This window comes from Agelaius phoeniceus, chromosome 1, assembly GCF_051311805.1.
Source record: "Agelaius phoeniceus isolate bAgePho1 chromosome 1, bAgePho1.hap1, whole genome shotgun sequence".
Classification (NCBI taxonomy): Eukaryota; Metazoa; Chordata; class Aves; order Passeriformes; family Icteridae; genus Agelaius; species Agelaius phoeniceus.
The window spans coordinates 2,182,969-2,326,298 of NC_135265.1; the positions used below are offsets into that span (position 1 = coordinate 2,182,969).

Below are 143,330 nucleotides of genomic sequence, written 5' to 3' on the forward strand. Positions count from 1 at the left end.
GAGTCAGAACAAATTACAGCTCCTTGACTGATTTCTCTGCTGATCATTTTGTCTGCAGCTCTTACTCACCACCTCTCAGCAATGAACCCCTGATATTTTTAACCTGCTCCTCTTTTCTGTCTCCATTTCTCTTCCTTTCCTATTTTGACAGAGGCTGAACAGTTTCAATCTCACGAGGCACCCCCAGCATTATTCCCATTTTCCTCCCAGATGGTTTCTGACTCCATTTCTCTATTTTTGGGGATCAGCCCTGCACAGGGAGCTGTCCATCAAGGACACAGCTTTTTTTGGAGCAGGAGCCCTGCCTAGTGCCCACCAATCTGGGCTCTTCCAAGGCAGCATCAGCTGCTCCCTGTGCTTGGTGACATCAGCCTCATTTGCATTGTATCATTAATGTGGTAATTAAACCCCAATTAGCCCAAACCATCACTGGGTTTTCACCACTTTGCTCCCACATCCATCATCTATTTTTTAACCAAATTTTGCCTGATTGATTCTTCCTCCTTTTATTCTTCCTCCACTTTAACAGAAACTGGCGTTTTCCCTCTTGTCCACCTTTTTCCTGCTCTGCCCACCACTTCATCTTTCCATTTTCTCTGCAGAATTTGGGGGTTTCTCGCTGGTTTTTGCTTTTTTTTAAGTAATTCTGGATAGCTGCTGGTCTCTCCATGAGTCACAATCACCCTGAAGCCTGGGAAATCCACAAATCCATCCCATATTCACAGTCCATGGTAACACTTCAGTCTGAATGAGGTGAGAAGCCGCTTGTACCCCCAAGCTGACACAGAAACCTTGGAAATGCATGAAAAACTTTTTTTTTTTTTTTTTTTTTGCACTTTGTTGGATGTTTCCACACTCCCATGGCGACGTGGTTTGTGTCTCTTTAGGGATGTCATTGGTGTTAAGGCTGAGAAAATTGGGATTGTTCAGCCTGGATGTGCTATTTGCTGGGTTTCCAGGATGAAGGAGGAATTGATGAATTTGACTTTATGTTTTTAGAAGGTTAATTTATTATTTTATGGTATTATATTATATAAAACAATACTATACTAAAGAATAGAAAAAAGATACAGAAAACTTAACAAAATACTACTTAAAAACTTGTAACCTCTCCTAGAATCTCAACACAGCCAGACAGTAATTAATCATTAAGTAAAAACAATTCACATGGTAAATAAACAATTTTTAAACCACATTCTAAGGTAACAAAACAGGAAAAAGCAAACTGAATAATATTATTTTCTTTTTCTCTGAAGCTTCTCAGCTTCCCAGAAGAAAAATCCTAAACAAAGAAAATTTTTCAAAAAATAGAACAATAACACCTGGAGAGGAAAAGCTTTGGGGTGACCTCACTGTGGCCTTCCAGGACCTAAAGGGAGGGGACAGGGAGGATGGAGAGGGAATATTTCCAAGGGTCTGGAGTGACAGGACAAGGGGAATGGCTTCAAAATGGAAGAGAGCGGATTTAGATGGGACATTAGGTGGGATATTAGGGAGAAGTTCTTTATTCTGAGGGTGCTGAGGCCCTGGCACAGGGTGCCCAGAGCAGCTGTGGCTGCCCCTGGATCCCTGGAAGTGCTCAAGGCCAGGCTGGATGGGGCTGGGAGCAGCCTGGGATGGTGGAAGGTGTCCCAAGGAGCCCCAGGATGGATGAGAGCCCTGAGAAGGAAACCCTAAAAACCCGAGGTCAAGGCCAGCTCCAAAGTTCTGCCGTGGTGGTTGAGGGTGCAAAGCTCCCAAGTGTTCATTTCCTCCACCCATCCTAAAAATTCCCCATCCCTGGGAGTTCCAGGGTTTGCCATGTCCCAGACTGCAGGAAGTGGCCCCAAGGGGTTCACGGTGAGCACAGCAGAGCTGGGTTGATGTGGGATCTCAGCACATCGTTCCCGATGTCCAGAGATGCCAGGAGAACCCTTGGGGGTCTCGAAAATCCTGGAATGTTGCCAAGAGTGTTTGGTGGCTTGATTTTGATCCATCCACAGAAGTAACAAGAGTTTGAGGACAAGAGAATCACTTTAGAGTAAAAGGTGTAAAAGAGACACATTTAGAGGGTGAGATATAGACTTTAAGGTTTTTGGTACAGGGGGGTTATGGAGACAAGATGGAAGGATCAGGGCGTGTCTCGTCCTTCTTCTTTCTTCTTCTTGTCCTCCATCTCCTGTGATGATGTTGGCACTTAGAGATTGGTTTATGGTGAAGGTGCACTTGCCAACATGGGCGAAAAGCATTGGGAAATAAAGGTAAATATTGTGTACGTAGATTTTAGTATAAAAAGACATGACCGCCCCGTGGGTGGTCAGAGAGTGCCTGTGACTGCTTGCAGATCAGACCTCTGTTGGGCAGACAGAAAATTTTGTAGATAAGAAATAATAAACAACCTGAAGACCGAAAAGCTGAAGAGTCCAGACTCGTCCTTTGAATCGCGTGCCACCCAAGAACCGCCCTGCCCGTGTCGGGGCAGAGACAGACAGACAGACGGACCCGACAGGTTGAGGTTTGGAATTTGTGATCTCAGAGGTTCTCCCCAGCTCCTGTGATTCTGGGAGGTGCCAGAGGGTGGAGACGTGTGACAAAAAGGGACAAAAAGGCAGCGGGACCAGGTGGCTTCTTGTCCTCATCAGCAGCTCCCTCACACCTTCCCTTAACTGCGCTGGACTTGTCCCAATGGCCTCATTCAGAAGAGCTTCAAGGAGTCTTTCAAATTGCTGATTTCTTCCTAAAAATCAAAATGTTTCAGAAAATTTGCATTATTTATGACCAAGCTTGCCAACCCCACCTTGCCAGCCTCCATTCTTATGCGCTGCTCCCTCAAATATCTGTACCTCCCACTTAAGTTAGGAAATACCTCAATATTTGATGCTATTTTGGGGTTTATTCACAACACAACAGCTTCTGGGTTGTGCTGTTTTGTGCAAATGTACATCAAGCTCCATGGTGGGGAGAACGTTTCAGAAACCACCTTCCCCACCCAATTTTAAAATTTACAAACTGGAAAGTAACTCGTGACTCCACATATATTTGATTCCTTCAAATCTTAGGAGTTCTGGGAGAAGGAGGCAGAGGAGAAAGAGCAGATTCGTGATGTCTGGGGTGCAAATTTCTGGGTGTCTTCCAAATTTGCAGGGTGTGCAAATTTGTGCAGCTCCAGCTGCCAGGAGCCTACTGAGGAGGAAAGAAGGTGAGGACAAGATGAGGAGAGGATCAAACATCTCACAGAGATGAGCTCCATCCATGAACCACCTGCTGGGCTTTCCTACCAGCTGGATGAAGATCCATCCCCAGGTCAGGCAGTGATGCCACCAGCCTCAGGGATGGGAGCACAGCAATCCCTTTTTTGGGAAAATCTGGGTTGGGAAAAGATGAGTCAGGTCCTCCCAGGAGAGCCAGGACTTCTGAGCTCGCCCAAATATCCCCAACACCCTGCAGTCCCTTCCTGCCACTAAGTTCCTCTCTCCTCCTGTCCACTGATTCCTGGGAAGTTCTGCAGGAGTTCAACCAGTACCTAAAAGGAGAAATAACTTTTTTAGTGGGTCCTACAGCAGCTCCAGGATTTAAGCCTTGCCTTGGTAAATAAAGGAATTTTCCAGACTCTGGACTAGCTCAGAAGGAAGGAAGGTGAGGACAAGATGATGAGAGGTTCAAACATCTCACAGAGATGAACTCCATCCATGAATCACCTGCTGGGCTTCCCTACCAGCTGGATGAAGATCCAACCCCAGGTCAGGCAGCAATGCCACCAACCTCAGGGATGGGAGCACAGCAATCCCTTTTTTGGGAAAATCTGGGTTGGGAAAAGATGAGTCAGGTCCTCCCAGGAGAGCCAGGACTTCTGAGCTCGCCCAAATATCCCCAACACCCTGCAGTCCCTTCCTGCCACTAAGTTCCTCTCTCCTCCTGTCCACTGATTCCTGGGAAGTTCTGCAGGAGTTTAACCAGTACCTAAAAGGGGAAATAGCTTTTTAAGTGGGTCCTACAGCAGCTCCAGGATTTAAGCTTTGCCTTGGTAGATAAAGGCATTTTCCAGGCTCATCCCTGGTGTGACACCAGCAGGGCAATGGCACATGGGTGACCCAGTGCCTTGTGAAGACCCAAGCTCTTTTTCTACCTGCAGAGAAAGAGTTTAATCCTGGGGGTTTTTTGTTAAAAAATAAATAAATTTAAAAAAATTTCACAGCTTCCAATGGGGCCAAGCCCTGCAGATTTTACTCCACAGAGCCAAGAGGATTTCTGGGCGGGATCAAAGCCAAGTAGGGCTGTTAAGAGGCAAAGTTCATCAAGCCCTGTGATTTCCTTGCCATTCCCATGAAAAAAACCAACCCCAGCAGAGCCCAGCTCTGCTCCTTTGCAGGCTGCAGCCAAATCCAACCCACATTAAGGGAGTTGCTCCACATTCATATTGAAAAGGGGGCGCTTGCCAACCTTCAACTCCTCGTTTTCAACTCCTGAGCCCTGGCCTGGGGAAAGGATTGTGTGCAGGAATATGTTGGTGCAGTGCCTGGCACTGGGGGTTCTGGCTCATGACTGGGATTTGTAAGCAGCTCCTGCAAGCCTTGTGAAGCATTTGAAGTCTGGTTTCCTTGGGAAACTTGGGTGAGCTGATTATGTCGAGCGTCTCCATCCGCTCGTTTCCTCCCCTCCAACTTCTGCCCCCCTCGGCCAATCCCAGCCCACGCTGGCAGGAAGATAAAAGTTTCAGTGAGATTAAGTTGTATGAAAATAAGGGCACAGGTAGGGGAGGAGAAAAAAAAAAAAAAACAACCTTATTACTGCATTTGCCTCCTTTCCCCCGGGAGAAAAGGGAGCTCAGCCCTTATCGGAGCCCGCAGAGGAAGGGGGAAGGTGCACCAAGCATCATTAGCTGCGTTTCCCACTGAATTTCTTGCTGCTAAAGCCACGTTGCTTCATGCCCAGGGCTTGGAAAGAGCTTTTTAAAAGAGTGGGAAGAATGGGAGGATGTGGGCTTGATTTTGGTCCTGTAAACACAAGGCTGAGAGCGAATTGGAGACGTGCAGCCCCAGCTTTTGCTTCCAAATGCTGCAAATTCCATGGCAAAATTCCCTCAGTGGAATCAGAGGATCAGAGGATGGTTTGGGTTGGAAAAGACCTTAAAGATGATCTGGTTTCAACCTTCCTACCATGGGCAGGGACACCTTCCACCATCCCAGGCTGCTCCAAGCCCTGTCCAGCCTGGCCTTGGACACTGCCATGGGTCCAGGGACAGCCTCAGCTTCTCTGGGCACCCTGTGCCAGGGCCTCAGCACCCTCACAAGCCAAAAAAATTCTCCCTAATATCCAATCTAAACCTTCTTTCAGTTCGAATTCATTCCCTCATAGGAATGACCAGCATCAAATCCATCAACATCCCTGCCTGGGCATCTCCAGGGATCCAGGAGCAGCCACAGCTTCTCTGGGCACCCTGTGCCAAGGCTTCACCACCCTCACAAGCCAAAAAAATTCTCCCTAATATCCAATCTAAACCTTCTTTCAGCTTGAATTCATTCCCCCATAGGAATGACCAGCATCAAATCCCATCAAATCAACATCAAATCCCATCAAATCAACATCCCTGCAGGGACACTCATCCCTTCCTCAAATCATCCCACGGACATCACAGCTCCAGGCACCCGAGCAAAGAACCTGATTCGTGGCTTTTTGCCCCATTTTAATCCGTGGGTTTGGATGCTGGGCCAGAAACCATCTGCAGGTGTCACCCCAGCACACGGAGTGGAGGCAGCTGGGGACAGGTGGCCACCCGGCAAGTGCATGAAGACATCATAACTTGGACTAATTTGTAAACAGGCTGAAAGAACATCCACCCTCCCTGGAAGGGGGAGAAGTGGCTCTTTAAACCCTGGGGATATGACCTCTTGTCCTCTCTGTTTATAAGAGGGAGGGGAAGAGGGGGGAAAAGGAAAAAGAAAATAAAAAGGAGGGAGAAAGGGAGAGAAAGTCAGACTTGTTGCCGTGTTAAAACCTGCCCCCCACCATCAGCTTTTGTGATGAAAATGGTGAGGGACACTCTCCAGCTCCTGGTTCTGGCTCTTTGTCATTCAGGCTTTGCAGGGGAGGGCTCCTTTCTGTTTATTTATCAACTGGGATCCCTTGTCAACACCTCGCTTGACTGAGGTTTTAGCACCTTGGTGGGGTTTTGTGGGTTTTTTTAACTGCCTCAGCCAAATCGCTGGGGTCTTGTCCTCCCCCGGGTGCAGGCAGAGCTTTTCTTCCAGGAATTTTGCAAGAGCTCTTCTCCCCTTGGCACCAGGCAACCCCCAGCCAGCCCCTGACAGTGGATCTTGGGGTGCAGGGGGAGATATTCCATTATTCATTACTTCTTTCATTATTCATTATTTCTTATCTCACCCTTTTTCACCTCTGGCCCCCTCCAAACTCCTCTTTCCCATCCTGTGGCTGCACCACAACTTTGCCGCTGTGGTATTTCCAATGAAGCTGTTTTAAAACAAACATAATGCCAAAAAAGAAAATTATTAATATATTAAAAAAAAAAAAAAAGCAATTTATGTTCAGCACTTTAAAAACACATTTAAAGGTTTGAAGACCATGACCAAGGCACTAGTGCAATATCAGGCAGTAACTGCAGATGCTCCCGTGCTCTCAAATTGTACCCTGTGTTCCTATTAGTGATTTTAATGTATCTTAATTAACTTGCTCTGTGGCTGAAGAGAAGACACTCCAGTCTGGGCAGTTTTTCAGTCCAGTGCTTGTCAGCAGCCCAGAGTAATCCCTGTTTAAAATGCATATTGATTTGCAAACACGAGGCTGAATCCCAACATTCATCTCAGCGATGCTATCACTTGAGTTTCAAAGAGGGGGGTTAGGAGCGAGTTCACAAAGGGATCAAATTCTGGTTTAAATTTTAAATTTGTTTTTTCCTTTGTTTGCACCTGCAGCAGGAGTGTGGCCAGCCCTTTGAAAAGGAGTGATTTGAATTGGGTGTTAGAAAGGGATTAGAAAATTTCAACATCAGTGCATCCATGATTTAATAAATAACTGTTCATCTTATTGTTCTTTCTGTCTCACAAACACTTGGCTTTCCTCTCTTTTTCCTTCCCTTAATCCAATGGATATCTCCACCCTCAAAATAAATAAAGAGAAATCAGATGGAGCAGAGTAAAGAAAATGCAATTTTAAAGCCAGCTCTTACTCTAAGTGTGAATTTGGAGGAAATCTTTGTAAAATCACGGAATATTTTTGGTTGGAAGGGACATTAAAAATCTAAGTGTGAATTTGAAGAAACTTAATAAAATCACAGAATATTTTTGGTTGGAAGGGACATTAAAAATCTAAGTGTGAATTTGGAGGAACTCAATAAAATCACAGAATATTTTTTTGTTGGAAAGGACATCAAAAATCATCTAATTCAATTAATGCTGGACTTCAGCTTTCCTGATTTTGGGCATTTAGGTGAAGGTAGTTAGTGAAGTGGTTAATGAAAGGGGGGCAGAAAAGAAGGACCCCCAAAGGATGTTTTATTCCTCTCATCAAAATCTCTTCACTCCCAAGGACCTGAACCCCTTTGGAGGTGCATCTTCACCAAACTTCCGTCCCTTCAGAGTCTGAGACTGGGCAGTAGGGATGTGGCCAGAAAGGGGTGCAGGGTTTGCCCTCAAAATCCAAAATATCTGATCCCAAAATGCTTCTCTCAAAGCAAGCAGGCTATTTTTTATTTTATTTTTTAATTTATTTTTTTTTTCTCTTGAAAAAATTTACTTTTCTCAGGTAGTGGCACGCAGCCTCCTAGGAATGGTTGTTTCTACACTTCACAGCAGGTTTGGAGCCCTACAGATGATCAGCTTCCACTGCTGATTAATGGGTTTTTAATCTGAATTTGGCCTGGAGAAGTTCCACAGGAGCAGACACAAATCACACACACAGGGCTCAGGTTGTGTCTACATTTATTGAGCTTCCTCAGGGGCCAACTGCCCCTGGTTGGGATCCTCAGCTCCAATTTTGGGTTATTTCTCTATGATTCTGGAGTTCTCAGTGTGCCAGAAAAGCAGGACTGCTCCTTATGGGCTCAGATGTGCCTTCAAATGATCAGTTTGCCTTAAATCAGTTTTCCCCAAACCTCACCCTCTAAGGAAGATCCCAAATTATCCTCACAGCGCATTTTTTCACACATTTTTCAGAGGGTGATCTCCACAAAGTGTCTTTGCTGGTGCAGACCACCTGGAAAGGTCTCCCTCACCACCAGCCAAGCCCTGATTCCCCTTGCCACCACCCCAAGAGGTTGTGGAAAGTTCTGGAGAAGATCACAGAATGACGGAGAGAACCTTAAAAATCACCTTGTCCCATGCCCTGCCATGGACACCTCCCTGCCAGGGATACCTGGGACAGCATGGGACACCTGGGACAGCATGGGACACCTGGGACAGCTGGGACAGCATGGGACAGCATGGGACACCTGGGACAGCATGGGACACCTGGGACAGCTGGGACAGCATGGGACACCATGGGACAGCATGGGACAGCATGGGACACCATGGGACAGCATGGGACACCATGGGACACCTGGGACACCTGGGACAGCATGGGACAGCATGGGACAGCTGGGACACCATGGGACAGCATGGGACAGCATGGGACAGCATGGGACACCTGGGACAGCATGGGACACCTGGGACACCTGGGACAGCATGGGACACCTGGGACACCATGGGACGCCTGGGACAGCATGGGACAGCATGGGACACCACCTGGGACAGCATGGGACAGCATGGGACACCTGGGACACCATGGGACACCTGGGACAGCATGGGACAGCATGGGACACCATGGGACAGCTGGGACACCATGGGACAGCTGGGACACCATGGGACAGCATGGGACAGCATGGGACACCTGGGACAGCATGGGACAGCATGGGACACCATGGGACAGCATGGGACAGCATGGGACACCTGGGACAGCTGGGACAGCATGGGACAGCTGGGACAGCATGGGACAGCATGGGACAGCATGGGACAGCTGGGACAGCATGGGACAGCTGGGACAGCATGGGACAGCATGGGACACCATGGGACAGCATGGGACAGCATGGGACAGCTGGGACAGCATGGGACAGCTGGGACACCATGGGACACCATGGGACAGCATGGGACAGCATGGGACAGCATGGGACAGCTGGGACAGCTGGGACAGCATGGGACACCTGGGACACCTGGGACAGCATGGGACACCTGGGACAGCATGGGACACCACCTGGGACACCATGGGACAGCATGGGAGAGCACCCAGCCAGGGACACCTGGGACACCACAGGACACCATGGGACAGCCCTGGGACACCACGGACACCATGGGACACCTCCCTGCCAGGGACACCTCCCAGCAGGCCAGGATGCTCCAAGCCCCAGTGTCCAGCCTGGCCTTGGACGCTGTGATGGATGACAGTGACAGCTCAGTGGGTTTGGGAGGACAGGGAGTGTCCATCTGGACAAGCTCTGGCACTGACCTGTTGGGCTTTTTAACCCTCCTGACAGAGCTGGACACCCCTTCTGGGCTCCCTTCTGCTGTCACTTGCCAGGGGACACCTGGGTGGAGGCCCTGCAGTGTCCAGTGGCCAGCACAGGGGCAGGGCTGGCTGATGTCCCCGTGGCTGGTGGCAGGGGACAGAAAGAGCTGCCTGGTGACACCAGCCCTGAGCAGTGGCCATGCACAGGGGAGGCCAGAGAAGAGCAGCACCCAGCACTCCTCTGTCACCTTCCAGGGCAGGTCCCTGCAATGCAGCAGCTCTCTGGGAACCCTGTGTCTCCATCAGGGACAAGGACATGTGGCTGCTTTGTTCCCTGGGGGAGGAGAACAGAGCCCAGCTGAGGTCCTGGATCTCCATCCTCCCTTTTCCCTGGGCAGGTTTGTTCTCCCAGACCCAAATAAAGACCATGAGACACCTCCTGGGACACCATGGGACACCTGGGACACCATGGGACACCTCCTTTTTCCCTGGGCAGGTTTGTTCTCCCTGGGGAAGGAGAGCAGAGCCCATGTGAGGTGTGTTCTCCATCCTCCCTTGTCCCTGGACAGGTTTATTTTCCATCCTCTTTTCCCTGGGCAGGTTTTTTCTCCATCCTCCCTTTTCCCTGGCTTTGTTCTCCATCCTCTTGTTCCTGGACAGGTTTGTTCTCCATCCTCTTTTGTCCCTGGGTTTGTTCTCCATCCTCTTTTCCCTGGCAGGTTTGTTCTCCATCCTCCCTTTTCCTTGGGTTTGTTCTCCATCCTCTCTTCCCTGGACAGGTTTGTTCTCCATCCTCCTTTCCCTGGGTTTGTTCTCCATTCTCCCTTGTCCCTGGGCAGGTTTGGTCTCCATCCTCCCTTTTCCCTGGGTTTGTTCTCCATTCTCCCTTTTCCCTGGGTTTGTTCTCCATCTTCCCTTTTCCCTGAATTTGTTCTCCATCCTCTTTTCCCTGGGCAGGTTTGGTCTCCATCCTCCCTTTTCCCTGGGTTTGTTCTCCATCCTCCTTTCCCTGGGTTTGTTCTCCATCCTCCCTTGTCCCTGGGCAGGTTTGTTCTCCATCCTCCCTTTTCCCTGGGCAGATTTGTTCTCCATCCTCCTTTCCCTGGGTTTGTTCTCCATCCTCCCTTTCCCTGGGCAGGTTTGTTCTCCATCCTCTTTTCCCTGGGCAGGTTTGTTCTCCCTCTGCACCACTAGGTGGGCCAAAGCTACACGGGTGACAGTGCCACCTCTCCCGCAGGACACACGGGGCAGGTGGCCCTGCCTCATCGAAGGGGGCAGGGGGTGGAGGGAAGGGGCAAAAAGAGGTGGCAGAGAGCCCCAAGGTCCTCCTTGAGTCTGGCTGTCCCCATCAGGAGAGGTGGCCATCCCAGGAGAGGGACAAAGCCACATCAGAGTGGTGGCAAAGGCTCTGCAGAGCCACCACCACCCATTCAACCCCTGTGTTTGTCACCTTGTGCCCTCCTAAAGCAGCTCCTGGGTGCTTTAGGACACTCCAGGACGTTTGGCAGAGCCTGGATCCAAGGAAGGGTCAGCACTGGTGCCTGTGGGGAAGCTGGGGGCACACAAAACGTGAGAGAACCCTCCTCAAGAGAAGATTTCTGTCACCCGAGGTTGGGTGGCAGGAAGAGAAGAGTCTGAATCTCGAACTGCAAAGGCTCAGCACCCATGGCAGATGTGCTCTGGTGACACCAGCCCTGAGCAGTGGCCGTGCACGGAGGAGGCCAGAGAAGAGCAGCACCCACCGTTCCTCCCTTGGTGCTTCAGGACACTCCAGGACGTTTGGCAGAGCCTGGAGGGAAGGAAGGGTCAGCACTGGTGCCTGTGGGGAAGCTGGGGGCACACAAAACACGAGAGAACCCTCCTCAAAAGAACATTTTGGGTTCTTTTGGGTTGGGGAGCAGGAAGAGTCTGTATCTCGAACTGCAAAGGATCAGCACCCATGGCAGATCTGCTGTGCCCGCAGACAGAGCAGAGCGCATCTTTGGCAGCTCTGCCTCCATCCAGCTGATGGATCCAACCCCTCCTGGGCTCATTCCAGCCCTGGGTTTCACACTTCCAGCCATCCCCCATTTCCCTTCAGAGCTCTGAGATCAGAAAGTAACACAATTACGCAGAAATGTTTAAAATGGGACTCCAGGAGCAGCCAAAATTCCGATTACACACGGAATGACCCGGACACATCCCAAGGGTGTTTGGGGCAATGTCAAATGTTTGCAGTTCCCTTTCATGCCTGCTGAGGACATCTCTTTGAAGCCTGAAGAGCTGAGAAGCACAGCCCAATTTGCCCTGATTTGCTCAGTGCTATCAGTGCCTCCTCCTCGGGGCCTGTGGGCATCTCAGGCAGCTCCAGCTCCTAGGAGATGGGAGCAGAGCAGATCCCAAGGGCAGGAATGAGCTCCAGGAGGAGCCCACCCCACCTCCATGGGCTGGAGGAGCTGCTCAGCTCCCCCTGAGCCCGGGGGGGACCAAGGAGGAAGGAAAGATGGAATTCTCTTGGGAAAAAACTCCTCTCCAGCATGGAGAGCCACAGCCAGAGCAGCTGGGCCGGCCTTGGTGAGGGGACAGGGATTGAGCTCCAAACCCACCTTGTCACCAGGGCTGCCCAGGGCCACCTGCCCAGCCCCGTGTGCCCATCTCCTGCCCCACTCTGGTGAGCTGGATGGTGACACATTGCCACTTCTTGTGCTGCTGTGGCAGTGACACGGCTGAGATGGGTCCCAGTCTTCGGGGATGTTAAAAGTGAGAGATCAAAAATGGCAAAAATCAACAGGGCCACCACAACAAACCCTGGCCTCCTTCACCCCAGCAGACAGGAAACCAGAACCCAAACGTTTGGGTAATCTCATAAAAATAGGAAAAAGAAGTTTTGTTATCTATTGTTAATAAATAAATAAAAGGAAGGAAGGAAGGAAGGAAGGAAGGAAGGAAGGAAGGAAGGAAGGAAGGAAGGAAGGAAGGAAGGAAGGAAGGAAGGAAGGAAGGAAGGAAGGAAGGAAGGAAGGAAGGAAGGAAGGAAGGAAGGAAGGAAGGAAGGAAGGAAGGAAGGAAGGAAGGAAGGAAGGAAGGAAGGAAGGAAGGAAGGAAGGAAGGAAGGAAGGAAGGAAGGAAGGAAGGAAGGAAGGAAGGAAGGAAGGAAGGAAGGAAGGAAGGAAGGAAGGAAGGAAGGAAGGAAGGAAGGAAGGAAGGAAGGAAGGAAGGAAGGAAGGAAGGAAGATTTTTTCTATAATATATAAAATATATATGTATTTTTATATATAAATATATAATGTAAATTATATTTTATACTTTATATTTTATATAATATATAATATTAATATATAATATTAATATATTATATATAAATTAATGTATATTATATGTAAATATATGTAATATATTATAAATATATGTTATATATTATATAAGTGTATAAATAAATATAATACAATATTATATATACATATATGTGTATATATAAATATATATAAAATATATATATATTTATAATTATATAAATATACATACTATATATATATAATATATAGTATATTTTATATATTTTATATATATTTTTATATATATATCTGTGTCTCCCACATGCTCTGGGGGTTCCACAGCAGCAGGGCTGCCTTTAGGGAGGGAGGGTTGCAGAGCTGCCTGGTGGGCATTTCCTGATGCTCCCCTCGAGCCAGTTTGTGCCTCTGGGCACAGCAGGAACACCAGGCTGTGCCATTCTCCCACTGCCAGGGTGGCTGCACCATCCCTGGAGAGCAGAGGGTGATGAGGGGGGCACAGAGGGGGTAAATTGTGGGTTGGAAAGATGAACCACCAGCCAGAAAATTGAAATTTTTGCAATTTCAGCCCAGCTGAAATTTGCAGAAGCAGCAAAACGATCAGAGTTTCCCGGTGGGAATTCAGCTGGGAAGGAGGGAAAGGGTGAATCACACTAAAATGAAACAAAACCTTCATCCCCACAAGGAGCTGGTTCTGGTAGGGTCTCCATGAGGGTGACATTCCCATCCTGCAGCCTCTGCCACGGAGGGCATGGGGACAAGGAGAGCAGGACAAGTGGCCCAGGGCTGTTTGAGGAGTGTGACCAGTCTGCATCCCTGCAGAGCTCCCTCCTCTCTCCCAGCGGCTCCTGTGGGATGGGAGCAGCCTGGGTGAGCCTGTCCTGGGAGCAGCTGCTGCCTGTGGTGCCTGCCTGCTCTGGGCATCACTCATCTTCCCAAATCCAGCTCTCCTGACAGGCTCAGGTGGCCCTGGAGCTGCCAGCTGGGCCAGCAGGGTGAGTCAGCAGCACAGAAGCAGCAATGCCTCCACATTCCAGCCCCTGTGTCCTCCCATCCCCTTTTCCCCGAGCCACTTGGCTCACTGGAGTTGTCCAGCTCCTGCTCCTGCTCCTGCAGCAGTTCTTGTGGGGTTACAGAGCTCTGGAATGGGTTGGGTTGGAAGGAACCTTCAATCCCACCCCATCCCACCATCCCAGGCTGCTCCAAGCCCTGTCCAGCCTGGCCTTGGACACTTCCAGGGGCAGTCACAGCTTCTCTGGACAATTTCTCCCCTCAAAAATTCCCCAGATATTGATGAGCAGATGCAGGAGAGAAGAAACCAAAGGCAGGTCCTGCCAATCCCAGTGAGTGCCTCAATGATGTGCAAATATTTGGGAAAAAGGGACCAACCTGGCCTTAAATCATCCCTTGGGAGAAAACCCTGCAGCTTTGGGCAGCCAAACTCCAGCAGTGCCACATTCCCTGCATCCCTAAGGCCCCTGGCAGCTTTTTTACTGATTCTAATGCAAAACCTGGTCCTTGGAGGTTGAGAAGTAACTCTGCTGATAGACACCAAACCTTGGGATCAGCATCACTAAAAGCTGCTGGTGTCAGAGTGAGCCATGGTGCTCACAATTTCCCAGCTTCTCTGGGCAATTTTTCCCCTCCAAAATTCCCTCAAAACTCCCCAGATATTGATGAGCAGGTCCAGGAGAGAAGAAGCCAAAGTCAGGTCCTGCCCATCCCAAGGTGTGTTTGATATATTCCCAAATATTTGGGAAAAATGGATCAGCCTGGCCTTAAATCATCCCCTGGGAGAAAACCCTGCAGCTTTGGTGCCACCTCCCTGAGGCTGTCCTGCATCCCTAAGCCCCCTGGCATTTTTTTTTTAGAGATTTTAATGCAAAACCTGGTCCTTGGAGGTCCAGAAGTAACTCTGCTGATAGATATCCAATTCCTGGGGCTGGGAATAACCCTCAGCCAGCCCAAACCTTGGGATCAGCAGCACTAAAAGCTGCTGGTGTCAGAGCAAGCCATGGTGCTCACAATTTCCCAGCTTCTCTGGGCAATTTCTCCCCTCCAAAACTCCCCAGATATTGATGAGCAGGTCCAGGAGAAAAGAAGCCAAAGGTCCTGCCCATCCCAAGGTGTGTCTGAACAATGCACAAATATTTGGGAAAAAGGGACCAACCTGGCCTTAAATCATCCCTTGGGAGAAAACCCTGCAGCTTTGGGCAGCCAAACTCCAGCAGTGCCACATTCCCTGCATCCCTAAAGCCCCTGGCAGCTTTTTTATGAATTTTAATGCCCTGCAAAACCTGGCCCTTGGGGGTCCAGAAGTAACTCTGCCCATAGATATCCAATTCCCGGCGCTGGGAATAACCCTCAGCCAGCCCAAAAGCTTGGGAGCAGCGTCATGAAAAGCTGCTGGCATCAGAGAGAGGCAAGGCAGCCCATCCCGGGCTGTGTCTGTGTGTCTGTCCGCCCCTGACAAAGTGGATTATCTCCATCCTCCTCCTCCCCGAGCCAGCGGCAGCTGCAGAGCAAAGAGCGGAGGGGGGGGAAGAAAAGAAAAGAAAAGGGAGAGTGGCTGAATTTGTACCTGCAGGTAAAGCTGCTTCCTGCAGGGAGGGGCAGAGCCTTGGGGAGATGTTCGCAGGAGCGAAAGGAGGGGCAGATTAGCTGGGAGGGATGTGTGTCCTGCCCCGTCCGTCCGTCCGTCCGTCCGTCCTGCCCTTTGGCTGTGTGTGTGTGTGTGTGAGTGTGTGTGAGTGTGTGAGTGTGTGTGTGTGTTCCAGTCTGCAGCGTGAGCAATTCCACTTGAAAAGACAGAGAAATCCCCTCCTTTGAAAGTCGCAGTGTTTGGTTCTTTCCAGTAATGCTATAATTGGATGGGATTTTCTCTAATACACAGGGAAAGTCCTTAAGATGATTTTTCACACACACACACACACACACACACACACACACACCCCACCATCCCCATCCCTCCTCCTCCTTTCCCCTCATCCCACCTTATGCAATAAAATTCCCTCCTCCAACCCCTTGGGCTGCTCCGGGGGGGCTGCGGGAGCTGCCCAAGGAGGAGGATGGATTTAAATTTAATACCCTGGCTATAATTGCAGCATCAACACGGCGGGGATTTGCCGGGAGAGCCTCGCAGAGCATCCGTTCCCCCCTCTGGAAGGCGCTGGGATCGGCTCCGCGCTGCGATTAAAATCTCGGAGCACTTTGCCAGTGCTCACATTTGCAATCGCTTGTCATCCAAGCCGAAGGAAAATAATCAGGGCCCGACCCCTGCCAAAATTCCCGATGATTTAAATATCCCCGAATGAACTGCATTTCTAGTATAATTTCACTAGAATGAATCTATCTCTCCCATCTAGCTCCACACAAACATATCTTTATATATATGCATGTAAAGCCCCGTGTGTGTAAATAGAAATATTCCCTACTCAGGGAAAATATAAATGCGGCTCTTAATGAGGGATGAAAGCGCATTTTGATTTGAGTTAATGCGGGGTTTGCAAGGCTTCCCCCAACAAAGTCATTAAAAATTGTACCTCTCTTTGTTCCCTGCGAGCCACAGAAATTTTCTGATTCGCAGATAAAAGAAAAGCGAGTCAAAGAAATACATAAAATCTCCTCCAGCCCGCTGAATCCTTTTTTAAAAAAAATAACAAACAAAAAAAGTGATAAAACCCAGGGAAAAAAAAAAACCAAAAAAACCAAAAACAGGCGGCAAGCAGCTACAATAAAAAAAAAAAAAAAAAAATATATATATATATATATATAAAATATATATAGATATAAAACCATGGAAAAGAGGATCGGGAGAAATATCTCCTCGCTCAGGCAATGCCTCCATCCCCTCTTTTCGCCTCTCCAGCCCCTTTCAAATGAGCCAGGGGAAGGGGACGCCTGTCAGCTGTGGGTGACACTTGCTCCCAGCCCCAGCCAGCTTTAACCAATATGTTCCAGAGCAGCAGCAAATCCCACCACGGACCGGGAATCGAGGAGCTACATCTTCATAATAATAATATTAATAATGATTTCCCCCCCCACACCTCCTTTTTTTTTTTTTTTTTTGGTTACTTTCTGCCCTATGGCAAAAAAAAAAAAAAATCCGAATTTTTGGGACGGCAGAAATCACCCCCCACCACCGGCGCTGAAAAGAGAGAAATTGGGACAATTCGTCGAGAGAGAAATTAAAAAAGAGCTCAATTACTGGTGCCCTGTGGGGTGGATCTGGTGGATGAAGTCGTTGCAGCGGCGCCTTCCCAATGTCCGGGGCTGGGATTCCTGGAAATTGGGATGAGCTGAAGGAGCCCTTTGGAGATTTGCATGGAAAAAGTCGATTTTTTAGCAGATGTCTTCAGTGGAGCTCTTGGATCTGCGGCTGCTTGGACTGGTGGGGAAGGGGGCTGCGTGCCTGGGTGGAAATCCTCTTTTTTTTGGGGTTTGGTTTTTTTTTTTCCATGAAAAAAGGAGGAAAAAAAGCCCCCAAAAAGAGACCAAGTGAAAGTTTCTAGAAAGTTTTGCTTCAAATGCATCCCAACGGTCCCCGTGAGGAAATGGGGCTTTGAGAAGAAGAAGAAGACAGAATGGCAAGAAGGAGAAAATTGAGAAAATACTAATTTTTAAAAGAAGAAGAAGAAGAAGGAAAAAAAAAAACCTTTCACACTTTTTTTTTTTTTTTTTTTTTTTTTTTTTTTTTTGCATTTTAGTAGCTTCGACCCAGGGAGTGAAATCCGGGCAGGTTGTTATAGCTACCCAAATCCACAGGGGTCCCCCCTGTCTATTTAAACCCCCTAAATCTTCCTTCCCCTTTTTAAAACTACATTTTATCCCTTGGCTTGTGGGCCAACGTGCCCCCTAATGAGTATTAAAACACTATCTCCTCGCAATTAGCTCATTCCTGACTTCACGCTCCTGATTGACAGAACAAGCCAAAGCATCAGAATTCTCCCTTTGGCAATAAGTGCTGATTGGGTCCTTTTTAAGAGAGCTACTTCAAACTTTTTTTTTTTTTTTCCTTTTTTTTTTTTTTTTTTTTTTTTTTTAATATTTGCCTTCAGTGTCTTGGCTGAGAGAAGAGTTTTTTACCTCTCTGGGATTTTTTTTTCCCTTGAGAGTAGTAGAAGGAAGCAAGAGAGGATTTACCTGGTCGGGTTGAGTTCACTTCATTTGACTTTTTTTTTTTTTTTTTTTGGTTTAAATTATTGTTATTATTATTATTATTATTATTATTAAAATCATCACCCTGCCTCAGAAGAAAGGAAGGTTTTTGGCAACTCTGGTTAAAAAAAAAAAAAAAAAAGAAAGACAACTTTTCATCAATGGCCTCTTTTGGATATTTCCTGTTTCTTTGTGGGTTGAGTCAGGCTCTGTCAAGTTACCCAATCTGGTGGTAAGTTTTATTCTTCTTCTTCTTTTTTTTTTTTTTTTTTTTCGCTCATTTTCATTTATTTTTCCCCTCCTCTGTTTTCTCTGCAACCCCTGCGCTTAAAGATGACTTGAAATTCTCCTTTCGTTGCCACTCAGCTAAAGAGGTGGGATTGTTCCAGCGCCAGCAAGTTCTTAGAACCTGCATTTCACCTCTTTTATTTATGCATTCACTTTGTTTATTTTGACTGGGTTATACCTGATCTCTCCTTCTCCTACTGTAAAAGAGAGAGAGCGAGAGGGAGCGATCGGAAAGTTTTTATTTTTTTTTTCTTTCTGAGCGCTTTGATCCTCTCCTGTGAAGAACAAAAGGCGCTGCCTGAATTAAAGAGATAATGATAGAAGTTGACATGAGCATTTCAAGGTGATTTCGAGCTAGTCAGGTGGAAGGAAGGGGGGGAAAGCAGCAAAACTTTTGGGTGCCTTTTATTTGCTTTTATTTCCCCCCCTCCCCACCCCCGCCGCAGCCCTTTCGCTTTAAGAAATATTGAGGGGTATATTAAAAAAAAAAATTATAATAAGAAAAATAGGGGTGGGAAACGGGAAGAAAAAGGAGGTGAAGCTGGGGGAAGGAACAGCAAGGTCGGGGCCGGGGGAGACAAAATCCGCGCAAAATCCGCGCAGAATCCGCGCAGAATCCGCGCGCCCTTAGCGCGGGGATGCGCACCTCGGTTTTTTGGGGGGGGTTTCGCCGCTTTTCCTCCTTTTTTCCTCGCTCTGCACCCTACGCCTTTAAGAGCCTTTTCTCTCTCGCTCCCCCACGAAAAGCAAATGGTGCTGGGCAAGGCATGTACGCGCACGATCGGCTCTAATTACCCGCGCAGCTAATTGCGCTCGCTCGGGGAAGCCCTAACGCAGGGAGGCTCCGCGGGCTGAGCCAGGGGGCTGTGAAAAGCTTACCCCCCCCCTTAAAAAAAAAACAACAAAAAAAATCATCATCCCCGTGCTGTTCATGAATTTTTTAATGAATTTTTTAATGAATTTTTTAATGAATGCTCGCTGCCCCCCCCGCCCCGTCCGCGGGTGCGGGATGCGCGGTCCCCCCTGTCCGGCGGTGCAGAGGTGAGAGAGGGTGGTGAAGGCAGCAGCCTCTCCAACTATTTCAGGTATGCCTGAAAGCAGGGAATTCGTTGGGATGGGAGGAAAAAGAAAAAAAAAAAAGAAAAAAAAGAAAAAAAAAAAAAGGCAGCAATAAAATGCAAATGTGTGCTTGGGAAGACAGGCAGAGCGAGGAGAGAGCACCTGGACGGGAGTCATTAAAAAGCAATCTTTTATTCCCAGCCACCATCTAACTTATAATTAGAAACTCTGCTCGCATTCCTGATTGGAGAAGGAAACGCATTCCTCCAATACCGACATAAATATTCGCTTGTCACCCGGCCAGGGGAGCGCGGGCCGACCCCCTTGTCCCCCCTTGTCCCCCCTTGTCCCCCTTGTCCCCCGTGTCCTCCCGGTCCCCGGAGCTGCGGGAAACTGGGAAAAGATGGGAAAAAGGCTCTGGGAAGGGGGGCAGGAGGCGCCACCCGAGCCGGGGCATCCTCAGGTGCGACAGCAGCGGTGGCACTGCGCGCTCCGGGCTGGCCTCTCCCCGGTGCCAGCAGCGCTCCCAGACGGTTCTTTGGCAAGGACAAACCCCCCTCAGGCCATGGAAATGCAAAGCTGGGCTGGACTGGGCTGGGGGAGTCGCGGGAGAGGCCCGGAGCTGCTGCATTGGCTGCCCAAATTCCCCCTCGCCCTCCCAGCCCTTTCCCTCTTGATTCCTCCCCAAGCGAGCTATGGGCCCACCCCTGTGGCTGGAGAGCGCTGGGGATGTGGGATTTGGGGTCTGCAAGGTGGCCCTGGGGTCCCCAGGGTGCACATCCCAAATTCCTTCTCTCCCAGGCCAGCCCAGGGGCTCCCAGATTCACCCAAATCCACCCCGACGCTTGATTTGATTCTCATGTCGTCATGTCCCGCTCCTCCTTTTGTTTTGTTGTTGTTTTGTTGTTGTTTTGTTGTTGTTTTGTTGTTGTTTTGTTGTTGTTTTGTTGTTGTTTTGTTGGTGCTTTTCTATTATTTTTTTTGGAAGAGAGAACCGGGAATTTTTTTAGTCTGGTCACAATCCCCTCTATCAGCTCACGGTGAACTTGGGGTGTTTAGAGCAGAAAATCTGTCATTTACCAGCCCCAGATTGTGCCCCCCTCCCCACCAAATCGTTTCTAATTAAAGCATCAACTCATCCTGTGGATATTTACACTTGGAGAAAATCCATGCAAAAAAAACAGGGACTGAGAAATGATATTTTCCTGGGAGTTTTGCTTCATTGCTGTCCCAAAATGTAAATTTCTCAGAGGATCAGGTGTTGTAAGTTGTGTCTGCCCTCTCACAGCTCATTTTTAGGCTGTGCTGTTGAAATTGCTGCTCCCAGCATGGCACAGGGCACCTGTCTGAGCCAGACCGAGCAGATTCCCACATTCCTGGGAGCTTCTGGGAAAAGTTCCGTGGAGGAAAAAGGAAAAAATCCCTCCCTGATGATGCTGGGGGTGGGAGGGGAGGCTCTGTGAGTTCCTTAAAAAATAAAATAAAAAAAAAATCAGCAAATAATTCATTTCTAAACTAGGATAAAAGAAGCTTAGGAAATAATGGTTTAAAACTAATCCAAGAAGAGGGGCTGGCTGCTGTTGGGATTGATGTTTTGGGGTTTTGGGGATGTGCTGGAGGGGTTCATTGTGCCTCAGGATCCTCACAGGATCTTCCCCAGTGCAGTGCAGCACTGAGCTGCTCAACCTAGAGCAGCAACGGGCTCTCCCACACCCAGGGGGCCAGATTAACTGCAAAAATCAGATAATTTTCGGGTTTTGCTGCCTTTTTTTTTTTTTTTTTAAGTTAGTGCTGTTCATTTTTTGGTTTGCTTAAAAAAAAAACACAAAAAAAAGAGATTGGAATGAGTGAAGGAAGGCTGAGGGAATTCTGCAGCAAAATTCCTGGGGAAGGGAGGATTAAATGTAACCTGTTCCCTGTCCTGGGGCAGCCTGGGGTCTGTGGGGAGTCACAGGAGCAGCATGAGCAGAATTTAAACTTTTTCCAGCTTGCTTGCACTGCCTTGACTGACTCCACATGGAATGGGAAAAAAAAAAAAAAAAAAAACAAAAACAAAAAACAAAAAACAAAAAAAAAAAAAAACCAAACAAAAAAAAAACAAAAAAAAACCACCCCACAACTTTAATTTTATTTATTTTATTTTATTTTTCTGTGCTAAGTGGCCTGACTTGGTCTGAACGCAGCCAGTGGGCAGAAATGATTCAGAAAGGGAAAAAAATTCAATAACAATTAACACAGAGCTTCCATGATGGGATTTTCTCCTCCTGCAGTCCAGGATGCTGTTTCTGGGGGAAATCATCCCAGGAGAGGCTCTCTGGGCTGAGCTGGAAATACAGGGAGACCCCTTGGCTGTAGGAAAAAGTCACTGGCATAGTTTCTGCTGGGTGTGAGCAGCTTGGGGACGTGTGGGGTTAAATTCCGTGCCTGGAGAGGGATGGCAAGAGGAGTTCAGTGGAACAACAGGATTTGGTGTGGTGGCATCACCTGGGCAGCAGAGTCTGTCCCTTCCCCTGCCCTGCTGGGGCTCCTGCCCCCTCTCACAGCCCCTGTGTCACAGCCAGAGTGAGTGGGATGGGAGCAGCCCCGTGAGAAGCTGGGAATGTTGGGCTGAGGAGTGAGGAGTGTTCCTGGAGGTGCCAGGCCTGTGGAGGATGGGGAAGTGTGTGGAGACATTTCCCTGCCTGGCTTTGCTCTCATTCCCCATGGATTTCCTGATTCCTGCAGCAGGATGTGATGTCCTGCAGGATCCCCTTTCTGGGAGGGCTGGGGAGAGGGATCCAGCAGCTCTTTGCTCTGTATTTTTTTGCAACTCAGGAGTTGTGAGGTTGAGGGGGCCCTGGCAACAGCAGGGACATCACTGCAGCAATGCTCAGTGCAGCACCTGAGCCTGTCCCTGCCCTGTGGTGTGCAAACCCAGGGCACTGGGAATGTTTCTGTGTCTGCTCTGGGGTGCCCTGGCCCCCAGGGCAGCACTGACTCTGACCCTCATCCATGGAGAAAGTTCCCCAGACTTCAAGATAGACTGGAACCCACAAAAGTGTGAAATAGATTATAGAGAGCAGTGCAGGTGTGTCACTGGGTGAGAAATTGAGGTTTTGGGGTTTTTAGTGTGTTGTGGATGGAAGCAGATGGAGGGCACAGGGTGTCATCCTGGGTTTCTGCTCCATGCTTCTTCTTCCTCCTTCTCCATGGGTTTGGGTGGTTATTGACCAATAAAACACTGCCAACAAGGATATTTATGCTTTTGACCCAGTCCTTAAATATTTAGTCTTATGGACCCATGCTACAGTGTAAGATTTCTTAGCCAATCATTTTATGGCACACAAGCCTACAAAAACTTCTCATTACCCTTGTAACTACATTTATTTTTTCTGTATCTTAAACTCTAAAACTCTAAATTTTCTTCTACTTAGCTTAAGATGTCTCTGCTTTAAGCTATAAATCCACATTCTCACTTCTAGCACCTCAGCTGGGAAGCCTTTTCCAAGGTCTCAGACCAAATCCTGGGTTTAACTCTAAGCTTTGGCTTCCAGGCTCAAAGTTCTGAGAGTTCCCTGCATTTTTGGATTCCAACAAGTGGAGCAGTGCAATTGCTCTGCATCCATCCCTGTCCCAAACGTTGGAATTGCCTTTTTGTACCTGTGTTATCTCCATGGCAGCAGCATCTGACCCAGCCCTGTTTTTCCAGGCAGAGATGAATCACAGAGCCATGGTTTGGGCCCCTCTCAGACACCAGCTCTGAGATTTGGGATTTGGGATGGGTGCTTTGCACCCAAGCAGCAGCACAGGGGTACAGGGAAAAGGGTCCAGGGATCTTTCAGTGCAGATTTAAGTGGTAAAAACCAGTTCTTGTCCATACTGAGTGCAAAGGGGAAGGGAAATCATTTCCCATCTCCATCTTTTTTGGTGGGACTGCAGAAACAAACGCTGATGGTGTTTGTGTTGTTCTTTTTGGCCAGTTGTGGTGAGATTAATAGCTGAACCAGGATCATACCAGGAGGGTTTTTTCTCAGCAGGAACTGAAAATTTTGCAAGGTTTTAGCAAGAAGTCCCTGTTTGAAGCATGGGGAGGGCTGGGATTTCCCCAGAGAGCCTGGTGTGTGCTAAAGAAAATCCCAAATCCCTCATCTGCTCAGCTTTCAGACTCATTTTATCAAATTGTCTTGTTCTGCTACGTATTAATTGATTTTTCCTTTCCATTTTAAGAGGACTTTATTAGAGAAATTAACCTGAAAACCAGCAACTCAATATTCAAAGCATTGGCTGAAGGAATTGCATCCAATAAAAGCCTTTCCTAACTCAGATAGAGAAAAGTGAATCCTTTTGCTCTCCAGCTGTTTCCAGGTTGCCCTGGAGGTGGAACCTGTCCTTTGCAGACATTTGAACACCTCTGAGATTCTTTCTGGAAAAGTTTTGAGCGCTTGGAATAGTTTGGGTTGGAAGGAACCTTTTAAAGGTCAACTGGTCTTGCAGTGAGCAGAGACACCTTCAACCAGGGTAGCTGGAACTGAGGGATGGGAATCACATTGCTTTCTGTTGGCCAAAAAAGACTTTTTGACCTTCCTTTCTAAAAGATTCAGGATGGTGGAGCTTTGATTTTTACTGTGGTGTCTCCTAGAGAAGGAAATCAAGGATTTCTGATGGATTCTGAAAATCAAGGCTTGCTGATTGCAGCAGGGGAAGTCAGGCTGACTCACTGGTGCCTCCATCCCAGCCCTGTGGGATCCCTTTCCTGCTTCCATCCCAATTCCCTCCCACCCAGCTCCAGCCATGCAGCAACTGCTGCTGCTCCTGCAGCCCCTGCACCAATCCCTGCACCTCTGGTGCTCAGCATGGGCACAGGAGGAGGGGATTTTTCCACCTTAGACCTCATGAGGAGCAGATGCTTGTCCTTTGCATGCACAGGAGTGTTGTATTTGTGGGGTCCCTTGTGGCAGGGAGGAATGATAGATCTGACTCCACGTTCTCAGAAGGCTAATTTATTATTTTATGGTGCTATATTATATTGAAGTATACTATACTATAATACTATATATATATATATAGTATTATAGTATAGTATACTTTAATATAATATAGCACCATAAAATAATATATATATTATATATATGTATTATATATATTTATATATAATATATATGTATTATATATATTTATTATATATTATAAATATATTATAAATATATATTTATAATATATATTATAAATATATAGAATATATAATATATTTTATTATATATAATATATAAAAATACTATAATATGCTATATATAATGCTATATATACTATAGTATAGTATATAGCTATATTATATTAAAGAATACTATGCTATAATACTATATATAATATAAATATGCATATAAAATATTATATATTATATATAATATATATTCTATATATTATAAATATATAGAATATATGTTATATATTTTTATATACTATATACTATATATATAATCCTATAATATGCTATATCTTTAATACTATAATATGCTATAATACTATACCATACTATACTATACTAAAGAATACAGAAAAGATACTGAATGCTAAAAAGATAATAATGGAAACTCCTGACTCTCTCCAGAGTCCTGTCCCAGCTTGACGCTGATTGGCCAAAGAGTGAAAACAACTCACAGCAGAATCCAATGGAACAATCTCCAAACACCTTCCACATGTGAGCAAAACACAGGAGAAGCAAATGAGAGAATAATTATTTTCCTTTTTCTGAGGCTTCTCAGCTTCCCAGGAGAAAAATCCTGGGTGCAAAGGGATTTTTCCAGAGAATGTGAATGCCACACGGGAGGGCAGGAAAATCCCACCGGGACAAGCAGGGGCTGTCCCTGGGCTGTGGCCTTGCTCAGGATTCCTCGAGTGCTGACTCAAAGGGCCCGGCTGCATTTCAAAGGGCTTTGTTGGGATAATGACAGCACCCAGCACCAGGGGAATCCTGCGGGCACCGAGTCAGGATGGGCCCCTGGGAGCTGTTCCCGGCATGGGCAGCACACCTGGGGTGTCCTGCCAGCAGGGATGGACAGGTCCCACCCCATCCACGGGGAAATTCCCTTCCCAGAGCAGCACTGGAGTCATACTGCTGCCCAAAGAAGATCCTGTGGGGATGAACAGTGTGGCTGCAAAGAGGGGAGGATGATGAGGGACGTCTGGAGGTTGTGGCTGGGAAGGAGAAGGTTCTGGAGAGAGAGGCACCCACAGAGTTCTGGTGGTGTGGAGATCGGTGATTTCTGCCCAGACAGGTTAAACTGGGGTTAAACCCACTGGAATATGGGGGAAACAGCCTCCAGCTGCACCAAGGGAAATACAGGTTGGATATCAGGAAAAGTTTTTCACAGAAAGAGTGAGAAAGTTCTGGAATGGCTGCCCAGGGAGGTGGTGGAGTCCCCATGCCTGGGTGTGTTTAACAAAGCCTGGATGTGGCACTGGGGGCCAGGGTTTGGTTGAGCTGTTGGGGCTGGGTTGGACTCGATGATCTTGAAGGTCTCTCCCAACCTTGTGTGATTCTGTGATTCTGTAATAAAGTAGGGATTTATTAAAAGGCCTCAATGATGATCTTGAAGGTCTCTTCCAACCTGGTCATTCTGGGAATTCTGTGATTCTGTGGAAGGAAGGGGCTTTAGTGGCAGGGCAGAAGCACTGGCCAGAGCACACAGGTCTCCTCCCTGTGCCCAGCCAAGGCTGCAGCAGGAGTGTCCCCAGCCCAAAAGGTCTCTCTAAACCCATCTCTGCTTTGCTGTCACAGCCCAGAGCCACAGCCCAGAGCATGGATGGTTCAGTGGGGTTTAATATTGGAACTGGAGGAGCACCCAGGCAGGAGCCTTCCCATGGAGTCTCCATCAGAGCTTTCCTGGATCAGGTCTGGGGTTGGTCTTGCAGAAAAACCACACATGAAAATATCCTTGCCAGCTGTTTCCATCCATCCTGTGCCTTCCATTCTCTTTTCCCTTTTGTCCCTTTAAAAGGGACAGAATTGAGTCCTGTTGTCTTAGCACAACCCCTAAAAATCCATCAGTTCAAGGGGAGGGAAGGAGAGCTGATGTATTAACTGCCTTGTTCTCAACTCCTAACATAGGGCACGGCTTTAAAGGCAGCCTGGGAGCCAGGGGAGGCTGTTCTGCATCACAAAGGTGCTGTTTGTCCCTCTTGGTGGTTTGTCACCTGCATATTCACAGCCCCTTTCCCATCTGGGTGCTGCTGCTGCTGCCCAGAGGGAGCTTTGCATTTGTAGAGACTGGGCCATCAAAGGAGTCCCAGGTGCCTTTGGTCTCCTCCTCAGCACAATTTCTGTCCTGGTGTCAAACCTCTCAGTTATTCTTCCATGGATTCAGCGATAATTATTAGCAGGGATGCTCTTGTCCTTTCCCTTCATGCTTTGAAATTATTTTCTCCTGTTGCACCTTGGCACTCTCAGGTTTTGCCAGCAAAGTCGCATCAGAGCACGTGGCTGGTTCCCTTCTCACCTCACTCGCCTTGCAAAGGGTTCCAGGTGTCTGGGAGGGTCATTTCTCCTCTCCCATGGGGTTCTGTAGGCTCAAAGTGTGTTGGAGAAGGCTCAGGGAGTGCCTCAGCTCTTCCTCGAGCTCAGGGCAGGGCAGCCTTTCACATTTCCAGCCTGCCCTGGGGTTTGTCACAGGTTTGGGAGTTTTCCAATGGTGTCCAGGCACCTGGCTCCTTTCTTTGAGGAGAGCTGGGCGCTTTCTCCCGGTGCAGTTCCTGTCTCAGGTGTTTGATGGAGCCTGGCTGGTGAAGTCCTCTGTGCCAGCTTGGTTGGGGAGACCAGCTCAGAGGTACCTCCACCATCATCATCCAGCTTTGGTCAGAACATACCCAAAACCAAAAGTCTTTGCACACTTGCCCATTTCCTAGTTGTTAAAATCCATCGTTTCCATTGCCAGGCATGAGTTCACGTGGGTCAAATGGGTCAAGGAGTTTTTATCCATCATTTCTCTGTATTTTATAATCTCTTCAGTGCTCATTGGTGTATTGGAATGGGTGCAGGAGCACTCATGACATCCAGGTTGGTCCTAAAAACCTCTAGACCACTCCTCTCTGGAAATTCATCTTTTGTCCTGTCTCAGCCCAGCTGCTGAAAGCCTCAGCAGCTTCCTCTGTGAAATACTGAGGCTCTCAATATTTTGGGGGTTTTTGAGGGTTTTGCAGCTTCCTCTGTAAAATATTTACTCCTGCCTTTAGTCCAGGACACTCCAGAGAGCAAATGCATCCTCCTTGTGCTCTTGGAAACAATCCAGAGTCCCCCAGTCACACCCACAAGTCATTATTACCTCCAGGTTGTGATAGAGCTTTATCTCAAAGCTTCTTAAGGAGAGATTTGAAGTGATTTCCCTGTCCTGACAGTTATCTTGGCAGAGGGACACAGCCACAATGTTTCTGCATTTCAAGAATTCCTCTGACTCTGCTTTGCTCTCAGTGCTCTGAAATCAAACCCTTCCCACCTTTTCCCAGTCCGTACCTCTTAATTTCACTTTACAGGTTTGTATTTCTGCTGGAAGATGCAGTTTTATAGCAAAAATTATGCCCACCCATCTTTCCAGGGCAGTCAGCTTTATCCAACAGAATTCCCAGCAGGGAGAAAAGGCAGAGCCCATCTCTGCTGCAGCTGAGCCTGGGAGACAAATCCAAATTTCTCTGAGCAGAGCAGGAGCTCCTTGTGCTTCCAGAGGGCTTCACCTTGTCTAATAGAGATATTTCCAATACCTAATAGAGATATTTCCGATGTCTAATAGAGATATTTCCAATGTCTAATAGAGATATTTCCAATATCTAATAGAGATATTTCCAATACCTAATAGAGGTATTTCTAACATCTAATAGAGATATTTCCAATGTCTAATAGAGATATTTCCAATGTTTAATAGAGATATTTCTAACATCTAATAGAGATATTTCTAATGTCTAATAGAGATATGTCCAATATCTAATGGAGATATTTCCAGTGTCTGATAGAGATATTTCCAATATCTAATGGAGATATTTCCAATGTCTGATAGAGATATTTTTGATGTCTAGTAGAGATATTTCCAATATCTAATAGAGATATTTCCATTAACTGATAGAGATATTTCTAATGTTTAATAGAGATATTTCCAATGTCTGATAGAGATATTTCCAATGTTTAATAGAGATATCTCCAATGTTTAATAGAGATATTTCCAATGTTTAATAGAGATATTTCCAATGTCTAATAGAGATATTTCCAGTGTCTAATAGAGATATTTCCAATATCTAATAGAGATATTTCCAATGTCTAATAGAGATATTTCTGATGTCTAATGGAGGGGTGGGAAGCAGGAAAGGAGCTCCTTGAACACTTGCCAAGCCTTCCATTCAGTCTGTCCCTCTGCCCCCAGGAGAACAACAATGGGGCCTGTTGCTAGACAGGGCTGTGACAGAAAATAAATCTAAATCCTCAGCAGGCTGAGGGACACAAGGGAAATTCCCTTTTTTCCCTGAGCCTGCTGTGGCTGGGAAGGAGTGGGACAGTGTGGACAGGGAGGAGCCCATCCAAAACCCCCTGAGTGTCAGGAAAATCCCACTGGGCATCAGATAAAATGTGCAGAATTTACTGGGAGAGCCACAGTTCCTCCAGAGAACACAAAAATCTGGTTCATGCTGTTTTTTGGAGGAGATCTATGGTTGGTTTGTGTCCTTCATGGAGGGAGAATCTTCCTGAATATTTTACAGTGAAGTTTCCTTCAGAGTTAGTGGTGAGAGGGGAGATCCAGCTCATCTGACACCTGTCAGACATTTCCTTTGGGGTGAGGTGAGTCCCATCCCATCCCAGATTCCATTGACTGGAAGAGGATCCTGGATGACTGGGACAAAGGTATCTCCCTTTAGACAGGTCAGGTTTGGCTTTGAAACACTCCTAAAAATCAGGAGCATCTGGGCATTTTATGTTCTACATAGACATGTGGAATGCTGAAAGGGAATGTTTCCATTGGGGAAATGTGAATCTTTAGTGACAAAATCACCTTTAAAAAACTCTTCACTTGCAGTTCCACAGGTGTAGAAGAACTGAGCAAAATCCCATTTCTCAGAAGGGTTTTTGAAGGGAATTCTTGTGAACTTGCATCTGGGCATTTTATGTTCTACATAGACATGTGGAATGCTGAAAAGAGGTGTTTCCTTTGGAGAACCCTTCAATGTGAATCTTTAGTGACCAAATTCCCTTTAAAAAACTCTTCACCTGAAGTCCTGGTGCTGCTTTCCACAGGTGGGGAAGAACTGAGCCAAAGTCCCATGTCTCAAAGGGCTTTTGAAGGGAATTCTTGTGACCTTGCATCTGGGCATTTTATGATCTATATAGACACATGGAATGCTGAAAAGAGATATTTCCGTTGGGGAACCCTTCAATGTGATTCTTTAGTCACAAAATCACCTTTAAAAATGTCTTCACTTGAAGTCCTGGTGTTGCTTTCCTCAGGTGTGGAAGAACTGAGCAAAAATCCCATCTCTCAGAAAGGGCTTTTGAAGGGAATTCTTGAGAACTTTCAATTCCTTGCACGTTCTGGGAGCAGCCATGGAGATGAGATGAATTTTATTTCGAATAAGCTGAATTAGTGATCACTAATGCCAGGATCACTAAATCCATGGGATTGGGTGCCACCCTGATCCCATGGATTTGGGCTGGTGAAGAGCCATCCTGAAGGCTCTGAGGGCAGGGCCCTGCTGTGGATCCCAGAATGGTTTGGGTTGGAAGGGAATTTGGAGCCCATCCAGTCCCACCCCATGCCATGGGCAGGGACACCTCCCACCACCCCAGGTGCTTCAGAGCTCCTTCCACCCTTCTGACACATTCTATGATTTTCTATTGATATATTCCATGGTTTTCCCACACAGTGAAGGATTCAGGGGCTGGGAAGCTCAGCCCAGCCCATCCCCTTGCCCAAATTGTGCTGATTTTTTAATCTCTATAGAGAAAGGAGCTGGCAGCCCAATCTCCGTGCCCTGAGAGCTGCTCTGCTGCAGCATTAGCAGGGCTGTGGCTGGGTCATGCCCTGGCAAGATTTGCTGCTGGAAGTGCTCAGAGAAAACGAGAGGCTGGGTGGGAAGCGTGGGGCAGCTTGGACACGTAATTTGTGCTTTCTGCCTCAGATTTATCAATGGCATTGCTGCAGAGTGATCAGTTAGCTGATTTTACTGAGCTGCCCCTTGTCACTGGGGTGCAGTGACTGGCCCATGAACACCCTCAGCTCATCCTGAGTGTGAGGAAAAGTGCATGAGCTCTGTTGCTTTTTTTGAAGTGCTTATTTCCTCTCACAGAACAGGCTGTTGGTTGAGCTATTTTTATTGCTCCCTAATTTTTGTTTTATTTTTTTTTTTTTTTTTTAATTCTGTGAAATATGGTAGGAGATTGTCCAAATCTGAAGTAGCTGCTCTGGCAGTTTTCCATTAAAAAAAATAAAATTGGCAAAGGGCATGCGGTGCCATTGTATTGATTTTGTGTGGGGTGTTGGTTTTGAGCTTGCACAAAAACAGGGTGAATTGAAGAAAACCATACACAGAACAAGGAGTGATTCTGTGGGCACTGAAACTGGTGAGTTTCTAGAGGTTTTCAGGCAGGTGTGAAAATGACGCTGCCTGCTCAAAGAGGTGGGACACTGGTTGGTGGAATATGAGGAAGGCTGCCTTAACAGATTGCAACACCTCTAAAACCCCTAACACCTCTTGCTGGTGTCATCTATAGTAACAGTTCAGGTGATATTTAGGCAAAGAATAGGGAGTTTTTCTCTCATTCTTTGGCCACATGCCTTCATTATTTTCATGTGTCTTCCCCAAGTCGCAGGATCAGTCAGTACAGAGTCCTGCTTTATCTAAAATGCATCTGTTCCACACACGAGGAGGCTGTCCTGGCTGCAGGGAAAGTTTAAGAAGTACAGAGAGAACCGGCTTTAAGCAGCACAGATTTAGCTGTCCATCTCTCAAACACCTTGGGTTAACTGAGCTCCATCCCTCTGTGGGTTTGCAAAAATAGGTGTAACCACATCTACCACCGTTAAATCCAGAAATCACCTCATCCATCCTCACATGCTCCGGGCTGGATTAAATCTGCCTAAATCAGAGTCGTGGAGAAGTCCTGGATGTGAGCACTCAGTTCACTCTGAGTCACTGCTTACAGGAATATCATCTGCAGAGGGAAGGAGCTTGCTGCATCACTGCTTTTTCCTAGCAGGATGGCTCATGGATATGAGCGGATTGATTGCAAAACCTCAAAGCCACTCGCAGGAGAGGACTGGGGGGAAATTGGGAACTGGGTTTAGCCTGGGAGAGAACGCGGCCCAGACAGATGGGGCAAACAGCCCGGCTGAAAGGGAATAGATAAGGCACATTAGCAGAAGATCGGGGATCAGACAGGGCAATGCTAATTCCGTGGCCACTGAAACCCTTGGTGTAAGTTGCCCACAGGCAATTGGGAAGTCTGTGATCCTGAGGAGCATCGAGTCCGTTTGTCCTGCTGACTCATGTGTAGTCTGGTTTGCTGGTGAATGAGAGGGTCAAGCCCAGCCTAACACAGGCTGTGCCCAGCACAGCTTCCTAACAGAGCCACCAAAACTGCAATTGGCCAGAAAATCTCCAAATTCTCACAGAGAAACTAATTCAGAATTTGTCCTGCTGACCCATGTGTAGTCTGGTCTCCTGAGGAATGAGAGGGTCAAGCTCAGCCTAACAGCAGCTCCCAGCACAGCTTCCTAACAGAGGCACTAAAACTGCAATTTTTAGTGTCCACATTCTAAGAGAGAAACGAATTCAAGGCTTGTCCTGCTGACTCATGTGTAGTCTCAGTCTCCTGGTGAATGAAAGTATCAAGCCCAGCCTAACACAGGCTGTGCCCAGCACAGCTTCCTATCAGAGCCACTAGAACTGCAATTGGCCAGGAGAGTCTCCAAATTCTGACAGAGAAACCAATTCAGAATTTGTCCTGCTGACTCATGAGTAGTCTCAGTCTCCTGGTGAATGAGAGGGTCAAGCCCAGCCTAACACAGGCTGTTCCCAGCTTCCTAACAGAGCCACCAAAACTGCAATTGGCCAGGAGAGTCTCCAAATTCTAACAGAGAAACTAATTCAGGATTTGTGTAGGCTCTATAGGCTCTATTGTATATATTATTGTGTTGTATATATTGTATTGTATTTGTATAGGATTTAAATTTCCAGCCACGGATGCCTTGCTGGTGGCTCCTGCTGCCCCAGCACTGGCACTCAGAATAAATTGAGGAATTCTGTCCTGCAGACAGGCTCCAGAATGGGGCAAACCAGGCTCTTGTTGGACTCTGGCATGCAAGAGCCCATTTTGGCAATGCCAAAGGGCGGGTAACCTGCAAAACCTTGATTATCTAATGAACTGCAGACTTTGTGATTAACCAGGGGACGGGGCAATTCAGGAGCTAAAACACATCCTTGGCAGCTCTGGCCGTATTTCTTCTCTGCCCTTCACAAGCCTCAACAAATAGCTGGGTGTCCTGGTCAGAGGAGAAGCAGAAAATGAGAGTTTCCTGCAGGGGCAGCTGCTCATGTGCCATTCCAAGGGACAGTGTGGGCTCACTGAGCAGAGCCAGGAGGAGAAGCTGGACCAGACTTACCTTTGACTCACTGTTTAAAAAAAGAACCAGCAATTTTTGGGTGAGGATAAGAGCCAGGACAGCCAATTTTATTTTTTTTTTTTTAACATGGAAAACTGCCAGAGGAGCTACTTCAGATTTGGACAATCTCCTACCATATTTCACAGAATTAAAAAAAAAAAAAAACAAAAATTAGGGAGCAATAAAAATAGCTCAACCAACAGCCTGTTCTGTGAGAGGAAATAAGCACTTCAAAAAAAGCAACAGAGCTCATGCACTTTTCCTCACACTCAGGATGAGCTGAGGGTGTTCATGGGCCAGTCACTGCACCCCAGTGACAAGGGGCAGCTCAGTAAAATCAGCTAACTGATCACTCTGCAGCAATGCCACTGATAAATCTGAGGCAGAAAGCACAAATTACGTGTCCAAGCTGCCCCACACTTCCCACCCAGCCTCTCGTTTTCTCTGAGCACTTCCAGCAGCAAATCTTGCCAGGGCATGACCCAACCACAGCCCTGCTAATGCTGCAGCAGAGCAGCTCTCAGGGCACGGAGATTGGGCTGCCAGCTCCTTTCTCTAGAGATTAAAAAATCAGCACAATTTGGGCAAGGGGATGGGCTGGGCTGAGCTTCCCAGCCCCTGAATCCTTCACTGTGTGGGAAAATCATGGAATATGTCAATAGAAAATCATAGAATGTGTCAGAAGGGCGGATGGGGCTCTGAAGCACCTGGGGTGATGGGAGGTGATCCAGAGCAGGAGTGAGGAGCTGAGGGTTGCTCCTCTCTGTTTCAGGGCTGTGCTGAGCTGGGCTCATCAGCCTGCACTGCCTCAGAGCTGCACATCCCATCTCAGGTGTCACCCCAGGGTGAGGGTGTTCACAGGGGTCTGAGGATGAGGGAAGAGACGAGGATCTGACTCCATGTTTCAGAAGGCTGATTTATTATTTTATCATATATATTACATTAAGACTATACTAAAAGAATAGAAGAAAGGATTTCATCAGAAGGCTGGCTAAGAATAGAATCATAAGGAATGATAACAAAGGCTCTGTCTCAGACTCTCTGTCTGAGCCAGCTGACTGTGATTGGCCATTAATTACAAACATCCAACATGGGCCAGTCAAAGCTCCACCTGCTGCATTCCACAGATAACCATTCTTTATATTTTGTTCCTGAGGCCTCTCAGCTTCTCAGGAGGAAAAATCCTAAGGAAAACATTTTTCATAAGGGATGTCTGCGACACCCCAGCTCCCTTTGCAGCCCTCCAGGGAGGGCTGGCCCCTCCTGGCTGTGTCTCAGCTCCTCCTTTCCCAGGAGGAAAGGGTCTCTCTCTGCTGGGGCCCAGCAGAACCGAGATGACCAGCTGGGAGCCTGACTCCTGGCTGAGCAAGGTTAGCTCAGATCATTTCATTCCATCATGCCCAAATCCTCAAGCTCATCCTGTTCCCATGGACAAGGAATTTGTATTTCCTGCAAAAGTCTCCCCTTTTTTGGGGTTCTGTGGTGTTTTCAGGGCACATCTCCCCATGTGTCTTCACCTGTGAAGACACATGGGGAGATGAAGCTTTGTGAAACTACAGACTCACCCGTGGATCACATAGTAAGGAAATCTGCTTGTCCTCAAATTGGCTCCTAGTTACATCAGGCAGAAAGGTGACTGACTCTCAGAAGAAAAAGGTATTTTGTGAGGCAGCTTATTTCTGATGTACAGATGCTGGGCTGCCAAAGCCAACCCTGCATCCACCACAGCTTAGATACTGAAGTTCTTGAGGAGAAAGTGCTCTTGCCAAAGCATCATTTGTGAAAGATTTGGGCATTTGGACTGGTTTTCTGTAGCCAGCAGTGAGCTGCCAAGTGTAGGCACCTTGACAGAGAGCACCCTCCAAACCAATCATGGTTCTGATCCCAAAATCCTTGCAGCTGGACTCATGGGTGAGCAAGGTTAGGTCAGATCATTCCATCGTGCCCAAATCCTCAAGCTCATCCTGCCCTTGGTTCCCATGGACAAGGAATTTGTATTTCCTGCCAAAGTCTCTAATTTTGGGGTTCTGTGGTGTTTCAGGGCAGAGGCAGATTCAAGAAAAATGCTCTTGTAAAAGCATCATTAGTCAAAGATTTGGTCATTTGGACTGATTTTCTATAGCCAACAGTGAGCAAAAACCCCATCTCTCTGAAGGGTTTTTGAAGGGAATTCTTGTGAACTCGCATCTGGGCATTTTATATTCTGCATAAACATGTGGAATGCTTAAAAGAGATTTTTCCATTGGAGCACCCCTCAATGTGAATGTTTAGTGACCAAATTGCCTTAAAAAAAAACCTCTTCACTTGAAGTTCCACAGGCGTAGAAGAGCAAAAATCCCATTCCTCAGAAAGGGCTTTTTGAAGGGAATTCTTGTGTCAAGGTAGAGGCACCTTGACAGAGAGCACCCTCCAAAGCAGTCATGGTTCTGATCCCAAAATCCCTGCAGCTGGGCTCACCAGCTCCTGCTGCCTTCTGAGCTTCATGTTTTCGTGGTTCTGCTGACCTTGCTGATAGGATCTGTGCAAATTTATTCATATGCTTGTACTGTCTGCTCCTCGAATTCCCAGACTGTTTCTGTTCCTGTGAATGAGGAAGAGTTGGGTTTGTCTCCAATTTCCTTGATCTTGGAGATGTCAGGAAAGGTGCCTGGGATTTTCTTTGATGCCAGAAGAACGCAGTGGCATCAATGTAATGGAAGAAGGAGGGAAGTGATGTGAGCTCTGACCTGACTAAACTTCAGGTCTCTGCACAGGTTTTAAATCTGTCTCGGTGCTAAGTTAGGCATGAACTTAGCCTTGGGCATTACTGTGCTAAGTCAGACTTTATTATTAGGAAAATAATAATTCTTTCTTAGGAAAGAATAGACAGAGACATCTCAGGTGTAATTTGTGTAATTTTCAGCCACGTTGACCCTTTTTTGTGAAATTCAGGCCTTTGCAAAGTGTTTTTGTGCAGTAGAAGCTGTAATTGCTTGTGCAAAGGGCTCCTTCAGGCCCTGGAGAGGGATCCAGGCTGGGGGCAAGGAGGGGCTCATGGAAGGGTTTCAGATCCACTTCTGCCCTAATCCATCTCTCAGAACTGGTTTCTACATGATCCAAGGCTTGAGCAATCCTGCTGCCTCTTTGTCCCCATAATGATATTTAAACCTCTTGGCCCCATGAGCTTCATTTGGCAGAGGTTCTGAGAAATGTTAGATATCCACAAATCTCACCAAAATGGGCAGTGAAATGGGGTAGAAACGTGAGCAGTGTCCTGCCAGGGGCTGGAGGGTGTGAGGATCTGTGTGTGTGTGTGCATCCATGCTCCCTGGACATCCTAAATCCAGACAGAGCAGTCAGTGCTCACCAGTTTCAGTGCCCACAGAATAATTCCTTGTTCTGTTTTTCTGTTTTCTTCAATTCACCCTGTTGCACAGAATTACAGAGCACAGAACGGTTTGGGTTGGAAGGGAGCTCTAAGGTCACCCAGCTCCAGCCCCCTGTGATGGGCAGGGATGTCATTCACTGCTTCAGGTGCCTCAGGGCCCCATTCAACCTGGCCTTGGACACTTCCAGGGATGGGGCATCCACAAGCTCATCCAGTACTTCTCTGAGTAAAGAACTTCCTCCTAACGTCTCATTTAAATCTCTTCTCATTTAGTTAAAACTGTTTCTCTTGTCCAATCCCTGTCTGCCCACGTAAAAAATCCCTCTCCCTCTTTTTTTGTAAGCCCCCTTTAGCTACTGTAAGGCCACAATGAGATCTTCCCAGTTCTCCAGGATGAACAATCCCAGCTCTCTCAGCCTGTCTTTGTAGGATGGGTGCTCCAGCCCTCAGATCATCAGAGGATTTCCTTCCCTTCCCTTCCCTTCCCTTCCCTTCCCTTCCCTTCCCTTCCCTTCCCTTCCCTTCCCTTCCCTTCCCTTCCCTTCCCTTCCCTTCCCTTCCCTTCCCTTCCCTTCCCTTCCCTTCCCTTCCCTTCCCTTCCCTTCCCTTCCCTTCCCTTCCCTTCCCTTCCCTTCCCTTCCCTTCCCTTCCCTTCCCTTTCCTCCTTCCTGAGATATGATTTATGAGAGGAATGGGCCATGCCAGGAATCTCCTCACTGCTCTGTGTGGCTGAGGAAGGGATGAAGAGGAGGAAGGGATGAAGAGGAGGAACCTCCTTGTCAGGTTTAAGGAGGATGAAGGACTCCCATGCTTTGGAGGTCCATGGTTCCCAGTCACAGCTGTGTGCCATTCACTTCTTCCGTGGTGGATTGGTGCTGGCAGCTCCCAGTGATGTGTCCTAGAAAAGTCCAGAAGGTTGAACCCCTTCTGTGACAGTTCTGTGGGGTAAAAGAGCATTTATTGTGAAGGAAGGTAGTTGAATATATAAATATGATTATATGTATGTGCATAGATAGGTAGATCACATATCCCTCTTCTTAGCCTTGGCTCCTGCTCCAAAGACATTTGAAAGTTATAGAAAATCTTCCTTTGACTGTAACAAACTCTGGGACAACCTATTTGTCTTGTATCTTGGGCTGTGAGATCCTTCAGGATCCTACAAGTTGCTTCATACCTTGATTCTGGGCCAGGAAAGTTCTGCTTTGGAGCAATTCCTTTGTCTCATGTCTTAAGACTTTGAGCTCCTTTCGGTCTTGATCCTTCCAGCTGCTTCAACCTTTAATTCTGGGCCAGGAAAGTGCCATGTTTGCTTTGTGTTTATCCTTAGCTACCGGGGCAGCTCTGTTCATTTTCTGTCCTTGGGCACTGGGCTGGGTTGCAGGGGTTGAGGTGAAGCCTGGGAGCAGGGAGAGTTTTCCTGTGCTGGGCTGATGCACAGCGCATTGTTATCCCTGCTATCAGGGACACAGAGTAATAATATATGGAAATTACAGGCATATCTCAGTCCCATCTCCCCTATCCCAGTGCAGGGCAGAGAAGGAGCCCAGTTAAGGCTTGTACATATCTGACAACGTGCAGCAAAACTTGGCTTGGAGCTGGATGGGGTTTTGGGGCATGCAAAGGCAGAATTGCAGAACTTTGGTATCCTTCAGAGCTCACAAAATCCATCTGTGCTCCCAGCTCTCAGCTGGGATGGGTGCTGAGAGCTCCTGGCTGAATCCCCAGGGTTGGCCAAGCCTCAATCCATATGAATAATTGATTTGGTAGTCCTGGGGAATGGCATAATCCATTGGCAAGGGTGTGCTGCTGAGATTTGGGAATCTTGGGCTCAAAACCCCACTTGGGATGGAGCAGAGGAAGCTGGTGAAGCTCATTTTCCCATCCCATGGGTTGGTTTCATAACCACGGAGTTGCTGACTCTGAGCATTAAGGGGACATTGCGTCCTCCACCTTCAGTGGATGGGGTTTTGGGACATGCAAAGGCAGAATTGCAGAGCTTTGGTATCCTCCTCACAAAATCCATTTGTGCACCCAACTCTCAGCTGGGATGGGAGCTGAGATCTCCTGGCTGAATCCCCAGGGTTGGCCAAGCCTCAATCCACGTGAATAATTGATTTGGTGGTTCTGGGGAATGGCATAATCCATTGGCAAGATTTGGGGATCTTGGGCTCAAAACCCTGCTGGGATGGAGCAGATGAAGCTGGTGAAGCTCATTTTCCCATCCCATGGGTTGGTGCCATAACCACGGAGTTGCTGACTCTGAGCATTAAGGGGACATTGCGTCCTCCACCTTCACTTTGGGAATGGCACCTTAGGGGATGGGCACCTGAACAAATTACCACGAGGTAAGGTAGGGTGTGAACTCATCAGATGCCAGTTTTTCTGTGGTAACTGCCCGTGTGAATGCTCTTTCCCTGCAATAAACACGAGATGGTTCATATTTACCAGGGGGAAGAACGTTCACATGGCTGTTCACATGGCTCACACCCTGGTTTGACTCCCAGTAACTTGGGCCTGTGCCTCTAACCTCAGTACCCTTGAAAAGCCATCCCAAAAAAAAAAAAAAGAAAAATCAAACTGCTCTGCTTTACATAAACCACAAATTTTGCCATTTCTTCACTTCAAATTGCAATTATTTCGATTCATCTTTGGTTTGCCAGAAAGGATTTGCTGAGATTGACTCCACTGCTCCTGTTTTGGCAGGAAACTTGAGGTCCTTGAGGTCCTGTGGCCAGGACCAGCCAACAAGGACAGATAATCTACAGACAGACCACACCAGCTTTTCTTGCCTCATAGTCAGAGACCTTCTGGGCACTGACGGAATATTAATAATTCCTGTTTCTCACAGCCAGCTCCCGAGCCCTGAAGAGATTTAAACGTGTGGAGATATGAATTCAGGCACATAAAAAGCTCTTTAGCCAGTGGAGAAGGGGTGGTGTGGTTGTGGGATGAGCGATGCTCCCAGGTTGCCTTGAGGTCACCAGGTGTTTTCCAAGTGCTTTCCATAGATCTGGGAAATGGTCATGGAGTGTTCTGAGGGAAAGGCCTGGATTTTCTGAAAGAAAGGCCTTGGAGCAGTGGTCTGTGAGTCTTCCAGTGCTGCACAGATAAAAACCTTGCCTGGGAGCAGGCACAGCATAACCATGCATGAGCCCGAGGACTGAGCAAGGGAAAATGTCTTTAAAATATTCCAAGAACTGGACTGAATGTTCCAGTCAAATAAAAATACCCACCAAACCCATAACCCACTTGCTTATGGGCTGGGACTTTGTCTCATGATGATCCCAAGGGCTGACTCAAGTTATCTGAGGCATCTCCTTTCAGGTGAGATGGGGAAGATTGAATTCATCCTCCAGGAAGCCTTCCTCCAACTGGGGACAGCTCTGCTTTGAAAGCAGAGGTTTTCTCAGGATGTCCAAGCACTCCTTGAGTCTCCAAGCACACCAGGAGTGGTATCTCTGCTCTGCTGGGTGACAGAACCTTCCCTAAGAGACCTCTGGGACCAAATTCACTTAATTTTAGCCATGTAATGCTCAACTATCTGAGCCAACCATCTTAGAAAGCTGGGCACCCTCTGAGGGCAATTCATCCTTCCTGAGATTGGGATCTCTCAAGTGGATGTGATGAATCACTGTCTGGAGTTGCCTGTCTCTCTCCATCCACTCCAGAAACAACCCAAACACCTCCCTTTTAGACAGGTAAAGTTGGGAGGGATGACTGGGTGCCTGAGCACCCCACAAATATCATTGATGTGATGCCAGTTGGTGTCTGGGAGGTTTTTATCCCTATTTTAAGAGAGGCTGATGAGAAACCTGAGGTGTTTGTCAGGTCCTTGAGCTTCCTTGCTGATTTTGCCTGGAGAAAAGAGGTAAAAGACCAAAATCTTCAAACTCTTCTGATTGAAACAGTATTTTTCAATTTTTTTTTTCCAGGAAATATTTGCAGTTATTGCAAAAAATTCTGGACTGTCATAGTTAATAACAAAGAGTATTTTGGGACTTTCATTTTTGGGCTTAAAGTGCCATCTGGGTAATGAAGGCCAGAATAAGATTTTTGCTAGGAAATGATGTTCCATGAAAATCCTGTGCAGTGCACTTACATTTTTCTTCTCTGGAACAGCTGATTCTGGCCACTCTAAGGAAGGGTTTCTGACCTCAGGTCTGCAAATTCACATTTTTCTTTAGGACTGGAGCATTGTTACCAGCCTGGTATAACCATTTGTGGCTGTGATGGGTATAGCCAAGACCTTGTTGAGCAAACAGCAGCAATTTTTCCTCACTGCACCCTTCGGAGGGCAGCTCATGCTTTGTGACTGGCCAATGGCTGGGTGGAGCTTTGGACAGTGCTTTGCAGAAATATTGAGTTGCTGACAGTGTTTGTTAACTGCAGAATCACAGCAATAATAGAAACACAGAAGGGGTTTAATTGGAAGAAAGGGTTTAATTGGAAGGGACCTTGAAAGTTATTTCAGTTCAACCCCCTGCCATGGGCAGGGACACCTTCCACTATCCCAGATTGCTCCAAGCCCTGTCCAACCTGGTCTTGGACACTTCCAGGGATCCAGGGGCAGCCATATCCTCGCTGGGCACCCTGTGCCAGGGCCTCACAGCCAAGAATTTCTTCCTAATATCTCATTTAATCTCTTATCTTTTCATTTAAAACCAAGCCGAGAGTTGATTTAAAAACCTCTCCCCCTGAACTTGTTTTTTTTTTTGGTAGTTTTTGTGTGTGTCTATGGCTCAGGAGGATGAGATTCATCGTGGCAAGTTTTTGTCCCCCAAAATGAAACCTCTGGTCCATAATTTCCATGTGGAACCCTTTGCTAGGGTTCTAAATTGCCCAGAGGGCAATTCCACCCCACCTATTCTAGCCATCTATCTCAGGACAGAGCAAGTTGATCTTCTGTGGCCCTGATGATTCTTTTACAAGGTCAGAGAGGTTTTGGGTGATACCATTAACTGAATTCCTAACTTCAAGGTGTTCCAGGGAGATTAGATGAACTCCATTGAACATGGGTTTCTGCCATGAGCATGTGTGAAATTCCAGTCCTGGTGAATCCAGAGGAGTTTTCTTTTTTTTTTTGTTCATATCTATTGAAGTCCTGCAGCCTTGAGAGCCTGTTTAAAGCTGGAATGGTGTGAACTGGCACAGCTCCATAGCCTGGAGGATGGGGACAGCAGGTGACAAATGTCACACTAATGATATTACAGCTCAGAGGTGAACCCTCAGCTCCTCTGTGGCTGAGGAAGCTGCAGGAGCTGCTGCTTGCACAGAGTCAGGGCTTGGGAGGTTTGCTAGTACCTACACGTCCTCCCCAAATCTTAATTGTGCTAATCCTCCAGCAACCCTGACTCCAGGGAACTTTCTAACCACCTTCTGGAAGCTTCCTTCTTGCTCTGCTCTGCTGCAAACCTCCCCAGCGAGAAAGCCTCTGTCTGCAGACTGATTTCATAAGAGCAAGCCTGGGTGTTTCATCAGGCTTTTGTGGATGTGTGCTCAGAGGAGGTGACCTGGAAATGGGGAGGTTTCCCCAGAAAACCCTAAGCAACTGAAGCAATCCTAAGAACCTGAGGGATATCATCACATCTGGTCTCCAGTGACCTCCAGAGCTCCATGGCAACTTGGTTTTCATGATGATTTCCCCATTCTTACCTTTATGCCAAAAGTGATTACAATTGAGTTTCTAAGTTAGTGCAAAGTTTCAGCTCTGCAAAATTTAAACAGAATTTACCTAATTTTTCTCCAGTTGAAACATCCATCTGCTTTCCTTAACTCCACAATGTCTGAACACCTTTCCCTTTGCTTTCCTGTTCTTTGCATCATGTTTCCTCTAGGATTTAAGAAGCTTTTTCATTTGTTGGTGCAGTGCAATCCATGCCTTATTTAGAAAGTCAGAGGGAAAGGTGGGAGCAGCAAGCTCAGCTCTTTAGCATAAAACAGGTCCATATTTCCAGGGCTTTCTTAAAAATATGGACAGCTTGATCCCACAGGTGACTGGGGTCCCCTGCAGCCCTGGATGGGTAAAGTTTAATTGCCAAATGTTCTGTGTACAGTGAATTTAGTAAAGGCAGAATTAGCCCTGCTGGATGTTTTTGTATCCATCCATCCATCCCACCCCATCCATTCCATCCCGTCCATCCATTCCTCCATCCATCCCTCCATCCATCATCCATGGATCCATGGATCCATCCATCCATCCATCCATCATCCATCCCTCCATCCATCATCCATGGATCCATGGATCCATCCATCCATCCCCCATCCATCCATCCATTCATCCATCCATCATCCATCCATCCATCCATCCATCAATCCATCCATCCATCATCCATCCATCCATCCATCCCCCATCCATCCATCCATCCCATCCATCCATCCATCCATCCATCCATCATCCATCCATCCATCCATCCATCCATCCATCATCCATCCATCATCCATCCATCCATCCATCCATCCATCCATCCATCCATCATCCATCCATCCATCCATCCATCATCCATCCATCCATCCATCCATCCATCCATCCATCCATCCATCATCCATCCATCATCCATCCATCCATCCATCCATCCATCCATCCATCATCCATCCATCCATCATCCATCCCTCATCCATCCATCATCCATCCATCCATCCATCCATCCATCCATCCATCCATCCATCCATCATCCATCCATCCCTCATCCATCCATCCATCCATCCATCCATCCATCCATCATCCATCCATCCATCCATCCATCATCCGTCCATCCATCCATCCATCATCCATGCATCCATCATCCATCCATCCATGCATCCATCATCCATCCCTCCATCCATCATCCATCCATCCATCCATCCATCCATCCATCATCCATCCATCCATCATCCATCCATCCATCCATCCATCCATCCTGTCCATCCATCCATCCATCATCCATCCATCATCCATCCATCCATCCATCCATGGATCCATCCATCCATCATCCATCCCTCCATCCATCATCCATCCATCCATCCATCCATCCATCCATCATCCATCCATCCATCATCCATCCATCCATGCATCCATCATCCATCCCTCCATCCATCATCCATCCATCCATCCATCCATCCATCCATCCATCCATCATCCATCCATCCATCATCCATCCATCCATCCTGTCCATCCATCCATCCATCATCCATCCATCCATCCACCCTCCATCCATCTCTCCATACATCATCCATCCATCCATCCATCCATCCATCCATCCATCCATCCATCTCATCCATCCATCCATCCATCATCCATCCATCCATCCATCCATCCATCCATCCATCCATCCATCCATCCATCCATCCATCCATCCATCCATCCATCTCATCCATCCATCCATCCATCCATCCATCCATCCATCCATCCATCCATCATCCATCCATCCATCCATCCATCCATCCATCCATCCATCCATCCATCATCCATCCATCCACCCTGTGTTTGTCTCAGTCTGTGAACTGAGTCCCATCCCAGGAAATTCCAGCATTAGTGATTGATAGTTTGACCCATCTGAAAGTGGGTCTGGGATGTAAAAATCTGTGGGCTCATTTTTTAAGATTGCTGTGACGATTCCACCACATTTTTCCCCTACTGGGGAAAGAGTTGGGCTGAAATTCATTTTTTGAGAAGAACTTTGAACTGAGATCTTGATGATGTCAGCAGGTTGTGAGAATCCATCCTTTCTATTGGGGCATTTGGCCAGTTGGGGATTCATCAGCTTCACCACACTTCAGGTCTGCTTCTGAGCTGAGTCTGGTTTCAGTGAACTGGTTCCCATTTCACTTCCAAATTGGAAAAAATGCTTTGTATAATCCCAGTATCTGGTTGGGAGTTTGCCATTTCACAAGTACTTGGAGCAGATAATTCCAAGAGTGTCCTATGGACCCTCTGGATCACTGGAGGTCTGGAATGAAGCATTCCTGTGCTCTGTCCCAGGCTGGTGAGGTGAGCAGGACCCTGCTCATGGTCACAGTGCTGCTGATCACATCTGTCTTGGGAGCAGAGGTGGGATGGGAGGGTAAAACTCTCGGTGTCTGCCTTGAAAATTGTCTCTTCTAACAGTAAAGAGGTTGAGTTTGTGACTTAGACCTGACTTAGACCTGACTGGACTATCATGCACCCATGACTAAGGACCTTTGGTGACATTAATTAGTTGTTTCCTGCCTCAGAAGGAAAAGTCCTATTTAGGACCTATTTAGTCCTAATTATTATTATTATTATTATTATTATTATTATTATTATTATTATTATTGTTGTTGTTGTTGTTGTTGTTGTTGTTGTTGTTGTTGTTGTTATTGTAAGTCCTATTTAGTCCTATTTATTCAACTTAGCTAAAAACAGATTTATTTGTGAGAAATAAATGCTTTTTACTGTTTCCTCCTCAGCACAGCCCTGTGGTAAGGGATGCTGGCTGCTCTGGTGAAACAGATCTGCTGCTCTTTGATACAAGCAGCTTTAATGCTTTAAGCTGGAAAAAAACCAAGGAATTTAAGGGGTTTTTTTTAATTGCTACCACTGTTAGATTTGCACAAAGTGGAGGGCTTTGGAGCAATACTGAAGTCCACCTTGTCGTGGCACCTCCCAGCACGGAGGGGCATCTCTGTGACCTCTCCCTCTCCTCAATACAACTTTTAGTCAGTTTTGTACTGCCCGAGGCTTTGGGAGAAATTAGAATCCAGGTCTCAGGGTTTGCCTGCGTGTGGAAGTCCTAGCAAATTAAAGTCCTGATCGAGTTTCTGCGGTGCAACAAGTTACCACACATCAGCTGACCCCTGGTACCTGTCTGTGTGTTCACTAGCCTGCAGCTAGTGAGGTAATTAGACTTTGCTTACCCACAATAAAAAAGGGTTAATTTAAATCACATTCGCCAGCATTTGCTGTAGGCTAGGGATTCACATTTGTAGGATTGCTGTGGGTCAGCTAGCACCAGGGAGTAATTTGAGCTCCTCTCTTGCTTGACCATGAGATTGAGCCCTAAGTGGGATTTGTTGTGGTGTCTGAGCAGTGATTCCTTCAGGATGTGCTCCAGGACATCCACACTCAGGCTTCTGCAGCAGAGACATCTCTTCCTGTCTCCTCGACAAGGTGGAGAAAGGGGTGATTGTAGTGAGACATGATTCTTACCCTAAAGATCTTTAAAAAAAATGGGGTGAAAACACCTTGAACTGTGCCCTTAAATGGTGTTTGTTAATTCTCTTAATTGCTGAGAGGGAAAGCTGGATGGCTGACTCAGATGGAGAGCACTCCATGCCTCCTGGAGGTCATCAGCTGGATGACAAATGGATCACAATGGACAAATGGATGACAAATGGACCTCCCATTACAGTTTTATCAATCAGTTTTGTCACAGATGATGAGGATCTTGTACCATCCACCCGCCTCTCAAAAGCCCTCAGGTCTCCCAGAGATCCCGTGTCAGACCTGCTGGTATCTCAGAATCTGTGGCCTAAATCTGGAGCACCTTTCAAAGGAGAATTACTGACTTTGAGGCATTCTGATGCAGATTATTCAGTTGCTGCTGCCTGTTTGTGTTTCAGGGTTTGTGAGGGACAGGTAGGAATGTGCTTCCACCCCTGGTGCCTCTGCTATGGTGTCCCATGTAGGTAAATCATTAGTGATTTCTATACATTTTATAGGTGCTCACGATGACTCAGAGAGCTGGGAATTCTCTGCGGGGTGCAATTCCTGCCTCCATGTGAGCCAAAATCATAGAACTGGTCAAGTTCCAAGGCACTGAGTGCACAGGAGATGAATGAAGAGGCTTTGAGCTCAGAAATAATGACCCAAGCACTTATTTACTCTTTCAAATCAGTATGATTCAATAGCCTGTACAATGCTGCCAGTTTCCCTAACATAGATAACCTTTTCCAGGTTTCCTTCCCTGATACAGATAGTCCTTTCCATAATCTCAGTTTTGGGATTCCTAATTTCTTGTACAATGCTAGGCAGGGAAAAGGACTAAAAGTGAATTCCACTATTTCTCTGTGGAAATAGTGAATTTCCAAAGAGAACAGTGATAACCCTCCCTGAGAGTTTGATACATTTGGCTGAATGCAGGTGATTAAAACCATTTGAGATTTCCCTGGAGTCCATGTGCAGCTTTTCCACAGTTCCCTCGTGATCTTGTCTTGTGTAAATATCTCACAGAGGGGTTTTCACATGGAAAAATTTAGGAAATATTTAGCAAATTGAATTGATTGCTGAGCTTCAGATCCAGATATTTTTATTTGGCTTTCTACCAGAGTGATCCAAGGGAGTGATCCAAGTCAGTGGAGGTTTATAAGTCTCCCTGTAGCTGTGTAGGCAGGAGTGTGCAGTGCCATCCAAAGGGGTGCTTTGTGTCACCCCAGGAATCCACATGATTTAGGGAGCCAGGCTGGAGCCAGGTGGGTGCTGGAAAGCAGCTCAAATGGTACTCAACACACCTGTGCTCAAGCAGCTGAATTCCAGCCTGAGAATTCAACATGTGATAAACTATGGGAGGGGGAAAAAAATAAATATCCAGAGAATTTCAAGCAGGCGAGTACAATTTCTCCCAAAAGGCAGCTCTTGGGAGGTTTGCTTTGGAATGCCTGCTGCCTGGCTGGAAATGGTGTTATGTAAAGTAAGGCCAGCTAACTTCTGTGCAGCAGTGAAGGTTTATCCAGGGAATAATGGGAATGATGGCTGAGAGCTCTGCCAGCCTGGCTGTGGAGCTCTTGGCCATCGTAGGGAGCTGTTGATCATGGAGACAGGGGGATGAAATACAGAATTAGGGAATTCTGGAATGTTAAGGGGTTGGGATGGGTGTGGAGGATTATCCTCCAGTCCCAATCCCCCCTTCCACGGGCAGGGACACCTCTCACCAGGCCAGGCTGCTCCAGGCCTTTCCAGCCCAGCCTTGAGAACTTCCAGGGCTGGGGCATCAACAGTTTCCTGGGGCAACCTGAAAATAGGAAAGAAAAGAATGACCAAAATAGGAAAGAAAAGAATGAACCCTGTGTTTTGGTTCAGCTAATTTGGGTCAGGTTGAGCCAATGTTCAGGGAAGTGGAAGTTCATTTGATGTGTGGAGGTGAAGGAATCCCACACTTTCCTGACACTGGTAGCCTACTACCTGCCACTGACCCTAAATTGACTTTAGGTAGTTCTCACTTTCAAGAGTAATCGAGTAGCACTGATTTAGATCTGGGTCTGATTATTGTTGGAGAGGAAAATTAAGGTGTTTGTCTTACCTAGAAGGATAAGTCATGGTGTTACACAGGATAATCTTCAATTTACCACCAGAAGCAGCTGCACCAAAGGCAGGCAGGTTATCAAAGCACTGAACTTCCTTTGCAACAAAAAAAAAAAAGCATCATCCTCAGATGACTGATTGCAGCAGAGCTGCTGTGGCTTGACACGTTCACAGCCCTCAGCAGCCCTGCAACACCTGTGCATGACCTCAGCTTAATCCAGAGTCAAGGGCAAAGGAAGAGATTTAAGCCTCGCCGTCTTGGTGGAGGCTCGGAGCACACACGCATGGACAGTTGCAGCAGCTCTGCTGGCAGGCAGCAACTTGTGAATGACTTGATCTCATTCATTGTGTGCCAATACCTTGCTTCTCGTCACCTTGGTGAGCAAACAGAGGCAGGCAGAGCCGCGGCCTCCGCGTTTATGGAAAGCGTTGCTGTGCCGACGTTCGCACCCGCACGCGGATCCATGGCAGGAGGGAACGGGCTCTGCACGGGCACACAGCCCTCAGCTGGGTCTGAAATGAGGGGTGACAGGCCAGCAGAACCCCCAGGAGACACATCCCAGCCCAGGATGGAGCTGGTGGGGTGATAGAACACACCTGGACCACAGGGCTGCCGTGCCAATGCGCGCACCCGCACGCAAACCCACGGCAGGAAACAGTTTCTGCACGGGCACACAGCCCTCAGTTGGGTCTGAAATGAGGGGTGACAGGCCAGCAGAACCCCCAGGAGACTGCTCCCAGCCCAGGATGGGGCTGGTGGGGTGATACAGCACACCTGGACCGCAGGGCTGCTGTGCTGATGCGCATACCCACACGCGGATCCATGGCAGGGAACAGTCTCTGCACAGGCACACAGCCCTCAGCTGGGTCTGAAATGAGGGGTGACAGGCCAACAGAACCCCCAGGAGACTGCTCCCAGCCCAGGATGGGGCTGGTGGGCTGATACAGCACACCTGGACCGCAGGGCTCCATCCCCTGCCTGTGCCAGGAAGGTGTTGACAAACTGGAGGGCAAAGAGCCAGAGGGATGGAAGGACTGATGCTGATGGGCAAAGATTGGCTCTAGGTGCTAATCTGGGCCAAAGAATGAGAGGATAATGGCTCTCAAACGTTTGTCAGGGGTAGGTGTGGGAAATGGATTTATAGAAAATTCTTAAAGCTTGATAGAAGGTTTACATGTATGCAGTAGGGGAAAGCAAGGAGGGATCACTCTGCAGGGTACCAGGAGGAGAACTTGGAGAAAGAAAGAAAGGGGGATACCAGCGAAATATCAGAGAAAACAACTTGCCTGCATGCTCTAGAATCTACAATCTAGAATCTACAACCTAGACTCTAGAATGGCAGTGTAGAGGAGTGATGTTAAAATGATGAAAGTATCATTGTTTGATTTATTCAACGTGATCCCAGGCAAGATCATGGGAATGTGTAATGGAGGTTTCCATTTTATGGCTGGGTGGTACCAAATGAGTGATGTTTTACTGGAATTCAGTCAGGGTTTATCTTCAGCTGGTGAGAACCTCCAGAGGTGCCCTGACTTCAGTGAAGCTGTTGCAGAATCCAAAGAAATGGGAGAGGCGATGGAAGGGGTGGAATTCAGGGTATGACTGGATGGACTCTCCAGGCATTTATCTGTGCCTCGGCCTCAGGACTTGGGCATTCACTTCTTTGGATACAAAATGGTGAAATTGCCAATTTGTGACTTTGTGTACCAGGGATAACAAACTGTACAATTACAACTTCCCACCGACTGCATTAGTTTGCTGTGACCAGGTTTGAGTGCCTTCAAGTTAATTGTGAAATTTATCTTCTAACCTGATCAGTCACTGTGCCCACACATCCTTCCCTCTAAGCTGGAGAGGTGTGGATTTGACAGGAGGATTGCTTGGTGTCAGGGATGGGTTGGATGGTCACATCCAGAGGGCGGTGGTCAGTGGCTCAGTGTCCACTGGGATCCCCCAGGGGTCTGTGTGGTATCCAGGGCTGTGTAATTCCTTTATCAGGGCCGTGGATCAGTGGCATTGAGGGAACCCTTTGCTAATAGCACCAAGCTGAGTGGTGCATGTGGCACCACAGGGACCTGGACAAGCTCCAGAGATTCAACAAGGCCAGGACAAGTTCCTAGAAAACCTGGGAAAACCCTGGGATCAATCCAGGCTGGGGATGAAGGGATTGAGAGCAGCCCAGGGGAGCTGAATTTGGGGGTGCTGGTGGGGGAGAGGCTGGACATTCCCTGGCCATGTGCACTGGGACCAGAAATCCAGGGCTGCATCCCCACAGGTGAGGGAGGGGATGCTTCCTCTCTGCTCCCAGGAGCCCCCAGCTGGAATTCTGCACCCAGCTCTGGAATCCTCAGCACAGGAGCAGGGCCAGAGGAGGCCACAGAGATGCTGAGAGGGCTGGGGTTGCTCAGCCAGGAGAAGAGAAGGTCTAAGGGGACCTTAGAGCAAGAAGGATGGGCGCAAACATTTTAGCAGGAGCAGCTGAGATAGGACAAGGCTCAGTGTTTTTAAACCAGGGAAGGATTGATTCAGATTAGATGTAGGGAATGCATTTTTTATGATGGGAGTGGTGAGGCACTGGCACAGGTTGCCCAGAGATGTGGATAACCCATCCCTGGGAGCATCCAGGGCCAGGCTGGACAGGCTCTGAACAACCCCACCTGCTTGAAGATGTCCCTGATCATGGCAGGGGGGTTGGACACAGGAACTTGTGCCTTCCAACCCAAACCATTCTGTGACTCCACAAAGGGGAATTCTCTCACTTAGGTTGCCATAACTGAGCTGTGATTGAGTTGCTGCCTGGGAGAACCTTTCCTTTCACCAGGTCTGTGGGTGAATAGTCAGGCTACATTTAGGTAATTACATTTTTAGGTGGTTTATGTTCGGTGAGATGGGTCCTACCTGAGCTGCAAATGAGCCTTTGGGAAGCTCCTGAGTGCATGGAAACAGAGAATTCTTTGTCAGAGCCCCTCAGCTCAGGTCAGTCCTCCCTTTTAGATTTTCCTGAGTGGGGATGAGGTGAAGAATTGATCTTGTGCCGCTCAGAGGAGTAGGACACAGATATTCCCCTCCTTTGGGCACACCCTCGGTGTGTGAGGTGGGCATTTCTCAACTCCCCATTATCACAGAGTGTGAGAGGGCTGTACCCACAACAGAGCTACAAAGACTCTCAGGATCAGCATTGTTTAAGGACTGTGCTCCTTCTCTCTTTAGCACCCTGCTGATAAGGAACCAGCATGTTCCTCAGTCAAAGATCTGCTGTTTAAGAAGATTCTCCTCACAGAAAATGGCCTAAAATGCACATAAATGTAGCAAACAGTCAGGGTTTATTGATTGGCCTGGCCAGATACTGGTAGGAGAAGGGCATATGGAACTTCCAAACTAATTTTTGGGGGTCTCCACGAGTGTGATGGAATGCCAGTGTGCTCTTGGCTGTGGGGTTACATCAGATCCCCGTGTAAATGCAGCTGGAAGGAAGGAGGAAGGGTTTTGCCATCCCAGCCAAGGTGGGGCTGGTATCCTTAGGGACACACTAAATGCTGTTAAGGACCTGAGTGCTGGCTTTCTGAAAGTCCAGGAGTGCTGTTTGTCCCCACCTGCCATCCCAGGGAGCTGACAGAGATCCCTGGGTTCCAGCAGCCTTGCCATGGTACGCCCTGTGCTGCTCCAGAACCCCTCGGGATGAGATTTGGGCAGAAAGGACAGGGCAGGGATGAATTGTGTCTGTGCTGAGCTCCTTCCAGCTGAGCTCGGGAGGAGGATCTCACCCTTCCCATCCAGCTGGCAGCCAAACCCACCCAGGGATCTCCCCACTCCTCATCCCAGCCCTGCCTGGACCTCGTGGCTCACTGCACAGGGACCCTCGTGGTCCTGGGCAGGAGGAGCTCCATGAGGTGTCAAAAAACAGAGCCTCCACCCTGTTGGCTGAGCTGTGCTGAATTTGCTGTTTTTCCCTCTCACCTGAGTGGGAAATGAGGGGTGACAGGCCAGCAGAAACCCAAGGGGACACATCCCAGCCCAGGATGGAGCTGGTGGGGTGATACAGCACACCTGGACTGCAGGGCTGCACGCAGACCCATGGGAGGGAACAGGCTCTGCACGGGCACAAAACCCACCCAGGGATCTCCCCACTCCTCATCCCAGCCCTGGCTGGACCTCGTGGCTCACTGCACAGGGACCCTCGTGGTCCTGGGGCAGGAGGAGCTCCATGAGGTGAGTCAAAAAGCGGAGCCTCCACCCCGCTGGCCGAGCCGTGCTGAACTTGTCTCAGCTGGAAGCCACTGTTTGCATGTTTTCCCATAGCTACTGGAATCTGTTTGATTCCAGGCTGAGGTGTGACACGCAGCTCCCCAGCTCCTGCATGGGAGCTGGCCCCGTGGATTTGGATTGTCTCCCAGGTGCTGAATTATCCAAGGGAGAAGCACGTTTTTCTTCACCTTGGTGGTGTGGTATCTCAGGATTGGGGGTTTGTGAGGAGTTAAGATCTCAGGCATGCAACATTTGGGGCTGAAGAAATCCTTTTGCTCAGTATTGACCCAATACCTCCTCTCACAGCCCCAGGTGGGAGCCGTGTCAGGCACATGGCAGCAGCTCTGCCATGCCCCAGCATTCCCCAGATTCCTGGGTCATTAAACAGCTCTGAGAAGCTCCAAGGTTATTATCAATTATGCTGGTATCTAGATTAGTCCCTGCTCTGCCACCTTATCAGTAACAAAGCCATAAAGCTGCCCTTTGGGATTCTTATCTCCTCACTTGGATCAAATCCCCAATCTTGGTTGCCCACTAAGCTGATCTCATCTGCACAGAGTACCCAAAAGCTGCCAGCAGCTCTGCAAAGGGCTCAGGCTGTAAAACCATGACCAGAATCCTGATTTACTCCATCCAAAGCCCTCTGCAGCCAGCTCTTTCCAGGAAATACTGATTTCACACAAACCTCACTGAAGTGATGCACTTCCAATGAAGGGAACTCCAAAATGCTTTTTGATTTCCAATCTTCAGGAGCTGAGCTCCAGGTGAGGACAGCCTGACCACAATTCCTTACCTGTCTCTGTGAAAAAGAGGAGAAATAGCAGAAAAAACAACCTGAAGGATGATATTATCCAAAATTAGAGGTTTGACTTGGCTGCCCCACTGGTTTTTTTCCACCTATCCTAAAAAAGCCCCACAAACAGAAGCTCCCAAGTGGTTTTAAAGGGGAGCTGATAAAAGTGATAATTACTTTGTACATTACTAATGATGTACAAACCACATGCAACAGTGGCTGAATTCAAAAGTTGAAAGTGAGTACGAGGCTCAGGGATCTGACCTGGGTCAGTTTGTGTGATTCTCTTAAGGCAAATCAAGACTTCTGTGAGCACCAAATCTTAGACAATTTTTGTCTGAGTCTTCTCTTGGTTCACCTGAGCTTCCTACCTGTGCTTTCTCCTGGATTTTTCCTGTTGGCCATCATTTAAGAAGTGGCAGAAATAGAAAGAATGGGTGAAAATATGTTAAATGTACACATTGTGCAAAGACACAACTGTGTCACCTCCCTGCTCTCATTTCCCATCTTAGTTTATTGTTTTGGGCTCCCCTTGGAGTCAGCTCCATCCAGCTGGAGAGGCAGAGGCTTCCTGGAGGTCTTTTTATTGGAAATCTCTTACTCTGGAATAGACTTTGGATCAGGCTATGGATCAAGCCTCCCTCCTGCATGCCAAATTTTGTCTGCTCCTGTTAAAGCATCCCTATAGATCTTTGTCAATTTAGCAACTGATATGAAAACAGTAGTTTTCATTAAAAACAAGTTTTTAATTAAATCTCTCCGTGGATAATTTTAGTTGGTAAAGCAGAGCTGAACACAGATTTATTGGAAATTTGACCTGAGAGGGGTTTGGCTGGTTTTGGTTCTGGTTTACTTATTTATTTATTAAAATTCTTGGACATTTTCATGGTTTTGAATTATGGAAATCTTAAAACACTTGAAGCAGCCATTTCTTCAGAGCAGGGTCCAATGTGAAGCACCTAACACAGGGAAACCTGGGTCATGCGTGGGATTACTCATTTTCCTTGCATTAAATCTAATCCTTATGAAAACTTTCCTTGAGCCAAACACTTAACCACATGTTTAAGCACGTGGGACATCCTGTCCTTACATTCTTGCTTGTGTCTCATTGATCCATCTCTCAGGGTAAATCAGGAACAAATGGAATTGACCCAGGAGGGGGGAAAAGGAAATTTCCAGCCCCTCACCACCTGCCCTATTTCATAGAGTGAGTTGAAAGGTTGAAAACTTAAAAAAAACCTCAGATCAGACAAGACTTGGGTGGAAATGCAGAAAACAACAGCGTTTGGTGTTGTTCCAGAGATTAAAAGGATAAAATTTATTGATGAAGTGGGGAGATTCCTAAATAGAAGTAGAAGTGAAGGCTCCCTCACCCAAAATTGTGTTTATAGGCTTACCACAGTGGAAGTGAGGTTTTCATAACCACTGACAAATACCTGGTTATAGGCAGAGACAGGATGTGCACCTCTGGAGCTCTTCTAAAGAACACCCACCCAGTGATCCATCAGCAGCTCACCACTGAAATACAGCTCATTCATTAATAATCCATCATCTACGTGTCAACAGCTTTGTCCTTAATTCCCCAATGGAATGGCTGTTTCCATGGATGGGGATGGTGATATTATTCCCACTTCACAGGCAGGAAATTGAGGCAAACCAAAATGCCCCCAGCCCACAGTCCTATGCTCACGCCTTAATAACCACATCACCTTCTCTTCTAATTAAGGTAATTTACTGATAGAATTGATCCATGTGCACACTGGGATGATCATTATCTCCACTCTAGTGTTGGGACAGTTTCATAACCCACCCAATCTGTCAATGCTGAAGGTTCTCCATCTCCAACAAGAGAGCTGAGAATTTTTTGTTACTCGGTGCTCAGGAGGTTCCTATGTGTGCTTAATCCAGAAATGGGACCCTGAAATTGAAATTATCACTCTTAAGGTAAAACACACACATATACACACACCAAAAAAAAAAAAAATTTCTGGGGAAAATCTGCTGCAGTTCTGATTGGCAGTGTTTGATGATTAAAAACATGATTCATCCAAAAACAACCCACGCCTTGCAGTCTGTTCCCAGAGCTCTGGCGCCAACCAAATTCTGGGTACCCAAGAGACATTTCTGTCCTGTCACAGCAAGCAGCATGGGAATTGCAGCAAAGGCAATCCCTTCCCCTGTGCTTTCACAACACTGGGGACCCAGGGTCCAGTCTCACTTACAGGAAAGCCTTGGGTGCCAAAGCCTTTGTTGAGCAGGATGCTGCTGCACAATGAATGAAAGGGCCACAGCTGAGGTGTTCCCAAATGGTTTTTAGTTGAAGACCCTTGCTGATAAGTGATTAGATGCTCTCAACAAAAGGTGGTGCTAAAAGGATCAAGGAGGAAAGTCGGTGCTGAGTGGGAGCAATTTGCTGCTGAGAATCAACATCCTTATTCCTGTAAGGCTGGAGAAGGCTGCTAATTCCAAGGCATAAATCCCTTTGAGGCTTGCCACATCCCCGGTTTCAGCCGACGCTGGGATGGGTTAAAAGCAGGAGGGGCAGCATTGTAAAGCCATGATCTTATCCAAGCCTCATCCAGCTCGCTATTTATATGGTTGTAGATATATTGCATCCCATTGTCTAAGGCAGAACGTGGTGCTCAGCCCTTTGAGGGCTGGTGGGGATTGCTCCTCTGATCAGGGGATTTTACAGCACTCGGTGATAGGGGACTTTGTGGCCTGGAGCCGTGGAACATCTCAGCCTGATCGTGTCAGATTCCTTCCCGAAAACAATGAGGGGCTTGAGTCACTACTTGGGTGGGAAACCTCCAAGGAAATCTCGGTATGACTCTGTATCTTCAGGACCATTAGGACCATGAGGGCTACACCTGGTGGCTCCTTTGTCAGGTCTAACAACCCCTGTTTGAGTTAGAGCATTCAAAGAGATGACCTGGGTGGCATTTCCTAAAATTCCTGTGGCTCACATTCAGACCTCTTAAACCTCAGTGGAATTTATTGGAAAGCACTGTAATGTCAAAGATCAAGAAAGGAATGAATAATTCAGGTTAAAACTCTGGTTCTGAGCACCAGAGAGAAGTTTGGTGATATTCAAAGTATCTCTGTGTGTGACTTCAGTCCCATGTCCAGTATCCTCCTCTGTGAAGGGAAGGCTGATGTAGCAGATGGTATGGGTCAGTCATTTCTCTCAGATTTGGATATCCTTCTGCTTTTCTAGGATTTCCCCAGCTTTTCAGTACATCTGGATGTGGCAGTTTGGGTCCTGTCCTGATGCCTTGTGCAGGCTGACCCAGAGCAGAGGCTGGACAGAGCTAAAGAATAAAGCAGGGATTTATTAAAAGGATCTCCTCCATGGATGCACCTTGGGCAGCACAAGAGCCCAGCCAGGGCTGCACCCAAGATGAACCAAAATGGCCCCAAAATGCACCAGCGCTCCCGGGCTCTCTCCCTGGGATCAGTTCTGCTCCATTTGCATCTTGCAGTTCATTGTCCCATTCCAGCTTTAGCCCCTGCAGTCCCACCCTGCTTGTTTTTCTCTCTCCAGCCCACGGGGTTTGTGCTCTTGGGCTGAGATTTGGATCATTTGTCCTTGGTGCCCAGCTGGAGCAGGAATTGTTTTGTCTCCCTGCTCTGTGCACAGAGCTCAGCATGCCCTGATGTGAAGCTCAGACCCACACACTAAAGCAGCACAGAATCTGAAAAATATAAAAGCTGAAACCTGAGGCATCAGTCCTCTTCTGTGCTGGGTTCTGGGTTATTCCCTCCTCCTTTGGGCTCCCTCTCCAGCACTGCTGTGCTCAGCATTCCCATCCTGGGGGTCAGTTCCCAAATCCCCACATCCTTCTGTGGATTTTCCATGGCTCCTGTCACCCCCACAAGCCTGGCCTGGCACCTGGGCCATGGAGGTGGCATTGGGTGGTGACATCCTGACCCCTCTCTTTGCGCTGCTGCCCTGCCCGTGTCCTTCACCCTCACCCCTCTGATGTTCCCACATCCTTCAGGCTCTCTCAGTGATGATGATGATGTGGAGTTTTTTGGGCTGTTGGTAAGAAGGTTCAATAGCACTGAGGCAATCTCATGGAGCTCCAGTTAAAACCAGCTTTGTTTGATGGCAATTGCTCAGCAGAGTGACACTGGAGAGTTGTCAACTCCCCATGTATTTCTTTTGTACTATGCTGATCCTAAATATCACCATTTTGAATTCTGTATTCCCTCTTTGTCTTTATATTCTGACTAAAAATACTGTACCAACATCACTTTTATCACCTCTGTTTAACAATCTCATTTAAAAATTGCACAAAATTAGTTTTCCATAGAACTGTGGTTACCACCACTAATTATATGACAATTTTTCCATCCTCTGTGGGTTCAGTCTTGTATCATCCAATTCCCTTTTGGGCCAGATAACAGACATACAGTTATCCATTTGCTCTTTAACAGCACAGTGGATTCCTAACCTATTTGGCATTCTCTTGTTTTCCATCATCACTTGGAGATTTATTACAAATGTTAACAGTAGTTATCCAGAAATATCCAAGATTCCCTTCCTTCTTTATCTCCTTGTTTATCTACAGGAGGTTAATACATTATTAGGGACTACAAATGTGTGTTTGAATATCTCTGTATATTCTCTAACAACACATTTAACAATTATTTATAGGTCATCCTCATGTTCTTAGCACTGCTGACCATGGATTATCCACTATGGGCTTTCCTTATCACTTATCTGCCTTTTCTTTGTCCTAATTTATATTCACAATTTCCCACTCTTCTCACCTGTGCCCAGAGGATTGGGGTGAGTGAGATTCATGAGCAGTGCTGGGAGCTGATGGATGAGTTTTAAACCTCCCCATGGGATTTCACCTACATTTATTTTCTTGCTTTTTTGTAAGAGCAAAGGTGATTAAGGGAATTGCATTCACTTTTCTTAAACTTCTCATGCTCTACCTGGACAGATTTTTCTTTTAACCCCCCTCTGTAATTCAGTGCTCCTGGATCACAGTCCCAGTAGAATCACTGATTCCTCAGAACCAGCAAACATGACCTTTTGCTTTTAATCATTTACCAAACAAACAAAAAAAAAAAAGCTTTCAAAACTTTTTCAGACCCCTCCCAGCCCCCTGTTGTCATTCTGCCTTTCAAGACCTTCCCTGTTATTTATGATTATGCCTTAGCAGTTGCCAGTTCCAAGGAAAGTGGAAAGGTTCCTTGTCCTGAGCACCGTGTGTGCACATAGCAGGAGACAGTCCCTGCCCTGCAGCACTTCAAATCTAATCTAAAGAGACAGAAAAAAAGGTGGGTGAAATGAAGAATTATTAGTATGGCACGATGTTAGCAACTCCTTACCCCGGATCCCTGGCAGCTTTCCAGCCCCCAAAAGGACAGGAGTGCAGGTATTTCTGTTCAAGGTAAGAGCAGAGCAAGGGATTTTTTTTTTTTGTGGAGGAAAGTTCTCCACCCTGATTTTGCCACAGAGGAAGGGGATTTTTATTCTGGGAATTTGGCACTTTTGAAGCAGGGGTCTACCAGAGAAGAGACAATGGCTGTGAGCAGCTGCTGAAGGCTCTCCCGCTGCTGTGTCAAAAAAAAAAAGAAAAAAAGAGAAATAATAGAATCCACATTTCTGCAGCTGGGAAACTGAAGGGAGCATTCCCCTTCTCCCTGTCGAGATTTGACATGTGTGGACACAGACAAGGAGTGGGGTTTGCTTAGGCAATGCACCAGTGCTGACTCCTGCTATTCTGCTCCCTGCTCTTCGCTTTCTCCTTACTGCTGCCTCCCATCCTACCTCATTCCTGGCCCCTTCTCTCTTTCTTTCACCCCTTCATGTCCTGCCTGAGTGCAGAAAATGAGCTTTTTTACAGCAGGAATCATCTCCCTGACACTTCTCCACCGAGCTCTTAACACAATGGGAGCCCTAATCTCAGAGTCAGGTTCGAGGCATAATAGTAATAATTATTGTTGTTATCGTTGTAATAACAATGATGGAAAGATTTAGAGAAAGCAGGGGGGAAAAAAATGTTGCTAACAGCAAGGGAAGATTACCCTGATCCTGGAAAGAGGTGTGTATCAGCAACTTTTAATCACCAGATAGGCTTCCTCTTCCAGGGTGGGGTGATGCAGGAGTCTGGGAGCTCTGCTCGTGTTCCCTGATGGAGCATGTGCTGGGAGCTGTGGGATTGGATCAGTCAGGGTGCAAAAACGGGTTTTGCTAAATTCAGGTGCCCAGAAAGTTGGGGAATGGACTGCAGGCATCTGTCCAGGTCCGTCAGCAGACAGTGGCCTGGACCTCACGGCCAGAGAGGTCAATGTTTGGCCACTTACAGGGTTGGGAGCTTGGGGTTAACAGCCAACGTGGGCATGTGGGGCTTTCTCCCCCTCTCCTTTCTTTGGAGCACAGCAGATAAATAGCTCCAGGTGAAGGCCTGCACATTCTTTATGAAGCAAAACGTGCTGTCGGTGTAAGGAGGCGAATGTGTGGCCCGGGGCACCATGTGCAATGTAATGTGTCTCGAGTCCCTTGCACGGGCTTGTTTGAAATATGTGTCAATAACAGCAGCAGCAGCAGCAGCAGTTTGCTGCTCAGAAAGGAAAAGGAGAGAGGGGAAAGCAGGAGGGCAGGCAGGTCCCCATCCTCCCCCAGCAGCCTCCTTGAAAACCCCAAAGCTTCCCCTCCTCCCCACCACCCACTTGGTGAGATCAGCCTGAGCACAGTGAATACCCAGCACAAGCACTCCAGCAGAGAGCCAATGTTTTCACCTGCAAACTCGTTTTTACAGCAGAAGCAATAAATGATCTCTTGCAGGGAGAGGGGGAAGCCTCTAATTATTATTTTTAAGGGCGTAAACCAAGCCCAGGTTAAAAATTATGGGGGGCTGGCTGTCTTCCTCTTCTTGCTTCCTGTTCTAGACAGGATTCAGGTCTCGGTGATTTCAGCAGAGTTGAAATTAGCACCTGCAAGTGCCATGTGTGGAAAGCCACAGTCCTTGTGCACAAACCTCTTTGCCACCACTGCCACAAGAGAGTGGCTCCAGCAGCTCTCACAGGGAGGATGGATCAGCACATCCCTGGGGGAACTGCTGGATTCCCTGCCTCTGGATATCTCTGGATCAACAGTGGGCACCTTTCTGGAGGAGGTGATTCAGGCCAGTGCTGTAGAGGAGATGAGTTAATGGGTGGTCTGACTTGGTAATTATACACGTTGATGAATCCATGAGATTACAGTGTTGTTGGAAGGGAGCTCAGCAGAATTCCTGAGCTTTTGTGACTGCCTCTCACCAGATCCCCTGCTCCAGCTGAGGAAAAATCATCTCACAAGGAGACAATGAGTGGAATAGTGTTGAATCTTCAGTCCAGAATTTTGTGTCCTGGTGAGGATGTCCCTGGCTTGTTTTGCAGTGGGAACTGCTGGGCTCGGGGCTTTGCTCCTGTATTTGCTATAATTCCCATGGAGGGGGTTTCTACCCCACTGCAGCCCCTCTTCTGCTCTCAGCAAGTCTCTGTGGAGCTCAGAGCCAGACCCTTGGCCAGAGGGTTTGGTACAGGTGAACACAAACCTCTTGTTCCTCACCTGACTAAATAATCCTGAGGTCGAGGTGGGATTCATCCTGCTGTACACCTGCACTGCCAGTAACTCACAGCTGAGGAATCACAGAACCATGGAATGGTCTGGGTTGGAAGGGACCTTAAAGATGCTCCCATTCCACCCCGTGTTGTAGGCAGGGACACCTTCCACTGTCCCCAGGCTGCTCCAAGCCCTGTCCAGCCTGGCTCTGGGCACTGCCAGGGATGCACAGGTAGCATTACACTTTCATGGCCAGGGGAGTCCAGCACTAAACTGGATTTAACTCCATGACTTAACTTCTAATTGAAACTGCTATCTTGACTAGGCCAAGTTGCTTATCTCCTAAATGTGTCCAGTTCTTCCCACTGGACACCTGGGACATGTGGGATGGCTGGCCCAGCTCTGTGTTGTGGCCACCCACAGCAGCTGAGGGTCCCCATCAAGGCTCCCAATCCTGGTGTAGATTCCCAGCGGTACCTGAGACACCCAGGCAGGGCTGGAAGCCACTGCACGGGTCCTACAGAAAACCTGTGGCACTTGGGAGCCGGGTTTGACCCCCAGGAGATGTCCCTGTGCACTCAACCTGACCCTGGCATGTCCGGAGATATCTCACCAGCTTTGGGAGACTTCACCCGCCTTGTCCTGAGCTTCTGACTCCCAAACGTTATTAGTCACTGTTTGTAGGAAAAGGAGGTGTAAGAAAGAGTTCCTTGAGGGCACCCTCGATGTTTCTGGTGGATGCTTGGGTGCACCAGAGCAGAGAAATGTCCAACCAAGCCTCCAAACCCAGGGATGTGTCAATAGGTGTGTCCGTGTGTGGGTACACGCGGGAAGGGAAGGGAACAGAGAACATCTGATGGTGGCATCAGGGGTGAACACAATCTCATGCTCATGGCTTGGCTTCCAATGCCATTTTCAGCCCTGCAGTTGAGCAATCCCTTCCAAAGAAAGTGTCCTCTCTGCCCTCCTGGTTGGTGGTAAATGGGGTGATGTCCTGTAGGTGAAGAGCTCAGAGACCTCTAAAGCCCTGGTGTCTCTGTGCTGTCAAACCTCCAGGTGTTCCTGCTTTGTGTAAAACAACTGAGCCCTTCCTATTGCCGTTAAACCCCCTTCTGTTGTTCTGAACCTTGGTGATAATCTGTGGAACTGAGTTCCATTAATTAATTGGTTCAGCATTGTCATAAACCCCAGAGTTGTGCTCTAAGACAGTAGTTATAGAGCCTCCACCCCATTTAGGATGTTATTCCTGTAAAGTCCCTTTAAAACTGAACTTTCTCTTGTCCAGGCAGTATGGGCAGTTGAAAATTCCTATATTATTTAATTAAAAAAAAAAAAAAAAGTTGCTAAAATCTTGAGTGGTTTGTTCAGTTAAATATTTCTGGCCAGTCAAAATATCTCCATTAGATCCCTACTTTCCCACATTCTGATGCATTTTCACTGGCACACATTGCCCAGAGAGGTGGTGGGTCCCATCCCTGCAAACATCCATGGTCAGGCTGGATGGGGCTCTGAGCAACCTGATCTGGTTGGAGACATTCCTGATCATGACCAGGGGGCTGGAGTGGGTGACCTTTGAAATCCCCAGACAAACCATTCATGCACAATCCATTCCATGATTCTCTAGTTCTGTATTTAGGGTCTGGGAGCATGGGAAAGCTGAAAACCAGGGAGTGAGCAGCTCTTTGGTGAGACAGAGCTGCTTCTGCAGTGGTGCCTGTGGCCACTCAGACCCCACATGAGATCCATGGATGGCTTTGCTTTGTCTCCAGTGGAGCTCCCTTCCCACAGAGTGGTTTTGTCACCGTTCAGATCTCCTGTGAAACCCAATTATGGACATTGCATAATCCCCCCAGATCCACCAAGTGCTTCAGTTCCGCACAGAAATCCAAGCTGGAAGGAATCCATCTGCTAAGCTGAGTGACCCTGAAGCTTTATTATTATTATTATTATGCTGAGGAGGGCTTGTCTCTGGTTTCTAAAGTAAACAGAGCAGGGATCTTGGCAGAGGAGCTTGCAGCAGAAAGCTGGGATTGCTTTCCCAAATTCTTGGCTGCTTCCCTTGCTGCATGTCAAAGCTGGTATCTGTGCCTAGCAGTGATCAGCCCTCCACGAGCTGATCACGGTCTGGCAGCCTGTCTGAGCTCCCCAGCCACTCTCAGACAGAAATCATTAAGGCTGGGATGCTGCTCAGCTGTGCAGGTGCTGCTGCTGCCACTGGAGAGGTTCCCAAATCCTTCCACGGAGGCTCCGTGCCCCCAGCACTGAGGGGTCCCTGGCTCTTCACCCAAAATCTTGTTCCATCCCCCAAGTCAGAGATTTGGGGTAGTTTATGCTGCTGCAAGGACAACTCCTGACTCACTTTCTTCCTTCAAAATCTTTCCCCTCCTGCCTGCAATGGGGATGGTTCAGCCTGGACAAGAGAAGGGTTCAGGGTGACCTAATTGTGGCCAGGACCTGAAGGGAGCTACAAGAAAGACAGAAATAAACTATTTACAAGGGCTGCAGTGGCAGGAGAAGGGGGAATGGCTGCACACTGAAAGACAGTAGGGCTGCATTAGATATTAAGAAGGATTTCTTCCCTGTGAGGGTGATGATGCCCTGGCACAGGGTGCCCAGAGCAGCTGTGGCTGCCCCTGGATCCCTGGCAGTGCCCAAGGCCAGGCTGGATGGGGCTGGGAGCAGCCTGGGATGGTGGAAGGTGTCCCTGCCATGGCAGGGGGCTGGAAGTAGATTTAAGGTCCCTTTAAGGTCCCTTCCAACCCAGGCCATTGCTGTGTTTCTGTTTCATGATTCTTCCTCCTTCCCCAGTTTCTTTGCCATTCACCAGCCTGACCCTTTCCAGATGTTTTTCATCCAGGCTCTGCCTCACCAGCTGAGAAGCTTCCACCCTGGAGAACAGTTCTGCTCCTCTGAGGGGCATCAGGGCATCACATCTGCCAAACCACTTGGAGCAGAAACTCTCTGAGCCCCAGCTCCTGGTGTGAGAGCAGCAGACCCCAGCAGGTTTAGGGAGAGGAGCCTGGAGGGGAAAGCTTGGTCCTTTCTCTGGTGCTGCACGCATTGGTGGTGCCAATGCTCTGGCTGGGTTTTTGGAATTTAGACCAGGTCTGGAAGAACCTTTCATACCAATCATCTTTTTTCACCCAAGAGATTTGGAGAGTGGGTGGCCTCTTGCTTGAGAGTCATCAAATCATGGGATGGTTTGGGTTGGAAGGGACACTAAAGCTCATCCCATTGCACCCCTGCCATGGGCAAGGACAATTTCCACTGTCCCAGGCTGCTCCAAGCCCCATCCAACCTGGCCTTGGGCACTGCCAGGGATCCAGGGGCAGCCACAGCTGCTCTGGGAATTCCATCCCAGGGCCTCCTTTGAACACCCAGTCTAAATGTATATATATATATATATATATATATATATATATATATATGTATGGCTTTCTTTCTCCAAAACAGATTATAAAACCTTGTCTTTAGGTCCTTGTCACTGTTGAGGGGTTGCCAAATGGAGGGATTTTACTCAGCACCCCAAGAAAATGAAGCTGCCTTATGGCTGAAACCTGCCTGGCTGCTCCCTCCACAGCAGAATGAATTTTGGGCTGAAGGAGATCCAGCACATCCATTGCAGTAAACAGGAGCTATCTGCAGACAATGCTAAAAGTCAGTGCTGTAAAGCAACTTAAACCTTTCCCTTCTTTCCCTACACCAGGTTTTATTGTGGTTGTTATTCTTTCTGTTGTGAGAGATGATCTCTGAGAGAGAATTTTTCTCTCTCTCAAGGTGTATACAAATGCCAGGACATCCACTGGCACTTTTCCTGTACCTCTGAGCGACTCATCAGTCTGTACCTCTTTAATTTTACTGAGATCTAGCTGAAACATGTCAAGGAGCCATGAGGATTTTTTTCCCATGCAAAGCAGTTTCTTTGCAAAAAAAAAAAAAAAAAAATCCAGTTGTTCTGTTGCAGCAGAAATTGCACTTTCATTTGAGGAAAAAAATAATTTTATAAGCAGTAAAAAAAGTTTGAGCTTTGGCTTCATGGTAGTCTTGTTGCTGTTTTAGTGCTAAATAAGAGTTGTTTTCTCTTTGGGCTCTGGTGTTGTTTGTGTCCTTCCTCCATGTGGATTTTTTACTGTCTAATCCCAGGTCATCTTTTCCCAAAGAGAGGGAAGGAGAGGATAAGGAGCTCTCTGCCTTCTGCTGCTTTCCACATTTTCTAAAAGCTGGAATACAGATCTGAAACCTCTTTCTGGAGGGAAGGTTGTCTTTCCTGACCTACTCTCATGCTCCTTTCCCATATGGCAGGACCAGGATCCAGACAAATATTCCCCTTATTCCCTCTGGGACAGAAATGGTCCTCAGAGAAGGTATAAGATGTGTTTCTGTATATTTGTGACTCTGGAACAGCTGATTCCCTCTTGATCAGTCCTTGAGTCGTTCAGAGGCTCTGAATGAGAGGAGAATTGTGACATTTCAGGCCAAAGGAGGAGCAGATTCCATAATGAATGAGTGATATGAAAGGAAGCACAACCATAATTTATTGCCAAGTACTTAGAAGGTATTTTGATGGATAGTGCAAGTAGATGAAAAGCCCTTTTGGGTTTGGGATTTTTTTTTTTCAGTTCATTAGTTCAAAGTGAAGCAACTTTTTCATGGTAGCAAAATCAGGTATGTGATCAGAAATCCTTTTTTTTCCCCAAAAAAATCAAAACATTTCACTTAGCTTTTGAGGTTCTGAGTATTTTAAGATAAACATAAAAGATTTTTACACAAAATACAATTGCTTGCAAATCCACCATCTAAAAAACTGTTATTTGTACATTGGTCAGAAAAATTAAGCTTATAATGAGTGCTTGGCAAATATGCCAAACTCAGAAGATTTCAGGGTGGGTTTTTTTGTCATGTAAAAAAACTGTGCCCAGTCCTAGGTGGCAGTTTCAGTAGAGTTGATAAAATAATGTAGGAGTTTGCCCTTCCTCAGATGTTTCAGATTTGGACCCAGTGACAATGAGAAATGGCAAAATTCCCGATGAAACTGGAACTGTGCTGTGGGTCTGCAGAGGAAACAATCCCTGAGGTTGCCCAATCCAAACTTCTAATTTGGTATCGATAATTACATTAAAAAAAAGCACATAACAGTGTGACAAGTTCCTTATTGACTGTCTGGGAGCAATAAAAGTCCTTAAACACATGCTCAGTTTTAAATATGTGCACAAGCCCCAGTGTTAACACAGGGCACTGGCTGAAGTGCTCCTCTAAATCTGCATTTTCCTTAGGAGTATTTTATGACCAGAACAAAAAGTAGTTGTAGGATTCATTAGAGGGGAAAAAAAAAATAGAAAAAAAAAAAAAGAGAGAGAGTGCAAAAGGAAGGAAAAACAAAGAGGAGGAAACTTTATGGCTCCGTAAACAGCTGTAAGCAATGTCTCTGGTCGGGTCAGACCGGTCTGAGTTGACAAGGCAGTGTCTCCAATTATATAGCATGCTGTAGCCTGTAAAAATGAAATCAATTTGTTATTTTTCTGGGAGAACATTATAGCGTGAGTTCACACATTTGGTGAGCCTGATGAGTCAGTGAAAGCCAGAGGAGGAACTCGCAGCCCTGTGTGTGTGTGTGAGGGTCTGTGTGTGCTCACCCAATGCATATTCACAGCACCTTCTCCAAGGAAAGGGTGAGAAATGAGAGCTTCCAAGGAAAGGGTGAGAAATGTGAGAAATTTGCTTTACCAGAGCAGTGGACAGTGAAAATCCTGCTGTTCTTACCCAAAACCTCAAAATGACGGCGCTCTCCGTCCGTGGTTCTCATTTCAAAATTGGCTTCACTGGCAGAGGAGTTTCAGGATAAAATTCCCCCAAGCACTTAAGCACTTAAGCAATTTAGAAGTCCAAATCCAATCTTTGCAGGGATCTGAGGTCTTTGAGCCCAGTCCTCCAAGGTATTTAGCACTGACATAGCCCAGGCCAGGCCTCAGCGCAGGGGGATGAGCCTTAATGAGAGGTTTGAAACCACAAGATGTACTTTATATTGCTGAGCATTTAAAAAAGGTTCAAGTTGGGAGGCTTTAGGGGTGGGGAGGGGGGAAACTGGGAGCATTAGGACTAGCCACAGTCCTAATTATTATTGAAATTCAGAGTAGGAGTCTAAATATCTTTGCATTGTGTAGGCATTTTTCATTGCCTAATATGTTGCTTTATCCCTTCCCTCCATTCCCCTAATTTAGCACACCTGACCCAGAAAATTAGAGCTATTTTCACCTAAAACTTCATTCCAGTGCCCAAGTTATATAAGCATTGTGCTGGGGAGAAGGAGGCAGGTTCTTTTCCAGGCCAGCCAGTGGCTGCCTCACAAACACGCATTCTTTCCATTTGTCATGAAACCCTGAGAGGGGTTAGGCTGGGAGAAGTCAGAAGTAAGGCAGCAAAGGTGTTTACATGAAACTTTAAATTGCTCCCCTTTCATTTGCAAGTAACTGTTGTTCCTCGTCCCAGGTGAATTTATCCATCAGCAATATCATTAGATGAGTTCATTATAACCACGAGATTTACAGCGCTCATAAACTGCAGTGTAGGTGGCAGATTAAAATGTTAAGGCTTATGCATCTCTAAAACCCTGCACTGCCATCCTGGCACATTTTAGGAGGTAAATGGAGCTGCATGGAGGCAGATCTGAAGTGGGGAGACCTCCAGGGAGCAGCCCCAGATGAAGGATGGGGAATGGAAGCAACACCAGGGTCACTGGAACCTGGATCCAGGCTTGAAAACGTGGTTTGAGGGGCCATTATTCTGCTGCCTGGGTTGTTTTTCAGATGACATGTGTAGCAAAGGAGTTAATTGCCTTGGGTAATTAAAGAGTTCCAAAGACTTTTTCCAAGGAACTGGGTTGTTAATACTTGTATTCTCTCTCCTCCTCTGTTCTGTAGATCCTAAGGGAAGACAAAGTCAAAGCAACATCTCTTGCACTCCGAGTGGAAGGTGCTGAGTGTTGTGGTGTGCCTTAGTTCCTGTGGGAATTCGCTGTCCTGGCCAAACCTCAGCTCAGGGAATTTTGCTTTCTTAGCACCTACTTGAAGCTGCCACTGAGCTTATTATTTTTCAAATCCAGCCTCAAACCACTCTAAACAATCTGTCGTGCTCCGCGTTAGAGATAGCAAAGACTTTCCTTGGCCTCCTCTTCCAGCTCTCCAAGGATTTCTGAGATTCTGCCAAAAAAAAAAAGGGTGAAATTCCCAATTCCTACTTTCAGCTTGAAAAAAACAACAAAAGGTGTCCAGTTTGTGCTCCTCATTTTTGCACAGCCAGTGCTGCCTCCGGGGCATCTGCAGTGATTCAGCCCCCCTATCTGAGGCATCTCTCTCAGGATGGGCTGAGTTGCCCTCTGGAGGTGCTGATGTGGCTCCATGGATCCCGGTAGACAGCGAGCTTGGCCGAGGTTCCAAACTTTGAGATGGTCAGAGTGGGGTGAGGTGAGTCCCACGCTCGGCGATGCTCTGAGGAAAGGTGCAGCAGAAACCCAGTGCTGCTGCATCATCGCCACCACCACTGCTGTTATTCATACAGGGCAAGGGTGAGGGAATCATTGTGGGAGAAAAGGCACCTCCAAACCTCTGTGTGTGTGCAGGGTTGGACTCGGCCACACAATTATGGGCATACTTTCAGGGTTAGAGGAGAAAAAAAGGATTTAAATATAGCCCTTGTGCTGTTCTTGGAGATGAATGAGGAATTATACAACAAGAACAGTTAACCCAGTAGGTTACAAACTTTCTTTTCCAGGCTGGAGGAAAAAAAATCTGGAAGGACAGAATTTGTGCTGTCTAACAGGTTTAGATTTCTTTTTGTGAACCCCTTTGAAATGTCTTAGTTTTGATAGCATGATGCCCAGAGCCACATGTTGAAGACCCCACCACAATCAATGTTGCAGAGAGTAATAATTTCTGAATTAAAGTATGACACTTCTGTAATTTAAACTGCCTAGGCCTAAGCTTGATTGTTACTGGTCCATGCAAAACAAAAAAACAACCCCCAAACTGAAAAAATATCTTTCATCAGAATCAGTTACTTGATTCATGTCTTCGAGAGCCAAACCTATCATTTTGCTGATCTGTGTTAAGGTGGTTTCCAAGTTTTCAACTAAAACAACAATTAAAATTGTTGCTATTGTCCACATTTTGTAGTTGCTTGGGTTTAGGATAGTTTTAATCTCACAGAATAAAACCACTTTGATGCAGGAGGGACAATAGTGAGCAGAATGATTTCCTTTTCCATTTAAAATAATGGGGTGTGACAAGTTCTACTTCTTTTCATTCTAAAATTTCTCTAGGTTTTGTTTTCACAGTAAAAAAGAGAAATAAATCACAGCCTCTGCTGGAATATTGGTATTTTCTGTGAAAAACAAAGCCATTCAGTGAATGTAGAATTAGAAGTTTTCCTGCCTGTCCACCCACCGGGCCTCTGGGCTGGTGGTTCAAACCATAGAATCATAAAACCATAGCATGGCCTGAGTTGGAAGGGACCTTAAAGATCATCCCATTCTGCTCCTGCCATGGCAGGGACACCTTCCACCATCCCAGGGTGCTCTCAGCCCCATCCAGCCTGGCCTTGGACACTTCCAGGGATCCAGGGGCAGCCACAGCTGCTCTGGGCACCCTGTGCCAGGGCCTCCCACCCTCGCAGGGCACAATTCCTTCCCAATATCCCATCTCTCCCTGCCCTCTGGCAGTTTGAAGCCATTCTCCCTTGTCCTGCCATTCCAGGCTCATAAATTCTCTCTCTCCATCCTTCTTGTGGGTCCCTTCAGGTCCAGGAAGGCCACAGTGAGGACCCCCTGAAAGCTTTCTCTTTTCCAAGCTGAACAGATACAATTCTCTCAGCCTTTCCTTGTAGGAACCACGCTCCATCCCTCAAATCCACTTTGCAGCTGTTCTTTGGGCTCACTGCAGCAGGTCCATGTCCTCCCCACGTGTCTACCCAAGAGTCCCATGGACATTTGTGTGTCCAGGGTGGACAAGACACAGAAAAAATTCCATCTCCTGTTCCTGGTCTCGACCTCTGGGATATCCTTGCCATTTTCCAGTTGTCCATGTTAGATGGACACCACGCTCCATCTGTCTTGTGGCAGCCCTCTGTGGTGGTGAGGGATTTTGGGAATTGACTTACACACCCTGCCCCAGGAGCCTCTTGACATTAGCCATGCATGGCAGCCCCCATTTTTGGATCGTTCACAGCCTTCCAGCTGCTCATTTCTCAAATAAAATAAAAAAAAATAATAAAAAAGGTGGTTTTAGGCAGCCTCAGATACATGGATTTCATGCTGGTCAACTTGAAGGATTATGGTGAGAGATGGTGAGAGATGAGAGAGGGTCTGTTTGGGATGTTGTAGGGTGGAGTGGGGGCTGCCCACTCCTCACCTGCTTCTCTGTGAGCCCCTCTGGTTCCAGGAGATGTGAGACAGCCCTGGAGGGGTTTTCCTCACAGCCTTTCCTATGGACTCTTCTCCAGCCATCTTCTCAATTTCAATATTATAGGATCATAATGCCACAGATGTACTGTGAAAATGCATCTTTTTAGAGAAAACGCTTTACACAATTTGTCCCCTCTTTCATCACGTGGTTGAGGTTCTTGTGAGGGATGTGGCACCTCAGAGAGGCAGCCAAAATGAGTTAGGAAGGAACAGGGGCTGAGCTGAACCTCTGGAAACCTGGATGGATTATAGGAAAGGACTTGGAGGAGGCATCTTGCTGTTAGGGGGTTCCCTGCAAAGGAAGAAGCACTGAAGGCATCTGTAAGAGAACATAAATCCCCTCTGTATGAGCAGATGGACATCCTTTGATTTGACTTCTTCAGCAGGACCAGCTGGACAAGAGGAGCAAAGTCGCTCCTGGTGCTCAGTTTGTAATATTTGGTGGGATTTAGGTGCCCTCAGGGTCTTCTCTGGGGTCATTTGGCAAGTTGCACCCTTGCTGTTCAGCATTGATAAATTAAGTTATTTTCCCTGTGTTGGGGACCCCAGAAGGACATCCCTGGAGGAAACTCTCAAAAAGCCTCTCCAGGATGAATAGCAAAACAAAGCTCAGGAATGAGAGAATTCATGGAGAAGGAGGCAGCTGTAGGAGTCTCCACACGCTGCTCCTGATGTGTCAAGGACTTTTGACACGCTGAGAAGGTGCTGACCTTGAAAAGTCAGCAGAGTGGTGCTGTGCAGTGAGGTCATCCAGAACTGAAACCCTCTCTTTTTTCTGAAAAAAAACCCTCTGAGCAGGTATTTCCTGCATATTTCTCCCTCCTAACCTGGCTGGGGTGTCCATTCCAAGAGGGAGGGTACATGTAATTTATTAAGAAGGTGGCCAGGTACTTATTTACAACGGCTCTGCTGAAGGAGCAGATAGATTGAGATAAGGGAAATGAAGAGCTCTCGAGGTGTGTTGGCAAAGAAAAATGCTCACTGGAGGTTGAATTAAACACTTCAGGGCATGCAAGGCTTAAAGATAAGCTAAGAACTTTGGCTGTGGACATACAGAGCAGTGTTTTCATGGCTCCTCCTGTGCTAATGGGAAGAAAGGCCTGGTTGGTTTGAAAGCAACAACTCTTTGACCCTTTCCCTTGGTTCAGACTTGAGCAGAGCCCGTTCTGGGCACGAGTGTGTTTGTAAAATTGAGAGCTTCAGGAATTCTCCATGGAAAAGGAGAGGTTGGGGTCAGTGCATCCTGGAAGTGGTGGTGCTCAGGGAATTTGAAGGTTAGACCACAGCAGATGACACTCGGCCCATGTCTCAACACAAAATTGCCCGCATGAAGGAGATTGTTTAGGAGGAGAGCCCAGGAGAGTGGAAAAATGCAAATGCCAGGTTTGATCATTGGAAACAGCGAGAAAAAAAAAAATAAATGAATGATGGGAGCTACGAGAGAGTTGAGCAACACTGAAATGAGATTCTGATCTTTACAGACTTTCCCAATCTTTTCTAAAGGTTTGGTTGTTGGGTTGTTGTTGGGTTTTTTTCTGGGTGGAGGAGAAGGTTGGAAGGTTCATGAGGTTCCCACCTGATGATCAATAATAATGACAGGGAGCTGAAAGAACTGGGTTCTCCTAAAGATAAATTGACTTTAGAGAGGGAGAAAGTGTTTACAGCTGGAAGCAAAGTAGAAACCAAAAGAGGGTGCTGGGGGAGATGTTATCACACTCCAGGAGCTGCGAGTGAGCCAGGAGCAGGAGGAGGAGGAGGAGGAGGAGGAAGAGGAGGAGGAAGGTGCTCAGCTCTGCTCAACAGCAGAGCCACTGCTCATGGGGAGATGTTTTGAGATTCCACCCTGCAGCTCCAGCTGAGAGTTAAGTGACTCCACAGTGCCCCATGAAATGCCAAATTGGTGTTGCACCGTCTCAGGGCCTGATGACACCTTGAGAACAAGGCTCTCGCTGGAGATTGTCTTTTGCAGATTAAACTTTCCAGACTGTAACTCAGATCAAAGTGAGGTGTGACTGTTTCCCTGCTGTACCGAGCAGGGAGCAGAGTGAAAAAGCAATTACAGGCATTTCTATATGTTTTTGGGGTTTTTTTTAATCTTAGATAATTTCCCCAGCAACGGAAACGAATAGTTGAGGGCACCAACCTATAAACTCCTCTTCCTATGACTGGTATTTTCATTTTACCACTGGAGTAACCACGAAAAAAAAAACAACCCAGAGACAGGCTTGAGTTTGGCTGTTCACATGATTAAAGTTTATGAGGTTGGAATCCTAAACTTCATCAGGGTCCTACTGATATAGCTCAGAAAAATCCTTCTGGTTTCACAACATTGTGGATGGAGCCTGCAACAGGTTGATGGTAACTCATGGATGCTTTATCTTTGTTGGGAACTGGGTAAGGGACTTTGGAAAGCTTTGGGAAGGATGTTGGTGGCTGCAGGAGATGTGGAAACAAACTCTACAGATCTTCCCACCAGAGTTAACCTCAGACACCAGAAGACATCCACACTTTGGACTCCCTGTCATCAATGGCTGGAGGATGAGTAGGAACAAGTAAACTGATGTTTTCACCTGGAGACTTCAATGAAGGCATCTCTCCAGATGGTTTACAGAGATAGGACCACTTACCTCCCAGTCCTAAAGCTGGGAACACCTCCTAAGTCCCAGTCTTGTGAGAGTTCAAAGAATTAAAATTTGGGTATGTGGCACCCTAAAACTCAACAAGGCAACAGAGGCAACACTCAACAAGTCCTCTGAAACCTGAAGTATCAGAAGGTGTCTTTAGTCCAGAAATTTTGGTCCAGTGCTTTGTATAATATTTAACAGCAAAACTTGTACTTGGCATGGGCTCCATTTCACAGATGGCTCTCTGCCAGCTGTGTACCCTGAATGAATCTAAAGCTCAGAAAACCCCATATCTAGCCACTGAGATAAGGAAAATGAGTTTAATGGGTCCTTTCCTCACTTTTCTCCCGTGGGTTCCTGCAGGCACCTGCAGGAACTCATCTCCTTCCTCTAGCTGATGTCTCTGTGTGTCCTTCAACCCAGGGCTGAACTTTCCTGGGTGGGAGAGTTTCAAGGAACTTATTATCCCTGCTGGTTGTCAGGGATCGTGGTGTGACTCACCTGGAGACTCCCAGGGTGCAGACATGCCCCAGCCACCCAGGGGGGTTTGAGTCTGGCCAGCCCAGCCAGTGGGGGCAAGGCCATGATTCACCCCAGCCCCAAGCACACACCTCAGCTGGGCAGGGGCATGGAAGTGTCTGCTGCTCTCTGATTGCAAAAGCAGCCTGGGGTGAGCTGGAGACACCCCAGCAAGCGTTGGAGGGTGGGTGACAGGGACACAATTTGGAGCTCCTTCCCCCTTTTAATGCAATGTTAAAAAGGGGCACTTCTGGAGGGCAGTTCATGCTGTTTGTCTCAGCCTCCCTCCTTGGGGTCAGATTAATTATCCTCTAATGTTGAGATTAATCATCTCCCAGAAGTCCAGCAGAGGTGGAGAGAGGCATCTAAGTTCAGGCAATCAGCTGGAAATCCTTTGGTTTCCCACACACCTTCCACCTTGTCCATCTGAAGTTCATTTAGCGGAGGGCACGTTCTTGGCTGAGCTGATTATCCAGGTTCTAAACTCCTAGCTGGAGCCATTTGGAATCCAGAAATGGATGTCCTCATTTGCCTGGAAAGGATGGATTTGTTAAGATTAATCTGGAGTTGGCAAAGCCCTTGAGATGTGGCTCCTGACCATGTGAATGTCACCTTCCTTCTTCTCACTTGTGACCCCTCTAGACCAGGTCCCCTCCAGGACAGGAGTGAATTGGCTGCAAGGACCCTTCTCCTTAAAACAAAGCAATTTTAAAATAATTTTTATCCTAGCCTAGAGACCTGCTAAAGTCAAGCTAATTTCTTCTGGACTTTGGCAACGATAGAATCCTTGTGTTATTTTTTAAGTCAGAGCTAAAGAGAGTGAAGGCTTTATTCCCTGACAGCCCTGTTGTTAATTTAAACACACCAGGCTGTTCCCAAATGAAAACCACACAGCAAAAAAATGAATGTAAACAGAAATACACACTGCCCAGGCAGGTTCCTCTTTGTCATTAATTCAGGGCAGAAAAGACAATCAAGAGATTTAATTAGAAGAAAAGGAAATTATACTCTAAAAATCCCTTCAGTTTTAGTAATCAAGGTTATTATTAGAAGCACCAGTAAAAAACACTTTAAAAATCTATCTAATTAGCTGCATATCTGCTGATCTCCCTGCAGAGCTGACTTGTTTGTCTCCAAGGCTTCACCAACATAAAGGTTCATGGACACTCCTTTCAAGACTTCCACTGGGCTGAGCACAGAGTTTGCACTCAAGTTTAATTGGGATTGGTTTTTGGTTGTTGGTTTGGTTTGGCTTTAATTTCATTCCCCTCACTTTAACCAAAGCCCCACAAGAATGATGCTGCTCCCCTTCCCAAATTCTTGGTGCTGCCTTTCCAAAGACTCAGAGCTTGATGGTTTCAGCTGCTGGAGTTATTCCTTTGGGTAGCTCCAGAAGTGCTTTTGACTCAGCTGCCAAAATTTCCTATAAAACATCTTGTAAGAGGTGTGTCTCGGAGAAAGAAATGCATGTTTGACCCCCTGGCTGGAAAGGAAAGGAAAGGAAAGGAAAGGAAAGGAAAGGAAAGGAAGGAAGGAAGGAAGGAAGGAAGGAAGGAAGGAAGGAAGGAAGGAAGGAAGGAAGGAAGGAAGGAAGGAAGGAAGGAAGGAAGGAAGGAAGGAAGGAAGGAAGGAAGGAAGGAAGGAAGGAAGGAAGGAAGAAAATATTTCACAGCACAGTGATGGATTAAGGCTTTGGGACGATAAATAAAAGGGAAGGAAGATATTAAAAGTAGAGTTTTTGGCCTTGCTGGGCCTGTAGGGAACTCCAGGAGATGTTTTAGGGATCGATAACAATGAAAGTGGTATTTCCTGGTGAGGAGGAATGCCGAGGAACTAAAGACATTGATTTCCTGTCCCCATTCTTCTGAACCAGAAGCACAGAGGTGAAACCCAGCCTGACAGATCTCTTTTCCCCTGTTTTTGTTGCCCAGGTCCCTGGCCATTGGTCACCAGTACTCGTCCCTGGGGACTCAGCCCATCCTGTGCGGGAGCATCCCGGGGCTGGTGCCCAAGCAGCTGCGCTTCTGCCGCAACTACGTGGAGATCATGCCCAGCGTGGCAGAAGGGGTGAAGATTGGCATCCAGGAATGCCAGCACCAGTTTCGAGGGAGAAGGTGGAACTGCACCACTGTCAACGACAGCTTGGCCATCTTTGGGCCCGTGCTGGATAAAGGTGAGTGAGGAGCGACGGGTTTGGGGAGATCTGTGGTGGAATTGGCAGAAGAGGTCTTGAGAAAGCTCCTGTGAACTCGTTCCCTTCTGAAAAAAAAATCCTGTAAAATGTCCTGCAAGAGACAGGCCTTGAGCTGGATAAAGGAGTGGGGTTATCTCAGTTCCAGCTGGCAGCAGGAGGTTGGACAAGAGACCTCCCTGAGTCCCTTTCAGCGTGAGTTACCCCATCATCCTGCACCCTGGGAATGAGCACAGAGGGTTTCTGTGTTTGCAGTGCTCAAGCTGGACCTGGCTCCTTTTCTGACCCCGTGCTGTGATTTCAGCTCTCTAGAGGATGGCAGAGGGGAAATGATGAGCTGTTGGGGATGGTTCCTAGGGACTGGACTTAGCAGATAACAGCAGTTTTTATACTATTATGAAATACAATGAAGATCAAAGGCCTGGGGAAATCACCGTCAATTAATGCTTCTGCTTTCCTTGGTTGTGAACACAGTGAATTAGGACAGGGTGCAAATTCAGGCAACTCTTTCTGCACCCCTTGATAGAAGTGGAAACACTCAGAAATTTTTTGCCCTAGGTTGTTGAATATTGTGGGATTTAAGCCCTAAGCTAAGCTTAAAAGCCCTAAGCTAAGCTTAAGTATTTGGTCTTTTCCCTTATATGTTGATAGGAGCCTGTGAGAACTACTTTATCCTTTGAACTTGTTGGGTATCTTTTAAAACCCAGCCTGGTCCTGGTCCTGCTGATCTGCTGGTCTCACTAAGTCTGGGATAAGTTTTGTGTTTCCTTCCTTCCTTCCTTCCTTCCTTCCTTCCTTCCTTCCTTCCTTCCTTCCTTCCTTCCTTCCTTCCTTCCTTCCTTCCTTCCTTCCTTCCTTCCTTCCTTCCTTCCTTCCTTCCTTCCTTCCTTCCTTCCTTCCTTCCTTCCTTCCTTCCTTCCTTCCTTCCTTCCTTCCTTCCTTCCTTCCTTCCTTCCTTCCTTCCTTCCTTCCTTCCTTCCTTCCTTCCTTCCTTCCTTCCTTCCTTCCTTCCTTCCTTCCTTCCTTCCTTCCTTCCCTTCCTCCCTTCCTTCCTTTCCTTCCTTCTCATATAAAAGAGGAAGGAGCATTTGGAATATTTTCAGGCAATCTGGTGTATGTAATTGATCTTTACCCACCTTGGGGTGTGTTCTGCAGTGCTTCCCATCTAGTTTTCTGTTTAGTTTTGCCCCTGCTGCATTACTCAGAACAGATTTGGGCATTTCCTTCCCCCAGACCGTGTTGCTCCACGCCCCATCCAACCCGGCCTTGAGGATTTCCAGGGATGGGGAGTCCACGATCTCGCTGGCCAATGTTCTCCCAGACAGTCTGGGATTTTACACCCCACATCTCCTGCAGCAATTATCCTCATGGACAAACTGCTCCTCACCTCCCTGCTGACCAGAGGGACCCCAACCCCACCATCTCCCAAATTCCCAAATATCTCCCAGCGGTGCCGGCACCGAGGGTCTGTCCCTGCCCCACACTGGAGGCTCTCAGTAGCCAGGCTCAGGGAGGGAGAGGAGACTGGGACGATTTCATAACTGAAGAATGTTGTTCCTTGAGGGAGAATCAAACCACCCTTCAGTTTTGCTTCACCTACAGCAGGGGGGGGGGGAGAAAAAAAACAGCTCAGTCGCATTCTTGTGCGGCAGATCCCCCAGGGTAGGAACATACTTGAGCTCCTACCCTGAAAGGGAGAAGGGGAAAAGGAGAGAGAGAAAGCAAGGAAGCAAAAATCTGTTTTGCAGCTTGGATTTTCAGATCTGCACCCAGGACCTGAGTGCAGCTCTGGTGTGGGTCAGTGGGGATCCCTATCCTCCCTCAGCAGCTCCTACAGCATCTCCCCTTTGCCTCACAGACTATCTGCACTCCTTTCACTGAAAAGGATCGATTTTAATGCCTCCAGGAAATCCTTTCCAGGCCCAAATCTCGCTGAGGCTGCCTCACTGTCTGGGCTGCCCTCGCTGCTGTGGGAGCTCATTGCTCATTCAGGACTGGGCTTGAGCTGTGATTCAGCAGTGCCAAACTGTCACCAGACTCTGGTCCTGTTAAGAGCCATGCTCTGATATCTCCTCTAAAACCAGACTCTTTTCCCCCATCAGCCTTTTTATGGAAAAAAGATCTCCCATGTTTTAGCTAAGTCTATATTTATGTATAATTTTCTTTTAGCCAGGCCTAATTTCCAGAGGTCCCTTCCAACCCTAACAATTCTGGGATTTTGGGGTGAATCACAAATTAAACAGGACTGGCACTGATGAGCTCAGCTACCAGGGAATGGTGATGTCCAAGTGATCCTGACCTGCTGCTGGTGAAGGCAACCCTTGACCCTAAATCCCTTTTGCTCTTTGTATGTCTTCCAGGGCAGAGGAAGAGCAGAAATCCCCCATCCCACCCTATTTATTCAATTATCCAGACAGGTGTGGACTTTCTGTCCCTGGGAGTGTCCAAGGCCAGGTTGGATGGGCTTGGAGCAACCTGGGAAAGTGGAAGGTGTCCCTGCCTGTGGGATGTGTCCTGCCCATGGCAGGGGTGTAATGAGATGAGCTTTAGGATCAGGGCTGTGGGATGGGGTTTTTCTCCTCCTCTGTGGTCTTGGGAGTGTATGGACAGGTGTGCCACTTCATGGAGAAACATTCAGACAGGTGTCACTGTTGGGTCTTCCTTGCAAATCCCCAAGAAATGGGAGTTTTGGTCAGTTTGGACTACTTGGAATGCAAAAAGCCAGGATTCCTGGGTGTGTTTAACAAAGCCTGGAAATTCACAGATTTCCTGGTTTTTCCTGGTATGGGGAAAGAATTGAGTCCGATCTCCTTCTCTCTACCTGGACTTAATCTGCTTATCATTTCTGATACAAAGACACTACAACTCACTTCTGGTCTCCCAGAAGCTCAAATCTCAACTGCTGGACAGTAGAAAAGAACCTCCCACTTGAATTTTTGCAACAGTAATATCAAAAGGCAAAATACTGTAATATTGAAAGGAAAATACTGTAATATTGAAAGGAAAAATACTGTTATTTCTTCCTCCACCTGTGTTTTATGAAGTGGAGAAAACCATGGGAATGGCCACATGACCTGAAGCGACCACTGAGCCACAGCTCATGCTCATCCACTTGCCTGAGAGGCCTGGCAGTTTTTAATGCAGTTGTTGCAACTTTCAAAAATGTTGAAAGATGCGGTTGTTGCATCTTTCAGCTCACCAAGGAGAAGGGGAGATTTTTGAGTTGCCTCTAAAAAGAGGCAGAACAAAACTTTGGGGGTTGTAGGAGAAGGACACCCCATCACTGACAGCAGAAAGTGAGCAGTGCAACCCGGCAGGCATTTTCCATCCCCAGCTGAAGTGCCATGCATTGGGAATTGTGCCTTTTGCCTTTATTTTAGCTTTTGTGGCCTGAAGAGGCTGTTCATGCTTAAGCTGTGAGTTTAGAGTCTCTGGGTGCCACGTGAGCTCCCTTTGAAACTCCTCTGGGCAGAAATATGAACCAATCTCAAGAGAAGTAATACAATTAAAGCTTATCATGGCCCTGTCTCTTTAAAGGACCTCAGCACATAATTAAGTCAAAATAAAAGTTTCCTCTCTCTCCTCCCCCCCCCCCCATTCAATAAAAGTAAATTACCTCCAACTATTTAAGCCCGCTGTTCGTTTAAATTTAAAAAGGGAGCCCTTGTCTATCTATTTCTTTCACTCACTCCCACCTCCTTCTGCTAAAGACTGGCCAGGGCTTTAAACCTGCCAGCTGGGCTGAGAAATGGTTAATAGTTATTGTGGAGGAGCAGCTTTTAATGAACTATTGAAGAATGATACATTGATGGAGTAATGGGAGTTTAAGTCTCTCTGTAATGAAACAGGTTCTCAGCGCCGACCCATTGTGGTGTAAATACGGCACGTCTCTCCCACTGTTTGGTCAGGGCTAAATAGCAGAGGCCAGAGGGGGGTCTGCTGATGGGGTCTCCTCTTTAGTTAATCAATCTGATTGGATTAGGGTCACTGAGATCCCTAATAATGTCAAAGGTTACGCCAAACTGGATTAAATGCTTTGTTGGAGAGGGCTCGGGTTCTTTCAGCCCCGGCCGGCAGGGCTTGTTTATTAGACTTTAACACTCGTGTGCAGCCTTGGGAAGCCACTCCTGCCCTTTCTGTGTGCACAAGGAGGTGGGAAGGAGCCAGGGCAGGGGTGTCCCGTGGCTCTGCACCCATGGGATGAGCCCTGTGAGGATGCACAGCGAATTCCCCAGCGGACAAACGAGAGCCTGATGGGTGACCAAGGCCCAGGGGCGTAAATTCATTCCGGAAATGATGGTTGGCTGCTGAGCCTGCTCCGAGGCAAATGTCGAGAGTCACAGCAGTGGTGGAGTGACCCTCTGCTCCTGTTCCCTGGGGTTAATCCTGTCTGTGGCCAGCAAAGCCCTGTCCTTTCACTGAATTCACAGAATTCCCAGAATGACCAGGTTGGAAGAGACCTTCAAGACCATCCAGTCCAACCCAGCCCCAACTGCTCAACCAAACCCTGGCCCCCAGTGCCACATCCAGGCTTTGTTAAACACACCCAGGCATGGGGACTCCACCACCTCCCTGGGCAGCCATTCCAGAACTTTCTCACTCTTTCTATGAAAAACTTTTCCCTGCTATCCAACCTGTATTTCCCTTGAGGCTGTGTGCTCTGGTTGTGTCAGTGCTGCTGCAGAAAGAGCCCAGGGCCAGCTGAGCACAGGCCCCTTTCAGGAGCTGCAGAGAGTGATGAGGGCAGCCCTGAGTCTCCTTTTCTCCCGAGTCTCCTTTTGGTGCAGCTCCTGCTTGGGCACCCACCAGGCTGAGGATGGGATGAAATATGGAGCATTTCAGACCACTGCATTGCTTTGCTGTTAAACTGGGGGGTGTCTTGCCTTCCAGCACTTCCATCTCAAATCAAGGTGGAATGGGATCTCTCTGTCATCTTCCCCAGAATGACCACAAAGCCCAAACCTCCCCTCTTGTCTTCCCTCACCACGTTCCTGCAGATGACACTGTCCTGCAGTGTCCTTCAGGAGGTGACACCAGATAACCCCTTTGAAGGTCCCCTGGCAGTGGAGATGGGCAGCACTAACAGTGTGCTACCATCAGGGATCTGGAATCCCTGATCTCCAGGGCCTCATTCCTTCCCACAGCAGAGCACACAATGCCTGTTCGTGGCCTGACGTGACTGTCATTATCCAAGCAGGCTCCTTGCATGATCCAGACTGGAGAATTTCCCCTCCAGACTTCTGGAATGAAACCAAAATCTGAATTTGACTGCAACATCTCTTCCCAAAGGACATTTTGCTTTGACATATCACCAAGAGATAGACAGCCTCCTCTTTACAAATCTCCTCCACCGCTTTGGTGTTGACAACCAGCCCCTCTATTTTCTCTTCTAGCACTGACCATTTTCTTCGCTTCTCCCTAAAAAGTTAAAACTGGGGGGCCTGCAGAAGAGCAGTGGGTCAGCAGAACTTTGGGTCCTAGATGCCAGACAGCGAGACAGGTCGAGGGAGTTCCAGCTGTTGCTGGGGTCCTCCAGGGCATGATTCATCTGAGGTATTCCAGACAGTTTGGATTAAATTATTCACACCCTGACGTTTCTACATCTCTCCATCAATCACTGAGGGAATCCAGGGAGACCGGCTCTGGATGAGAAGACTCTTGCTCCCAGGGACTGCATGAAGGGCAGAGCAGGCATCTGTCTAGCTCCTGAGAGAGGGGGGATTCAAATCACATCCAGTTTCTTGTGGAATGCTGGGCACTGTCACCTTTGCTGCCAGGCTGATTTTGGGCTCGGCTCATTTGTGAGGTTTGGTTTATTTTGTACTCTAGATATTTTGGGGATAAGCCCCACGTGTTCTCTCTCTCAAGAAAGCCCAAACAAAGCTGTGTTCAAGGGTTGACTCTTCCCCATTGTGGAGGAGGAAGCTCATCTCATGTCTGGTGAAATCCATGCGAGTTTTTCCCCAGATCAGGCAAGAATGGAACCAGACTTTTAGATTCAGTTATCATCCCTTGGAGTCACAAGTCTCCTCCATATTTTTTTTTTCTTGCTGTGTCATAACATAACAGCCTCCCTCCCCGGGCTCCCTGATGGGCCTGATCTCATCTCCCAGAGTTAGCTGTCAGAGTCTGAGCAGTCACCCCAGGCTCCCTTTGTAGTCCGTGGAGAGCAGCCGGCATCTCCAGGGAGCAATTCATCTGACCTATCTCAGACACCTATCTCAGGATAACATGAATCATAGCAAGATGTTTATTTCTCTCCATTGACTATAGAGGGAGCCTAGGGCTACAGCCTCAGACTTCCATGGGTGCTTCTTAGAGGCCCATTTTGGGGGCACATTGTTCCCACCCCTCACGTTTCTCCTGTTGAAAGCAATCCTGACATCCAGCCCCTGCTGGAGAGGGTGTTCCATTATTTTAATATTGGAATTATTATTATTTTAATAGTGGAACAACATGGAAAGGATCTCCTGGACCACTGAATGCAGCCAGTCCCTTGCTATTGAAGGCATAACAACATCTCATAACCTTTTAAAATTAATCCATTTAGCAGATCTCATCCTGTTTTCCTGATGGCATTCTGGCATCTCAGTTGTCTCCGAGCCAAACAGAGTTTGGAGACTTCCCCCCTCCTTTTTCCCTGCTCTGGATCAGCCTTCTCCACTTCTGCAATAAAGTAAGGCATGAGCAGAAAGCCACAAGATACTGATCCATCCAGGAGGTTTGTTACATGTAGGAGGTACTCTCTCTCCTCTCTCTCATGAAACTCTTCCCAAGAGGATCTGATTTCCAGCCCCACCCCGTCTCCCTCCCCGCTGATGGCAATTTGGGCAGCTGCCCTGGTATCAACAACGGAGATCTACAAACTCTGCCCTGTAACTATGGGGAAGGAAACTGGAAGGATCAGGATTGAAAATGTGACTGTGCAAGCTCCTCTCAGCCAGCAGGATGCAGAAATCCAGAGGTTTGCCAGCTGAAATCCAGAGGCAGGACATGCCAGCCTCTAGACAGGAGCTCCAGTTGGGTTTAGTGGAAATTGAGCTTCGAGTGGGGAATACTGCATGGGCTGAGGGGATGCTGCACTGCTGAGCCCATTCTAGCCTGTGGAAATTGAGCTTGGAGATTCCAGTCTGTGGAAATTGAGCTTCCACTAAATCCAACTGAAGCCCCTCCAGACAGGAGCTCCAGTTTAGTGGAAATTGAGCTTGGAGTGGGAATTGCTGCATGGGGCGAGGGGATCCTGCACTGCTGAGCCCATTCCAGTCTGTGGAAATTGAGTTAGGAGTGGGAATACTGCATGGGATGAGGGGATGCTGCACTGCTGAGCCCATTGCAGCCCAAATTCCCAAATTCAGCATTCCTGACCTGGGTTTTGGGTGGCTAACTCAGTGCAGGAGCTGCAGCATGCTGGACAAGCAGTTTGGGGGTGTCTGGAGGAGCTGTGGCTGCATCCCACAGAGTCCTGTGGGGGGTTTGCAGCTTCCCCAGAGCCTTGGCAGGTTGCAAGGGCGGCAAACAGAGATGCTGAGGAAAGGTGCCAAGGTGTTATCCCTCAGCTTTGGGGAGCAGGAGTGCGCTGAGGTGGTGAGGAGCTCCTCCTCTTGCTGTTGGAGCCAGGTGGGACCATCAGAGGGGTCATTTCATCTTCTGGGGACTTCTGAGGTGTCCAAGGACAAGCCCTGGGCAGGGACAGCATCACACCTGGTGCATCTGCCTCTCCATCCCCAGTGCCCTCGGGTTTTGGGGGTTTCTGAGAGGCTCTGACCTCACCAGCTCCCTGTGATAAAGTGAGCCTGGGGTAAAGACCTGGCTCCTGTGCATCTGGAGAGCAGACAGCCCATGGAAACAGCTGGAAACAGCTGGAAACAGCTGTAAAGAGCCAACAGCCGGTGCAGGCTGCAAACCCTGAGAGCAGTGATGGGGAAAAGGAAATGGCAGCAATTCCAGGAGCTGATCCCGTTTGCTCTCTGTGCTCCCTCCACCTCCCACTCATCTGTCAACCCTGACATGCAGGAGCTTTTTGGTTTGGTTTGGTTTTTCGTTTTTGTTTTTGGGTTTTTTGTTTGTTTGTTTGTTTTGGGGTTTTTTGGGGGGTTTTTTGTTGATTTTTTAGGGGTTTTTGGGGATTTTTTAGGTGTTTTTTTGGAAGGGGGTTGGGTTTTTGTTTTTGTTTTTCTTTTTTGTTGTTTTGTATTGGTTTTTGGTAGTGTTTCTTTGGCTTGTTTATTTTTGTTTGTTTTTCGGGGTTTTTTGGTTTTTTTGGTTTTTGGGGTTTTGTTGGGGGGGTGGTTTATTTTTCATTTTGTTTTTTTGGGTTTTTTTGGGGTTTTTTTTGGTTGTTTTGGTTTGGTTTGTTTGGGGTTTTTTTTGTTGGTTTTTTTGTTTGTTTGTTTTGTTTTTTGGTTGTTGTTTTTTTGTTTTGGGGGTTTTTTGGTGGGTTTTTTGAGATTTTTTTGTTGTTTTTTTTCTGGGTTTTGTTTGTTTTTTTGGGATTTTTTGGGGGTTTTTTTTGTTGTTGTTGTTGTTGTTGTTGGGGGTTTTTTTGTTGTTTTATTTTTTGGGGGTTTTTTGTTTGTTTGTGTTTTTTTGGTTTTTTTTTGTTTTTTTGGGTTTTTTCCTGGCTACTTAACCATCAGACAGGGTATCAGGGGAGGGCAAAAGCAGCAAGACAGCCCGTGGCTACAAAACCCGGTGCCGTCTCTCCCCGGCGTCGGGAGGCACTGGAAGCTCCAGCCTGGGGCTGCGCTCACAATGCGCGGAATTGCGGATTTGTTTCCTCCCGCCCTTGCCCTCCTTCCCCCTTCCCCTGCTGGGTACATTCCCCAAAGAGGGCTCAGGTTGGTCGCAACAAGGAGCTCCCTCTGCCGCATCCCCAGAGTGCCAAGTCCAGGCGTGGGAGCTGGCCCTAGACAAAAGGGAACAGCAGAGGGAGCTGAATTAGCATCCCTTTGTCCCGGGAGAATCCCGGCCCCAAACGGGCCCTTGGCGCGCCACGGGAGGCACAAACACACACACACACACACACACATGGATGGGAGCCAAGCAGGCAAACAGCGACAGCAAAGCCTTGGTCTCCTTCACCCGGATGCTGGGGGAAGGGGGATGAGCTGGGGGCTGCTTTGGGATGGCTCCAGAACCAACCAGCCCTGGGTGGGTTTGGCTGGTTGAGGACGTAAATGTGTCTGCTATGTCCCAAAGAGCCAAAAGGAGTGGAAAATGTGTCTTCTATTCCCTCCTGACAAAGAGGGATCCAAGCTTGTGAATGTGGCTTTTCTTCCCCGGGAGATGCGTTGGGAGCTGGCAGTGCTGAATGGAGGAGGGGAGTTTAAGGGCAGAAGGGGCTGTGGGATCATCTGGGTGTGATGCCTTGAGAAGGCTGATCTAGAACAGAGAATAGACTGAGTTAAAGAATAAAGCAGGGATTTATTAATCCTAATCAATGGATGCACCTTGGGCAGCACAAGAGCCCAGCCAGGGCTGCACCCAAGATGAACCAAAATGGCCCCAAAATGCACCAGCGCTCCCGGGCTCTCTCCCTGGGATCAGTTCTGCTCCATTTGCATCTTGCAGTTCATTGTCCCATTCCAGCTTTAGCCCCTGCAGTCCCACCCTGCTTGTTTTTCTCTCTCCAGCCCACGGGGTTTGTGCTCTTGGGCTGAGATTTGAATCATTTGTGCTTGGTGCCCAGCTGGAGCAGGAATTGTTTTGTCTCCCTGCTCTGTGCACAGAGCTCAGCATGCCCTGATGTGAAGTTCAGACCCACACACTAAAGCAGCACAGAATCTGAAAATATAAAAGCCAAAACCTGAGGAGTCAGCTGGACTTCGTAGACATCGTATAATTATTCCTCTACATTTCTATCTACTGATGAGGATCTTACTCTTCTAGTATATTAATTAAAATTGACTTCCAATCCTTAGAATCTGGTTTAAATCCAGAGAAGAGTAATAAACATAATCCTATTCATCCTAGCCCTATCACTGACCCTAAGCATCCTCCTAACCACACTCAACTTTTGACTCGCCCAAATAACCCCTGACAGGAATGATTTTCAGGAATGATTTTCAGGAATGATTTTCCTCCTCTCCATCCTCGAGGAGATGAAGGAAAACCAGGGTGGATAAAGATGCCCTGCCTGGTTTTTCCTGTGGTGGACTAGCATGGCAGAGGAATGGGAGTGTCTCCTGCAGAGCACCATGGAGTTTCCATGCTTAACACAATCCCTGCTGAGCTCTGGTGCAGGAGGAATCCTGTGCCTGGATGGTTCAGCCTCTCTCACTCCTTGTTTCCTCAGCCTAATCTTTCTGGGAGCATCTCCTTCAAAGTGAGGACTTGGCCATCTGAGCAGGTCTACAGGGTTTAGAGAGAGGGGCAGGGATCAGTCACCAGGAGGAGAGGGAATGGCTCAGGAGGGTTGGTGGGACTCTGGATTTCTGTGGTGCAGGTGAATGATGTGCTCCTAGGAATGATGAGGGCACAGCTGGCTCGAGGCTGAGCAGTGAGGACAAAGGAGGAAAGCAGGTTTTGGAGGGCTCCAAAATCTTGGGGGATGCAAAGAGGTCAGAGAGCTCCACCTGATGCAGGCGGGGAGTTTCCCTGCGCCATAGAAGTGGCATTTTTTTTTGGAAAGCAGCATGAGATGGGTGAAGCTGAGGCAGCTGAAGGCTGTGTGAAGCTGACCCCAGGCCATGAAGCCCTTCAGTGTGTGGTGCTCTGTCTCCTGCCCACCTCCTGTGCTCCCAGGGCTCACAGAGATGCTCCTGGAGGGGCCACTGCCAGGTGGGCCCATAAAGGAGGGATGTGGATATGTCACAGTCTGGAAATGCTCCAGGGAAGGGCTTGAAGGAAGCTGTTGTGGGCTGGTTTTGGTCTGAGCAGGCTTTTTAAGGAGGTGGAAGGAATCTCAGGGAAGCTCTGGAGATTGGCTGGAGGTGGCCCTAAAATCTGATGGCAAAGCCACCTATAGAATGTGTATTCTATAGAATTCATATTCTTTGTCTTTACTCAGAGGGTGCTGAGGCCCTGGCACAGGGTGCCCAGAGCAGCTGTGGCTGTCCCTGGATCCCTGGCAGTGCCCAAGGCCAGGCTGGACAGGGCTTGGAGCAGCCTGGGACAGTGGAAGGTGTCCCTGCCCATGGCAAGGGTGGCACTGGATGAGCTTTGAGGTCCCTTCCAACCCCAATATTTGTATGCTGCTGTGAAAACACAAGGAGAGATGCAGAAAGCCACCAGATCCAGGGAAATGCAGAGCTGTCCTCAGGCCCTGGGAGCAGGTCCTGGCTGGAGAAACAGAAAGTGTCTTTCACTTTTTGTTCCCTTTTGACTCATCTCACCCTTCCCAGAGGAGAAAAATCACAAAAGCACTATTTGAAATTTACAAAATACAGAGAAAATTTACAAAGCACTCACGACCCAGCCAGGGGCAGTGGTGGGGAGCAAGGCAGGGAAGAGAGGTTCTGGTTCTGGTTCTGGATGCAGCAGAGCAGATCCTGCCTCCCCTGCCTCTCCATTTCCCATGGAACCACCTGGATATCCCAAAGTAGGTCACAAGTAGGGCTCTGCAGCTCCTGAAGCACAATTTAGGAACTTTTATTGGCCTCCATGAGCGTTTCTCTTGCAGTTTGATGGACAGGGCAGCAACACTTCCCTGGTAAGGCTGCAGTTTGCTGACTCAGCACCTGGCACCATTTCCTCCTCCCCATTATTTCCAGGTGCTAAATCACATTCAATGATAGCTAATAATTATGGTTTATCCTCTCCTAATCACGCTGCTTTCCCAGGGAAGCTGTTGCCACAGGGGTGTTGTGGGTGTGTGAATGGGTGGGGAGGGCACCAGGAGAGGTTTCTGCTCACCCCGAGCCATGGAAAAGTTGGAGACCCCTTAGGCTAAGCACGCCAGATTCAACATAGGAGATCTTGTATCTCGTCAAAAATGTGTTTATTTATTCTTCTGAGCCAGTTTTCCAGCAGAAAAAAAAAGCTGCACCAAACTGTTGAGATGTTTTGCAGGTTCACCTTAATTTCCAGGAAAACAAAAAATTCACAATTTTGGTTTTTTCCTGCCTTTTTTTAATTTTTTTTTTTGCACATTTCAGATAGTTTCATTTGAATTATTGAAAATGAGGCATTTTATTTCTTTTTAATTTAAATTCGATCTTATGCTAAAATAGAAAATCATTAAACCATCGTAGACTCACACTTTTAGTAGTTTATAGAATATAGAAGTGGGTTTTATATTATTGAGGGTGAGTGATTAGTGGGAGTTATTTCCTGATCTTTCCTCTTTCCTGCCCTTCTTTATTCCTGCTCTTCTCTTTTCCTGCTTTTCCTTTTCCTCTTTTTCCTTCCTTCCACTATGGAGCCACCCGGGCTGGCTGGAAAAGGGTCAGGAAGGATTGGGATGAAAAATAAAAAGTTGGAGAAAAATGCAGGAAAATTGAGGTGATGTTGGTGTTTTTTTAGTGGGAGTAATTTCCTGATCTTTTCTGCCTTTCCCTTTTCCTGCTTTTCCCCCTTCCCAGCTTTTCCCTCTTCCCGCTTCAGCTGGAAAAGGGTCAGGATCCAAAGGAAAAGACTGAGGGGGGAAAAAAGGAGGAAAATGGGGGTGATTTTTTGAAGGGATCTTTAAAGGTCTCCTAGTCCAAGCCCTGCCATGAGCAGGGGCATCTTGGACTGGGTCAGATTGCTCAGATCCCCATCCAGCCTCACCTTGGATGTTTCCAGTACATGTTAAAGCCACTGTGACATCCCTGAAATCCTCACACCAACATGACATAAAGCCATAAAGTCTTTTTTTTTCTTTTTAAGAAATAGTGAAGTGTTTGTTTTGTGAATTGATTTTTTTTAAGGATTCCAAACATATTTCCATATTTAACCTTATTTTTCACATATACTTTGCTCTAACACCCACCAGTTGTTGGACAAGCCTCTTCCACTGGTGCTGGCTAGAAAATATTAGTTATTCCATGCCTGGAGAGTGGGGTAGATGCAATTTAAAACCATATGGATCAGCATTCCAGCTGGAAAAGAGCCTGTAATCACTGGTGCTGCAACTCAGTGAGGTCACTGCATCAAGCCCAATTCACCACATGCATTTACCCATTTTATGGGGTTGACCACTACTGTGGTTGGCTAAAAGCTGGAAGTATATTGGGCTTTTCTTGGTAGGGATGGGTCTTCAGATATTTAAGAGGCTTGGAGGTGGTTTGTAAATGCAGGGCTGCACCTTCTTTTGTGAGGTTTGTGACTCGTGCTGCTTTAGGCTTTTATTTGGTTCCATCGACGCTGCCAGAATAAGGAGGGTGCTCTTAGCTCAGGCTGGGGAAAGTCAGCCTGGCTTAAAATGGCAGAGGAGCTAAGCTTGGTCCTGATTGGGATCAGGCAGTTTGGGATGAGCCTGAGTGTGGGATGGTGGCTCCTCGTCCTGCTGTCACCACAGGTGATGCACATCAGCCTGGTGCTCTACCAGGACTCCCTCAGAGGCTGCTGCTGGTGGTGGTGGCTCCTCTGGAGCTGATCTGAGCAGGAAAACCCCATCCCAGAGTGACCCAGCCTGCTGGGCACAGCCCTGCTGCCCACAGGCCGCAGCCAGGCCAGAGACCACCAACCCAATATTGCAGAGCCACACGAGACCCAGGAGCTGCTGCCAGGGAGTCATTCCAGCCCTCACAGCTTGAACCGAGCTCCTCGCCCAAGATAAAACCCAAACCTGCCTTGGACCTCAGCCAGGCAAGTGCACAAGCTGCCCTGCCATAAAAACCGATTTAACCCAACTGAGGTTAACCAGCTTGGGTGAAAGATTTGTCTGCCTTGTGTAAAACTCACCACATGGGAGCTCTTCATCTCAGTGCTTGACCTCTAAGCAGCTCTGGGAGACTGTGGGGATCTGCAGGTAGTGGGAATTTTATGTCTTGGGTTAAAAAAAGTGTATTTATTCAAGAGGATTCTGAGCATCACAGGCTTCGTGTTGCGCTCAGTATTAAGCTAAGGGCAAACACTGAAATTAAAATTAATTAATTAATTAAAATCAATAAAGAAATAATCAAATAATGAATTTTTGAAATTAAAAGAGTCCCTGCAGTTCCTCTCCAAAATCTCTCTCTGCTTTGCTCAGCTGAGCTCTCAGTTCCTGAACTCTGTGTGGGATTCCACCAATCCCCAAAATTAGCACCAAGGCTGGTGGTGATGCCCAAAACACTATTATCCACAACAGAACAAACATGGAGATTGGAAGGAAAACATCCCAAAATTCCCACTGTAGCCAAGAAACAGCACCAAAAAACTTGTGCATCTTCAGGAAAGTCAAGAGGACGGTGGGACCTAGGAGTGATTTATGGGCAGGAAATAACATTTATAACATTTCTTATCAACATTGGCATTGTCCTACTGCAGGACAGGATTGGGCAGTGTGTGGGTGACCCAGCTTCTGCCTCTCCAGGCCAGGAGGCCCAGCAGAGCCATGGCTGAACATCTGAGCAGTAATTCCCATCTCCAGAGCAGCAGGACAAAGCCAGGAGCCACCCCTGATTTCCTCCACCCACGGACAGCTTTCCACCCTGCCCAGCTCAGATCCATTGTCAGCACAGGAAAAGGCCCCACATCCCGTTGCCAGTGGCTTAATCCATTCCTTCCCTGCCCACAGCCCATACAATAACACCCCACTGAGGGGATCCACCTCCCAGGAAATCCTCCTTTAACACCCTCCAAAGGAGCAGCCAGATTTATCTCTGCTGTTGTTCTGGAGAGCTCAGTGAGGACTCATCTGTTCTAATCCCCTCTTTAAGGTTTCCAGTTGAGGCCTGTGCTCCCATATTAGCATTTCTGACAGCTCCTGGGTGTGCCTTGCAAGGCTCCATGGAGGGAAATCACCTTCCAGCAGCTCCTCCAGGAATCCCACTATCCCTCTCTGAAGGCACAAATGGAGGAGCTTTTGGAATGACCCCATAAAAATTCCTGAAATGGAGACTTGGGTTAAATGGGGCTGGAGATCTTCTTCAGAATGAATCTCATGGCTCAGCCTTTGCTGGAGAGTTTGGGCACTGTTCCTTCCACATGCCATTTTCATTTGGCTCCTTTTTGGTGTAGCAGATTTTGAGATTTCCCAGAGTCAGACTCCTGGAGTGGTTTAGGTTGGAAGGCACCTCAAAGATCATCCAGTTCCAACTTCCTGCCATGGGCAGGGACACCTTCCACCATCCCAAGCCCTTTCCAACCTGGCCTTGGATTCTTCCAAGGATGCCCCCCACCAAATTCTCCTGGGCAACTTGTGCCAGGCCCTCACCGCCCTCTGGGTAAAGAACTTCCTGACTTTGGTAGAATTCACATTCTGGAGGTGCCTTTGCCACCTGTTCTAAGGTCACCTACAGGGTGTGGGACGCTCACAGGTTAAACAGCAATGGCTTTAAGCTGAAGGAGAAGAGGGTTAGGTGGGATATTGAGGAAAAACCTGTTCCCTGTGCCCTGGCACGGGTTGCCCAGAGAAGCTGTGGCTGCCCCTGGATCCCTGGCAGTGCCCAAGGCCAGGCTGGACAGGGCTTGGAGCAGCCTGGGACAGTGAAAGTTGTCCCTGCCAATGGCAGGAGTGGCACTGAATGATCTTCCAGTTCCTCTCCAGCCCAAACCATTCCATCATTCTGGGATTCCAGGAAGCACCAATACATCCACTGAGCTCCTGGATGATGCTGCCCACTGACCAGACTGTTTGGACCATGTGATTCACAAGCTCCAGAATTTCCACTCCTCCCAGCTGACCAGGGAGCAGCATCTGCTTGTTGGGATGCACTTTCCAGCCTGGAACCATCAGCAGCTTTGTTGTGCCAGGACAAATCCCAATTTTAGTCCTGCAAAACTTTTGCTGGCAAGTCTGGAGCTGCAGAGGAGAATTGAACCATTTACATGATTAAAGGTTGCTGGACCAAAGTGATCAGAAAGATTCAGCAGGTTCTCCAAGCCCAGCATGGGCACAGATCCACTTGGGAAGGAGCTCTGGGCATGGAACTGGGTTTTCCTCGGAGTGACTTCCACGAGAGCTGGGTGTTCTCAGCTTCTCTCAGGATTGACCTCTGCACCTGCAGAGCGAATTCCTCTAAATGTTGTTGTGGTTTTGGTGGCTTTTCCTTTATAATATCAGAACCTGATGCTTTGATTAGAGATAGGGAGGTGATGATGGGGGGAAGGGTGAATCTGACAGTGTTTTCTGGTATTTAGTCCCTAATTGAAATATTACCTTGAGGTATTTATAAAAAAAATATTAAATTGGCCCAGATATTTTTTTATGAATAAGGCTTTAATTAACTTTTTACATATTAAATGTACATCAGTGGAAATAGTTAGACAAATAGCAGGGGTGTTAGTCATGCAGAAGCAAAGGGATGATTCAGTCAGGGACTGCTCGTGTTACAGCAGCCTCTCCCTCCCAGGGCACATGTGAGAGATGCTGAGAGGGAAGGGAAATTAGCATCAGGAGCGTGGAGAGGGAACAAATTCAAAAAAAGGCCAGGAGAAAGGCGAGGTTCCCAGTGGAATTAGAAATTAAGGGCTCCCTTGCTTACGCAGGAATAACTCACAGAGCCCAGGGAGCTGAGCTCTGTTACACAACTCCACAGCTCCATCCTCCCCTTCCCCTCACTCCCACCCTCTCCAGGTGAATTGGACAAGTTCTCTCCACGTCCAGCCCATGGCAGGGCAGAGTTTGGGAAGAGCAGAGTAACGGAGAGGGCAGCGAGGTGTGAGCAGGGACGGGGTTGCTGTTGATAATTGCTGCCCTGAGATGTGCAGGGTGTCTCTGCTTCAGCCCATGCAACTGAAAAACGAGTCTGGACTCTTCACTTTTCGGTCTTGAGGTTGTTTATTAATTCTCATCTATAAAATTTTCTTTCTGCCCAGCAGAGATCAGCAGGGCAGCCACAGGCACTCTGACCACTCCTGAGGCGGTGTTGTCCTTTTATACTACAAACTACATAGAACATATTTACACTTAATTCCCAATACCTATCACCCATGTTAGACAGTGCACTTCTACTCTAAACCAATCCCAAAGTGCCAACATCATTGCAGAAAATGGAGAACAAGAAGAAGAAGAAAGAAAGGCTGGACACGCCCTGATTCTTCTATCTTGTCTCCATAACTCCCATACCAAAAATCTTAAAATCTACATTTTCACCTTATAAACATTTTGTTATTACACCATTCAAACCTGTGTGACTTTCATGTCCTCATATAAAGTTGGTAACTTGCTCCAAGGGTCAAAATCAAATCCCCAGGTGTTCTGGGCAGCAGGCCAGGGTCTCTGAGCCCCCCAATGGGGTCCTCAGCAACTCTGGACACCCGGAAGGATGCACTGAGCTCCGACAGGGTGGGAGCCCCAACCTGGGAGGTTTTGGGGAACAAATCAGAGCAACATCTGTCAGCATGGCTCAGGCACACTGGATCCTGCCTTTGGGCAGCAGGGTGAGAGGTCCAAGTCTGGGATCTGGGATTTTAAGTGCTTCTGGAGCACGTCTCGGGGTCTCTGTGGCCAGGATGACCCTGGGGTGTTAGAAAGTCTCTTTTTCCCAGCCTGGCAGCTGAAGAAGGAGTCAGGATTCCTTGGCTCTGGTTCTCAAGGTTTTTATTCTCTCTTATCTATTCCATTCTTTCTCTGACCTGCTGAGATCTGTCCAGCAGGTCAGTTCATGGCACACTGACCGCCCTCAGGGTGGTGTTATCTTTTTATACTAAAAACTACCTGTACTTTATTTACAATAATTTTCCAACACCTATCACCTATGTTAGACACTCTGTCTCTACTCTAAACCAATCCAGAAGTGCCACCATCACCCAGAAGATGGAGGACAAGGAGAAGAAAGAAGAAGGACAAGGCACACCCAAATCCCTTCATCTTGGCTTCTGAACCCTCATTCTAAAAACCCCAAAATTCAACTTTTCTACTTTGTAACAAACTAACTATCGTTCTACTCAAACTCTCATGGCTTGTAACTCCTCACACAAAGTTGGTAATTGTTTCCATGGGTTAAAATCAAAGGCACAGGGGTCTTTGTCTTGGTGCCAAGGTCTCTGAGCCCCCTGCCAGGGTCTTGAATCCTCCAGGGCACCCAGAGGGATGTCCTGGGTTCTGACAAGCACAGGCTGAGCCCTGCCAGTCTATCCACTGCAAAGTCAAATGTGTATCATAAACAAAGTAAGTTTTTCTAGGAAAAAAAAGAGTATTTTAATACCAAGATGCACCCCTAATCACACTGGCTTAACTTTTCTGCCACTTCCACTGAATTAGACATAAATTACACCAGGCCAAGAGGAGAATCAGGCCACGTGTTTTTCTGCTGATGGCCAAAATATATATTTTTACTTGACTCGATTTATTCAGTATCTGATTTGCATAGACATTTCCAAAGGCTGTTCAGTTCTTTTTTTTTTTTCCCTTTTTTTTTTTTTCCCCAGTTTTTTTGCACTTCACATGTCATCTCCCCCCTACTCACTACACAGGGCAGCAGCAGTGTTGCCACCAAGGGAGCTCACATTTAACAGCAAGAGAGGAATCTTCAGCAATTCCCATCCCAAGGGACCGCAGGATGCGGAGCTTTGATTTTGTTGCTCTAAGATAGGCAGGGATGAAAGCAATGTGCACTGGCAGGAAATCCTCAAGGTGCTGGGTTCCTCCAGCTGCTTGAGAAGTGCCTTTCCCTCCCACGAAAGCCACCAAAATCAGAACAGGTCATCACCTCCCCTCCAATTAATATAATGGATAAGGAGCCATGAGTTGTTCCCACCAACTCTGGAGAGCACACACCCAGGGCTGGGGGGTGTGGATGCTCTTCAAGAACCTGAAACAGAACATCAGATGTCAAATCAGGATTAAAATCAGCCAAATCAGGAATAAAATCATGTCCAGTCCTCAGATATGAAGGCAGGGTCGATAGAACAAGCAGGCATTTGGTGAATTGTCAGCAGCCAGAATGAGAAGCCAAAGCTGGAATTGTGAGTTTTCTTGCAATCAGGTTGGCAAAGCTCTGGAAAAACCTCAGAATGTGAAAGAAAAGAAGAAAATATACTGCAATGACACATAGGCTGAGCAAGGGAATGGTTCATCGAGGGATCTGTTATCATTTGGCTTAAAGTGGGTGAGCCCAGAGACAGGGATTGAACCTGAATCAAACCCCAGAGCACCTCCCTGCTCTTCCCATTGTCCCACTGCCCTGCTCCCTTCAGAGAGACCCCAATCCCAGCCCAGGGGTGATTCCCAGTCTGGTTCCCAGTGCTTTCCTTGCCTGGGAGGGCAAAATCCATGTGCAGTTCAGGCTGGAGGAGATCATCTCCAGAGGAGAGAGGATTCCTGGATGTGAGGGCTGAGCACAGCACAGGGCATCTCTCTGATTAGAGGTGGTCATTATTTGAGCTTAAGAAACCTGGATAAAACAAGGGAAGCACCAGATGAATGAAATTGGTTTGTCTTGTGAATACAAATGATGCCTGATTAAGAAAATTATCTGGAGGTGTTTGGTATCCTCTGCTTCCACAGCAGGTTATTTGATTTTGGGGTTTTCTTTTGAGGTGAAATAGCCCATTTATATTGGTGAGGGCAAGGTGAGAGCTTCACTGTTTTAAATCACAAGCAGATACAAGTTCTGGCTATTTTAGTGCTGCTATGATTATCATTATTATTTAACATCTGTCAATGATTTGACAGTGAAGCCAATGAAGAGCAACCACAAATCACATTTCTGTGATCTTATATTCACCAAGAGCACAATATCTTATGAATATGTCTCATTCATGTGTGACAGATTCAGAGGTGTTTGGTATCCTCTGCTTCTACAGCAGGTTATTTGATTTTTTGAGGTCTTCTTGAGGTCAAATAGCCCACTCACATTGGTGAGGGCAAGGTGAGAGCTTCACTGTTTTAAATCACAAGCAGATACAAGTTCTGGCTATTTTAGTGCTGTTGATATTATTATTATTATTATTATTATTATTATTATTATTATTAATAATAATAATAATAATAATAATAATAATAATAATAATAATAATAATAATAATAATAATAATAATAATATACATCTGTCTATGATTTGACAGTGAAGTCAATGAAGAACATCCACAAATCCCATTTCTGTGATCTTATATTCACCAGGAACACAAGGTCTCATGTCTGGTTCAGGGTGTGACAGATTCCCAGGAGGTCCCATGCCATGTGTTCACTTTCTGCATTTTGCTCAGCTTCCCAAACCCAACCAGTGACATTTTCAGCCCAACACAATGGCAGCCTGGCTCCTCTTGGTGGCCGAAATGAAACTTTATTTTAATTATTTATTTGTCTAAATGATGCTGTAGAGGGTGAAGTCTGCTTTGAAATTGTGGTCAGGATAATTTTCTTCCATTTTTAACCTCTAGGACTCATTTCTCCATACCTGGGACCAGCACCAGGCTGATCACCAGCTCATAGACTTTTCTCAGCCATGCTGGCAATGCACAACATAAGGAGGAAATTGGGGTTTTTTTCCACTTTTTCTCTTCTGATTATTTTGATTGTGTCTAATTAGGATTGAAAGATTTAAGGGAATGTCTCAAAACACGGCTGTTGGTCAGGGTGAAAGAGCAAGTTGTGATTGTATGGGAGGATGGTTTTTAGGTGGAGAGCGAGTGGTTAGGTGGGATTTTGGGAAGGAATCCTTGGCTGGGAGGGTGGAGAGGGCCTGGCACAGGGTGCCCAGAGCAGCTGTGGCTGCCCCTGGATACCTGGAGGTGCCCAAGGCTGGGTTGGATGGGACTTGGAGCAAGCTGGGACAGTGGAAGGTGTCCCTGCCATGGCAGAAGGGTTGAAACCAGGTCTCTGATGTCCCTTCCAACCCAAACCCCTCTGTGGTTCCGTGGTTCTATGAGAAGTGTTCCTTGTTTCCAAGGGCCATAACAATCCATGCATGATAAAGTTATTTATCCACCCGGGCAGCGGATGTGCTCATGGCAGGTGCAGCTGCTGGAAAGGGAACTGTAGCTCAGTTTTTTTGCTGGAAAGGGAACTGTAGCTCAGTTTCCTGTTTTGGTTGGGTGAGGCAGGGGATTTTCTGGATTTCCCATCTTTAGGAGCTGAGCTCCTTCAGCAGTGTCCCCACGTGCACCCCCCCAGTGATGGAGAAATTTCAGACAAGTGTTCAATATATTTAGCTCCCTTTTCTGCTTGAGATTTATACAAGAGCTCCAACTATAAGCAGAATATCTGTCATCCCCAGCTTATCTGCTGACTTAAAATTGCTTGTAAATCATCCAGCCTGTGTCTGGGGCTTTGCAACTTCCTTATTCCTTGGTGTCTAAATAGATCTGAAATTCCCCAGCATTGTCCTCGGGTGTTTGGGATTAGAAAGTGGGCAGACAATGGTGGCTCTCCATCTCACAGGTGGGCAGCTGGGGCAGAGGAGCTGTTTGAAAGTTGTGTTTTGTAGGACTGAGCCCCTTCTCCCTTAGGGGCCACAAATCCAGCCTCCAAACCATGCTTCCTCTCACGAGCTATTTATAAATAAAGTGGCTTTTGTGCTGTGGGAGCTACATCAAATTTTTCTGCTTCCCCAACTGGGTGAAACTGAAACCCACAGGAAAAAAAAACAAAAACCAAAAAAATACCCCAAAAAGCCCCAGAAAACCAGATTGCCCAAGCCTGCTGCAGGGAGGTGAACAGCTCCTCCAGCACCCAGACCCCCTCCCTTCTCCAAACGGAGCCTGCAAAGCAAAAATTTCTGCAAGCCGAAAAATTGCTTAATTGCCTCAAATTGATTCCATGGTTTTATTAAGACATTTTCCCAGCTCTATTATGGTTAATTATTTGTATTACAGTAGACTCTGAGGCCCCAAGCAGAGATCAGGGCCCCATTGTGCTAAATAGTGTACAAGCACTTAATAACAGAACCATTCCTTGCCCCAGATAGCTTGCAATTATGTGGGGAGCTGCAGTGGAAACACACCACAGCTCATGTGAGCACCTTTTAGGAGAGGTTAATGTGGATTTTGGAAGCCAAGGGGGTCCCTCACAAGAGCCTGTGCAGCCCCACTCTTCCTGCTGGGCTCCAGTGGGAAAACCTCAAAGGAGAATCTTGATGTTCAAGCAGGAGATGAACTCCCCACCTGGCTTAAGGCTTTGTGAGGGGAATCAAGAGGGGAGAAAAGCGGGGAAAACTGAACAGGTTGCTGTGCTGCTTTCCCCTTCACACCTTTGGTTTGTGCTCAGGGACTGGGCTGCGGGAGGTTCGTGAGGGAGCTTGTTATCCTGGGGATTTCCAGCCCTGTCCTGCAGAGGCAAAGCTTTCCTCTGCTCAGGTAAATGCTGAGATCCAGCCTTGCAGGGACCCTGCTTCCTCCCAGCCCCAGTGAGGAAGTGGAGCAGAAATGCAGAAGGGGAGCCCTGTGTGTCTCCTTCTCCCTCCTCCCACCCCACCCCACTGCAAACCTCTGTGGCTGCATCTCACCCATCGTGGGAGAGCTCATCTATGCAGGGATCAGCACTGGGGGAGCTTCTCCACACTTCAGGCAGGTGGGGAGTGTTTTGAGACCTCAAAGCCTTTCTGGAGGTGATGTTTGGGGCTGGGAGTGGGACAGGTTTGGGGTGAATGGGCCCCACCTGATTTCACCTTGGCTGCTTCCAGGGATGGGGCATCCACCACCTCTTTGGACAACCTGCTCCAGTCCTTCACCACCCTCATCATGAAAAATGACTTCCTTATGTCTGGATCCACATCTTTTTAGTTTAAAACCATTGTCCCTCTTTTAGTTCAGCAGGCCGTACTGAGAAGCTGCTGGCTCAAGCAAGGACGTTTCTTGTACTCCATGAGCTGCTGAGCTCTGGGCGACCCTCAGGGGCTGCACATCTCTGCATTGCCCACCTCTCCCCGGGGCTGAGAGGATGTGAAAAGCAGCAAACTGTAGCCCCCAAACCAGGGGAAAATCCAATTGTTTCCAAGCTCTAAGCTCAGGTCTCAAGCAGAGCAGGAACCTCTGGAGATAACGCCGTGTCTATGTGTGTGTGTGTGTGTGTGTGTGTGTGTGTGTGTGTAAAACGGCCTCGCCAAATCCCCCAGCTTTAGCAGGGCTTTGAAAAAGATCTGGGTGGTGATTCAAAATCCAGGTTATGACCTGTGACCTTTGGATGAGAAATTGTTGCCATTTAGGATGTGTTAGGAGGTCCATCCTTTTCATCAAATGCGTGTTTCTTCTTGCTGCGGGAGGCAATCACACCGGTATATCATTAACTCGCAGAAAAGGAGGCTGTAAAAGAAGTTGATGGGGGACCTTAGCCCACACCCTGCTGGGGTCTGCTCGGAGCACAATATCCCAGCGACCATGAGATTAAGCTAAAGAGAAAAGTGAAAATGCTTTTCACGATTCACACGCCCTTTAGATTGTTTTATTAAACCATTTGAATAGGGATTTCCCTTTCGGCCGACAACGGGGCCCGGCCAATGCATAGTTCTAGGTTGCTATGACTTAGTTGGTGCTGGCTAATCACAAGTGAGGGCAAATTTCATATAAAATATCTCGGCCCATTGTCAACCTAATGCGGCGTGACAGTGGCAGCACAAAGGGGGATTCATTCCCCCCAGCAGGTAATAAGGACGATTTGCCATACCAACCAGGCAGTCTCGAGGGGGGCTGTCAAATGCGATCAGAGCAGCGAAATGGAGCCTCGCATTCCATTCTCAGGTGGGCGAAGGAGATCCTTTTGTTCAACCATGTTGCTTCTGATAACAGAATACAATTATATTCTTTTTTTTTTTTTTTTTTTGTTTTTGCTTCCCCTGTATCCTACTGACCGTTGGGGCTATTTTGCATGGCGCTTTTTGGGGCTTGCCTTCTTTTTCTTGCCTTATTTATTTTTTTTTTCCCAAAGCTAGGAGGGACCCCAATGATTCTTTAACCTGGAGAATCTCACCCCAGTCCTTCCCCGCTCCTTTTCCTCCTTCCCCTTTCATTGAGAACCCTGTCCTGGCACAATGAGCACCCTGTATCTCTGCTAATCACCCCCGATTGGCACACACAGCTTCCTTTTGTCCGGAGCCTCCCAGGGATGTTGGGGAGACCAGGGGCAATTCAGGGCGGATCTAGAGGACCGTGCTGCTCCAGGACGATGGAATATTCAGGAGAAGGCATTCATGGGATGGAGGGAGGGGGGGATCAGAGCGTTTCACACATGACCAAGCCAACAGAAAGACAGATAAAGCACTAAGCAGGGTAGGTAGGGAGACATACACGGCAATGATTAGATCAGCAGAGAGATAGGGCGATAGGGAGAGAGATAAGGGAGTGTTTGCTTTGCAGGTATCAGACTCGGGTAACTGATACCAGACGGTCCGGCTGATTTGCCTATCTCGGGGGTCTGGTTACCTGCGAGATCACCTGGGGTTGTTTTGACAGTGGCTAATTAGGGAGAGCATTCCAGCCTGCCAGCCACGCTGGGCTCACAGGCAGGGCAGCAGGGAGCACGGGCCCTGCTCCCAGGACACAGGGCTTGCAGGCTGCCCTGGCGTTGGGCAAGCTGGCCCTGCCTGTTCCAGGCACAGCCTGAAAGGTTTGGGGGTGCAAAAAACGTTTGGAAGTGCAAAAAACCTTTGGAAGTGCGAGAAAAGTTTGGAAGTGCGAGAAAGGTTTGGAAGTGCGAGAAAAGTTCGGAGGTTTGAGCACGACACTGGAGGTTGCAGCTCTGTTGTGCAACGAGAACCATGAGCAAGCAACAGGGAGAAAGTGAAAAGAAAATGAGAATGAGAGAAGAACCCCATCACTCAGATGTTTTGGGGAAACTTGGCCTTCAGGATTTTACAAGCTGCGCTAATCCAACCTCCTTCAATCCAACATTCCCTCTTATCTGGATCGCCTTCATGTTCCCTGGCAGGAATTGCCCATTTAATAATTTCCCTCCAATGAGCTGAATCACTGCTAATCTGATCAAATGTCTTTTTAGGGCCTTTCATCTTCCCAGGGATGTGTTGACACTAGCACAGCTGGTTCAGAGGAAACAAGAACTCAATCAGAACTCCGTTCAAAACACAGATGGGACCCAAACCTAACCTTTCCTTTCAGATATGCAAAAGTGTGGTTAACTTCTTGTTATTATGCATTTGCATAAGTCTTTGCAAATTTAGGGGCCTGATTTTTAAGTGGTTAAAAAAGCCAGGCAAAGCCTGGAGCTGGATTTTGATGAGAAACTGTGCAGAGCCAGCTGGGCACGGAGCTGGCAGGGCTCTCTGTGAGGAAGGGGACAGGCTGTGGTGTCACACAGAGCTGTGGGACAGCTCCTGGTTGGCATCACCAGGAGCTGAGGGTGGGTGCTGCGATTCTGCCAGAGCTGCAGCTGCTCTTGGAGCCACCCCCATCCCAGTCCAGGGAAAGCCTCAGTTCCTGCAGCCCCCAAGGACTGCTGTTTTGGTGGAGTGAGCTTCCCTAGGTTTGGAGATAAAACCATTCGGGAATGCTGCTGAAGAGGAGGGGATGTGACACAAGGCAATGGCAGCAGGAGCCTGGGGAATGACTCCAGATCTTTCAGGCCAGTCTGTGGAACTGTGTGGAGACTGGAGCTGTGGATTCCCATCCCTGGAAATGGTCAGGGCTGGGCTGGATGGGGCTCTGAGTAACCTGGACTAGTGGAAGTTCTCCCTGCCCATGGCAAGGGCTTGGAAAGAAACAATCTTGAGGTCCCTTCCCATCCAAACCGTTCTGATTCTGTAATTCTCTGACTGCAGTCTCACAAAGAGATCTTTGAGGAATGCAATTAATGATCCTTCTGCATCCAAGGGATCCCAGGCAGCCATTTAGGCTCTGCTCCTGTTCAGAGGTTCCCAAGGTCTTCAGGACAAGATTGATGGGGTTTATATAACCCTGGGCACACCTGAGTGCAATGCAGAGCTGCTCTGGAACATCCTGAGCTGCTGCCAAGACCTGTAACTAGGTGAGGTGCTGGTTAGAAAGTCTCCATGCCCAAGAATGATGGAATAGTTTGGGTTGGAAGGGACATTTAAAGGTCCTCTAGTCCGACCCCTTTGCAATGAGGTGACCACAGCTCAGCCCTGAGGCAGCTCAGGGTGCTGAGGTTCTCCTGGAGGGCTCCATGGATAAACAGTGATCCCAGCAGCACTCAGGGGGTACTCAGGCATCATGCAGCCCTGGCTGAGGAGAACACTCCTGTCCTTTGCCCCTCCCCTGTGGGATGCTGAAATGCTGCCCAAAGCTCAGGCTGGAGAGGGTAAGATGAGCTGTCTGCCCATTGCTCTGCAGATGGGGAAACTGAGGCAGGGTTTTGGAGTCACCCATGTCCAGAGAGGCCCTTGGTGCTGTCACCAGGCTCTGATGCTCCCAAAGCCTCTGGAGGCTCCACAAGGGCTCCCTGGTGGGTCAAACAGAAATTCAGGGTCAGGGCACTTGGTGGCTTAGGCTTGGGAGTGACCCCAAGGAAAGAAACAAAAGCTTTAAAGATCTCAGAATCTCAGGATCTCTTCCTGAAGCTTTCACTTACAGGGAATTGTTTTCCAACACAACCAGGATGAACTGGACACTGCTCAGGCTGCAGAATTTGGGAATGTGCTCTGTGGAATGAGTCTCCCTCCCACCAGGAATCCTGACTCCTTTTAGAGTCCTCATGCTGAGCACATCCAAGGGTGGAAATCCTCCATCCTAATGGGTGGAAAGCAAGCAGCAAGTGTGGGACAAGGAGCCCCTTTTTAAGGAGTAAAGGGATAACTGAGGAGGTCTGAGGTGCTGCAGATGGTGAGAATGGGTCAAGGGAAATGGCAACTCTGGAAACAAGGACCTCTCCAGAGGGAAGCTGAGGGGAGCTGGAGGCTGAGCCAGACTTATGTAAAACCCTTTGGTTGCTTTATCTGAGATGGGATCCTCTCTTGCTACAACCCAGAGGAATGTGGGGAAGCTGAAGCTCAGCTGCCTCCAAGGCTGCCAGAGCCAATATTTGGTTTCCAACGTTCCCAGTGTTTTCCCCTTGAGCACTGTCAGGGTCCCAGCAGCTGTGACACCCCTGTGATCCTCCTCCTCCTCCTCCTCCTCCTCCTCCCCTGTGATGGGAACAGAGCTTGTTGCCCTCCAGCACTTGGGCACAGCCTGTGGATGGATCTGTCAGCCAGCCTGTGCCAAGGAGTTCCCTGTTCTCTGCCTTCCCCTGGTGCTGGGCCAATATTTAATAGTTCTGATTGGCAAATGATTTTCTGCTTGGTGATCATTCAAAAAAAAAAAAAAAAAAGGCTTTTAGGCTTTTAGCATTATTTTCTTTTTCAACACTCTCACTCCTTTCCCTGAGGAGAAATATGTCCTGTGAAAATGTGAACCTTCATTTCTTGGTATGGTTTAGGTTGGAAGAGACCTTTAAAGCTCATCTAGTCATGCTCCCTGCAGTGAGCAGGGACACCTTTCCAACAGATCAGGCTTGCTCAAAGCCCCACCTGATTTCACCTTGGCTGCTTCCAGGGATGGGGCATCCACCCCCTCTCTGGACAGCCTGCTCCAGTCCTTCACCACCCTCATAAAAAATGACTTCCTTATGTCTGGATCCACATCTTTTTAGCTTAAAACTGTTGCCCCTGTTTTAGTTCAGCAGGTCCTACTGAGAAGTCTCTCCCCAGCTTTCTTGCAAGCCACTAAAGAGCCTCATGAGATGGGAGACACCATCCCTATGTCCTGAACTCCCAGCTTGTGGCTTTCAGGGAGCTGCTGGTCAGGGAGCTGCTGATCTGCTGCAGGCCCAGCAGAGCCCAGCTGTGCTGAGGGACTGGGGTATCCTCTGCTGGCATCTGGGGCAGGCTGGGCTGCACTGCTCCTGCTGCACGTGGCTCTCAGGGCCAGCAGGCAATGCCGTTTGTGTTGGTATAAGCCAGCGGCGATGCCTCCGTGTGCTTTTGCAAATCCTGGGAGCTCTGACTCACCAGTCCCTCTGGATTTCACTCCCGCTGTTCAGAAAGCAGCTGTGCCTGCAAGGCTGTCAGAGCCTAAAGAAACTCCTTCTCCCAAGGGCCACCAGCTCCTCAACAACTGAGCAGGCTCGTTCTGTGTTAATCTTTTCTGGGATTCTTCTTTTTCATCCAAAGTGATGCAGTGTGAGCTTTGATTCAAAGCCTTCTGGTTTGTCTTCATGGAGATGTTTCTGGGTGGATTCAAAGAGAGCACAGTGTGCTGAGAGCAGCTGGGTGGTGATCTTTGTACTGCAGTCAAAACCCAAATTCCCGGAATTCCCAGAATGACCAGGTTGGAAGAGACCTTCAAGGTCACAGAGTCCAACCCAGCCCCAACAGCTCAACCAAACCCTGGCCCCCAGTGCCACATCCAGGCTTTGTTAAACACACCCAGGCATGGGGACTCCACCACCTCCCTGGGCAGCCATTCCAGAACTTTATCACACTTCCTGTGAACATCTTTTCCCTGCTATCCAGCCTGTATTTCCCCTGGTGCAGCTCGAGGCTGTGTGCTCTGGTTGTGTCAGTGCTGCTGCAGAAAGAGCCCAGGGCCAGCTGAGCACAGGCCCCTTTCAGGAGCTGCAGAGAGTGATGGGGGCAGCCCTGAGTCTCCTTTGCTCCAGGCTGAGCACCCCCAGCTCCCTCAGGGGTCCCTCACAGGGTTTGTGCTTCACCCCACCTCAGTCTAAGGCTGGGCCTCCAAAGCTCCTCACAAATTCCTCACCACCTCCTGGGATGCCAGAGGTGCAGGAGAACTACAGGAACCAGGGAGACTGAGCTAGGATGGGCCCCCAGTGTAAAAGGCTGGGTTGTGCTGCTCCAAATACCAGAAACACCAGGTTGTTCCCTGGAAGCTTTACTTCCAGTTTCTTAGTTCTTAGGGTTTATTTCGTTTATTTGGTCAGGTTTTTTCCATTTTAACCCAGAGTCACTGTAGTGTCAACTGTTGTGCAAATCTTAACTGACAGCTGTGGGTTTATATCCCCTGGAGCCAAGGAGGGAATTGAAACCCTTTCTAACACTCCCTGCTGCACCTAGGGACTCTGCCCTACCAGAAAGATGTTGGGAAGCCCTGGGACCTTCCACCCCTCTAAGATGGAGCCAGAGGTACTTTCTGTAGAATTTTAGCTTTGAAAAACAAAGCTCAGAGGAGCCAGCACGGCTCCTCCCCACAGCCCTGCTAAACAAACAGACCATTTCCTCTATTTCACCCCATTTGTAGCAAAATGCCTCTCCCAAGGGCACTCCAGAGGTCTGTGGTGTCAGAAATTCAGGGCTCACAGCCACAAATGTTCCAATGTCTTTCTAATCATGGAATGGAGCAGGATCCTCTCCTCAGGAGCAGACATGGCTGGGAATTCTTTCCTTTGTTGTCTAGGACATTTCTGTTCTTTTCCATGTTGTTTATGCATTATCCAGCCCAAAAAGGCACTGAGTCAGTGCTTCACTCCAAGGACTCTGTTTCAAAAAGGAAAGATTTAGGGTTTCAGGAATGGAGATGGCAGGGCCCAGTGTTGCTATATAGATGTGATAAAAAGGGATTTTCAGAGCAAAATAAACCATTCTATTCGTCCTGCTGCATCACCACAGTCCATCTTGCCACATATCTGGGACACCCACCTGACCTGACCTGGGGTTAATCATTTCATCATTCAGGGAAAGACTCGGGGAGAATAAGTCACTGTCTGGGCAGAAGAACACACGAGAGCAGTTTCCACATATCAGACAGCTGAGATATTTATGCAGTTATTCATTTGCCTTCCTCATCCCACAATCTGAGAACCCTCTGCTGGGCTCCAATCCCTTCTGTCTATAATTCTGAAGCCATCACTGAATTTAGCATTGCAGGCTCCTGGGGAGATAAGCAGGATTGTCCTCGGGTGTACAGATAAGGAAGGAGAAGCACAGAGCGACTAAAGGAGTTGCCCACAGTCACATAAAACAGCCCTGTCACAGCAGGAAAGCAAATCTTGGGTCACATTTTACTTCTCAGCCAAGTGTTTTTGCATCTGAAGTGGGTTTGGTGCTGGGACAAGTGGTCAGAGAGGTTCTGCCCAGGATATTCAGAGGATGTTCATTTTCTCAGATTTCAGTCTGAGCTTCTTAGGAAACCCTTTCCAGAGAGAGAGAGGCCTCTGCTTTAGTGGACACCCCTAAAGGCCCTCTGTAAGTCGCTTTTTCACTGATATTCAGTCCTCCCAGAATGGAGAGGGAATTTTGGAGAAGCTGCAGATATCCAACTCTCTGGGCCCTGCAGGGAAACTCAGGGAATCAAACGAGCTGACGCCAGAGCTTTGGTGACCAAAATAAAGTGGTTAAAATGCTCTGAAGTCAACATCCCCGTGAGATTTGGGTCCCTGCTAACCTCCTCCTGGCCAGGTGACTTTCCAGAAACTCTCTCCAAGCCCCAACCACCTCCTGCCAGCAGAGCCACCCAGAGAGGGACGAGGCGACCCGACAAACGCGCGGCACTTTCCTGCTATCTTCGCCAAATCTCTTGCATTTTTATATGGCACCTTAATAACCCCTCATTTCCATCACAAGTGCATGCTTTCCTCCTGCTTATCTCCATCTCCATGCTGCTCCTGCTCCATTCCTGCAGCCGCACCGCCCCCGGCTGCAACCCGGGGATGTTTTTGGGATGCTCGGGGATGCTCGGGGAAGGCAGGACATGTCCCACGGCTTTTGGGAGGTGGCAGGACGTGACTCACGCCATGGCACGGCTCCATCTGCGTCAATATTGAACCCGCTGCCTTAACTTAGGGGGGTAGGAGATGTTAAAGCCAGTGCCCTAATTTCGTGGAGTCATTAAGGGACCGGGCTGCGACTTTCTCAAGAGACAAAACTCCTCACCTCGGTGCCCCGGGGCCAGAGCTGAGCTCCTTTGCCCTGCCTGCCTGCATTCCCCAGGTAGTTACGATCAGATACAAGGCGATTTGCTTCCTGTTGTGTGCTCTTAAGTGGTGGCTGCATTTCAAAAGCAGGGGAGTGATTGAGTCCTATCCAGGCTGTAAAAGGCACCGGGCGCTTTCTGGGAAGAGCAGAGCTCGATGTAATTGGTGCTTCTTAAGGAAAATCCCATCAATACCCTCCTGGCTTTCAATGAGGGCAAAAATCTGTGCAGAGTTTAGGGGATGGACCTGAGATTTAGGGTTTGGTGTCTACAGCCAAAGAACTGCTGGAACTGCTTGTTCGGCTGTGGCCAAGCCCTGGCAAATATGGGAATTCTCCAGGCTGTGCTGCCTGATGCTCCCTGGGGTTTGAGCTCTGCACCTGGACAGAGCCATTGGACTGTAGAATCCTTAAGGCTGGAACAGACCAGCAAGGTCACTGAGCCCAGACATGATGCCAGCACTGCCACATCCACTGGTAACCCATGTTCCCAAGTGCCATATCCTTTGAATCCCTCCAGGTGACTCCACCACTCCCCTGCGCCTGACAACCCTTTCAGTGAAGAAATTTTCCCTAATATCCAACCAAAATATCCAATTTTCCCTAAAATTTCCCAAATTTCCCTTCTTGACACAGCCTGAGGCCGTTCCCTCTGCTCCTGTCCCTGTGCCCTGGAGCAGAGCCCAATCCCCCCGGCTGTCCCCTCCTGTCAGGAGCTGTGCAGAGCCACAAGGGCCCCCTGAGCCTCCTTTGCTCCAGGCTGAGCCCCTGCCCAGCTCCCTCAGCTGCTCCTGGGGCTCCAGACCCTTTCCTGGACATGCTCCAGCCCCTCCATGTCTTTCTGGTAGCGAGGGGAATGCCCAGGGAAACACCACTGGGCTGATGGCTCCTGCTGAATCCCAACCATGGACTCCCAAGCCAAGGCCACCCCTCTCACCCCCACACAGGAGACGTTTTCCTGCACAAACACCACTGCTGTAGACATTTTCTTTCTGGCCCAAGCTTGGCAAGGCACAGGGGTTCTCCCCGAGGTTTGCAGACATCAGTTCAGCACCCACAGCTCCTTCCCAGGCCTGGATCACATCTCTCCTGAGCAGAGGGAAGGGTGATTCCTAAGAGATGAGAGCTGGCCTAACCAAGGAACTTTAGGGAAGCACATCATCCTTGTCCCTGAATTGGAGATACCTGGATTTGATGGATGGACCACCTTGTGGGTCAGGAATTATCTGTATGGTGGCACTGCAGTGGGGTTGGGGCTGGCACTGCTTGTTGGTGACAAGGACAGAGGCATCCAGGGCACCCTCAGGAGCTTTGCTGGTGACACCAGGCTGAGGGGAGGGATGGAGATGTGGCTCTGTGCAAACCTCATGAAGCTCAAGCCCAAGTGCAAGGTCCTGTGTTGGAAAATCCCAGCTCTACAGAGACAGGGAAACTGAGAGGTGTTTTAGAAGAGTTTATTCTGTTATCAGTCTCGATGAAGGGTGAGACATAAGAGATGAAAAACTCAATGCTAATCTATCAGAAGCCAACCTATTTCCTGGTTACCTCATAAATATTACCTTATAAATATGTACCTTATAAATATTTTTCAGCCTATTAGCTTTTGCCACACAATTCTGCTATCACCTATTATTTTAATCACCTATAATCACCTATTATTATACCCCATATGGTCTTGCTACAATGCATCTTTCACAGTTCTAATTGTCTAAAATACCTGGTCTTTTTTCAAGGCCATCTCCTGAAACTGGTTTCTAGCTCAATCTCTCTCTCAGCAATGTCATCTCCATTCCATGACCTTCCTAAGCCAGCACACCTTCACTCAGAGTTTGCACACAGATGTACAAGGCTGTGTAAGCTTTCAGTCAGGTTTTGGGAACCCTTCACAAATCCATTTCTCACAGTCCTGCACAAGGGTCAGGCCGATCCCAATCCCAGACACAGGCTGGGTGGAGAATGGGGTGAAAGCAGCCTTGAGTAGGAAAACTGGGAATGCTGGGACCACTTGACCTTTAAGGACCTTCCAATCCAACCACTCTGTGATTTTATGGAAAGGTTTCAGGATCAGTTGGGCCCCACTGAGAGGAGGTGGGAGGTGTGTCAGCCTTTCCCTGGTCAGACACTGCCCCTTCCACCTCCCGACCAGATTATAATGGCATCCACCCCACCACCTCACCTCACTGGCTTTTGTGAGGAGCCTTTCATCCTTCAGAGACTCCAAAGACGGTCAGAAATGTTCTTGGAGACCTCATATGAAGTGCTGCACCCCCAAAATTTGGTTTCTGGATCCCACCTGGACTCAGGCAAGTGCAAGATGCAGAGTCCCCAGTCCTGTGTGAACGGGACTGTCCTGTCCATGCTCCAAGCTGAGCTTTCACAATCAAGAACTGCATGGTCATCATTTGCAGGATGCTGGCATCCTCCAGGCTGGCCAGATGCTGAACAAGGGTTTTTCAAAATCACACTGGGGACCTGAGGGCTCCTGCATTTTCCTTTTCTTTTCTTTTTTTTAATTTTTTTTATTTTGGTTGTAGCCCTCGGTGACTTAATAATCTCCCCAAGTGCCCTGGCAAACATGTTCCAGGACATTGCTCATCCCTTCAGCCTGTAAGTTCATGCACATTATGGGATTTGCATACTGTTGTGTTTGGTAGCCTTCCCAAAGCAAAGCTTGAGTTCTTGCTTAAGCCTAAACTCCAGCCAGGACTGCTCCACAGTTGTGATTGCTCCCCGAAAACATGTTGAGTTTTTGGCTTGGTGCATTAAACTCTCTTCACATGAGCAAAGCCTGGAAGCATCTGGAAGGCAAAGATTAAGCCAAAATGCCCAGGGAAAGCTCAGATCAGCAAAATATGGTGCAGGGAAGGTTTGAGTGGTTTTTGAGAAGTCAGGTGATACAAAGCTCAGTAGAAGCTTTGGTGAAGTTGCATCAACTGAAAATGTGACCTTGTGACTTTATGGATCCATTAATATTTCAATGTCTCAGTGGAATAATCTAAAAAATGTAAGAAAGAACACAATTTCTAGGATAACTGGTCAGTAAGCACAAGGTGAGTGGGGAATAATACAGGAGGTTCAGGGAGGTCAGTTATCAGAATCATTGTGCCTGCTTAGAATTGCCCCAAGGGTTTGAGAACAGCCCTGTTCATGGCAAAAATCCCATTTTTACCCTACTGGTGTTTTCTGAGGTGTGATGTTGAACTGTGGGGTCATTTCTTGTCAGTGAAGAAACCAAAACCATGGGGAGAAAGGGAAATAAATTTGATATCTTGGGGTGCTCCCCACTTGCAAAGCGGTTTGAAAAGTTTGGTTTTCATTTTGGCACAGTGTGGAAAAAGCTGTGACATCCAGGAAAGCCTTCCCTGCTCCCCTTCCCTGCCCAGCTCTCCCTGGGATGGAAGGCTGTGAGGGAAGTTCTCCACAAAGACTAAAACTCCTCAGTCCTTAGCCATGACATCCCCTGGCTGATCCCACCCTCCAGCCTGAGCCCGTGGGCACAAGGGAAAGCTCATTTCCCTCATTTCCAGTCCCCCTTGGCAGGGACCTTAATTAGGCAAAGGAGGAAAACTTGGGGCAAGTGCAAGGTGCATTTTGAGTGCTGTCACTGAGTGAGAGGCACAGCCTTGGGGAAAAGAGATGGAGGGAGGGGACAAGGTTTGGTTCTCATCCTGAGGATTGAGGATGTGACCATCCTGGCATTTTCCTACCTTCCAGCCACCAGCACCTCTCCCTGTCAGGGAAGAGGAGCTTTACCTGGTGGTGGGACCATGAGGCTGTTAAGTGTAAACCTGCATTTTTTATTTTTTTTTGGGAACATACTCAAATTCTGAAGCAAAGCCCACATCTCAGGGTCTGGCCATGTGGTGCATTGGCTGCACAGTACCATACAGGATATTCCCCTGAAATTCAGGTTTGCACAGCTGTCTGTGGTGCCATGGCCCTCTCCAAAGGCTGAGGATGACCCCAGTCAGAACTTTTTGGCTGACCTCAGTGGCCTTGAATCAAGCCTGGTCCTGTCTGCACAGGAACTCATTTCCTAGTGAAAAACAAAGTCTTTGGAGCAGGTCCAAGCCAGACCACAGGGAAGAGGAGGATTCCCTGGCCTTCTGCCATGGCCTCCAGAGAAGGTGCTCACAGCACTGACCAAATCCATCCTTCACTGGCCCTTCCTTGTTGTAGTGTTGTGAGGGTCCCCAGGATGGGGTGAGAGATGAGAATTGACTCTAAGTTCTTAGAAGGCCTGATTTATTATGTTATGCTATGATATTAAAAAAAATATATACTAAAACTATACTAAAGAAACAGGAAGGATACATCAGAAGGCTAGAAAAGAATGAATAATAAAAACCCGTGACAGACCAGAGAGTCCGACACAGCTGGACTGGGATTGGTTACTAAGTAAAAACAATTCACATACTGGGGTGAGCAATTCTCCAAATCACATTCCAGAGGAGCAAAACATGGAGAAGCTGAGGCTCCTCATCTTGCCAGGAGAAGAAATCCCGGCGAAGGGATTTTCCATAAAACATCCCAGTGACACTTCCTCTCTCTCACAGCCACCAGGGAGTCTGCCTTCGTCCACGCCATCGCCTCCGCCGGGGTGGCTTTTGCTGTCACCAGGTCCTGCGCCGAGGGCTCGGCCACCATCTGCGGGTGTGACACGCGCCACAAGGGCTCTCCTGGCGAGGGCTGGAAGTGGGGAGGCTGCAGTGAGGACGTGGAGTTCGGCAGCATGGTGTCCCGGGAGTTCGCAGACGCGCGGGAGAACCGGCCCGACGCCCGCTCAGCCATGAACAGGCACAACAACGAGGCTGGAAGGACGGTAAGGACATTTCATTTCCTCCTTTCCCGTTGGTGTTTTCTTACCTGAGAGGATGAGTGGTGGGAGGGGATTAAGGGGGCTCAAAAGACCTAAATTGGGGCAAAATTTGTGTGACAAAATGGTAGTACCTATCCTGTGATAGCTCTAGATCGACGTGCCTGGTCTGTGAATTCCACATGAATTCACCCACACAGATGTAAACACCTGCCTTGGAGTCAGCTGTCCAGATCTCTTTTATAGAGGATGGATCAAGGCAGGTTGAGGATGGGATTTCATCCCATCTTACAAGGATATCTAGCCCCAGAAAATGGGATTTTTTCCCATCTTACAAGGATATCTACCCCCAGAAGATGGGATTTCATCTCAACTTAGGAAGATGTCTACCCCCAGAAGATGGGATTTGATCCCATCTTATGAGGATATCTACCCCCAGAAGTTGTGGATGCCCCATTCCTGAAAATGTCCAAGGCCAGGTTGGACAGGGCTAGCAGAAGGTGTCCCTGCCCATTCCAGGGTGGTTGGAACTGAGCGATTTTTAAGGTCCCTTCCAACCCAAATAATTCTGTGATTCCACTATTAGAGTTATTAACCCTTATTCCACTATTAGAGCTACTAATAATGTCCTAATGGTGCCTGTTCCCTTCCATTGCCTGTGGGGCACCTGAAGTTCAAGTGCAATTGTCCATTCCCCTTCTCTGCAGCCTTGAGGGAGGAGAAGAGCCAGGAGAGCTTTTCCCACAACCCATCTTCTCAACCCTGTTCTATTTCCCAGGAAATATTTAAACAAAATTAGAGGCAATAGAACTCTGGTGCCTCCTGATTAAACTTGGATCATGCCCTGAAGCTGTTTTTACTTCATACAATCTTGGAACAAAATATGTAAAGGAAAAGAAGGCACAAAATCTGCCACATACACAATGAATCTTTTCCCTAGGTGGAATAATCCCAAAAGGGGGATATTCCTTTTTATTTTTTTAATCTCAAGGATAGCCCATAAATCCAGAAGAATGCAATTTGTGGGAAATCATTTGTAGAACTGAACCACAAAGCCCTTTCTAACAGAGATTATGCCACAGCTTCTCTGAGATAAGAGGGAACAGGTTAATGTGGTCTTGTCCCCAGAGCAGAAGGTCTTGCACATATCCAGGAGGACATTTGTGCACTGAGCTGTACCAAAGCCTCCACAGCTGCTGTGCTGGGACACGTCCGCAGGCAGGCTGGGGTTTCCTGAGAGCTCCTGAAGTGGATACTGTGAATTCCCAGTGGTGTTATCCCACCTCACACCACAGCAGAGCTGCTGGAATACAACTTCTGAAAGGGAAATACCACCAGAAACCAAAATTGTCTGCAATGGAGATGACCACAAGCAATAATGTGGTTTCCTCCAGCTCTGGCCTAAATTATCCCAGGAACCCCCAGGGATGGGGCAGTGCTGGTGGCATTTACTGGGATACATAGTGGAAAAAAGAGGGGTTTCCTTTAAAGTGAGAGTTTGTTTTAAAGTGAGAATCCTTGTAAAAAACCAAACAAACGTGGTGGTGTTTGCAGGTCTCCAGGATGAGGGGAGAGATGAGAATCTTGACTCCATGTTTCAGAAGGCTGATTTATTATTTTATGATACATATTATATTAAAAGAAAATGAGATATTAAAACTACACTAAAGAAAGAGAAAGGAGACATCAGAAGGCTAGAAAGGAATGAATAATAAAATCTTGTGACTGACCAGAGTCCCGACACAGCTGGACTGGGATTGGTCATCAAGTAAAAACAATTCATATGAGACCAATCACAGATGCACCTGTTACATTCCACAGCAGCAGACAATTATTGTTTGCATTTCATTTCTGAGGCCTCTCAGCTTCTCAGGACGAAAAATCCTGGCAAAAGGATTTTTCATAAAATATGTCTGTGACACAAACCTCCCTGTGATCACAGGCCTGCAGAGGCCTTTTTACTCTTAAGTCTTGTTCCTTGACTCTGTGTTCTTCTAGGACGTTTTACAGGTGTCAGACCATGACCAGAAATCCCACAGATGTCACACCATGACCTGAAATCCCACAATTTTAGAAAGCACTGGTGTTTTCCCTCCTCACCATGCCAGCACCCAAGGGACAGCTCTTCCAGGCCTCCATACCCGAGTGTTCCCAGCTAAACCTGAGCCATGGGCAATGTTTCATATCAGTTCCAACAGGAACTCCAACCCTACTGCTCCACCAGGAGTTTTGATTAAGCTCAGTGTGATTATACAAACCAAACCTTCTGCGGTTCTCTCTCCTCGTTAATTGCAGCCAGCTTTGTGGCAGGTGATACTCCATAAATAACGCAGGAAAACACCTGGTGAGCACCAAGGTGCTGATTCATGGCAAATCTCTTGGACTCAGGCTGGCACTCGCCTGTTCACGTACCCAGAAATTTGCTGATCTCTCTGGAAATGCAGATTATCAAGCTGTTGCATAAGGTTGTCTCCCACCCAGAGTACTGGAGGGCAAGACCTCTGTTTATTTAAACTCATTGTATAAGAGGTAAAAACAAGTAGCAAGCTTCTGGGATCAATAATCACCCTCCCATTTATCCCAGGAGAGTGTTTTGTGTTGAAGCCTGAGCCTTTAAAATCAAAAGTAGGGCTCTTTTTTTTTTTTTTTTCCTTTGAAGTGATTTTAGAAAAATCATAACCCTGGCTTTAAATTAAAAACAAATCCCCTTTCAGTTTCTGAAAGTAGTCATAGCAAGACTTGAACCTTGTTTGTTTAACATATGTAAAGGATGGAGTTCTGTTCTAGATAGTTAGGACACTTCATCTTCCTTTTATTTCCAACAGAAAAGCTGCCTTTTCCATTTATGAAGGCATTGTTTGAGTAGCTTTGTGTGTTCTTTTCTTCTCTGCCCAGATGTGTTTGAATTCTTTTCCTGTGTGACAGCACTATAATATTCCCACATGAACATTGATAAGACGGAAGTTAATAAATCTCCATGGTGAAAGTTTTTGGTAAATGCTTAAATTTGAGCTGGGAGTCAGAACCAGTCGCTGAAAACCATAAAGTACACAAGTTCTATGGCTTAGACCCAGCAGTGAGGGGGAGATAAGGGGATTTTTGTTCACAAGAGTATAAATATATCTATGAAAACATCCATAATTCCTTGGAAAATCATGGCCAAGTGGCAGAATGTCATGAAGAGTTTTAATTACAGGTTAACGTCTTCCTTCTCCTTTGCCTTTCTTCTCTTTTTCAGTCCATCATTGAGCTCATGCACCTCAAGTGCAAGTGCCACGGGCTCTCGGGCAGCTGTGAGGTGAAGACCTGCTGGTGGTCCCAGCCAGACTTCAGGGTCATCGGCGACTACCTCAAGGACAAGTACGACAGCGCCTCCGAAATGGTGGTGGAGAAACACCGGGAATCCCGCGGCTGGGTGGAGACCCTGCGGCCCAAATACAACTTCTTCAAGGCCCCCACTGAGAAGGACCTGGTCTACTACGAGAACTCACCAAACTTTTGCGAGCCCAACCCCGAGACAGGCTCCTTTGGGACCCGCGACAGGATCTGCAACGTCACCTCCCACGGGATCGACGGTTGTGACCTTTTGTGCTGCGGCCGCGGGCACAACACGAGGACTGAGAAAAGGAAAGAGAAGTGTCACTGTATCTTCCACTGGTGCTGCTACGTCCGCTGCCAGGAGTGCATACGAGTCTACGACGTCCACACGTGCAAATAAATCAGCCGTAAACCCTCCCCTCCTTGGCCGGGCTCCGTGTGGAGAAATGGATTTTCGAGCCTACTTCCTCTGAGGTTGCAGACGTGAGAGAAGTCTACTTTTTTTGCTATTAAAAAGAATAAAAACTGGACAAAAAAATTTAAAAAATAAAAAGGCTAAAACTGGTTGGATAGAATAGGTCTAATGACTTCTGGGCCATCCTGAGGTACATCTGGCAGTCACACAAGTTCTGCCCCGACGCCGATGCCTCCGGAAGGAGAGCAGCTCTTTCCACTGGCCCACAATACCGGGCTGGAAAGAAGAGCATTAGCAAAAGCATGGATTTGCTCTGCTCCCACCCACCTGAAGTGACTCGTGTGATTAAGTGTCCTTTGAAAGACTTGCATCTTCCTAAGCATCTCCTTTTCCCTCAGCCAGGCAGAGGCTGTGCTGAACAGCAGCACTGAGCTTTCTGAGAGATCTCTCTGCAAACCCAAATGGCCAGATTGTGTAATATGAGCAACAGCAGCAAAAGAAATAAAAGCAGATAAATTAAGGATTTTTTAAATAGAGAACATGACTACTTCTTTGCTTTTGCCTTGGAACCAGAGAAGTCTACAAATATTTAACAGAGCTGGAGAGTGGGCAAGCTCTTGATGTGAACTTTTTAGCGTAGTAGCTTCTGCCAGATTGGACATAGGATCCTGTGACATCTGTAGAAAGGGAAGGAGGGAGAAGAGGAGGGAGAGAAAGAAAGAAAACTGCTGATGATTTCCTGTAAACTCCCTGTTGGCACACAGGTGATGTGCACAGTACGGAAAAGTTCAGTGTCTTGTGTGTGAAGTGAAGAGGACTCTGTGTGCATTGAGAAGGACATAGTCCCACACCTGGGAATGCTGCTCCAGCTCTCCAGCCTGGCACGTGGCTCAGCCAGTGAGTGTTCCTTGGAAACACGTGGTGCAGTGAGTCTCTGGGGCTGGACACTCACTGCTGAGCACAGGACATCCATCTCCTCAGCACCCCAGGGAAAGGATGGCAAGGGAAAGTGTTCACCCTTCCCTCCTGCTCAAGGAGGTCTGCCACCAGCAGTGGAAAGTGCACTTAGTTCTTCCACTCTCTGCACCTGATGCAGGCTTCCCAGGCACTTGGCAGCAGCCTGAGCCCACGGGTCTGTTGGGAACATGGATCTGAAGGATTCATTGTCACCCATTAATTGACATGAGGGTGAAGTGGCCCACCACCACCACCACACCCCACAAGCTGGAGCAGTCTCAGACTCAAGCCAAACCTTGTTCCACAGCTAATTCCTACAGCCATTCCCACCTGTAAAAGTGGCACAGATTAAAATGGACAAAGCCCAGAGTGTGAGCCAGCCCAGAGTTTGGGTAAGCTTGGACACAGAGCCAAATCCCAGCTCTGCAGTGCTGGCCCATCTCTGCTGCTCACCCCTGACTGCCCATCTTTGCATGCTGCTCTGCTTCCAACTCCAGATCAGGATCACAGTTTATAGAACCAGGTCTCACCCCCTCCATCAGGAGTTCCTGCAGGGTATCAGGCATGATCTCAGCCCACCACCTTGGTATTTACAGCACTGGAGCCCTGCTTGGGCCATTCCTGGTCAATACTGGGGTAAATGAGGGGTGAACCAAGCATGGAGTCACGGCCTGTTTTAGCCCCAGATGCACTTGCCCTGTGTCCTCTTTGCCTCACCCCTGCTTTTGGGTTCCTATCCTGGAAAAAGGACAATGGATGGGTGTTTATTCTGCCTCTTCAGCAAAGAAAGGGAAACAGGGCATGAGTTAATTCCCTTTTCATGGCAATGTAATCATGGCCGTTAGCTGGTTCGCTCCTGGAAATCTTTGTAGAGAAATCAGAGTGCTCCTCTCTGTGTGTCAGCCTTTTCCCAGGAACCAAAGGAGGGAGTATGCAGAAGAGGAAGGGAACAAACAGAGCTTAATCCCATCAGAGAGAAAACAGGAGGAAATGATGCCTCCAAGGGCTGGCTCTGACTCACAGCGTCTCCTGGGACTACTCCTAGCCTGGTGCAGTTTATGCATCACCCATTTGTCTCAGGGCTGTGCCCACGGGCACAAGCAAGATTTGCTTATTGATGGAGGCACTTCTATCAGTGCTTTGCCAAAAAAAAAAAAATGCTGCAGTGAAATGAGAGCAGAAAAGAGAAGGAGTGAGGAGATCAAGAGAAGCAAAGAAAAATATGGGGAGGAAATCAATCTGTGACACCTGTCCATGTAAACAGTGCACCCCACCAATGGCCACACACCACGTGGAGAAGGCAATAGGTCACTGAAAACTTAAATGAAGATCAATTAATGGATGCATGACTGATTTTCATAGTGCAGTCTTGGAGAAAAGGAAAACTTAATCATGGGAAATAGAGAAGGAAGCCACTGCAGGGGGAGATTGCACCTATAACCAACATTCAAAAACAATCTGTCAGGAAAGCAAATGCTCCAGAAAGCCACATAAGGGGTGGAAGACATTGATAAATTGGAGAGGATGGGATAAGGGAAGACACATCTGATTTACTTAATGTGATGCAGTGCAAGCAGCCGCAGTGAGAGATGTCAGACACGTCCTACCAGGAACTTCTGCCAATCAATGGTGACACAACAGTGAAAATTCAAATCATTGCAGGCCACAGTCCCTTCAATCCATTGACTTCAGCGGGGTCACACCCACAACTGGTTCTACCCTAAGATTTTTAAGCCAAGTGGTTTCAAACTCCTTCTTTTATACCACACCAGTGAAGAAATTGGTTGGAGGATTTGGCTTCCATGAGTGGGAGCTGGAATCTGGCCCCAGCCCATCCACAGCATGTTCACATCCACCATTTCTGCTTTTGCACCAGAACAAGCCCAGCATCACCAGCAGGTGAAGCTTTTTGGGAAGCAAGAGAAAAAAAAAATTGAAACTGGGCATTTGCTGAGCAATTGCCTCTAGAGGTGAACAAATTTTGACTGCAACAGTGGGATTTATTTCATCCGGTCTAAGCTATTTATCTAATTTTCTGCTGGCATCAATGGCAAGAAACAAACCCAGAAGGTGATTCATGGTATTTAGGATGGTACCTAAGTTATGTTTGGTTAGGTGCCCTCTGGGTGTATCTCTGACTTCAGCTGCTGAGCTCAGAGCAGACTATGAGCTCTTCCATGGGTCCAGACTGATGATGTGAAATCCACCATGAGTCAAGGAGGTGAAGCTACAACCTGATCATCATCTGAGATGGGCTGGAAGCTGTGCTCCTTCCCTCCAACCTGGGGTCAGGCTTGGACCAGCTCAGTGGTTGGGGACTCCTCACCCCCTATTCAAGGGGATTTTAACGAAGCCTGTGGGTGCTTGTTTGGGTTTGTTATGTAATTAATCATCTCTGTGATGATCCAATGTAAGGGGCTGAGCAGCTGCTACTAAAGTCAATGAAAAATGCCTGAGTGAATTCTGTTCATCACCCCGAGCACACCCGGGGGGGTTCCAGTCCTGGGTCTGACTCTGCCCATCCCTGAGGGGGGAAAAGAGCCTGCCAGGGGTCTGGGAGCTGGGCCTGTGGCTGAGCCCATGGTTTTGGAGAGGGGGCTTGGGCCATTGCTCACTGCTACAGGTGAATTTGGGAGGTGTCTTTGGAAAACTGAGATCCCTCTCCACTGCCTGCACCAGGTGTCTCGAGTCAGGGTTTCCACTGCACCGGGGAGAAAAATTTAGTCAGTGATGAGTGAGGTGCCATCCTTCCCTACAGGAGATGGTCTGAATACCACCCAGAGCTGCCTTCTGCCTCAGCTTCTCCTGTGAAAACAGTAGGACATTTCTTATGGAAGGGTCTTGGCATTTCACTCAATAAAATAAACACCTGGTGAGATTTTACAGGTGCCCTAAAATGTCCTGTTGGGGTCCAGATGTTGTTTCAATGGCCTAAGATCCACACAGATCTTAAACCTGGGCACTCAGAGACCACTGGGTGTCCAAAATGACCCGAGGTGTCTTTGTGCAGGAAATTGAATTGGGCGCTTCCCTGGACAAGGTTTTCTGTCAAACCCTCTCCCCCACCTTGGTGTAATGCTCCAGTTTATGGTCAGAAGGAAAACACCATTCATTTCCCACAAATGGGACTGGCCATCTTCACCTCTGTGCTCCCTGGTGTCCCTCCCTTCAGTGTCCCTTCAGGTGAGGTTTGTCCTCAGGCAGATGGTTTGTACCTGGGGTGTGTCTGGCAGGACGGGGAAAAGGGACAAGGTGTCACCCAACAAAGCAACAGATGTAAAAAATAAAAGTGAAAAAGGACCATGACTCCATCCTCTCCCGTGCTGCTATCCAGCCTCTCCTTTAGCTGAACAGATGGGTCAGATGGGCCCCATCAGTTCCACATCCAAGGTATTAAAGACAGTGGCGTTACCTGAGAGGGGTGAATTTGGCCTCATCTCTTTTCTTTCTATGAAAGAAATGGAAAGTTTAGGAGTTTGGTTGTTTTGTTGGGTTTGTTTTCTGTTTGGTTGTTTTTTTTTTTTTTTTTTTGCCCTTGGTTTGGTTTCGTTTCAGCATTTGGGGGCCTCTCTTTCTCAGAGAAAATGAAAATATGGGGAGGGAAGAACATTTTTGTTGCTTGACCCCAATTGTCTCTCTCAGCTGAGTGTTGTGCCCAGCACTGACAGTCTTCTCCAAAGCATTTTGGAACCTCCAAAATTGCTTCCACTCCTTATGGGAAACTTCATGTGCCGAACTAAAGCAGTTGGGATTTAATTTTTGGAGGGGATTGCAGAGACAACCACACCACAAAATGCAACATGGCACAGAAATTCCTGAGTCAGCACTGACCACGTCAGCCCTGCAGTGCTGTCGTCTAAGCTGAGCATTGCAGATTTTCTGTATTAACAAACCTCAGAAAACAATTTCTTCTGCCTCTCAATCTCAAATGTTTTTGGTGTTTTCATTGCATTCAGAGGTATTGCCACAGAAACGTCCATGGATTATGTTACATAATGTGTGTTCATATTCCTATCATGCCCCCATCCTAAATTAATATACAGGAGAAAAACTCTGAGCTTTGGGTCAGTTTTTTTTTTTTTGTTTTTTTTAGCTTCAAAGATTGGTTTCAGTGCTGAAAATCTGGTGTTTGGTGTTGTTGGGGATATTCAGGGTTGCAGCATGAGCACTCTGCAGGAGCTGGGAGTTGTGAATCCACTCCCAGGATCTGCACCATGGAAATTACTCCAGACTTCCCTTGACGCTTTAACAAAATCCATTTGGGAAGATGAAAACAGGGCCATGAAAGGCACCAAACCCAACTGCCCTGCTCAGATCTGTCATTCCTGAGCTCCAGCAGCTGCTGGGATGAGATGTCAGAGAGTGTTGGATGATGGGAGAGCAGGACAAGACCTCATCTCTTCTTCATACCTATAATTTCCTATTTTCTACCTCCCTCCAAGCTAAACCTTGGCTGCTTTAGTTGTGACTTCTCATTATGGGAAAATCTCTTTTTTCCTAGATTTCCCCTCTCTCACTGGAAGCAGCAGTGGCATTTGGCTGAATTGTTTTGTCCACAGCTCAACCCTTCCATCCTCATGTTTCCTGCCCTCCCTTGTGCTCTCCAGCAAAGTTCCTGCTCTGCAGCTCCTCACCCCCAGCTCAGGTCCCCATAAACAGCTGTGGGGTGCAGATTCCTCAGTTTGGTGGGAAATGGGGGCTCCTCTGGCCTCCATTTCCAGAAGGGGTGTTTAATTCTCATTCCTGCCCCTCTCAGTGTTTTCCTGGCTTGGTTAAGTTGGCTGCTCCCATCTTGCTGCATTTTCCAGAGGGGTGTTTGGTGCATCTCCACTTTGGAGGAGGAGATTTTTTTTTTCTCAAGCATGAACAAGAGGCCAGGAGTTGATTCCCAGGCAGTGGCACCTACAGTGGGATTTGGAATACAAAGTGAGATGCTTAAAGGCAGGTATCTGCATGTGTGCTAGGTGCCTAACCCCCCCACAAGCCAAATTATGGGCTCCATTTGCCTAAACTCAGCGTTTAGGGCTGCACTAAATTATTGAAATAGATGTCTAGAGCCATCTGGGATGCTCCAGGGTACCCCACTGGCTCCTAAAAGCTACTCTGGAGGAATGTGGGCTTCCCTTGGATCTCAGGGCATATCTGGCAGACCCATGCAATGCTTCTCCATCAGAGATGGGTGTTTAGATGTCTGACTCCCATGCAGACACAGGCTTGTGGACATCCACAGCTGTGTGTCTTCATCCATGAGCAGGATCCCACTCCAGATTCCAAACTCTCCTTAGATTCCCTGAGGTGGAAAACTGGTCATGGTCTCAATTCTCACTTAAACCGACAAAAATCAGGTACAAGTGTCTCAAGGGGAGCAGAAGGTGGGCCTATTCTGTAAAAAAACAATTATTTAATCTACTTCACTGCCTGGTTTGTCATGGCTGTGACCCCAGGGGAGCATCTCTGCTCTTCCTGCTGAGGAGCACACAATGGGAATGGACAGGTCCCACCAAGCCATCCAGGGGCAAGGCCCTGCTCTCAGGTGGACACCACCCGGATGGAGAAAGTTCCTGGAGCCACAAGGGTCTGTTCCACATGATCTCCTCCTCTGTCCCTGCAGAGCTTTTCTTACACATGCTCTGCACACCAAGGGAGGTCTTGGACAGCCCTGCATGGAAGTGGGGAAAGCGTGAGGAGAAGCTTTCCCCGTTTCCCTTCCTTTTCCAAGTTTCTTCTTATTATTTATTAGTATTTATTTATTTCTCTCCATTCATTCCACTCCACCAAAAATCCTGAAGGCAGGTCTGCTACAGACGCGGGCTGAGCGAGCAGCTGAGTGTCCCCCATGGTTTTGAGGGATGGTGTCAGAGCTCCTTGCCAACACTTGCCAGCTGCTGCTGCCCCTTGGAAAGCACAAGAGGTCTGAGTCATTCCAGGTTAGCCTCCCAAAACTCCAAAAACAGATAAAATCCTCCTGAGTCTCTGCTGTAGTCCTGGCTGTCCCTGTCCCCAGCTCAGCCTTCACCTCCTCATCCCAGTGGGATCCAACTCCACCAATCCCTTGTGGCATCACTTTCTGTCCCTCCCAGGACCCAGCCTGCCCAAACAAGCCCTGCTGTAGCTTTGGACTCTCCGACAAGCCCACCAGCAGTGTGGAAGACATAAAACACAAACCTGTAGCACCCCAGGGGATTCCCCCAGGTACAAAACATGCTTGTCCAGCAGTCAGGGACAAGTACCTTCTTGTGAGTGGGTTTTTTTTGCTGTTGCTTTCCCTTCCCACAGACTGTCTGCCTGATTACATCACCTCCTTCAAAGCTCCATCACTGTCTGTGACCCCTGCCCTCACCCCTGTGTACAGATTGCATGTATGATACAACCTGGAATTCCAAAGCTATTGTACAAAGTAGAGTTGTCACCTTTTTCTTTTTTGTTTTTTTGTTTTTTTTGGTTTTTTTTCTCCCTCTCAGTATTTTGTTAAGTCTGATGATTTTTTTATGATTATTTATTTTATGAATAAATGTATATATTAGTAAGAGTATATATTTGCGGAAATAACTCATCGGGACAGTGTTGTTGCTCTGCTGTTGTGCTTGTGACCTCATTGGCTTTTACCCCATTTTCTACTGACAGCACATTAGCAATGTCTTGTAACTGTTTTTTGTTACCAGTTAAGTTTGATAGATGTGTTAACTTTATAATTAAAATTAAAAAAAAAAAAAAGTGCATTAATTTTAACCTGTGTTTGGGTGCTTTTTCCCACCGTTCCCTGGTTTTGACTGGATGGAATTTCATATTACAGGCTGCAATTCAGCTGGGTTATAAGAAATGAGAAATAAGGTTATGAGAAGAAGGTTATGAGAAATAAGAAATAAATATGCCTTCCTCTTGTGGGACAGGAGTTGGGTGCTTTGGAAGGAGAGATGTCACCTGTGCTGTCACCATTTAACCCATGCACAGCTTCTGTGGGAGGGGAAAACATAAATATGAATAAAACAAATCCTTTTCAACTGTCATGAGTCCATTTCTCAGCTGAGCATCACCATTCAGGGACCCAGCTTCTTCCCCCAGAGCAATAAAAAGCCAGCATTTAAATAATTTAAATAAAAAGCCAAACCTTTGTTATCATCCCGGCAAAGGAATGAGTTTTCACAATGTCTCTGGAAGAAGAAGAAATTTCATGTTGGTTTTGCCAATTCCAATCACTCCTTCCTTCCTTCCTCTGTTATTACTTTAGGTTGGGAGCCTTGAACCTGCTCTAAAACCCAGCTTGATGACTTCTTTATAACTGACAGAGGGATTTAAGCACATCCAGAGATTTATCCCAATTATTTAAACCACAGACCTGAGCTGGTATAAATCACCTTCTGGAGAAATCTGTTTTCTTACAGAGGCTCTAAATGAACACATCTATAAATGTGTTCATTTATAATTTATAATTTATTGTAAAAATGCAAAACAGCTTTTCCCTGGGAAGGGAGGTGGGCAGCACACTTGGACAAAATATCCCCCTCCCAAAAACACCCCCCATGCCTGGCTTTGAACAACACAGGTGAAACACCACGGAGAGCTTTCAGCATTCCGGGCTCAGCATATTTTCCAGAAATAAATGATAGACATTCTTATTAAAGAGCACTTGAGATAAGCCTATTTGTTAAGCTGTGTTGCCTGCTTTGCCAGGTTTGAGCAAGAGTCTTTTTTCCTTTTTTTTGAACGTAAATAGGGAAAACTAAGACATGAGTGGACATCTCAGTTACTCTCAGCTTACACATGCTTTTAGCCCCTCCAGATCCTTTTAGGAATGAAAGAAACTCTTGAAGTTTCCTTTTATTTTTGTAGAAGAGTTATTCCCCCATGGGAAGGCAGCACAAACTCTGGTCACATTTAGCCAAGGCAGTGGCCTTTGCTCAAGACAACCCAGCTCACAAAAGTCACCTAAAACTGCTCCACAATCACGTGGGAGATATTTGACAGGAGAGCCAAGAGCCAAACCTCATCCCCAGGCATAATTTAAGGACTGAGGTGCTGCAGAGGGGTACCAGGAACCTGACAGCCACGAGAGTTGAGAGCTCCATGTTCCTTTCAGAAACAGCGCACTGAACTTGGTGAAGCTTGGTCCCCAGCAAAAAAATCATAGAATAGAATTAGAATTAGAATGAATTAGAATTAGAATTAGAATTTTAGAATTAGAATTTGAATTTTTAGAATTAGATTGGTTTGGGTTGGAGGGAACCTTGAAGTTCATCTCCTTCCAACCCCTTGCCATGGGCAGGGACACCTTCCATCATCCCAGGGTGCTCCAAGCCCCATCCAACCTGGCCTTGGACACTTGCAGGGATCCAGGGGCAGCCGCAGCTGCTCTGGGCACCTGTGCCAGGGCTTCACCACCCTCACAGGGAAGGATTTCTGCTGTATCTCACTTAAATTCCCCTTCCTCAAGTATGGAGTTGTTTCCCATTCTGCTGTCACTACAGCTCCTGATGAAGAGTCCCTCTCCAGCCTTCATGCAGCTGCTTCAGATCCTGGCAGGTGCTGTGACCTCCTCCCATCCAGGCTGAACAGCCTCAAATTTCTCAGTCCTTCACCTCAGCACTGACTGAGCTACTTCTCAGCAAACCATGGCCAGGTTCACACTTCTGGCAGCACTTCATCTCCTCTCCTGACTGTTTCCCTTGCACAAACAGCACCTCAAACCAGCCAGGGATGTGCCAGATCCACAGGAACTGTGCAGATTGTTCTGTACCTGAGTTCTTTTGCACCAGTCTGGTGGAAACCAACCAATGTGAGTGATGCCTCAGGTTTTAGTTTTTCTATTTTTCAGATTCTGTGCTGCTTTAGTGTGTGGGTCTGAGCTTCACATCAGGGCATGCTGAGCTCTGTGCACAGAGCAGGGAGACAAAACAATTCCTGCTCCAGCTGGGCACCAAGGACAAATGATCCAAATCTCAGCCCAAGAGCACAAACCCCGTGGGCTGGAGAGAGAAAAACAAGCAGGGTGGGACTGCAGGGGCTAAAGCTGGAATGGGACAATGAACTGCAAGATGCAAATGGAGCAGAACTGATCCCAGGGAGAGAGCCCGGGAGCGCTGGTGCATTTTGGGGCCATTTTGGTTCATCTTGGGTGCAGCCCTGGCTGGGCTCTTGTGCTGCCCAAGGTGCATCCATGGAGGCCTTTTAATAAATACCTTATACTTTAATACCTTATACTAATAAATACTTTGTTCTTTAGCTCCATCTAGTCTCTGCTCTAGTCAGCCTTCACGAGGCATCCTGAGCAAGGCCCCCAAAGCCTCCATGAAGTCACAGCCTTGTCCCACAGGCTTCATGGGCTGCAGGGCGTGGGGCTCAGCTCATGGATTCACTCACACAGTGAAGGTGCCCACAGAACCACAAACAGGCACAGGGGTGCCCTCCAGGCTCTGCCTGTCCTCTGGGTGCTGCTCCAGGAGAACCACGGGTCTGTGTCATGTCTGGGGGCCCCAGGGAGATGTCTCAGATCCCCCAGGATATGTCACCAGGTATTAGACACTCCAGCCAAGTGACTGAGCCCAATTTGCCTGAACTTGAGGTCTGACTGTCAAGTTCCTGTTTTTGTTCACAATGAGTTGAGAGGTTCATTTCACCATGAGGGCTGAGTGCTGCCTGTATCCTGTCACAGACATCTTTTATGAAAAATCCTTTCTTTAGGATTTTTCCTCCTGAGAAGCTGAGAGGCCTCAGGAACAAAATGTAAATATTGATTATCTGCTGCTGTGGAATGCAACAGGTGGATCTGTGATTGGCCCATGTTGGTTGTTTCTAATTAATGGCCAATCACAGCCCAGCTGGCTCGGACAGAGAGCCCAAGCCACAAACCTTTGTAATCATTCCTTCCTATTCTATTCTTAGCTAAGCCTTCTGATGAAACCTTTTCTTCTATTCTTTTAGTATAGTTTTAATATAATATATATCATAAAATAATAAATCAGCCTTCTGAAACATGGAGTCAGATCCTCATCTCTTCCCTCAACCTGAGACCCCGGTGAACACGGTCACAATATCCCTTTGGAAATCTGGATGTCACATGGACTTGGCACATACAGACCCTCTGGGAGCTCTGTGTCCTTCTGGACTGGCAGGGGGATCCCCAGAGGAATGACACTGAGGCACCACAGATGGTTCTGGACACCTGTGTTCAGTCAGGCACCTGGAAAATCCCATCTCCACTGGCTGCAACAGGAGCTCAGAGCCCTTGAGCACATGCAGGCAGCGCTTTGCATCCTGCCACCCAAATTATGATGTCTTCATCTGCAAGTTGAATCCCGCTTGAGCAATCAGTCCAACCCAGCATCCTTTGAAGCTGTGAAATCCAGCTGAAAGCAGCTCCTGTCCAGCAGCTCACCAGGCCATAAAGAAACACACTGTGACCCAATAAAATCTGAAAGCTCTGCCATCTCACTGCTACCCAGCCTGGCTCTGGAATTTGCTTACTGATGTCTTTTATTTGCAGGTGTGGAAGGGTTTTTTCCCCCCACCATGCAGTCATTTGGAGGCACACAGCCAGGTTTGCATTCCACAGGGCTTCAATCCGGTCTGGGATTTGCCTGGGAGTGTCAACAGGTGAAGTGCTCGCTAATGAACTTGGTGGTGGTGGTGTTAGGGTGAGGTCAGCTCAGTTCCTCCTCAAGTTGGTTTTGTTCAAGGGCAGCAAGGTTAAATCACTTTAATGGTGATTTAAAACAGATCTGTGGTCTGGATCTGACCCTTTCCATCCTTGTGCCATTCCTCTTGGTTCAGGAACATCCCAACACCCTGAATTTCATCTGCTCTTTTGTCAGACAGGAGGCACAGCAAGCCTGTGTTGACTGCACCTCACCAAGCCCTTGAGCTCTCAGAAATCCACTTGCTCTGTAATTTTTTTTTTCCTAGAATATGAGAGATAATTCTCAATTCTGTGTGTGGGAAAGAGTGGTGGTAGTGAAGAAGTGCCAGCTTTACTACGGTGAGAATTTCTCTCATGCAGGAATCCGGGGAGAGCCTTGAACCTGTTTGTTCTGTCCTAATCAATGCAGCTGCTTTGTGCAGGAAGTGCCTTTCATCCTGGGAATGTCAAGGCCTTTATGGCAGCATATGGAAATCCAGGTCCAAGCCTCCCCTCCCTATCAGACAAAGGTTTGAAGCCCTGCCTGAGTCACCAGGGACTGATAACTCCAGCCTGGTCTTGAGCAACCCCGCTGGAATTCCAATTTCAACAAACTGCTGCTTTCCAGAGGACAAATGCTTCCTCTGGAATTTCTGTTCCTCAAGCTGCTCCTTCACAAGCAACACACCCAGATTCCAAGTGTGTTTCCAGATTCCAGAAATTTATTTATTTCTAATTTCCATCAAAAATAAAGAAGCAGCTTGTGGTCCTACGTATTTTTCAGACCCAAGGTCACAGAAGGGACCACGTGGGAGACTTGGGTGAATCAGGATGAAGATGGGGCAGTTTTTTGACCAAGAATTGTCACAGTGAGAGCAGAATTTAGTGAGACACAGCCCCTTCAAGCACCTACAGATGGTTTTACCTTCCACATTGCCACGCCAGGACTTTGCAGGGGATTTCTCTCTGCTGTGCTTCCCTCAGTGTCCCTTGGGACAACGCAGTGTCGCGATGAAGTGGAGAGGGCAGGACAAGTAAATAATCCTGAAGTGGGTAAGGGAAGGACTTTGGCTGACATTGAACAGCTAAATCAATAAGGAAACTTGTTCCTGGTCCAGCCATGGAGTGGGAACACCACCCTCCAAGCACCACAGTCACACAGGAGGGGTTTGGCACACGGAGGGCTGGCAGGGAGCTAACCTTTAGGCTTGTTAATGAATGATAATTGAGTGGTCCTCAAGAGCTCTGAGTAAGTTCCCCAGCTCCCAGCTGTTGTTTCAGGCTGGCAGGGGCTGCTGGGCACACCTTGCCTCAGCAGCAGATGTTGTTCCTGCTGGGGGAAGAGAAAGGTTACTCATTAAAAGGCAGCAGACACTCCAAACACGGAATAAAATGTGACCAAAGGACTGGCTGTGCAGCTTGGATGGATTCGTTTCCCTCCCCTTTAATCAGGATGTTTTGATAGCTGGAGAACACAATGAGATCCAGGTGTCATTGTTGTTATCACAGCCTCAATCACAATGATAATCCTTGTTTAGTGGTGGTGCCTCTGGGCTCATCACCATCCTGAGACCATCCCTCGTGTGCTGGGTGATGCCCAAGCACAGCACAGGGTGGTGGACCCCGTCCCAAAGAACTTCCAGGCTTAGAGATCTGGTTTTGGCTATCTCTGTTTCCATCCACAGCGATGCTGATGAATGAAACCAGCTCTCAAGCATTGCCATGGGCTGCCTGAGCCATTTGTCTGTAAAAACAGCTGTACCCAAGGAGGTCACACAGCTCTACACGTCAAGCAGATGTCTTGCAAATCATCTAAATGCAGAAAAACATCAGATTATTAACAGCACAATGACTGGTTAACTAGAGGAAAGCCAGGTCCACCTTTCACCATCATTTATCATACCTGTAATGTCAAGGAAATTACTTTTTTTCCCTTGTGGCTTGCAATTAGTACAAGCCAATAAAAATCTTAACGTTCTGCTAGCTCATCAAGCAGGTGGTTAGAGCTTGCTGGCATGAAGAAGGTGGGAACTGCTCTGTAAGCACAGGTTACGTGGTGCAAGCTGGCACAATCCACCAAAGAAATCCTTGGGGCAGCCAGGCTTTGGGACACAATAGTGCTGAGAGGTGAATGTGGATCCAATACCCACCATTTCTCATCATATTACACCCAGGAGACATCCACTGTAATTAGGGTGAGAGCAGCAGAAAGGAGGTTTTCTGCTCGTGGGGTTTGATGGCAGAAATCTCTGCCACAGGGAGCTGTGGGTATTTAAATTTATCTGAATTTAAGAAGCAACTGGGCAGTGCTCAGCAAAGAAAGACACATGAGGAGTTTTTATATGAAAGACTCAAATATTCCATGGGAAATCCATGGGAGTTGAGTGGAAGTGTCACCCTGGGTTTGTCCTCTTCTCCTGCCCTTCCCCTACACATGGCCTGTGTCAGAGACAGGAGATGGGGCAACACAGCCTGATCCAGTCCAGCTGACCATAAATCCATGGGCATAAACATCCATGAAACTGATCCTGAGAAACTTCAGGGTGGAATGGCTTTCAGAAAAAGGTGATTTCTTCTCTCAGTCTGACTGGAAAAATGAAGACAGTGGTCATTCCACCTGACTTTGAAAAGATTAAAAGCCTGACAAATCTTTCCAGCCAAGGAGAGAGCGGGACATGTCCAGCGGGTGATTTGCATGGCCAACCCTGGGTGTCTGTTTTAGGAGATGAATCTCCCCCTCGGGGTGACTCTCCTCTCCCTTGACCACAAAACAAGCCTGGGCTGACTGATTTGGACCTGGGCATCTCATTCTTAGAGGTGCAAATTAGGGCTGATGAAACCTTCCCAAAACTGCATGCCTCACCTCAGATTTGCAGGGTTCTCCACTGTGAGGTGGAACTTGGAAAAAGTATCCAAAAAAAGGTATAAAACACTAAAGGAAATGTACATATGTTTCAGAAGTGTTTTGCATGGGTTAAATAAATTTTGGTATCAAAATTTCCTTTGAACATGTCAGCTCCTGGCCCAAAAATAGTTCCCCCTGAGAAGTCTACAATCCCTTCCATAAGAAGGAAAACCCCTTGATAATCACAAGACCTGAAGAGTGAAGGCCACCTCTAACTAGGGAGAAGCCTGCAGCTGAAGACACCAAAACAAATCCAATTCTTGACCAAAAAATGCCCTCAGTGTCTGCCCGGACCATGAAATAATAAATCCTTAATGGCATTAATCTGAACAGCTGCTGAAGAAGCACAAAAGGCTTGAGTTGAGTCAGCTGGATTTCGACTCTGTGGCTGCAAGGAAGATTCAGACCTTGCAGGAGGTGCTCAAACCCAGCCCTCATCTTGCTGAGTCTTTCCCAGTGTGCAGTGGTGGAGGGTGGGCTCCTCTTCCAGACCCAAAGTCATCAGAGCTGCCATCTTTCACTTGCACAAGGATTTCTGTTGGATTTTTCTGTTGGAAAATTCAGGAGCTGGCCGTAAATCCAAATTGGGGGTGATTTTAAAGAGTAAATTTAAGAGGCTGCAAGTCCACAAGCTCCACAAACCAAGTTCATTCTGCTGCTTTTAAAGAAAAATGTGGATTTTCCGTGGGGAAAGAGAGGAAATTTGGGACATTTCATTCTTAACCTGCTGCAGACTGACCACCAAGCAGAATTGATTGATTAAATGATTAAATGATTTGTGAGGACAGAGGAACTTGCACTTATTCCAGGTCCATGACCTCTTAGTCTCAGGAATGTGCAATTCCACAGGAAACTCCCCATATGTTGGGAATACTCTGAAGTGCCCAGTTCACACAATGGTCTTTAAACTTCTCAATTCAAAAAGAAAGCAAAAGTTGCCTCAGACTTTGGTTAGTTTGAATCTTGGACATCTGTTGGATGAAAAGCTTGGAAGTCAGCAGTTTGGAGAAACAGTGGAGATTGGAGCTGAGCCTTCTCCAGGTGTGTTCTCCATGCTCTAAATTCATGGCTGGATGTTCTTTGGGGACTCCACTCCGTCTGGGACACTCCTCACTTTGGAATCCCTTCATTAAAGACCATCTCTTCCTTAATTCTCCTCTGACCTCCAAAGTGACCTCATTGGCACCGATCTTCCAACATTGCCACCATGGGCAAAAAGAGCCCCAGAGCCAATTTATTCCACCCTCCTGAACCCATGGAGATGCCTCAAAACCCACCCCTGAAGCAGAGTACCCACCGAGGTGGCGAAAAACCAACTCCAAGCATCTGGTTTAACAAAGACAAGAGTGCAAATCCATAAATAAGCATTTTTATCCATATGACTTGACTTCCATTTTTCGTCCTCCTTGTTCACCAGGGCAGCAGGGAGAGACATCTGGTGGCTGAATGATTTCCTGCAAGGAAAATTGCAGGAAATGTTTGTTTGGGGAGGTGTTTTGGGAAGGGGGATGTCTCAAGAAGAACGTGTCCCTTAAGGGATGCGACACCACTGAGTTTTCTTGAAGCACCATCGTGTGCTGCCACATCTCCCTCTTCAACAGCACACCTTCCATCTGTTCTTTGGGGCAAAAAATGTGCCAAAATGTGTCTTTTGAGACACATTTTCTCTTCTTGTTGCCTCAAATGTTGGGTTTCACTGTAAACAGCCTGTGTGTCTCATCCCAGCCCTCTCTCATTTCAGCTCAGAGGACATCCAAAGGGTGATGATCAATCCCACCTTGATTTCTCCTTTTCTAAATAAAATACTGGGGGAAAATGAAGGTTTTCTCCCCCTAGGCTTCAAAAGAAGCTCTTCTGCACTTGGCAGCAGAGGTCCAGGTGGGGCAGAGTGTTGGTTCATCCCTGCAGTCCTCCAAGACAAAATCTGTCTAAGAGAAGAGCTGCAGCACTAAAACCAGGATCTGGAATTTAATCCTGCAGAGTGACTGTCAAGAATTCTTCCAAATTCTCCATTCTCATGACATCAAACCTTCCCAAGAACTCCAGGTATTAGAGCTGAGGCATTGATGATCCAGACACACCTTAGCTGGTAAATCCCCCCAGACTCTAAACCCAAAGAATCGCCAGCACAGGGATTTGATCTGGAATTTTCCTCTCAGAGGATGAAATAACAGGGAAGAAAAAGTGACCCAAATGAGCTGCATTCTGCACTGCTGCCCCACATTGTGTTGTTTTCCCATTGTTCCTGGCACCCCAGGATATGAAGTGCAGAGTTTCCATTATCGATATTTTTTTCCTGGGATTTTCTGAAGTACCTGGCTCTTCAGTGGCTGCTGTAGGCTGTAAAGTGCCCATCACCAGAGGTGCTTCCATAGAGACAGAGACTCTTTGCTCCCCTGTGTTGGACAAGGTTTTCAGATCAACATTTCCAAGGTCAGTTTTGGGCATCAAGCACCCACCAGTGACAACAGTCCTCCATGCCTTCCCACCACTATTCCTTTTGATAAAATAATGGTCAGGGACACTTTCCACTAACCCAGGCTGCTCCAAGCCCTCTCCAGCCTGGTCTGGAGCTTTTCCAGGGATCCAGGGGCAGCCACAGCTTCACCTCAGGTTCTTTAACACATCTCCATCCACACCTTCTCTGTGATGGAGCAGAGGCTGCTCACTTTTATTTTACAAGTGAGGAGCAGAAGCACAAAGAAACCAGGATGTTATTTGTTTTACTTGGTTTTGGTCTCCTGAAGTGGAGGAGTTGAGTCTCTTGCTGCCTTCTGGAGAGGCAGATGGAGATGTCTCATTCTGCAAAAGCAGCTGAAGTGAGGCTGATGTGACACACCAGGAATTAGAGTCATGCTCTGCCCCCAAAATGGATGGGGCAAATCCCTTTCCAGACAACCAGGCCTCTCTAATTAAGCAGAAGGTGAAAGAATATCCTGGATTAGACATCAATTTTTGGTAAATAATGTGAGATGGGTCCCACAGCAAATAACTCCCCCCAGTTCTGCACTTGCATCACAGGGATGGAATCCCCACATTCCAAAGGCCGACCCATCCTTTGTAATTTGCCTTTTGCCAATATTTGATCCGCACATTGGGTCTTGCAACACACTGGACTTGCAGCCCATGCTCTCCAGAGCCATCCATCCATATCCCCAGGGATTGTACAAATGATTGCAGCAGGAACGGGCCCCTGAGGTTAATTCTGAGCATAACTTGATGAGATAAGGCTCAGCCTACGTCACAGATGGGAGGCTGCAAACCCTCCACCACCACAGGGCACAATCTAATCTAACGACTTCGTTTGTCTGATCTCTCCTAATTTTTGCTGATCTAGATGAGAAGAAGATCTTGTGTAGCCAGAAGCACATTTCTCTGCTCTGGTCATATCAGATGGCCCAATAAAAGATATTCCCCCTCTCCACAAATTCTTGACTGGCCTTAATCCATTGTAGGGTTGATTTTCCCCTGAATTTATGGAGCATCTTTCAGGGGATGGACCAGTTTCCCCAACAATACTTGACTGGAGGGAACATCCTCACATTTCCCCCCCCCCAAAAAAAAAAGCTAAGATTATTTATTTTCCATCAAACTGGGAGAACCCATGCAGACATCTCTCCTCTGGGGCAGTTGATACGGAGGCTCTGTGGCCCAGAGATGCTGCCTGAACATGTGCTGTGTGTTTTTATCATTCCCCATGGGCCATACATGGTTAAAAATCCAGAATCAGCACCTCCACCACGGGCAGGATGGATATTTCTGCAGGCAGGTCAGTGCCAAGCAGTGGGGGCCAGCTTCCCACTGCTTAAAAACATTTTAAACCCAGGGCAGAACATGCATGGGGAGGGACACGAGCCACACAAAAGACAATGCATGGCAAGAGGTAATAAGGGTGTGGGGGAATTCATGAGAAGGTGACAATTTCTGAGAAACCCAGGCCCACCACTGAACTCAGGTGCACAGGTTTTGTCCACAGGTGACCTGCTGGCATCTTAAATGTTTATCTCAGGATTTGTCTGAGGTGTTCTCACCATGAGAACACGACCTGCACCTGATCTGAGCAGGCAGGATGAGTCCCATGCCCTGTCTGAGAAGAGAGGTCACCTGAAGGAGGATTTGTTTCATCACCACTCTCACAGTTCTAGATTAAGCTCTGAATTTTGGCTCCCTTCCTAATCAAAGAGGGGTAAAATTTTATACAAAGCAATTCCTCCACCCAAAAATACCTGAAACAGCCAAGATCCTTGTGGAGGAGCCTCTCACCCCATTATCTGGTGAGGGACACAAGGTGGGCAGCCCGTGCTGGACAAGGTATTTTAAGAAAATACATTTTAAGGAGGAATACTCTATTTTTCCCACATGATGCTGCAGATAAGACCATGATCTGAGCATGGCATTAATGTGGCCTTATCACATCTGACCCTCTTCATGTCAGATATCTCTGCACGTTACCAAGTGCTGCTCTACCCATGACGTGTTTTAGTTGCAAAAGCAGCAAGCGCCCTCCTCAACGGGGTAATTCATCTGGAATAAAATCTCTTTCCTCTGGAATAGTGACACCATAGAAAGCTAATTCCAAAATAGCTATTCTGGTCACATTTGCCATGAAGACAAGTCCCAAGGAGATGTAAAACTGGCACCACAGACCTCGGCGTCGTGTCCCCTGTAGAGAATTCCTCAAAGAATTTCTATTGTCCTGCCTGCCTCTGACTGAGAGGTGACAAAACCAAGGAGCTGAGGGGAGCACAGAAAGGAAAAGCTCTGCTGCCTGGAGTATTCCACGTTGCATGGGAAATCTGGGGCTCTTTTCTGGCAAATGTATTTTAATTACCTCCTTTTGTTTACAGCCTTGTTTCGTGTAGCGCTGCCCTTGCCAAGCAGCCCAACAACCTCTCCAGGCATTTCTCTGCCAAAATCATCAGATCTGTTCAAACATCCTGACACCTTAGAAATAATTTGTGCTGGATCCGTGCAATTTATTCCTGAGTTTTGAGTCCTCATGTGGGTGTTTCTCCATCCTGGTTCTGAGTGCTAAAAATCAAGAGGAAAGGTTTTGTGAAAATCCAGGGAAGAGGTTTTGTTTCTTTTTCAGCTCATTTATCACATGGCTGAGAATGTAAATGTGAGGAAAAGTCCAGATATATAAAAGGTCTGCAGTTGAATCAGAAAGTGCCATAAGCAAGAAAAAAAATCAGGCAAAAAGTAGCAATAATTCAACAGGGCACAGAAAGTTATGCACAGAAATAAATGAAAATTGTATTTGCTCATCCTGATGCTGATGTAGGTAGAAAAGACACCTTTAATAATTCTTGTTCAGTGAAAAATGCAAACAAACATATGGGAGAGCTTTGGAATGAAGCTATTAAACTTTTTTCTAAGGTTACACAAAGCCTTTTTTCTACATTGTAAAGAGATCTAAAACTGCTGTCAGTGAGATCTCTGCTAACTCTGGCTTTAATGATTATCTAATAATTATGACATTAAGATTTGTAGCCAAAGGAAAAAAATCATCTGGCAAATTCTCTTTGCCAAATTGTCATCTTTAACCAGAGTCTATCTCAGGGAAAGCACTCAGAGCCTCAGTGCAAGGGGAACACCCTGGGGTATAATTGATTCCAGGAAAATTCAGGAGCCATCTGAAACAAAAACCATATTTGTGTGAATCAACAGATGAATAATTTCTATCTGGGACTTATTTACTCATGAATTACCCACAAAAGAAAAAGAAAGAGGAAGATTTGTGACTGCCAAAAGTTTATTTCTCTCCTGGCTCCCATATTCCATTTATCCAGGATGGTCCTTGTGCCTGGGGTAGCTCTGCTGGATTTGGTAGGAACCTTGCATGAGAAAGGATCAGCCCAAAAAAGCTCTGATCCTTCAGCTATCTCCAGGCAGGGACTTTTCATTTTTAAATTGTTAATAAAGGGACGTGTGCAGCACCGACAGCCACCACCCACCTGTTTAACAAACTTAACTGTGAAATTGGATCCTTCCCATTATCCTGGCTTTGCCTTTGATGCAGTTCCAGAGCTTAGGTTGCCTTATTTGCCTTTAATTTCTAATCCAGGCTTACAGCCAAGTTTAGGACACACTGTCTCTTGTGTTACAGCATCTTCAGCACGGGCTGTAGCAGGTCCATGAGCATCCTACAGCTCTAGAAGAGCTCTCAGGGATCAACCAAAAGCCCCCTGAGGTGCAAAACTCATCTCCAAGAGCAGACCAAAGAGGACCACAAGAGACAGGGCACTTTGAGAAGGATCCCTGTGATGCTCCTTGTCTGATCTCCAAGCGTGTGGTGAGGAAAGCTGAGTGTAACCAGGATGAGAAGTGTCCTTGAGAAGGTTTTTCTCCAACAAACACCCTCAGCCACCCCTGCTTAGCCCCTTCCAGGTGTCCAGCAAAGGGTGCTGGGGAGTGGCTGTGGGGTCAGGAGTGGGAATCACAACATGAAAGTCATGGAGAACCCAATGGATAGTGCTGGGTTATCCCCACCTGGGGCCTCTGTACAAATCACAAACGGGACAGGACTGCCAGGAACGTGCCTTGAGCTGTTTTATTTTCCAGCATCAGTCTCATTACATGGTCACGACAATGGGAAAATGTCAACAGCTCACATCCCAGGCAGCAGACCAAGAACTTAATGTTACAACTCACTTTATAAGTTTTTTGACCAATCACACAGAGCAAAAGCACATTGACAGTAGTTCTATCCAATCACTATAACCACAGGTACCTTTGGTTAAACAGTGCTTGCTTATTTCAAATACAATACCTGCTTGTGAGCCTTCAAACACAATGCACAGAGCTCCATTATTAAGCCTAGAACTTCCTAATATCTCACTAGATAAACTTTTCTGCAGCTTAGGGAGTTATTCTAGACAAGCATTAATACACAGACCATTGTTCTATTTGTCCTTTTCTACTTTTTAAATAATTTTTCTGCTAAATTATCTCATGGCTGCTGCTCAGCTCCAAGCACAGTTCTGCTGTCTCTGAGGCCTGCCTTTTGCAGCTTTCCCAAAACCCTCTGATTTTATGGATTCCCACAGTGGGTGTTCTCTCCTGTCATCCACAGGACGTGCTGTTCAGGGAGGGATAGGTGACATTCCAGAATGGGTGGGGAAGGATCCAGGACAGCAGAGTAATGGTGGTGAGGTTTGACTAAAGAGGAAAAGGTGTGTAAGGCCATGAGATAACGTCTGAGGGATCTCCAGGGTAGGATTCCTTAGAAGAAGATCTTCTTATCACCTGCTCTGAAACATCCAAGGATGTTTTTACACTTGAAAAGGGCCAGGAGCAACATTACACAAAGGTGGTTCAAGTGTTTTGCTGGGACATTCCCCCATGACCTCAGACGGAAAGCACGATGATGCTCTCTCCTTCCTCGGAGCAGACTGAAGAGGAAACATCCTGAGGTGGGATGGGGAGCAAACACCTTGTCCACAGGAAGATAATCAACATCTCCTGTGTGTCTGGCTCATCAGCAGACATGTCAGTGTCTCGGGCTGCAGTGCAACACCCACCCACACTGGGCTGACTCACTGCTGAGATCCCTCAGCACCAGCACCGTGCTGCAGCACATCCTCCCTTCCTCTCCTGCCCCTGTAGGTGATTCAAGCAAGCAGGGGTGGACTTGTCCTCTCAACATGTGCCAGGAGAGCCACAAAAAGTTCCCTCCCAAGCCAGCATTATGCCAGGGCTAGGGAGATGTCGAGATCTCTGGCTGCTCACAGAGACCCCGAGAAAAGTTGGAAAGTCTCTTTTCCCAGCCTGGCGGTCGAAGAAGGAGTCAGAGCTCTTCAGTTCTTGGTCTCAAGGTTGTTTATTGTGTCTTATCTATGCAAAATTTTCTCCTGCCCTGCTGAGGTCTGTCCAGCAGGGCAGCTCCAGGCACTCTGCCTGCCCCCAGGGTGGTGTTATGTCTTTATACTAAAAACTACCTGTACAATGTTTACAATAACTTCCCAATCCCTATCACCTATGTTAGACAGTGAGCTTCTACTCTAAACCAATCTAAAAGTGCCACCATCACAGCAGAAGATGGAGGCCAAGAAGAAGAAGAAGGAGAAAGGCTGGACACGCCCAGTTCCCTCCATCTTGCCCCCTGAACCCCCATACCAGAAACCCTAAAATCGACTTTTCCACCCCATGATAACCTCACTATTCTACCTAAACTGTTGTGGCTTGCTGGTCTTCATATAAGATTGGTAACTTGCTCCATGGGTCATAATCAAGCCCACAGGTGTTTTGGGCTCTGTGCCAGGGTGTCTGAGCCCCTGGCAGGGGTCCTGGCTGTCCTGGACAGCCAGAGGGATGTCCTGGGTTCCCACAGGGAGACAACTCTATCCCTGGGAGTGCACACAGAGGGGACTCAGCTCCAGAGCACACCAGGATAATGCAACACCTCCCTCGTCCCAGCTGGCACCTCCCTGGCTCCCTGAGCCCTTCCCCCCGTTTAAAACATCTCAGCCTTCCTGGCTGAGCTTGGCTGAGCTCTAAAAACATGAATAAGCTTCCCCTGTCTGAAAGCCAGCTGGCAAGGCTGGCTTGGATGGGACCCTCTGGTTGTGACAGGGAAAACACAGGAGCTGTGCCCCTTGTTCAGCTGCTGGGGACAGAAGGACAGAAGGTCTGTTTGTGACAGTCTGTGACACTGTCCAGTTTGTGACAGTCTGTGACACTGTCCAGTCTGTGACATGGGTCTGTGACACTGTCCAGTTTGTAACACTGTCCAGTTTGTGACACAGGTTTGTGACATGGGTTTGTGACACTGTCCAGTCTGTGACACTGTGTCCAATTTGTGACACTGTCCAGTTTGTGATATGGGTTTGTGACACAGGTTTGTGACTGTCCAGTTTGTAACACAGGGTTGTGACACAGGTTTGTAACATTGTCCAATCTATGACACTGTCCAGTCTGTGACACTGCCCAGTTTGTAACGCAGGTTTGTGGCAGGGGTTTGTGACACTGTGTCCAGTCTGTGGCACTGTCCAGTCTGTGACACTGCCCAGTCTGTGACACTGTCCAATCTATGACACTGTCCAGTCTGTGACACTGTGTCCAGTCTGTGACACTGTCCAGTTTGTGACACAGGTCTGTAACACTGTCCAATCTATGACACTGTCCAGTTTGTGACACTGTCCAGTTTGTGACACTGTCCAGTCTGTGGCACTGCCCAGTCTGTGGCACAGGACACACAATCCCTCCCAGCCCCAAACACACAGATGTGGCCCCACACCTGCCCCACTCACTGAGATGTCCCAGTTCTGTTATCAGAGGTTAGAGCAAAGCAAAGCTGAGGGAGAATATCCTGATTAGAGGCGTCTCCCACAATATGACAGGAATACCCTTTTGTGCCTTAATTTTCACCCCCAGCCCCTGATACTGAGCTTTCTATCAATGCCATAACTTGGAGGGTTATGGGCTCATCCAGTTTAAGTCCAGCTTAGCTCTGCTGCCATCAGCTTTACACCAGGACAAGATCTGGCGTTGTGCTTTGTCATCCATCCCTGCTGCTGGATTCTTGGCATGGAGAGGTTTTGTTTTGATAATTTAATTTTTTCCCCTCTTTTCCTGTTTCTGCTCTATTCCTGAGAAAGCCTGGAAAAGGTGGCAGCCACTTTGTTGCCCAAAAAAAGGAGCTGTGACCATGGGCATCCATCCCCCAGGAGAGTTGGGGTGCTCCACACACCCCACCCCCAGTTCCTCTGGACGCTGGGGTTCCACATCCACTCTGTGCTCAGCAGCCTTTTCCTCCCATCCCTCAGACAATGCCTCTCCTCAGTGCATTCAGGATTGGTGTGTGCAGAGGAAAAATAGCCCAGAAAAGAGATGGATCACACAGGAAAAGCTACTTAGTCCCTAAATAAAGGAGGAGAGTGATTAAACTGCTTGTCTGTATCTTCCCTGATGGGTTGAGGATGGACAGATAGGCAGACATTTCCTTACAGATCTTTAATGCCATTACAATATGCTAATTAAACACTTCTCTAAATTTAAAATGTATTGACATTTAAAAACATGACACATTTTACAACCAGCCCTCTGAACAGCACTCTAATGATTTATTAACTGCTTCTAAATGTTAAAAATAGAAGCTTGAAAGAAAACGCTTCCCTTTCCTCTTCCCTTTTCTGGTGGCAACTGTTAATAAAGGATTTAATCACCCATTTTACATCCTGTTTAAAAAAGAAGGGGCTTTCCTGATAACAGATGCCCCTCTGGCCAACTGGCAAGGAAAAGGGGAATGTATGAGGGATATAAATGTATTTCAGAGGACAGCCAACAAAAAGAGGGAGAGGGGGAGAGAGAAAGAGAGGGAGGAAGAGGAGGAGGAGGAGAAGGGGGGAAGGAGAGAAAAAAAAAAAAAAAGAACCTGAAAGGATTAGAAATTAAAAAGAAGGTATTTTGTGCTGAGCTAAATATTATTTTGTTTCCATTGAAAGGGTTAAGAAAACAAAGACAGAGTTGACAATTTCTCCCGACTGGAAGCTGGGAATGGCCCACGGTGGCACAATGCTATTATTCTTGCATGGGCCCATTCTCACTGGATTTTCCACAAAATCTTTAATAATTTGATTCTTTTCAGCCTCAGCAGCCAGCTGAGCTCTTTAAGAAACAGTAACAAAAACCCAGAGAAAAACCCACTACTGAGAGGGGAGCTTTGGCGGAGAGCTGAGCTGAAGCCGATTAGTTTGGCCTGAATAGAGCAGCCGGGTCCTCGAGCTCCTGCTCAGCCTGGAGCCCTCTGGCTCATTCATTGCAGTACAATATCACCACCAGAGCCCAGGCCTAGACACTAAATTACACTATTATAAAACTAGATTGATACACAAACTTTCCCTCCCAGGCTGAGTAGGGGACTTTTTTTTTTTTTTCCTTCCAACAATTTTTTTTTTTTTTTTTTGGGTTTCTTCTTTTTTTTTTTTTTTTTTTTTTTTGTGGTAGGGGCAAGCTCGGGGTCTATTCAGGGGTTTTGAAGTATGGCCATTCATATCGAGCATATCAATTCTTAATGGTGCCACACACACGAATTGCAAGCACGGGGACACAGCCCCGGGGGAGGGCGGCAGCAGGGCCCGGCTGCGGGGGTTTTATCGGGGTTATCTCCCCCAAGACCCAGCAGGGCAGGAGCCTTTCATGGGCCTCAGGCAGCTCTCATTGTCTCCTGGAATTCACATGGGGCCAGGGATGGCGCTGAGTGGGAAAAGCAGAGGTTTGGGCCTGGCTGAGCATCCCTGGGTGTCACCTGTGGCTGTGCGTCCCTTGGGTGGGTGGTGTTTCTAAATGGGCATTTTGGGGGGTGAAGAGACAGAAATAAACATCCCCATATTGACTTTAGGGACCATTCTCTTTCATTTTGAAATGGGTTTGGCCACATGATCCCAAAAAACCAGAGATTTTGCAAGGTTGGCTCCTGTGTTTTAACTGCAGCAAAACTCAGCAGTTTGGGGTGGTAAAATCTGATTCGATTGCACAACATATTCCTACAGCTACAAACCTTCCCTCATTCAGCTGCTTTTGGGGTGTTTTAAACACCTCTCATTGTCTCCTGGAATTCACATGGGACCAGGGATGGCGCTGAGTGGGAAAAGCAGAGGTTTGGGCCTGGCTGAGCATCCCTGGGTGTCACCTGTGGCTGTGCATCCCTTGGGTGGGTGGCGTTTCTAAATGGGCATTTTTTGGGGGGTGAAGAGACAGAAATAAACATCCCCATGTTTATTTGAAGGAGAAGAGCCTTTAGAGACCCTTCTCTTTCATTTTGAGATGGGTTTGGCCACACAATCCCAAAAACAGAGATTTTGCACGGTTGGCTCTGGGTCCTGTGTTATAACCGCAGCAAAACTCAGCAGTTCGGGGTGGTGAAATCTGATTAGATTGCACAGCATATTCCTGCAGCTACAAACCTTCCCTCAGCTGGGTTTAGGGTGTTTTAAACACCTCTCATTGTCTCCTGGAATTCACATGGGGCCAGGGATGGCGCTGAGTGGGAAAAGCAGAGGTTTGGGCCTGGCTGAGCATCACTGGGTGTCACCTCTGGCTGTGCATCCCTTGGGTGGGTGGCGTTTCTAAATGGGCATTTTGGGGAGTGAAGAGACAGAAATAAACATCCCCATGTTTATTTGAAGGAGAAGAGCCTTTAGAGACCCTTCTCTTTCATTTTGAGATGGGTTTGGCCACACAATCCCAAAACCAGAAATTTTGCACGGTTGGCTCCGGGTCCTGTGTTTTAGCCACGGCAATACTCAGCAGTTCGGGGTGGTAAAATCCGATTCGATTGCACAGCACATTCTTACAGCTACAAACCTTCCCTCATTCAGCTGCTTTTGGGGTGTTTTAAACACCTCTCATTGTCTCCTGGAATTCACATTGGGCCAGGGATGGCGCTGAGTGGGAAAAGCAGAGGTTTGGGCCTGGCTGAGCATCCCTGGGTGTCACCGGTGGCTGTGCATCCCTTGGGTGGGTGGCGTTTCTAAATGGGCATTTTTGGGGGGTGAAGAGGGAAATCCCCAAGTTTATTTGAAAGAGAAGAGCCTTTAGGGACCCTTCTCTTTCATTTTGAAATGGGTTTGGCCACATGATCCCCAAAAACAGAGATTTTGCAAGGTTGGCTCCTGTGTTTTAGCCACAGCAAAACTCAGCAGTTTGGGGTGGTAAAATCTGATTAGATTGCACAGCATATTCCTGCAGCTACAAACCTTCCCTCAGCTGCTTTTGGGGTGCTTCTAAACCCTTGAGAAGTACTAAATCCTTCTCTAGGAGAGACAAGGGCCCTCAGCATTGTCACCTCCTTCAGCCTGCAGGGAAACTCTTTGTAACAAATTACTCATTTTGGGCTCTAAACCATGAAATTAGGAATTCCACTTTGGAAAGGCGCAAGCTGGATGTGGGGAGGGGAGGGAAAAGAAGGGTTTTTTATATATTTTATAGAAGAGAAAACATCCTACAGCCCTGCATCCCCATCCCACAAACTCTCATCCTCGTGGACGGGATGAAAACACCATCTGAACACACAGGGCACAAGGGTGTTCATGGAAAGCTCTCCATAATCCTCTCTCTGTTAATTTTCCAGTGTGTTTTTGAGTGAGGGCTGCATGTCTCCATGAATCCTTCTGAATAATCTTTCTCTGGAATTTGTCTACCTTAATCCCTGCCTAGTTGTTTGGTGTTTTGTTTTTTCCCCCTGTCCTTGCTGCAATTATTTCTATTAAAGCAGGTGCTATTAAAAAAAAAGAGGAAATACAGGGTTTTGCTTATTTTTCCTGGGAAAAATGTGTAGAAAAAAAAATCCTTCATTTCCTTGCCTGTGCTGGCACTCGTGGAATTTATTTTCCCCAATTTTTCTCTTTCTTTTCTCAAAGCCACATCCCATCAATGAAAATAATCTCCCCCTCCTCTGCCTCCAAACCTCAGACTCCCCAAATGCTCTGAATATATTAAAAGCAACACAAAAAGAGCAGCAACCCAACATGCAAATTAAATTAAAACTTACTCTCCACAAGGGGGAAATAAACAAACAAACAAAACCCCCACAGCTTATATCTCCACAAAGAGGAGAAATTAAAGGAGATTTAACAGTTGGAGGAATTTGGACTCTTGTCAATGGTTTTTCTGAATGGGATCTGTTCCATGACATCAGCACCAATTCCTATTATTGTCTGGAAAAGAGAGAGAGAGAGAGTTTTTCCCAAATCATTCATGAACTGGGAAGTGTTTGGAGTAGTTTCCACTTTGCATATTTTGGATATTGTGGATTAAAAAAAAGGAATCTTGGCTATCATCAATGCCATCTTCATCATCCAAAGTGTTAATGGGGCAAGTTGGGCACATGGCTGCAGCAGGTTTGGAACCCCCTAATTAAGGCACCACAATTAAGAAATGGCACAACCCATGGTTTGCTCCCCAGTGTCTGTTTTGTTGTTGTTTTTGTGTTGTCCTGAGTGTGGCTGTGGGGAGGGTTTCTCATGTGAATTGGGTGTCCTGGGTGCCTGGGAGTGATATGGAAAAGCCAATTAGGGCAGGAGAAATAATTAGCATTGCAGCACATGGAGGAATGACCCTAAAACATCTGAAAGCTGCGGCTGCTTGCAGAGAGAAACAAAAGAGAAGAAAGCAGCAATTAGAAAGGAGAGAATGAGCTGGGGTGTTGAACCACAGATCTGTAAATGGACACAAATTGTCCTGATTTTCCTTTTTTTTTTTTTTTTTCCCCTGCTTTTCTCTCAGGGACTGAAGCTTCAGGAAAAGTCATTCAGGCAGGATTATATCAGAAGTAAAATCCAACTGCCAGGATCCAATCTCTGCTTTTTAAGGCTGCTGAAGGTTCTTGGATTTTCATAAATTAATTCTAATATTCACCAAGCTCCATGGAATAGATGTCTGGGAAGCAGCCAGGTATTTTCCTTCTATGCCATATTTATCGGGCACAGTACGACTGCAAATTTCTTCTCAAAATCCCTCTCCACATTTCAACAACTCCGCAGCTTCAGGACTAAAATTGTTGCTGGCAAAAAGAGGCAGAGGAAGCGGTGGCTGAGAAGTGGCTCAGCAGCTGTTTGGCAGCAGCACGAGCTCCCAAGAGCATCCATCAATGAGCTGGCTCTGGGTCAGGGCACGGGGCAGCTCCCTG

General features: G+C 47.4%; 1 protein-coding gene across 2 annotated transcripts; it reads left to right on the forward strand.

Moving 5' to 3' along the window:
- The first annotated feature begins 18,061 nt into the window (after window positions 1-18,061).
- Window positions 18,062-114,357, forward strand: WNT3A (Wnt family member 3A). 2 transcript variants are annotated; one of them, XM_054637451.2, is made up of 4 exons: window positions 18,062-18,132; window positions 74,595-74,836; window positions 110,235-110,500; window positions 113,733-114,357. In XM_054637451.2, the coding sequence occupies exons 1-4, from the start codon at window positions 18,062-18,064 to the stop codon at window positions 114,210-114,212; spliced, it is 1,059 nt and encodes a 352-aa protein (XP_054493426.1). In that variant the 3' UTR covers window positions 114,213-114,357. The 2 variants fall into 2 exon arrangements, with proteins under 2 accessions (XP_054493426.1, XP_077046652.1); XM_077190537.1 differs by lacking the exon at window positions 18,062-18,132 and adding an exon at window positions 19,238-19,273.
- The last annotated feature ends 28,973 nt before the right edge of the window (window positions 114,358-143,330 follow it).

Bases quoted from the DNA above. Each gene is read 5' to 3' on its own strand.
- WNT3A (XM_054637451.2), top strand. From the start codon at position 18,062: ATGGCCTCTTTTGGATATTTCCTGTTTCTTTGTGGGTTGAGTCAGGCT. The intron at 18,133-74,594 runs GTAAGTTTTATT...TTTGTTGCCCAG, and splicing joins TCAAGTTACCCAATCTGGTG to GTCCCTGGCCATTGGTCACC. The intron at 110,501-113,732 runs GTAAGGACATTT...TCTCTTTTTCAG, and splicing joins ACAACGAGGCTGGAAGGACG to TCCATCATTGAGCTCATGCA.